The sequence below is a fragment of the Sphaerodactylus townsendi genome, linkage group LG06 (genome assembly GCF_021028975.2).
Source record: "Sphaerodactylus townsendi isolate TG3544 linkage group LG06, MPM_Stown_v2.3, whole genome shotgun sequence".
Lineage (NCBI taxonomy): Eukaryota > Metazoa > Chordata > Lepidosauria > Squamata > Sphaerodactylidae > Sphaerodactylus > Sphaerodactylus townsendi.
In genome coordinates, this window is record NC_059430.1 from 95824754 (window position 1) to 95930525 (window position 105772).

General features: G+C 45.3%; 3 protein-coding genes across 5 annotated transcripts; 2 read left to right on the forward strand and 1 right to left on the reverse strand.

The window, feature by feature from the left end:
* Positions 1-5723: 5723 nt before the first annotated feature.
* On the forward strand, positions 5724-17785 carry PITHD1 (PITH domain containing 1). 2 transcript variants are annotated; one of them, XM_048501211.1, is made up of 6 exons: positions 5726-5982; positions 7304-7347; positions 7585-7662; positions 8752-8856; positions 15494-15602; positions 17045-17785. In XM_048501211.1, the coding sequence occupies exons 1-6, from the start codon at positions 5785-5787 to the stop codon at positions 17144-17146; spliced, it is 636 nt and encodes a 211-aa protein (XP_048357168.1). In that variant the 5' UTR covers positions 5726-5784; the 3' UTR covers positions 17147-17785. The 2 variants fall into 2 exon arrangements, with proteins under 2 accessions (XP_048357169.1, XP_048357168.1); XM_048501212.1 differs by lacking the exon at positions 8752-8856 and having other exon boundaries at positions 5724-5982.
* A 2874-nt stretch (positions 17786-20659) lies between these two features.
* Positions 20660-50086, forward strand: LYPLA2 (lysophospholipase 2). Its single transcript, XM_048500667.1, has 10 exons — positions 20660-20758; positions 33749-33855; positions 37392-37423; positions 38351-38416; positions 42006-42053; positions 43289-43359; positions 44532-44605; positions 45466-45567; positions 45776-45952; positions 47170-50086. Exons 2-10 carry the CDS (start codon positions 33778-33780, stop codon positions 47218-47220), a joined length of 699 nt encoding a protein of 232 aa, XP_048356624.1. The 5' UTR covers positions 20660-20758; positions 33749-33777; the 3' UTR covers positions 47221-50086.
* Positions 50087-53818: 3732 nt separating this feature from the next.
* GALE (UDP-galactose-4-epimerase) lies at positions 53819-84081 on the reverse strand. Of its 2 annotated transcripts, none has more exons than XM_048502147.1 (12): positions 83961-84081; positions 70233-70409; positions 62928-63054; positions 60361-60476; positions 59532-59645; positions 57755-57931; positions 57514-57627; positions 57362-57428; positions 56619-56704; positions 55780-55857; positions 54874-54988; positions 53819-54441 (listed from the first exon to the last, which is right to left on the reverse strand). In XM_048502147.1, exons 2-12 carry the CDS (start codon positions 70356-70358, stop codon positions 54386-54388), a joined length of 1176 nt encoding a protein of 391 aa, XP_048358104.1. In that variant the 5' UTR covers positions 70359-70409; positions 83961-84081; the 3' UTR covers positions 53819-54385. The 2 variants fall into 2 exon arrangements, with proteins under 2 accessions (XP_048358104.1, XP_048358105.1); XM_048502148.1 differs by lacking the exon at positions 83961-84081 and adding an exon at positions 64290-64398 and having other exon boundaries at positions 70233-70289.
* Between the last annotated feature and the right edge of the window lie 21691 nt (positions 84082-105772).

Genomic DNA, 105772 nt, shown 5'->3' on the forward strand with positions numbered 1-105772 from the left:
CTTTCTACTTCCCCTTCAGATTCCTGTAACTACTTTATCTATTCCACTTGAAAGAAAATTAACAGAGGGAGAGATCTGAAATCCTTAATCTAAAAGAGTAGTTTAAACTCCTCTCTTTCCAATATACATTTCAAGGGGAAAAAAGAACATGAAAAATCTTTACCTATAATACTTTCCCAACCTTTACACCAATGAACAAAAAAAATAGAATTACTATATATTGTATTTCATACAGTTCATATACACGTGGGGGTGCTATGGAGGGCAGGGGGCCCACGGGGCGGCCTGGGGGCGATTTTGCATCCCCCACTTGATGAGATTTGTTGTACCCAGGGACAGAGATTATCCCCTTGTCCCTAGTTGAGTTAATCATTAATAACCGGTTCTCCAAATTGAGAAAATTTTAGCAACCGGTTCTACCGAATAGGTGCGAATAGGCTGCATCCCGTCTCTGCTGAGTTAATCACTTGGGTTAGATCTAAGGATTGTGCTACACTTGTGGCAGGGCTTTCTCTTGTGGAACGTTCCTTCTGTTGAAGGAAAACACCTCTGGTAGCTGATCAGCTATGCAATGTCCGATCCTTTTGGCTTCCATACTTTGTACTACTACTAGGACCTATTTAATGGGACTGTGTCTCAGTGTCAGAATATCTGCCTGGCATGCGGAAGGTTCCAGATAGCTGTTACTTGATTGCAAAAAAACGAGGGGGTGGGAATACCAGGACACATCCTGTTGTGAAAAAAAAAGACATTTAAAGTGTTTGGGTCACAGAGCCCCGAGACATAGAGTTGAGGCACTGATCCTCGACCCAAATGAGTGTTACAAGACTAAAACAAAGAAATTGTTTCTGTCTTTGGGGGAGCATTATTATCCCTTGAGAAGGCTCTCAGATCATCACAAGTACACAGCTGTGATTCCTCCTCCACCACCCCCCACCACCCCACCCCCGAAGGGCTATGCACCCTTTTTATTTTATTTCTTAATTTGGCCTCTATCAGAGTTTGGAATAGTAGATTGGAATGTATTTGTAATCTGGGAGCAAAAGGAAAATACAGCACAGGGAATGATACCATATCAAAGAGAGAATGTGAAAAGACCGATGCAAGCGAGCTCACTGTCCCTCCCCATTTAAAGTGTCTAATAACAGTGTCTCAATTAATTACAAACACTAACAAGAATTGCCATGAAATAGGAATGACTTATTAACTGATTGTTCTCCAATTCTGATATATTTCTTTCATTATGTGAAAGTTCATGAGAGGGAGGGTAGGAAGGGATGAATCAGTGCTTGACTCTCATGGCCCTTTCTTATATGCCCATGATAATGCTGATCACCACTTTGGGGGCAGAAAGGAATTTTACTCCAGACCAAATTGGCCAGGGCTCCTGGAAGTTTTCTGTCTTCCTCTGAGTATGCTGCGAGGGTCACTGGAGGTGGTTAGGAAAGGTGAATTTCCTGCATTGTTCAGGGGATTGAATTAGATGTTCTTTGATGTCCCTTCCAGCTCTGTATGTCTGTTTTCCTCCAGAATTCAATATAAACAAATGGTGACCATATATTCTATGTCACCCATAAACCTCCTCAAGGAAGTAATCAATACCTCCAGTTTCACCCTTCCTTGTTCTCTTTTGTTCTCTTGCTGATCTGCCAATGAGGTTGGAAACTTTTTGGCTCCAATTCAATCTGCTTTGAGAAGCATCTTATTTCTCCCCTCTGTCTTCACACTTTAACTGTATAAAGTTAGTCCCAAGAATCCCATCCGTTGTGTTCCAGGTGTTGGGGCCTATCTCAGTAATGGGCTACAACTACTAGCTTCTGGGTAAACACATGTCTGGGGGAAGGTGAGTATGACTTTGTATTCGCTCTGCTATCCAAATGCTGGCGTTTATAAAGATTGCATCGCACTACTCTTCTCTACCCCAATTTCACCTAGGTAGCTTCCTCCTCTCACAGACAAGTCTCACTGGATTTCAACCACTGGATCAGGCTAGTATATCCTTTCTCCCTGCCATTTCTCTTTTAAGTTCATACTATTTATTTAGGTTAGGATTTAACGGAAGATAGAATCCGTAGAATATCTCTTTGGTATGTGCATGCACATGAATTTCAAAGTCTGCATTCGGTTTGTTAATTCCCTTTGATTCTACTCTTTTCTTAACAAGTCTTTAACTTTAAACCAATGTCTGTTTGCTCTAGGAATCTATACACCCTTATGAAGCAGTGGATCAAATCCTGGACTTAGGTATACTACAGGCAATACGCTTCCAATAATGTTTCACTTAAGCACAGCTGTGTATAGATTTCTGACCCCTTGGGGAGGACGCTTCTTTGGTCAACATATATGCACATTTGAATAACAAAGAAGGCTGCCTGTTTTCCTCTCTCAAAGTTGGAGCAGATGACAGTTAATCCTAGGCCTGCATGGCTTCAGTAGTCATACTATTTGGATTGGGATTTATCACCTCTGGCTTGGAAAATTCCTAGAGAGTTAAAGGTTGTAATTGGGAAGAGATAAATTTGGGGAGAAACTCAGTGGGATTGTAGTGTCAATCTAGCGCTGCAACTCAATCTGAGAGCAAAATGGACTCCAGGACCTTAAAAGTACAGAATGTGGAGAAATTAAGATGGTGATGAACAGACCTTCTGTCCTTCAGTCACTTTGCAGACTTAGCTTTATCTACCAGTTGGGCATCCCCATCCAGTGGGCCAATGCACACAGCTGCGACACCACAGCAGCGCCAGCACGCCACCCCCCAAGGAGGCTTCCTGGGAGCATGGTGAAGCTGCAAACGCAAAAAAGCCTCCCCACCACTGGCAAGACCCCATTGGACTTATGCCACCTTTTTGGTAGTGTACGTCTGAAGTCCTGGCCACCGGCACAACAGCAGCAATGGTCAGGAGGAAGCTAACATCGGCTCCACCCTTGGCTGTGCCTCCAGACTGCCCTCACTATGCTGGCGGTGGGGGGCTTAGGGACGTTGGTGCCGCATCTAGCGCCACATCCCACCACCGGGGAGAGCTGCAGCAACTGCCCACCAGTGGATTCGCCCCTCCACCAGAGCAAGTGCCCAGGAGAGAACAAATCTGCTGGCACAGCCCCACGCTGCCCCCACTATATTTGGCCTAACTAGATTTGAACAACCAGACCTTGGCTATCTTTGTACTCTCTAATTATTGCCTGGATTACTCAAGCTTCTGCCTTTGAGAGCGGTGATTTTTATTCCCTTTGAAAGATGTATAGACCCAAAATGGGGAAGAAAAAACAACCAAGAAGGCATTTGGATTGACACTCACCTCTGAAGGCAGCCAAACAGTTACACGTTGCTATTTTTTTAAAACTAGTAAGATTTCTACTTATTCCTTTCCTAATAAGTTTAATGTATTGAACACGGAAGAAAAGCCATTAATTTAGCTATTGCCAGACCACCATTCATCTAATAGAAATCTCAAAATGTATTGGGGATGATAGCCAGCCGGCTCCCTCTCAGAGCAAAGGAATTCCTTTTGAGGGTGTGGAGCCAGGCATACAACTTCAAAAAGACTGTTTGCTGAAGTTCGCAGGTGATCACTGCCTATTAACAGGCAAGACAGTAATAGCGATTTTTTAAAAGCGTAACTGTATTTCTAACAAACTTGATTTACTTCATATGTTCAGTGCTTTTAATGAGAAATTATGTAGTCTTTCTCAACAGAGTGACGTTCCAGATATTCCTAAAACAAGCCCCCAGATCTCTTAATCAAACTCCAATTCAAAGAAGTTTGTAACCTAGAGGAAAGTGTTACTCAGAAGAAGCCAGCACTATACTTTGCCTCCAAACAAACCAAATAGTACTGTGCATTTTTTCTAACTACTTAAACTGTGGCTACTGAACAAATAAAGGGGACATCCATCACTCCCTGAGCCAACTGTTACACACAGAAAAGCATTGACTTCATGAAAATCGAGAGACGCCCAAATCACTTCTGTGAGATAAAATTACTTCTAATCTGCTCAATGATTCCCCTGATGTTAAGAATGCAGAGATTTCTCTCCTCTTTTAAATGTTTTGACTGTAGTTTTCATAGATGAAATGGAGCACCCACTTCTTCCAAAGAGCATACATGCAGTACCAGTTCAAACACTACCCCACAACTCATCCCAGTGAGACAGACAACCAAGGGCAACCTAAATCCACAAATCCAACACAGAACCAAAAATAACAATTCAGCCTGTCAGAACAGCTTAACTGTGCTTTGTGACTCTTCTGAGAGAAATTCCAACCATAACTAAGGCTAAACCAGAGGGGAAAGGGGGGCCTGGTTATACTCCTTTGCCCAGGGTCCACACAGTTCTGAAACTGTCCCTGATGTAAATTTCTTTAGAATAGTTGCATCCCACCTTTCTACTTTCAAGGATATTTAAAACAATGCACACAATTTTAACCCTGGCCCACAGGGACTACACAGCAACGGTTGTGGAAGGAGGATCAGAAGATCAAGGCATCTAGAGGTTTTTATTAGTTTTATTAGTGGCAGTGGATTTGATTAGATAATTTATATGCTGCCTTTCCAGACTCCTGTTTGATATGGCTCACAAAGATAAGAACAGTGCAATAATGACTGATTTCAAATTAATAAAACAAGAACATAAGAACATAAAGAGCCTGCTAGATCAGACCAGAGTATCTAGTCCAGGGCTCTGCTACTCGCCTTTGGGAGCTCACATGCAGGATGTGAAAGCAATGGCCTTCTGATGCTGCTGCTCCTGAGCACCTGGTCTGCTAAGGCATTTGCAATCTCAGAGCAAAGAGGATCAAGACTGGTAGCCATAGATCGACTTCTCTTCCATAAATCTGTCCAATCCCTTTTTTAAAGCTATCCAGGTTAGTGGCCATCACCACCTCCTGTGGCAGCATATTCCAAACACCAATCACACGTTGTGTGAAGAGCCATGTCTCCTTAATAATTAACATAACATGTCTCAAACTTTGTTATTCCAAGCTCTGAAATTAAAACTAGGTATTTTTCTATCAGTGTTCATCAATTTAGTGCAGTTAGGGAGATCGTAATTCAGTTGGGCTAGCGGTGTCTGTTGCAGGAAAAATAAACAGGAGTCTTGTGGGACCCTTTAAAAGACCCACAGAAGCTGATTCCACTGAAAACTTTCCCGAATCTGAGGAGGAAGAGGCCACTTCTTCAGCAGCAAGGAGGGGATCTGCCATGTGTAGTCATTTTATAAGATGTTTCAGAAGAGTCCAGGAGGGGTCAAGGGCCTGTCTAAAATGTATTCCACCTTGTGTTTCCTACAGTCTTGCAAAACTGAAGTCCAATCGGGACAGAAACCCTTATTACACTAAACTAGTGGTAGTAATGACCGTAGTCAAGGAGCTCCATAACAAGCAGGAAAGCGTAACGCGAAATTCAGTCACGTAAAATGGCAACACAATCATGAACAATGGAGACCAATAACGAACTGCACCAAGTTTATTCACAACAGCAGAGAGTCAGCTTGCTTAGGTACCAATTACAGCGGCTGGAAATATTCATTGTGCTTATCCACATCCCATACTTTTAGAGTTGTCTTTTCAAGGCTACTATTTACATTCCACATACAAGGATGTTTGTACCGGACGCTTAGGTTATGAGCCAGTTTTCATATGTTGTTATTGGGGGGGGGGGGGGGGGGGGAGATCCGACCTCATCACGTGATAGGAAACGGCCGTTTAAAACCAGCGCTCCGCGCCTGCGCACGGTTTGTTGACATCCGGGTATTTTCCCTTCTTCTTCGGTCTCGTGCTGGGCTATGTCTCACGGGCACAGCCACGGCGGGGGCAGTTGTTGCCATGGCGACGATCCTGAAGAGCCACCCGAGCGGCGTGGCCAAGCTTGGGGCCTTTACTTGCGCATTGACCGCGAACGGCTGGAGTGCCTGAACGAGCGCCGGGAGGGCAGCGGGAAGCTCGTCTTCCGCGCCTGGGAGGATCGCGGCGACCGTCACCAGGTAGGCAGGATCGTCTGTATGCGCGAATGCATGTCGTTTCTTCCACCACTACCCACTTCCTTCTCGGGTGGCTCCTGGGAATTGCTTCTGCTCTTTCGCCTGAAATCGCCTTACGTTTATTCTGCAGCAGTTTAGCCTGCTTCTAGTAGGGAGGACAATAACCACTGTAGTGGTTACAGTGTCAAACTGGTATCTGGGAGACCCAGTTTCAAATCTCCACTCTGTCATGGAAGTTTGTAGGGTGACAAGGTCACTTTGGGCCAGACACAAATGGAATAATTACAGAATAAAAGCTTATGTCATAGTCAGTTGAAGACCCTGCTGTTTGACTATATTGTACTGTATTATTCGATTTGTATATCGCCCTCCCCCGAAGGGCTCAGGGTGGTGAACAACAACAGCATAATAGCAAACATCAGTAATCATAACATCAAGCAACAAAACATCAATAAACATAGGATCAATAAACACAACATTATAAACATAGCATTATAAACAACAAGAACATCAATAATCATAACATCATAAGCTATAAGGCAACAATAATCATAGCAGCATATATAATCAATAGAGATAGACATAATGAGCATAGATGGTGACTTTCCCATTCTGTAGCCTGATATATGTGTGTGTGTGTGTGTGTGTGTGCACACAAATGCTCCTGCATGTGTATGTAGGTGTGTGTCCTTTTGCAGCATTGCCTCAAGTGCAACCTTTTACTATATCTCAGAGGAATGAAATGCAGCCCTTTTCTTTCAGATAGTCAGGATATGCTTTTGATATATTGCATGCTCCCCAAATCCAGGTTTTTAAGCAATGTAAAGATCTTTGGAAAGGAATGAGATGTGAGTGGAATGTAGCAAGGATTGAATTGATGGCAGCGCTTATGAAGCCTATTTCTGGGTGAGATGAGAGAGGTACATCCTATATTCAGCTCATTTTAGCCACATATCTGTATTGCTTCTAGAAGACTAAGCATGTAAGCGTTTGCATTCTGATAGTCCTTTTTAAGCTATAATTGTGACACAAATAACTACTGTAGGTGTGTGTGGGCAGGTAGGTTAGTTTTTTAAATGTGACCTACAATAATTTAGTGTGCTTATTTGCAAAGTTCCACTACTTGCATATGTATCTCACAGTGCTTAGAAAGTTCAAGCATTAAAATCCAGTTCTAAGAAGCAAATCTAGTTCCCTGTCGGATTGTCAAAGTGCCAAAGAGCAAATGATGTGACCACTCAACAACCGAAGTCCACAGTGCTGCTTAGTAACCAGCGGTAATGACTTGAGATACTAAGCCCAATTTTGTCTTTCTTCCTTCCAGTTTGTTGAAAGTGATGATGATGAAGAGCTTCTGTTTAATATTCCGTAAGTACTTATTTTGAATGAATTCCTGGCTCACCATCATCTGGTCGCTCTTCGTGTGGACCTCTGGCTGTTTTGTAGAGCTTGGCTTTAATAGCAAAGCATTTTGACAATGGGCTGGTGGAAGCTGGGCTGCAGGGAGTAATTTCTGTAAACTGACAGGTGCATACTGCGAAGGCCAACTCAACTGTTCAACTAATAACTACCTGGAATGCCAATTTACCTGCTCTTTTGTTCCAGGTTTACAGGCAATGTGAAGTTGAAAGGGATAATTGTGATGGGAGAGGATGGTGATACGCATCCGTCGGAAATGCGCCTGTAAGTATGGGCTATGGGGTGGATCACATCACTTGCGGCGGGGGCGGGGGGGGTGGTTAACGTTGCTGGTCCACCACATGAATCGTTACTTTTAATTCCTCCTCCAATTTTGGCATTGGATTAGCAGGTAACAGTGCAACCCTCTGCATGTTTACACTAAAGTAAGTGCTACATTACTTAATGGGACTAACTGCTAGGTAAGCAGGCAAAACGTCACAACCGTAGCCTCCTCTGCGCCTTGGGTTTTTGATAATTTCAACAACTTTTCCTATTAAAAGTCTGGTTCAAAACAAGGGATTTGATACTGCAGATGTGTTCTTCTCATGGGGCTGGCTTCCAACCCAGTATCACTAGAGAATCGTGGGTGAGGCCACTGAAGCAGGTAGGGCTTTGCTTTATAGTGGCATGAGCTGTGAGAATAATCTGAACAGGTCAGGCTGGTGAGTGAAGCACTGCTGTTGCAAATACTTAGTGAGGACAGGAACACATTCTGCCGTCCATGCACTCTTTAGGACAAGGTGCAAGTTGCTAAAATGAGTATGCTGATAGTTATAATTCTCTTTTAATTGGAAATGTTGGCCCTAATGACCTACAAACAGTAGTACTCAAGGGAAGCCCATGCCTGCTGTTCCTTTTATTTTCAGTAGGGGGAGAATCTCCCTTGTTTTCACAGAAAGTGAAACTATCTTCTTGTTCTGGTTTTCACTTACTTCTAAGTTAGTTATTCTTGGTGCCAGTTCAGGCTCTGATTCCTAGTATGGTGTAATGATTAAGAGTGGGTGGACTCTGATCTGGAGAACCAGGTTGGTTTCTGAACTTCTACACAAGAATCCTGCTGGGTGAACCTGGGCTAGTCACGGTTCTCACAGAACTGTCTCAGTCCCATCTACCTCACAAGATGTCTTTTGGGGAGAGAGGAAGGGAAGGATTTTGCAAACCACTTGGAGACTCCTTACAATAGAGAAAAGCAGTGTATGAGTCCACACTCTTCTTCTTCTATTGCAGAGCTGAACCGCTCTTGCAGTTTGGTGCTAAGGGAGGAGGGGGATCCTACATAAGCTGAATCTTGCTGTTCTTTCCTTTCCTCAGGTTTAAGAATATCCCCCACATGTCTTTCGATGACACTGCCAGAGAACCAGATCAGACATTTAGCCTGAACCATGACGTTACGGGAGAACTGGAGTATCCTACCAAGTATGGCACTGTTTGCATTGTCAAGGGCTTTCATGACTGGAATCAACTGGCTGTTGTGGCTTTTCCGGGCTGTGTGGCCATGGTTAGGTGGTTTTAGCTTTTAATATTTCACTGCATCTGTGGCTGGCATTTTCAGAAGCATGTCATCATGATGTGCTTCTGAAGATACCAGCCACAGAGGTGGTGAAAATTAGGTACTAAAACACTAAACCACACAGTCTGGAAAATCTGCAATAGCCAATGGCACTGTTTTTTCCCCAGAAAGTCCAGTAGCAATTTAAAGTCTTAAAAGTTATTTCAGTATGAGAGCCACACTTAACCTCTCTATGCCATCTCCTCCCTTTCCCCCTTAGATCAGATTTATGCTTAAAACACTTATAATTCCCATGAAGCCTTGACTCTTACCCCCTGACCTTCCGAATAAAATCCTGGTGTACAATTTTCCCTTCTTATAGTTATCTAAAAAAGTGACTCCCATAAGCTCATAGCGAAGTAAAGGTTGTGTGCTTCTGGACTTTTGTTTTATTTTGCTACAACAGGCTAACATGGTTGCTATTCCTTTGCAGTCATCATGGAAGGTGCTGTATATCCAGTCTTCAGTAGGGATGTGCAGATCCTCCTGCTCCTGAAGCCACATAAAATATGTATTGTCAACAAATGGCTTGGGGGCTGGATCTGGCCCTTGAGAGGGCTTATCAGGTGTGGAACCCAGCTCAGGTACCCACCCTTGCTGTCATTCAGACCTAGTGAGCCCACCGCAGCCTGGCCAGTCCAGGCATCCCTCCCCTGCTCCCAACCTGGTTTGGCATGCCCACCATGAAGTGGCAAAATCAGGCACCCACCCACAGTGCCAGCCATCTCCTTCAGGGTCAATCTAGGCTTGTCAGTCCAGGCAGCCTCCCCCACTCTCAATATGACTGCTGAACCACCCTCCTCCCCCAGTGAGCCCACTTCTGGTGATCCCACTGTAGGCTCACCTGCTAAGGCAGCTCCCCCTGCCCCCTGTACCGATCAACTTTCCCAATGTCATTTTGTGTTGGCAAGCCCACTGTGGGCTCACCAGCCAAGGTTGCCCCACTCCCCAAGGTCTGATCTGGGCTGGTAAATCTGCCGGGGGCTCACCAGCCAGTGCCCTCAGAGCCTGGCCCATCCCAGTCACATTTATGCCCTATCCAGTCCTCGTAACAAATTAGTTCAAAACCTCTGATGTATTGCATGTTGTTAAACTGGGTCTTTCCTTGCAGAAAACTGCTTGTGGTACTAGAGAGGATAGAAAAACTGTTCAGTTGGGGTTTGTTAATAGCCCACAATTGGATCTGCATCAGTTGTTTCAGTGTTCAACTCATTCGCAATAAGAGCATTGCATACATGTTACATGGTGCCGCTCTTCTTCAGTTCCCCATTCAAAACACTCTGTGACTCATACCGGCTCTACACAGAGTCCTGGCTGATAAATAAATCTACCTGCTTTGCTCACTATTTTTTTCCCTTAGGATAGTTCCTGTGTGTTCCTTACCCTGAATAGATTGTCCTGACTATTTGCCATTGAGGTTTCAAGGCTGCTTTCTGATTAATCAAGAAAGGGCTCTTGTCATTCAAAAATCACCTGACTTTACTATCTGTGTTGACATTCAGTCTGTCATCTAATATCCTAATAAGTATGCTTTCCTCAAAATCTGTATCCATCAGAAGGTCAGTAGGGGGTGCTTTGAAACTGCGTAACTAGATACACACATGCATGAAGTTACTTTCTACTGAAGCAGACCATCAAGGTCAGTATTGTCTTCTCAGACTGGCAGCAGCTTTCCAGGGTCTTAGACACAGGTCTTTCGCATCACCTGCTACCTGCTCTTTTTAAATGGGAGTTGCCAGGGGTTGAACCTGGGACATTCTTCATGAAAAGCAGAGGCTCTTCAACAGCTGTCACAGCTTAGTTGCAGCAGTCCCTTGCAGAAGGGGGCCCCAGAGGACCAGGCAATGTTCTTGTAACTGGCATATGCCCACACCAGGCCTCTGTGTTCCTGCCTTGCAGTCTTACACTTATTTATGTATTTGTTCCATTTATACCCCGCCCTACACCGAAGTCCCAGGGCAGCTTACATAATGGGGTTTAAAAGCCCTGATGAAACATAGCAACATTAAAAACCACCATAAAAACATCCTTTGAAACAGTCAATAAAAACATCCATTAAAAATCCCCACCGCTCTGTTTCCCCACCCTTCGGATGGCATCGATATGGGGGACATTTGAATCTCCTGAAACGTGTAAAAGTTCTGTTGATTTTAGTTTCATGTCCATACATTACATAGCTTTATTAGCTTTATGTACATACATCACCCATGCAAAATTCAGAGACAAAAGCTACATAAAAGCTTTCATTGGGACTAGTCACAATGATGCAAAAGGTTGTGCAAGTTTCAAGTTCTTCATCAGGAGAAAATATTCATATTCTTTCTGGTGATGAGAAGAGAATTCTTCTTCAGGAATCCCCATCCCCCTGAATATACAGACATAAAATCAAACTTGCCAGATTTGCATCACCCGCAGTATTGGTAGCATCCTGGCAAAGATCAGGGGCTGGATCCAGTGCAGCATTTCCATAGGTGCATGGATATTTACCCATAAGCATGACTTCCTCTGTTTCCTCCTTCTGTGGCAGCCCAAATCCTATCCCTGGGGACCCCTTTTCCCCAGGTCATAGACTGCTGTGGGGGGCCGGGGGAGAGCAGAGAAAGCTGTGCTCTAGAGATGCACATTTGAAAAAGAGGAGTTTGGATTTATACCCAGCCTTTCTCTCCTGTAAGGATACTCAAGACGGCTTACAAACACCTTTCCTCTCCCCACAACAGACACCTTGTGAGGTAGGTGGGGCTGAGAGCGTTCTGAATGAACTATGACTAGCCTAAGGTCACTCAGGCTTCTTGTGTAGGAGCGGGGAAACAAATCTAATTCACTAGATAAGAGTCCACCACTCATGTGGACGAGTGGGAAAATAAACCCAGTTCTCCAGATTAGAATCCACCTGCTCTTAACCACCATGCTGGCTCTACCACTACGCAACTACCACTACCCGCTCTCTGCAACTACACCACACTGGATATTTCCAATCCAAAGCAGTGCCTGAATTTTCCAGTTTTCATTTTGGATTTGCTTTCTCTAATCCAAAACAAAACAGGGAATTTCAGACACTGTTGGGGTTTGCAGTATCCCAGTGCACACCCCTGCAGAGCATTGTGAGTGGAAGCCCTTGTCCTTGCAGAAATGCTGTGCTGGATCCAACCCCAGTGTCTCCTGCTAAATGGTTTTTTATTTATTTAGTTTCTGTTCATTTCCTTGAGTGGTTGACAAAACTGAGCTCCCAGAGCTCTCATGTATGGGCAAGTCGGCAGCTTGATTGTGTGCATGTGAGTTATTTACTTTTAACAAGGAAGGAAAGCCTGCTTGAAGTCTTTCTTTGTATTTTTTTGTAATTGGAACATTGGTATAGTTTTAGGAAGAAGGATGCTTAAACTTTTGCAGGTTGAGTAAAATAAGCATGCTATCAAATTCTGTAAATTGTGGCATTTCTTAATATTATACATTAAGCAGGTTCTCATGCACACGCCCTTCATTAGAGCCTTTGTCAGCTAGCATCTGACAAGCAATTATAATTTAAGCAGGTACGATACTCATTTTGCAGTGGCAGCGCCTGAAATGCATTTTCGAGTCATCAGCATTTTCGGTAAGCAGCCCAAGCAGCCTGAGCCCCTTCAAAGGAGGAAAGCTAAGCAGAGTTAGCCATGGTTAGTACATGGATGGGAGACCACCAAGGAAGATGTGGGTTGCTGTGCAGAGGAAAGCATTGGCAAATCGCCTCTGTTCATCTCTTCCCTTGAACATCTGTGGATGAGTTCACCAGAAGTTGGTTGCAACTGGGTGGCATTATTCATTCAAGAGCCTGAGAAAAAGATGTGAGCATGTGAATGTACTGTCATGAGCTTACCAACTGTTGAATGTACCTACATGTGTAAGTCCTGTGTAACTTATGAGCCTGCCTAGCCAAACTTCGCTTGATTTTTTTTAAACTATGGAGAAGTTTTCCCTTGACTAGCTTCTCTGCACACTTTATTCAACGTGCAGGATTGGGGAAGACTTTCTTTGGTTGGAGAGGTGTGGTGGTGAGGTGTGGTGGCTGGAATGTAGAATCATGGAGCCCCAAGTTCAAATCCCAATTTACCATGGAAGTTTGCTGGGTGACCTTGGGCTAGCTACGCTCTGCCTGTAACTCATCACACAGTGTTGTTGTTGAAATGGAGGAGAAAGGTGGTGTAAGTTGCTTTGGGTCCCCATTGGAGTGAGTTTAAATATTTAAATACAGAGTAATTCAGCATGGATTGGAAGTTCCATGTGCACCTAATATGTAGTTCCTTTCCCTTTGCCAAGGATTGGTGGAGTTGCTTTAAATTGCTTTAAATTGTTGCTAATATAGTAGTGCTGGTTTTCTGGTAAGGAGCGCTGTAGTTCTTTGAGTATTCAGGCATGATGGAGTGGGAAGTCAGTGCCTCATGGGCCCTTTCCGCACAGCGGAAAGGGCGCCTCTCCACCAGCAGAAATTATGCCAGTGGAGGGGTGGGGGCCATTTGCACGGGAGCATGCGAGCGGCCCCGCAGAAGCCAGCGCAGAAGAGGTGGCTTCGCACGGAGCCACCTCTTCTGCGTCTCCTCCCCACTCACCTCATTCTCCAGTGTCGCTCTGGAGGCCATCAGGGACCCGCCCATGCTGCCCTCCGACCCCTGGAGGTTGGAGGGCAGCATGGGTGGGTCCCTGACGGCCTCCAGAGTACGCTGGAGGACGAGGTGAGTGGAGGGGACGGGGAAAGCGCCATCTTCCCAGCGCGCCAATGGGAAGACGGCTTTTTAGAATAACCTCGCTCAACAAGCGAGGTTATTAGGAGCGGCTTCACGCTGCTCCTGGGCCGCCAGGACAGCGCCTCCTGTGCGAACAGCTGTCCAGGGATGGCGTTTTTGCCGTCCCTGGGCCACTGTAAATGGCCCGTGCGGAAAGAGCCATAGTTACAGGAAGGTAAGGACTTGCACTGCTGAATCACTTAGCCCCAAATTAGCATGTCCTTGTATCCTTACTTTCCATCACATGCTACATCAGCCAGTATGGTGTAGTGGTTAGAGCATTAGACTAGGAACTCAGAGACCCAGGTTCGAATCTCCACTCTGTCATGTAAGCTTGTTGAGTGATCGTGGGCCAGTCACATACTTTAACCCTATCTACCTCACAATATTGATGATAAAATGGTGCGGGGGAGGATGTAAGCTTGCCAATGGTGAGAAAGGTGGGGGTATAAATTAAGTAAATAAATCAACCAAGAGGGAGAAGATAAAACAGACTGGTATTAAGCTCTCAGAGTTGGGAACTCTCTGAACTACCCGCCTGAATGTGAAATGAGACATGCTATGAAGAGTCGTGTGACTCGTTTGGCAGGTTATACAGCTGGAGGTGCAGCTGTTGTCGAACCCAAAAGAATGTGAGATTCCATAAAATCTTGCCTGGCAAGACAGTTGAAAATGTATAATGTATTTATTTTATTTACTTCATGTATAGCCCACTTTATTTCCCTGAGACTTAAGCTGATAGCCAAACATGAAACAGAAAGCAGAGATCTCCAGTTAACAGTGCAATGGAACTAGGGATAAAAGGATACTGGATAAAAGTACAAACGAAATAAACATTCTGACATAGCATGATACAAAAAGTGGGTAAGAAAGATAAAAAGGATACTAGTGTGCATAAGAGAAATTACAGTAGACCATGAGCCTATCCTTTATATAGCAATCTCCTGAACAGTTCCATTATATAAAACTTCTAATCTCATGATAAAAATGCCCTCCAAACATTTTCAGTTTTGCACATTCTACAGAATGATAGAATCATGGGGCTTTCCTGACTCTGTTGCAAAAAAGTGGGTTATCATTGGATGCCAGGGGGTAGCTGCAAAAAGTCTTACGATGACTGCAGTCATCTGGGAAAGCCAAATTGTGTTTTTCTTTTTAGACATTATGGATTCAAGATCAACAGTCCCATCCAAAGCAGGGGAAAGGGGGTGATGGCTCTTTAGTGATATGCCCACCCTGCCAGAGCATTTGGCAAATGCACTGGGCAACCTGGAAGGTGGGTTCTACAGCACCCAACACAGAAGGGCACTGGTGTTCTGCCCCGTGTTGGCGTCCAGTTGGTGGACCCGAGTGGTGGACCGGAGCATTCCTGGTCGGCTTCCACTGTTGGCTCCCACTGAGGATTTGGGCTACAACCAAGACCCCAGTTTTGGGTGGCATAAATCCATTCAAACACACAGAGGGCTTTTGGCTGGCTGGGGAGGTTTGTTATTGTTCCTGCCTCCCTGTGCCGGCCAAAAGTCCTCTGGAGGTGGTGGGGGCAGCGCGGTAACAGCGCTGTGTCCTGCTGAATGGGGCTGTCCCTGTCTCAGGAACTGATTGCAATAGTTCAGGCAAAACAAATCCCCATTTTTCATCCTGCTGGGCTGACGCTTCTGGCACGATGGATGTTCTTTATAACTCCAGAGGCCAGAATGAATATGTAATAAGAACTTTGGAGGAAAAACATTGAACTTTTTCTCTTTTGCAGAATTGCTCGTTTTTCTAGTGTTCATCATCTCTCCATACACTTCTCCAAGAACTTTGGTGCTGAGACAACAAAGATCTTTTACATCGGCCTGAGGGGGGAATGGACAGAGGTAAGCATTCTGTCTGTGTCTGGGGTCACTGATGCAACCACTGAAAACACAGAACAAGTGCTTATGTGCAATTTTGGTGTGACCTTTCTGAGCAGAGGAATGTGTAGATCCAAGCCCAGGTGCAGCGTCAACATTTTGAGTGCCTTTATAGAGGGTTTCTACGGGCAGTGCTCCCACCCTGTCATTTTGCTAACATTTGATATGTCTGTGGGATTGTTCTGGATTGGAGAGTATGAATGTCTGGGGCAATTGCCGACACATAAGGCACAATCATACTAAAAGTGAACAAGGTGTGTATCAGTGCTCCATGTCCATTACCATTCCTTAGCAGTTGTTCTGGTGGGAAAAGCCATGATTGGTTGGTCTGTTTTTGTAGTGAGTTCTGTTAGACTTGAAAACAAGTGCATACAACTTTAGTATAACCCTCTCCCCCTGCCAAAGCTCTAGGTTTGGGTAAGGCAGGAGGTCATGTGGTTTGTTCCCTTCCTTGGAACAGAAGCTTTCCTGATTGGCTTGTGGTGATTCTTGTGCATTGTAGATGGTCATGCTCTTGCATACCACCTCATTGTCATTTGAACACATCTGCCTAATGATTAGAGTTGAGAAAGTGCTTCCTGTGTTGGGCTATTTTCTCTTGATGTTGGCATGTGAGAACAATTATGGTAGTATGGTTGTAGAGTGGGATCTGATAGACCCAGATTCCCCACCTCTTCCATGGAAGCTCACTGGGTGACTCTGTCCCAGTTGTTCTGTCTTGTCTACCCATCAGGGTGGTTGTTAGGATAAAGTGGAGGAAGGGAACAATGCAAGCACTTTTGGGTCTTTGGGGAGAAAAGCAGTTGTAAATAGATAGAACATTTTGATAGCTGGCTGTTGTTGTTTGGAAATCCTTCCTCCGCTCGGCTTTCCAAATCAAGAAGGTGAGAATAGTAAGCAAAGTAGTTGTTGCCTTCTCCAGTGCTGAGCCCTGCCAAAATGAACAACTTTTGGCATGGTAGAGCTTCTTGACTGATTGGAATGTGTAGGAGAGCACACTTGCCTGGAGCAGTGGTTCTCAACCTTCCTAATGCCGCAACCCTTTAATACAGTTCCTCACGTTGTGGTGACCCCCAACCCTAACATTTATCCATTTTACAGATGGAGAACACTGATGCAGAGAGTCTTAGGTGACCCCTGTGAAAGGATCATTCGACCCCCAAAGGGGTTGTGACCCACAGGTTGAGAACCACTGGCCTGGAGGATGGCACCCCAACTTTGAGAAAGTTGCTTGCAGCAGATGTTAGTTATTCAGAGGCAGTGCACACTACTGAATTGTGGGCAAAATCTGCCAACCTAGAGAGCAATGCTAAAGTGGGGGATAGACTCGGAGTGGGGCTTTCCAGAGCTCTGATGCTTTCAAGGCAGCAGCCCTTAAGGAAGTCTTTATCTTGTTTCCTCTGCAGCCTCACCGCCACGAAGTGACCATCTGCAACTACGAAGCAGCAGCAAACCCATCTGACCACAAAATTGATCAGATCACACCGCAAACACACTTCATTTCTTAACTTCGGAGGCTCGTACTGCCCGACCGTTGTGTGAACTTGGAACACTTGAGGAGAGAAGGACTGTCATGGCTTTTATCCTTTCCATGTGCAAGGATTTTGTTTTGTTTCGGAAAAGCAGGGTGCCAAACATTTGCCGATCATGTGAAAAACAATTCCCACTTCTACCAAAAAGACAGTTGCAGCTTAGAAGCTTGAAAGCTTCTTGCTGGTCTGCACAGCAGTTGTCTCGACTAGAGAATATCTTTTTGTAGAGCTGACTGTTTTCTCAACAATCGAATTGGCTTCTTAACTGATAGCCAGCATATATAAAATGTGAGGCTTTTTGGCAACAAAGTTGGAATCATTTGCACAATCTGAGTTTGGTTCTGGCTTTAGAATGTAACTTATGAGAGAGGTGGGATGAGTGACTTCCTAGGTACAATCCTAGTTAACTTCCAGGTGTGTTAATGTGACTTAAACAGGCCCATTATGCCTCTTTGTAGGTGTTTATTCAGTGGCCTACTTGTTGATGCGTGATAGCTTCAGGTGTTTTCCTAAAATCTAGGGAGCTGAAGAGTTAGGAGTCTGTTCTAGGAGTCCCTTTCCAACCAAAATGGTTTGACTGGTTCCCTCCTTCCAATAAATATGGTGAAGTGCTTATCTTTGTGTCTCTTGATTTCATCATTTTTACACCTCTAAGGAAGTCATCAGCACAAAAGTAAACAGAGAACAAGCGAAACAGGACATGATCTTCGATAAGGAAGCAACAAAAGGTGTGAGATACAGTCGATAAGGAGAGAAGCCTTGGTTTGTTGGTGCTGGAAATTCTTTCTGGTCCCAAAGTTGGGATTTGTGACCTCGGATGCAGGGTGGAAAGCATCAGGACCCCTTCCCTGAAGTCTGTCTGTGCCATCAGCTATTTAAGGGTCAACTGCTTGTGGACAGTGACGTTTCATCAATCCTCTTTGATCATTGCTCCTTGTTTGCTTAATTATGTCCGAATCAGTTTACAGAAATGCAGAACCTCAGTAGCTCTACAATTTATTCTGCACATAGTGGTCTCCAAGTGCTGTTGAGACAGTCATCTACCGCAGGGCATGTTCCTTTTTCACTAGACACTTTGGGGCTCTTGAAAAATATTAATCTATGATAAACCTACAGCCAGAGGAAGTGAGCACTGTGACAGAGGCTCAGCTCTGCAGTACCCACAAAGCAACAGACACAGAGCAACAGTATAGGAGCCAACCCAATTTATTCAGCAGCTAATCAATAGACAGAATACACAAACTCAAAAGCTGCAGATAAAATCAAACAGCTGCAATTAGGTCAAATTACTAATTGAATTGATTATCTTTGGCCAATGCTGCAAAGATAGCACAGAACATTCTAAACCTACCTTGTTTGGGAGGGAGTTCCATAATTAGGGTGCCTCTGCCAAAAAGGCCATTCCTCCTGTCGCCACCTAACTCCAGAAAATCACCTTAACCAGTATGTTGGTTCATAGAAGTGAACATGGTCTCTCAGATGCACTAATCCCAAACCATTTAGAGCTTTAATGGTAATAAATTATAAATTTATAATGCATATATGGATCAAATATAAATAATTTATAATGTAATGTATATTAAAAATTAAAGTTAATAAACTTTGAATGATGCCCAGAAGTAGGGAACCAAAGTTCATGGAGTATGTCATGTTTGTTACAGTGGCTTCCTGTTAATAATTTAGTGAATACATACTGAAGTGATTGAAGGTTTCAAAGACTGCCCTCCATGTAATGCATTACAACTCTCAGATTTTCATGGGGGAGACCAGGAATTCCCAGAAGAGAACACATCTGTTAATACCAATCAGCTATAGTGGTAAATTGCTACAATCTTTCAGCTGGATTCCACTAACAGTAATACTTTACCTTGGCACAAGGAACTTTCTTGGCTGCAGGCAAGTGTTTCATTTTGGTCATAGAGGCAGATCAGTTAATAAAGTTGCCAACTCTGGATGGGGAAATTCCTGGATATTTGGGGTAGTGCTAGCAGAGGTCAGAGCTCGGGGAAGAAGCTCAGCAATGATGTGAAGCCATAGAGTTCTGAAGCTGCCATTTTCTCCAGGGGCATTAATCTTTGGAGGTGAGTTTCAAGTTGGTAGCTGTGTTGGCATCTTAAAAAACCATCAAGATTTCCACTGCTCCCTTTGTCAGATGCTGCACCATCTGGTATCTGACAAAGGGAGCGTTGACTCTCAAAAGCCTACCGTATATACCGGCGTATAAGACGACTGGGCGTATAAGACGACCCCCCCACTTTTCCAGTTAAAATATAGAGTACCGCCCGCTCAGTACCACCTGCTCAGCACCTGGCGTATAAGACGACCACAGACTTTACAGATGATTTCCCAGGGTTCAAAAGTAGTCTTATACGCGTATCTGAAAATCTTGCTTGTCTTTAAGGTACTGGGCAGCCCAATCCTGGGTGCGCGGTGGCCAGGGATGGTGCTGCTTATGTGCTATCATGCCACCTCCAAAGGGATTTTAGGTGATGCAAGAAAGCCAAGAAACAAACAAAAACCCATGTCTTCCTGAAAACCCAAAGTGCAAAATGACTTACACCACACTTTCTGGTGCAGTATGTCTGCAGCTAGGGAGTTGGAGTTCCGGGGCTGAAAGCCTGGTGGAAGCTGACTAAATAAAGACTCCGTATGCACCCTTCAACAACAGGATGGGCACCCACACTGGGAAAGCCCCTACCACTTCCAGGACTTCATCCCCCCCACCCCATTCTGGATTGGGCTGTTAAGATGCTAGAAACTTGATCTTCTGACAGTGGGTTGTATTTCTGGGCGATTTCTAGATCCACCTGGCTGTTAGCTATCTACATGGTGTGCCAAAATTATCCAGAATTTCAACATTTTGTACATTGATTCCTATGGAAAAGTTTGCCTCGGTTTTCATCGGTTTCGGTTTTCATCGATTCTTTTCGGACGGATTACCAACGAAAACTGAGGTTCCACTGTATGGGAATTACTGTTTATCCAAGGCATCAAGTGGTATAACTTTTTAACACAAGCCATGATAATATTTAAGTTTTTTATATATATTTATATATATAGAACTGTTTCTTGCTTTTTAAAAAGAGGCATGAAAATTTTTAAAGAAGAATTTTTTGAAGCATGAAAGTATTAAAGAGCTACACTACTGGTGTTTTTTTACGTAGGCTTTTGTTTTTTACTTAATTCGTTTTTATTGCTATTTCCTATCAGCCTTCGCATTTTAAGTATTCTCAGGTTTACCTGAGGTTATTTCCAATAAATAACTACATCTTGCAAAAAGCACGAAAAGATTAAAGGGAAACTTTTTTTTAAAAAAAGAATGTAATAGTTAAACGCATCTCGTTTTTGTTTTTTAATAGTGCCAGCCTGGAGACAACCAAGATGGCCGCCCCCATCAGCACCCCTCTCTTCCAGATTCCGTACAAGCCGGCTTGGGACAGCGGACACGGCTCACTTCCGGAAGACGCGTCCTCGCCCACCTTGCGCGTGCTCGTGGCGGTAACGGAACATCCGGGGCGGTCTGGGAGAGCTCGAGCCCGAGTCTTCAGTCAGAAGCCGGGTGAAAAGGAGACGGGAAGGAAGGAAGGGGTGAGAGAATGAAAGAGCTCAGTGGGGCCTGGAGGGCAAAAGGATTTGGGTAGGGGGCTGTAATAAATGGGGGGACCCCCCTCTGCGTGGGCTTAAGTGAGCGGTTGGCTGGTGTGGGGGGAGGGGATAGTGGGAGGCGCCAAGGCATGTGCGGCAAAAGCGAGGGGGAGGGGGAGGGGCCGGGACCATGAAAGCCTGTAGTGGGAGAGGAGGGTGTGGCACCTGTTGGGAGTGGGCTGAGATAAGGGAGGGGGGGGGGTCCTTATTTTTCCGGGGACGGGATGATGGATGGAAAGCCATAAAAATCAAAGAGATTAATCATGGGGCTGAGGAAATAGGATGAGTGTTCCTGAACCAGGTGCGAAGGAGGATGGAAGGAGTTGGTGCTTTTAAGAATGGCAGGGGAGTTTTGGCAGGGACCGCAACTCTCCAGGACCCGAAATTCTTTTCCTGGTCCAAGCAGATAAATGCGCAGGAGATCCCTGTCGTCCTTTTCATCTTTCTCCTCCGTTTTGCACTAGCACCTTTCACCAGCTCAACCTTTCGGGAACAGAGGTGGAGGGGGGAAGACGCTGATAGGTGATGATGGCTCACTGTGGTGTAAGCAGAAAAGCTGCTCCTTCAGCATGAAGAGTGGAAGTTGCCTCATTCTGAATCAGACTGTTGGGGCATCATCTGGTGTCTTGGATGCTGATAACATTTCTTGCCTTACTCCTTTCAAGCAGAAGTGTGCAGCATCTTAAGCACTGGAAAGTATGTTGAATTGCTGTCCGTTATGCATTCAGATTTATCTCTATATCTCAAAGGAATGGAAAGAGGGATATGGGGACTGAGATTCTCAAGATTCAAAGGTGTGTGCTCATAACCTTGATGGATGTAAACTGTCCTCCAGTTGGAATGTTCTAATCCATACTTATGATTTTATCTTACAGTCTGATTTACTTAGAAAATAAGCCCCAATGAGCTCTGAAATTTTAAACGTCTAGGATTACTGGTTTAGATGATTATGTGCTGCAAAAATCTTAACTCCTCTATAGGACTGAACTTGTGCATGAGTCAGTCAGACAGGCCAGAAGTTTCAGATCTGGTTATATTAGGGTGATGATGATCAATGGTTTGGATCATTAGTTGTCAGATGGCATAGAGCTGTTAATTAGGTTATATTGGCTATATTAGGTTATATAGCTACTTAGTTGGATGAAGGGCTTTCCAGTCCAACAGTCTCTTTAAAGTGGTGGTTAGCATAATGTTCCTGAAAGCAACTGCCCCTTTGTATTGTCGAAGACTTTCACGCCTGGATTCAACTGGTTCTGGAGGATTTTCCGGGCTGTGTGGCCGTGGTCTGGTGGATTTTGTTCCTAACATTTCGCCTGCATCTTTGGCTGGCATCTTCAGAGGTGTATCACAGAGAAAAGACTTTTCTCCATGGTTTTGTTTGGATTCTGCTTAGGAAAACTATCAACACTTTTGAGGATGGTGAATTCCATAAACTGACTGAATTTTGATCCACTGAGGGGAACAGACAAAAGGCTGGAGTATAGGGGTGATAACCCGTTTTCAGCCCCAGTCTCCCTCCTGTCCTCAGCATGTAAATGCTCTGTAGCAATTTGAAGAAATGAATTATAAATATCTTCGATTAGGTTGGGTTGTGTGCCCTACAAGGCTTGAAGCATTTATTTATTTTAAGAAGAACAAGAAAGGTGAAATTGCAACAGGGCATCTGGGGTTGTTTGACAAAGCTTTGAATAAAGAATTGAGACCAGAGAAAGATAAATCCATTTGGTTTCAATCCAGATCAACCATTTGCCTCTTTGGTTCCAAACTAACCTCTTCTGGGCTTTCTGTACAGGTGGTGGTAGAGATCTGCTTGCTTGTACTATATATTCACAAGCTCCTTGAATGTTGGGGCTGTCTTTGTGTCTGCAAACCATTCATTGAATGCTGTCATTGCTGAACAGGCATTATTATTAATATTGCATGGCTTCCTTTTGTTAACAGAGAATCAGTAGAGTATACAATTTAAATCCCATTTGAATGGCTCCCTTTCCTTTCACTCAGATATGGGCAATGGATAATTATTAAGTACCCATGGTGACTAAAGGGGGACCTCCACATCCTGAGGCAGTTAATCTCTGAATACCACTGCAAGGAGGCCACATCAGTGGAAAGCCTTTGCCTCAGTGAATTGGTTGGACATTGTGTGAAGCTGGTAGATTAGACAGACTACTGGTCTGATTCAACAAGGCTTTACTGCTTGTTGTGGGCTTTCTGGGCTGTGTGGCAATGGTCGGGTAGATCTTGTTCCTAACGTTTCCCTGCATCGGTGGCTGGCATCTTCTGAAGATGCCGGCCACAGATGCAGGCAAAAAGTTAGGACAAGATCTACCAGAACATGGCCACATCCTGGAAAGCCCACAACAAGCAGTTGTCCAGCCATGAAAGCCAACAGTACAAGAAAACGTTACTTATTCTTTCAAATCTATCCTTTGCGTATCCTTCTCTGTTCTTGTTCCCAATTTGTACTGGGCCCAATTCTAGGTATTATGTTGACCTTTCAAGTCCTGGGTGGCTTGAGGCCAGCATGCCTAAGGACTGCCTTTTTCCTTATGCACCTACTTGTCCACTCCAGTCATCTTTGGAAGCCCTATTTCACGTTCCTGTGCCATCTGAGCCTAGATAGGTGGTAACCTGAGAGAGGTCCTTCTTGGTCATGGGGCCAAATTTTGGAATTCCCTCCCTAGGGCTGTGGTGGCGAACCTTTGGCACTCCAAATGTTATGGACTACAATTCCCATCAGCCCCTGCCAGCATGGCCAATTGGCCATGCTGGAAGGGGCTGATGGGAATTGTAGTCCATAACATCTGGAGTGCCAAAGGTTCACCACCACGGCCCTAGGGAGATTCATTTCTCTCTCTCTATCATTGTCTTCTGCCAGCAGGTGAAGACTATTTTTGTCCTATTCGGCATACCCCCAATAACTTTTATTGACCTCCTTCCTGGTTTTTTGGTGTTTTATGTGCTTCTATGTTTTTTATTGAATTACTGTATACCTATGTTAAAACATTCAATATTAATAACATTTAAAATGATGTTAGACTTTTGCCTTTAGAGAGCCTGGTTGGGTGGAGAGGTGGCATAAGAATGTTTTAAATAAAGAAAATAAAGGAGTGCTGACCTAAAATTGCCTTGTGGGGGGTGAGATCAAGGTCTCTTCAATCTAACCCCACATGGCAACTGTAACTAGGTGACTGATTCTAGAAGCCCTCAAGCAGGACATCCCTTATCTCTTGCTTGTTCCCAGCATCAGATATGCAGAACCTTCTGAACATAGATATTCCAATGAGCTCTCCAGGGTGATAGAGCTGTCCTCCAAAGCTTTAAAGCCATCTGAGCTAGTTACCATGAGTACATTGCATGGCCATGAATTCTGTACAGTATAATGTTCTGATCTGAACCTATTGCCAATCAGCTTCCATTAAGTGACCTAAACTTCTGTTATGAAAGGAACAAAAATTTCTGTTTATCCTCCCCACCCAGATTCATAATTTCATTACTCCAGGTTATGCTCTCAAGCAGGCCTGTGAGATGGTCTGAAAGGGTACCCGGTCCAAGTTGATGGATAAGCCACAATATCTTTAGCCTGCCTAATTGGCACAGCCTTTTCTAGCTCCATGAGATTTTTGAGAGGGAGTAACCTGAAGTATGAGTGCAATGTAGAGTTGTTGCTGCACCACAAATTTGTGTAATTGCATAATACCTTGCTGTTTTATTTTCAGTCTCTATTCTGTGTATGCTGTTATTCCTGAATAATGTGATATCTTCTGCAAGCCACCTCCCTTGTTTTTCATTCTGTCTCCAGATAATATATGAATAGGTTAAAATTAACACCTTTTTTTTGTAGAGAATAATTTACTTCCCTCCACTGAGAAAAGTGTCAGTACAATTCTGTCTCCTTTTTGCCACTTAAGCTATGCATGAGGGGATCAGTCCTCATCTCATGACCGCTTTGTTCTGTTAGCAGTTTTTAAATTTTGTCATGTGTTTGTAGGAAGTCCAAGTATATAACATCTAGCAGATCACCCTGTTGATGTATTTCACACTGATAATGAATTCCTTTGAGACAAAACCAATCTTTGAAGAAACAATGCTGATTTTTCTTCCTCTTGTCTATTTAACAGTTTGAACCTTTATAAAGAGGTCTGTACTGGAGTCCTTCTAAAGAATTAATTTGATGCCCACTCGCTTTTTTTTACAGATAAATATGTATAGGTGCAAAACAATGTTTACTTTTCCCCTTCTTTCTCTGTATTTTGCTGCCACCAAGAATTTAATTCCAGACCCCTTTCTACTTTCTTCTGAAGCAGTGTGTCTAAGATTTGAAGCATTTTCAAAGGGCTGCGTGGTCCTGAGGAAATTACTAGTGGGGGGTTCAAGGTTACATTTAACAAAATAATTTTTTATTTATACGTGTTCTTTAGCTTATAATGTTTCAAAAAATAAATTACAATAAATAAAACAACAACTTTTGCTGAGGTGAGTTTTCCTTTACATCAGTTCACTCCTTTACATCTCTGAGACCCTGTTAGGATTTGACTCCTTTTCTAGTCTCTCACTCTCAGTACAGCACAGACCGACTCTCTCTTCCAGTCTTCTGCAGAGAATACTGTCTCTCTGTTCAGCACATACTATTTTCTCTCTCTGTCAAGTTCTGTGCATGCTCTGATTCAGTTTAGCTCAGACTGACTCCCTGTTGGTCTCCAGCATAGACTTCTGTCTCTCTCCTTAGTTATACATGCTCTCTCTCCAACTCTTAGTTCAGCACAGACTACTCAGTCACTCTCCAGTGTTAACCCAGTCACCTCACTTTTTCATCCCCCTTTCACCCCTGTTCTTTTTACAACTTGCCTCTCAATTTAAAGAAACACACATGTAACAATTTAAAATGTTACAGCTGGTGTTGTACTGGCTGCCTTCCAATCTTCTAATAGGGAAGCTAATTTTGATGGGGCTGTAAGATTTTTTGTTGTGCTGAGTGGGTGTAAATTCAAGCCAGAGGATAATTTCTTTTGAAAGCTACATAGCTCATTCAGATATTGGTTTATTGTGAAACTCAGTAATATGTTGTGCCCCCCCCCCCCCCTTTAAGCCTTGACGTTTCCTATTTTGTGTCTTCCTCTTGAACTTCTACTTTGGACTTTCCAAATACATATTTCCTTTTCTTAATTTCTGGAGTGTGTATTGTCAAAGGCTTTCACGGCCGGACTCAACTGGTTGTTGTAGGCTTTCCGGGATATGTGGCCGTGGTCTAGTGGATCTTGTTCCTAACGTTTCGCCTGCATCTGTGGCTGGCATTTTCAGAGGTGTATCACAGAGACATAGTGTGTAACACTTACTGATTGGTTCCCCACCCTGGGACATGGACAGTATATACCCCACTAAACATTCCCTTCTCACTGGACACAGCGTGTAACAGACTTCCTTCTGTGATTCACAGAGGTGTACACCCTTCTGTGATACACCTCTGAAGATGCCAGCTGCAGATGCAGGCGAAACGTTAGGAACAAGATCTACCAGACCATGGCCACACAGCCTGGAAAGCCCACAACAACCAGTCTGGAGTGTGTGTTTTTGATTTTGAACATGTGACCTGAGAAATTCCTGTGTGAACCTAGGTGGTGTAATAGTATGTTGGACTGGGATTGGGGAGATGTGGGTTCAAATTGCCACTCATGCAGGAAGCTCACTGTGTGATTTTGGGATAGTCATTCTCTCTGAGTGTAATCTACCTCACAGTCTGGTTGTGAGGATAAACTAGAGGAGGGAGAAATTACTTGTGTCACCATGAGCTTCCTGGAAGAACATCAGGATAAAAATGTGCAGTATGAAAAAGATTACAGATTAATTGGGTGACAGTATTAAATGTTTAGGTAGTTGAGTTGGAGAGAGGAAGAAAGTATACCAGTCTTCCAAGAGCTGGTATCTATATTTTTTAGGCATATGAGTGACTGCGGCCTGGAAGTCCTCCTGTCCTGCTGAAGGCTCTTTGGCCCTCCCATAAAAAATGAATATGCATGCGTGGGGGGGTGGGGGGGATGTTTGGTGATATCTTTCTCACTGGAAAAATCAGGCTAGCAAGTCTACCGTGTTTCCTCGAAAATAAGCCCTACCCCGAAAATAAGCCCTATCATGATTTTTCAGGATTTTTGGAGGAGGCGTAAAATATATGCCCTACTCCAAAAATAAGCCCTACCGGTAGTTACAGATCAGGATGGCGGGATCCAGCAGGGTGCTCCCTGCCAATGAGGATGCAGCTTGCATCACACGTGACAGGGAAGCAACGGGGCTGCCGAGAGCCCGCCTTAATAAATTGTGAAGGTACCGTATTTCCCCGAAAATAAGTCCTAACGCATCTTTTGGTGCAAAAATTAATATAAGACCCTGTCTTATTTTCGGGGAAACACTGTAGCACAGAATTAGGCATCCCATGGTGTTCATCTTTTCCTGCCTTTCTGATCTATGTGGCTTTGAACATACTTTAAACTGCTATCAGGGTTAATAGTGCCTGCTCTGAATGGCTGCAGTGTCTCTGACAGACTTTTTCATCACCATGGTGTAGTAGTCAAAGTTTTAGACTAGGATCTGGGAGACCCAGATTTGAATCCCAGTTGCCCCCGCTGCCACAGAAGCTTGCCAAGTGATCGGCCAGTCACTGTCTCTCAGCCCAACCTCCCTTGCAGGATTTTTGTGATGATAAAATAGAGAAGAGAACAATGTAAGATGCTTTGGGTCCCATCAGGGAGACTGGTGGGATACAAATGCAGTAAAATAAATTACATACTCCCTGAGCTTTCTAGCTGAAGATGGTAGGGATTGAATCTAAACTGTCTACCTGCAAACAGGTTCTCTCCATCCCTGGTTGCATTCTGACTGTCAGTATTGTGTTCCTGTGGCGCCTCCCCTGACCGCCCGTCCCCCTGGGGCGAGTGTGCCGTCCCACCTCCCTTTACCTGGGGATTGTCCTCCTCAGACGATGACTTAAATAACCTCACCCACAGGGCGCCTCAGCATGTGGCGTGCCCTGACGCCCTTTCTGCTCCCTTCCTGCACTCTTCTCCTCACTCAGTTACCTCACTGAGCGAGGGTGGGTCTGCCTCCCAGGCTTCCCACCACTCCCCCTCCCCTGTTGTACCCTCACAGGGTGGGGGCTCAGCACCAGTTCCCCAGCTTGTTCTCTGGCACAGCTGGGCTGCAGGACCCTTCCTGTCCCTGCCCTCCTGGGCTAACCAGCTCTCTTTCCCTGCTAAGCAGCTCTCTTTTCTGCTAAGCAGTTCTTTTCCCCTGCCTCCTCGCAGGACTCCCTTCCACCCTCTTCCCACAGCCAATGCCCCTGAGCTTCCTTTCCCACCCCCTTATATCCCTTTCTCCCTCTCAACTCCCTGCCTCGTCCCAGCTGTCGCCCCTCCTGATCAGGCTCAGCTGAGGCTAGGCGAGCCCGGCTGGGCTCAGAGCCCCGCCCCCACACTCCCTCAACAAGGCGCGTTCGAGCCGGCGGATCTGCTGGCCGCCCAGTTGAATGGTCAGGGGGTTGATATATCGACATGGTGTCTGGTTCTGGCGTTGGTGAGTCGCCATGTCGGGGCGGCGGCGTCCCGTCGGGGCTGGGAGGCGGCAGATCTCCGGGGCAGGGAGGCGGCTAATCGGCCAGGCGACGTGCCATCCTCTCCTCGGTAGCGGCCACAGCCTCACGTGACCCCAGAACAAGTCCGGGCGCTGCGCTGGGGCTCGCACCCGGACAATTAACTTTGGGATCAGTTTTCGAGGCTGCTTTATTGTTCAGTCTGGGATGGTAGCTTGGTAGTTTTGGTCTTGCTGAGTTACTGAGCAGGGTACCAAATAGGCTTCAGTGGGATCTGGGATAAAATAGCTTGGCACATCCAGCATGGTATTCTGCATGTGCTGTCCAGCCAGACGGCCTTGTTAAAGACACCTGGGGTAGAAGTTTACAACCTGTTTTCTGGGGAGCTGGTCAAGAGCTGGCTTGAGGGGCCCTATTCAGGTATGGCTGTTAGATAAGGACTAAGAGGTGATAGAAAACACACTTGCAAAGAAGGATTAGCTGCTGCACATTTATCATGGAGTGGGAATGGTTATCAGGTGGTCTGTTCTGCTTTTCCCAAAGGCAAAGTCACCCATCCAGCAAATCTTTCCAAGGTTACACGGTCACCTTACTATGTATGAACCTTACAATGTGTCAAGTAGGTGTATGACCTCTCCTCCCCAAGTCAATAAAGCCAGAGGTCCACATTTTTCAGGGAAACTGTAGTCTTGGACTGTCATGGTAGAGATGGAAACAAAAACGTTTTTTCTTTAGGGGAGGGGCTATGACTCAGTGGAGAGGGCCTCTGCTTTGCATGAACAAGATCCCAGGTCAGTCCTCAGCATCTTTGGTTGAAAGGAGCAGGTAGCTAGTGATGTGAAAGACCTCTTCCTGAGACCTGGGAAAGCCTTGATGGGCCAGTGACCTAATTTAGTATGTCAGCTTCGTGTTTATTCATGTATGCTTTAAAAAAATAAGCCAGAGTTCTGCCACTGAAATAAATTTGCAGATGGAACCTATTGACCTGAACTTGCTGCCCAAGAAGCATTCTGTTTTGAAAAGGTGTTTATCACATAGTTTGGACTCTTATGTTGAACTTTCTTGCAAAACACTCAGAAAGAAAAGTTTTGGTTCATAGCAAGAACAGGAGATTTGGACCTGTGGAATCTGGGTAAGGGAAAGAGCAACATCTCCTTTCCTGACTTGTGGAATTCCCTTTTCAACTTGCTCATTTGCTTGTCAGTAGCAGTATGTCTTTGTTGCTGGGGAAACCAGAATCAGTATTTCCCTCTGCAAACTTGAGACAGGAAAAGTTTTTCTTTTAATTAACAGTTGAGGTTTTTGGAGATTTTTCTCAATTGGTTCACAGTTTGGTAGACAGTTGCCTCATGCCTACTGCCAGAACTCCCTGCAATGATGATACTTTATTATTTTGACCTGGTGGCAGAATTGAGGGGCTTAGAGGTGCTGCGGTGCTTGTAGCACACAGTGAGAGGTACAAGCTACCTGGGGTACCAACAACTTGGAAACAGATTAGTGGTTGACTCCCCCCCCCCCCCCCGGGGACCCTCTCACTGATGCCAGCCACAGGGGTGTGTGGTAGGGATTTTTCATGGGGTTTTAACGGATTTTATGTATTGTTTTAACTATGTTTTTATTCTAATTTTAACTTCGTATGTTTCAACAGGATCATCCCCATTTGTTATCCACCCTGAGACTATGGTATAGGGTGGGGTATAAATTGGGTATAAAATTGGGTATAAAAAGGGTATAAACTCCTGCCTAGCTTTTTATGACCTAAGTTGGTGGTTTCAGGTATACCTATTTCCACCACCCCCTCCAGTATAGCTCCAATAGCAACCATGGCATAACAGGCTCTCCTTGTGTCTCTGCATTGTTATCAGCAATTATATAAATAGCCTTGTCCTTTTCCTGGTGGCACAGAGGTAGGCCAGCGCTCATCTTATCCCTTCCTAGCATGCAGGAAGTCCCACGCTTATAGCCCAGTTAGAGTAGCTGGCTCTTTTTGGGTCTGCTGCTTCCCAAAGCCCTTTGCAGGGTATCTCACACGGCCCCTCGTCAAAGAGTTGTATGCAATCTTAGCTGCAGTTGCCATGTGCAGGGAAGATCGGTGGGTTTGCAGTTTCTGCAGCACTGATGTTTTCAGGGCTAAAGAGAAAAAGATTGTTGTGGAGGAGGGAAATACTGAGGGCAGCAGCCACACTCTGCATTCATGCTGGTTGTGACTTCTTCACATCACCCCAGAGAGGCGTGTGATGAGCACTCAAGCCTTGGCTGAAAGTTGTGGGTTCGGTTCTCACACTGAAGCTCTTAAATGATGACTTGTTCTGATTGAACCAAGAAAACAAAATGACCTATAGAAGGTATGAATTACTCTATTGCTCCTATATGCAGGGTACTGTGCAACTGGAGAAAGCCAGGGTGTGCATGGCCTAAGACAGAGGTCCCCAGTGTGGTACCCATGGGTGCCATATAGCCTTCCAGAGCGTTTTCTGACACCTACCAAGTGTTTATATGAAGTCAGTGGGCTACAGAGGGCTTTTGCCGAGCAAAGCTTCTGATGGACTACTGGAGATTTGATTGGCTATGTAGATTTTTAAAACATTGCTTTGGTGGCAGCTCCCACCACAGCATAAAAATCTGCACTGTGTGACTGAAGGTAAGCTGTGGCAGCCATTTTGTGGCAACCATTTTGTTGCTGCACCCACCATGCCTTGTCAGAATCCCAAATGTGCCTGCAAGCTCAAAAAGATTGGGCACCATTGGTCTGGGGAAATTCTGTTTTGCATGATTTGTTTTTAGTACTTAAAATAATAAAACACTTTGATGGCATCAGCAGTAATTAATCAAAGTTCCTTAGGTTGAGCAGGAGCTGTAAAGTTCCTTGATGTGCAGCACAGTGGAAGGGGCTTTGGCTGTTCTGTATTTCTTTTAGCTGCATGCTGGCTGACCAATGCCTCCCATGTGAGGAAGCCTAAGCCATTTTCATTGTGTGGATGGGTGCAGTTGGAGACCAGTTTTGTAAAAATCTTTGTACCTGCCCTTCTGCGGTAAGTAAGAATTCCCTCAGCAACCAGGGTGTAGTTGAAGCATCGGACAACGGTCTTGCTGACATTAAGCAGCAGTTAATCTCATCTGGACTTGATTAGGAGGCCTCTTGGAAAGTCTCAGTATATCTCACTTTGAATTGCATGTTGGAGGAAACATAAATGTAATAAGTAAATCATAATGAAGGGGAGTGTAAAATTACAGGAGAGCTGTTGTCTTTGTGATGGTTTAGGCCACAATTGCACACCTGTCATCACTAAAGCAGGCTGGGATTTTTCTAGTGGGACAGTCAGCTGGGCTCATTTGGCTAATATTGGCAGACAGTGTATGTTTGCAAAGCATGCAGAAGGCCTTTGAGTACTGGTGTGCACTAGGAGGGAGTATCTTGCCGGGGGTGGGGTGGGGTGGGGGATTGTACTGAAGAATAACAGAATTCCTTCCAGTCTTTACTTCCTCATGAAAGATTGTCATAGAGCTCCTTGCTAGGATATCCTAATCCTGACTCTTGAATTTTCTCTAGTTTTTTTCCAAGGAAAGGGAGTCTCAGCCTTAATTCTGAAGTGTTCTCCTCCTTCCCTGTTAAGATTTTAAATACCCATTGCACCTTTATGTCTTAATATTGAACAAAGGCAAACTGTCAGAGTTGAGGGGGGGAAACAAGGCATTTTTATTCTTTGTATTTCTAGTTTCCATTTTGTTAGCCAATTTGTGTTCAAGTTTAATTTTGAATCCTGAGATTAGCTGAGATTTTGTATTTGCTTTGAATTCATGGGACCAAACCAGATGGCTTTGGAGAACATATGCACCTCTGGGCTGGGTGTTTGCCTATTAGACCTTTGTTCTTTCCCCCTTATTGTTTCCTGTTGGCAGAAACATAGCCATTTTCCTTGTCTTCAAAGTGTTACAGAAGGCTTTTCCCAGTGAAATGATCCTTCTCTTCCTATATGAAAACTTTACAGTGCAATGCAGGCCAAGCCCACTGACTGCAATGGTCTTACACTGGAGTAACTGTGTTCCGAATTTACACATTCAGTTAGTGGTTGTCTGTGTTCTGTGCCTGTGCTTTCCCCCATAGCTATTTCTTTGTAAACTTTCTAGTGTGCCAAGTCAAATAGGGGCAGATAGGAGGGAGAGAGTCTCAGCTAGTGGCCAAAGCCATTTCCTAGTATGTTAAAAAGATGCTCACAGCCTCTTTGCATATGTTTCTGTAGAGACATTTATTGGAGTTGGTATTTTACCTCTTGAGAATGAGAATTGTATTCACTTTTACACTTACATTATAAAAATGTTAAATCACAATTAAGGGGAACAGGGTATTTACCATACACTAGTTAAAACTGAACTAGCTTGGCATTTTGAATGTAGAAATTACTTCCTTGAAAATTCCAGTTTAGGGGTGTTTAAGGGTGTGGAATGTTCTGGGATGTTTGCTGCTGTTATTCAAAACCCAGTGGCAGTTCCAGACTCCTCTAACATTCTGTCTTGGATCTGTTATAAGAAGACTGCAGAATATGTATTCTAGTACTGAGAAATCTGGGTACCAGTGTGTCCGTACAGACCTTCAAGGGAATTACATGAAGCTTAGTACCTCAAATGTATGCAGTCCTAAATCAGAGCTGCCTATTTGAATATATCCAGCTCTGGATGAAGGCTGTACAGACCCTAATAGGTTGGTATTCAAATTATTCATAACTTTTGAACATCTTGTCCATCTTTCAGTCTTGCGTCTGGCTTGTGTGGCAGCTCCCTCCTAGATTTGCAAGTATTCCAGAATATTAGCAAGTCTGCAAATGTTGCATTTTTATTGGCTTCTGCGAGAAGCCATCCTGTTTTCTTTTCTTTCTTTCTGGCTTATAGGTAGAGCAGTTCGTTCATGTTTAGTAACTGCCGGGGCAGTCTGAAACAAACTTGCCCAGGGAGGCTGCCTTTCATCCTGGCTGCTTGAAGGTCGAGGAGTTGTACTCCAAGCAGTAAGAGTGCCCAGGTGTTAAGTAAGGGTATTCTGGATTACAATATCCCTCAAGGTGAAAATCATGGCTTTCATTTAAAAAAAAAGGGGGGGGGGGCAAGTTCCTGACCCCGGTGTGTGATGGAAGGGTTCTTGGATGGAAGATGTTTTGCTCTGTCTAGACTTGGTGGAAGGCTGCAGCCATTACTTGCTTCTGTCTGTTTCTTGTAAATCAGGTACAAAGCAATCTATTTGACAGGACCATTGGGGATGAGTTAAATATTGTGCAGTGTCTTCCATATGCAAAGTGAATATATTTGAATGCATTTGCGAATATAAATGAATATACTTGTGTGTCCATCTTTCTGTCCTATAGGTGTGAGCAGTTGAAGTCTCTATTGGTGTATGTGCGGTAACAACATGTCTGTCCCCCTCCTTGCCGATGCCGTGACCATTTCAGGGGCAGAGCGGGAGACTGCAGCGGTAAGCACATCCTCTCTTAGGCCTACCATCTGCTGGGATCCAGGAAGATTAGAGGAATTAACTGGATCTCCTCTTTCCCTCTCCTGCTTGTAAATATGAAGGGGCTCCTCTCCCGGTGAGGTGGGTGGGGGAAGGGTGGGATTTTTATCAAGGGAATTTGTTTGGAGGGGACAGTAGCAAAAAATAAAAACAGTCTGTTTCCTTTTCTAGTTAACCATGCAATGTTGTTTGTGTAGGACCTGCACTCAGCCAGTCTTGCCGTCTCTGGCAGGTAATTAGCCCAGCTATCCAAACATGTGCTAGCCCATGGTTCCTGCTGTACTAACGAGAAAATCAATAACCAAGCCTCGTTCTTCGCCATCCTAATTTAAAAGTGGGGGGGGGGGCATGGCAGACCAGAGAGCCATAGCTGTCACTGTAAGACCCTAAAGCTCACTTAATCCTCATTCTTGCTGCTGACCTTGGCTATACTGACATGATCGGAACTGTACTCTTGCTCACATTTGTATATTCTGTGCCCACAAAAATCTGAATTTTACAAGGAGTGTAACTTATGTGAATCAAACACATTTGCATAGACCTGGCAATCAGATCTAGAAGTAATGGATAACTTTCCTATGTGGATCACAAAATCTGCAAGGGAGGACTGGGCGAAATACTTCTATCTCCCAGGTTTGTGGGAAAATACAGAAAGCTGGATACTGTGTTTTTTGGCACTTAATTATACAGAATGCTCAGTTACCCAGCACTGCTGTCCCTTCAGCTACCTTGTGCCTTTTGAGTGTATGCCCCTCACAGCAGCCAGCTAGATGCCTCTGTATTTTGCTGTGTCCCTGACAGCCATTGCTGCCAGCTTATCCTTAAATGTCTCCTTTCTCCTCAGCTGTCTTTAAGCTATCAGGGGCAAGCTGGGCCAGAGGGCTCCTGGGCAGCTGGCCTGCTTGTCTGCCTGTTGCATAGGATGGCCAGGTTGGTGGTGGGGGCGTGCCAGGGAAGGGAAGGGTCTCATCAGGCATGAGGGTGGTTACCATGACATTCTCAATAGGGTGGGGTTTGGTTGCTGTGGATTCCTTTGCAAAGGGAGCAGAGCAATAAACTTAAGTGCCTGGGACGTCTAATTAACCAGCAATCCCCAGTCCCCATAATTAGATAGCAAAACTTTTTACTGTATACAACTGATTACTGCTTCTCCTTGAGATTTACAGGCAATGCAAAAAAATCATAAAAGGTGGGAGAGATTGCTCAGTTGAATGGGGAAGAGACTGGTCAGTTGGGTACGGATCTATGGTGGTAACAGCAAAGGAGAAGGAAAGAGGGGCCAGTGAGGATGGGAATTCTCCCTTGTTGATCCTCAGTGGTCCCCTGTCTTGTTTCACATAATTCTGCACCTGGTATTCAATTTTTCAAGCACTACAGGTGACAGCAGGGTAGAGGTGTGGAGCTAGATGAAGTCTGAGGCCCAGTGGGTTGTTACTGTTGTGTAAGGCAAGTAACCATGCATAGTGCTGGAAGTTGCATCTCTTGACCACGCTTGTCTCTTCCAAGCCACTCTTGTCTGTCTTTCTGTTTAAAAATCTTCCTGCCCAGTCCTAAGAACTGGTATCTCGCTGAAGCAAATTTGATGAGGGCCAAGATACTCAGGTTGATTGATTCTGCAGCATTGACTGTATACTATGGGTTGGATCTCATGCAGCTGTTCTGCTAGCTGAGGCACTTTCCTCTGAGGTGCGGCATCTTTCTTTGGCATAAGACATTGAAAAAAGCAGGGAACTTCTGTGGTGGAAGAAACCCTCTCCACTAGCTGGATGAATCTGTTCAATTCAGCCCTATGTTTGTATGGCTGTCCAGGAGCTAGACCTGTTACTTGCATTCCTGTCTTTCTAAAATCAGGTAATACGAAATTTTGCAATACCTTTTAAGACAAGGAAACTCAGTTATGATCTGCAAAGTTCCATGAAGAAAAGCTGTAACATGTAAAAGTAGTCCTGAGAATTGATATTTAATGTTTGAGGGAGGTAGGAGGGACAGTTGTGGCATTACTGCTTGAACTAAGTAGTGAAAGGGAAGGATTGATGGGCTGCTGGAAGGTGCTAATGCGACAATGGTTTTTTTCTAGGATGGCCCTGAGGTTAGAATGGAAGGCTTTTATATCTTTTTTCCTGATGCCGATCCCCCTCCCTACCCCCAGCTTCATTTTCTCCATGTTAACATGAGATCTAAGAGTTTGCTTTTCTTAATGTCTTGCCTTCATTTTTAGCAGAACTCTGGAATAGTTGGGAAGCCTTCTGAAGTAGTTGTAGTTATAAATATGGGAAGTTCATCTGAAGTAAAATTATCCCTTTCAGTCATGTCTGGCTGAGAATCAGAAAAAAAAGTGTCTCTAGGGCATGAAAGGTTCAGGCACAAATATCTATATTAAGTTGGCCCTTATTTCCTTTTACTGTGCTTTAGCTGTAAATACTTTTTGAACAGTAGCAAGTTTGAAGCAGATCAGGAGAAGGATACCCTGAGGTGTCACAGGTAGCGTGAATGGCCCTTCCTGTCATTGTGTCTGTCACTACCATACCACTATTGGGTTTGGTATCATGGCCTGCTGCTCTTGCAACCAGCAACAGGGTTTGTGAAGTGATACTTTTGTTTACCCCTTGAGCTGGAACTGTATTGCTTATCTCTTTGTATTGGCTACCAAACACAATTCCCCCTGCCCCCAGAAGGATCTTGGAAAGGGGAGTTGAGGGAGGGGGGGGTGTAAGAGGAAGAGACTAGGAGTTAAGAAGGGTCATGAAGCCTCTTCTAACCCCCACCACTCATCTGCTGAGAATAGCACTTGGCTACCTTGGTGGTTTCTGCGGTTTCAACAGTCATGGTCCATGTAGTGTCCAAGCTCATCTCTCCTACTTTGGGAACTAGAAACAGTGTCAAAACGGGAAGGGGAGATTCTTGGGAAGGTGCTAATTCAGCAGTTCTGTGGAATTAATTTGCTTACTCACGCAGCCAGCCCCTGACCCTGCTTTATCCTTCCAACTTAAAAAAAGAAGAAGCAAGGTTGAACTAGGCAAGGTGGTTGGAGGACACTGCAACCAGTTTGGCCTATTGGATTGACTAGCAGATGGTGATTACCTCCAGCCCAGCAATCATAGGCTGTGTGTGACTTGCTCAGGAATGGAACTCCCAGGTGATAAGTTTTCCTGTCCTGAAATGTGGAGGGTGGGTGGCTTAGCTCGGGCTTCTCATTTTTTATCCAAAGACAGATAAGATAGTAGCTTGGCAAGTTCCCTTCCAGTGAAATGGAACCTGGCCGGGGTGGGGTGGGGGGGTTCAGCTGGGATTTGGTGACACACAAGTGGTTCAGTGTTCCTCAGCCACTCCTTCTCATCTCAGTTAAGTTGGGTCATTTCTGTTCCTTCCTAGATGCTTAAAAAAAATTAAGTTGTTTGCACCTAATGGAACTTGGTGCTGCGCTTTCCAACCTGCATTGCTGGTACTTTTTCGCTTGTGCTGGCCTAATGCCTCTTCTTTTCTGCTTGGTTTCCCAGGTCATTTTTTTACATGGGCTTGGAGACACAGGGTGAGTATTGTAAACCACCATCAGCTGCCTGGTCTTGTTGTGTAGTTGAGGCTGATGCTGTGCTAGGGATTTGAGGGGTTGGGAGGCCTTGAAGCTGGAAGACCCCAGAGGCCAGGATCAGGCAGAAATCATTGGGCAGAGCTGGTGATTTCCTGCCTCTTTCTCTAGCCATTACTGCAGCCCTGACCTCCAAGCTCCTCTGGGATGATGCATGTGCAGGCTGCAACCTGCTCAATATTTCTGATCTGTCAGGCAGGTTCTAGCAAGGACATAGTGGCCATGGGTGGCCCAGTGTAGGTATCTTCCCTCCAGCAGTTGCCAGCCTCTGGACAGTGATGACTTCCAGAGCATTTGAACAGACAAGGGTTTTTTGATGTGCATGCAAATAAAATGGCCCTTTGCCATTTATTTTGGTGGAGGCTGCTTGAAGCTGTGCAGCCAAATGAAAGTCAAGCCTTGGGGAGGCAGGAAGGTGGGTAAGGGATTGCTGCCTATCTAGTGCCAGCTGTTCCAACAGAGCTGCTGTTAATGCAAATTGGCTCTGAGGATTTTACAATCTGCATGTTTTGGAGGAAAGAAAACAGATTTCCTGGAGTTTCTGTTAATGTCTGGGGGAGGGTGTGGGGGTGTGGGGGAATTGCATATTTCAGTGCTCAAGCAACATGAGGACAGCACTGATCCGTCTTCAGGCATTGTTTGTCACATATTTAATGGTCTGTGAACGGTTGTGGGAACTTTGAAGTGCTAGGGAAATGCTGCTTATCTCAAGAGTAGCAGCACGAGGTGTAAACTTCTGAGGAGTGAATTTGTCTGGGGCAGGATGCAGGGGAGCACTGGCAGCGAGGAGCATTTGCCTCTCCTTGCCTTTCAGTTGCATGCTTTGCAAGGCAAGTTCTGATCTTCCCTCTCTGCCTTTCCCTCCTTCAGGCACAGCTGGGCTGAGGCCCTGTCTGCCATTCGGCTCCCTTATGTGAAATACATCTGCCCTCATGCGTAAGTGTTGCCTCGGGCATGGATTTGGGTGGGAGTTGGTTTGTGGTTCAAAGCAAAAGTGTCTACAAGAGGAAGACAAGGGAGGGGAACACCATAACGTCAGACTCTTTAGCCTTCCCACAACCAAAAATCGAGTTTTCTTGCTGACTCAGTACCTAGCAGCTAGGAACCTATAGCCAAATAATTGGCTGGTTATTTCAAACAAATATAGTTCACTGTCCTACACTTTCCTCACTCCTGTTAACCCTTTTTGAGCCCATTCTTCCACCCCTTCGATCTGTTTCCTCAGATCTCCTTTTTCATTTGCTCTTTGTTTGACTTTCTGTTTCTCATTACAGTGCTTCTTTTGCATCCCCTTTTCAACCATCTTACTGCCGGGCTTCCTACTTGTAGCTTCTTCTCTACTCATAAGCATAAGCATAAGCATAAGCATAAGCATAAGCATTTTATTGTCATTGTGCACGCACAACGAAATTTACAGCAGCATTCCTCGATGCACACAATTTCAGACTCATACAATTTCAGACTCATGCAATTTCAGACTCATACATCATCATCCTCCACCCATCCCTACATAGCCCCAAATACATCAATATGAAGCAGCGGAGTTTAGCATAGCCACAGCTCTAGAGTAGAAGCTGTCTCTAAAGCCCCTCTTTGTCCTAGTTCTGAGGGGCCCTGTATAGAGTCTGCCAGATGGTAGCAGTTTAAAAAGAGAGTGTGCTGGATGAGACGGGTCCCTTAGAATATTTTGGGCTTTATTTAGACTTCGGGCATTATAGATTTCTTCCAAGGAGGGGAGAGGGCAGCCGATAATCCTTTGTGCAGTATTGATCACCCTTTGGAGCGCCTTCCTGTTCGGCCACTGTGCAACTGGAGAACCATACACAGATGCAGTAGGTTAGGACACTCTCTATAGCACAGCGGTAAAAAAGGACACCAGAAGTTTTTCCATCTAGTTGTTGCTTCGCTTAAAGTCCTCAGAAAGTACAGTCTTTGCTGGAGCTTTTCTTAACCACCATGTTAGTCTGTACTCCCCAGGTCAAATCCTCTTTAATCATAACTTAGCAGCCAGGAATTTAAAACTAGCCACCCGCTCCACTTTGATCTCCATTTTATAGTCAAGGGCTGAATTTCTGAGCTATTCCTTCTATAAGTCCACTCATGAGCTCCTCTTTGTCTTGTTAGTGTTAAGAACCAGGTTATTCTTCCTCCTGCACCATGAGAGCAGTCGGTCCACTTTACATTCCGATAGGCAGACTCATCCCCTCCAGAGATGAGCCCCACCACCGTTGTGTCATCAGCAAATTTGATAATGGTGTTACTATGATAGACAGGAGTACAATCATATGTATAAAGGGTGAACAGTAAAGGGCTCAACACACAGCCCTGTGGCGTTCCCATATTTAGAGTAAGAACTGAGGAAACCCGATTTCCCAGTCTAACCCTCTGGGAACGTCCAGACAAGAAGTCCCTAATCCACAAACAGATTGAATGTGAGAGTCCAAGATCCACAAGTTTTGTCACCAGTCTTTGTGGCGAGATTGTATTAAATGCGGAACTAAAGTCCGCAAAGAGCATTCGCACATACTCTTCCTCAGGCCTAACCCAGATACCTTATTCCTACAGCCTCTGTGTTGCTTTGGTCACAGCCAAACTGGAAAATGGACTGAAAAACAGTTAGCTTTGAATATTCCACGGCATCACACCCTTTTAGCCATACTACTGGTTCTGCCTTTTGTCCTTATTTGGATTCCAAGATAATCTCCTGCTACTCATTTCCTGTACTGGTTCACGTGAGTTCTGGCTGTCTCACGATAATCTTGTCTTCCTCACACCGCACATTCCACTACCATGTGGCCCGTGGCCCTCTTGAGGCATTGTGGCTTGTGTCAGATTGCCTGCTGGAAGGTCCTGACTGCAGGGAAGAATCTCCAGTCATGAACTGAATGCTTTTAGCACCCATCATCTTAAAATTATATGACTAAAAAAAGACTGAAAGACCTTGTTGGCCATCTCTTAGCAGGATCCCCCATGGTTTGGATTTCACTGTATCAGCCATTCAGAGAATTGTGTGTTTTGTGAGAAGACAGTTGGAGCTAGGAATATGCAGTTAAACACAACAGGGGTGTTCATTTCAAAGCTGATCCAGTAAATCTGCTTTCAGCATCCTAAGGTGTGAAAGTACCTCATCTCTCCTCTCCAGCCTTAGTTTGAGTTAATGTGAGAGGAGAGCCAAACGTTTATTAAAAGCAGAGGGATTCACAAATGTTACCTGTGCTTCTGTTCAAGTTCCTGACTTCTGCAAGGATTGTGCACCTCAGCATTTCACTGACTTCTCCAGTCCCCACTAAGAGCTACTGGTTAAGAACATAAGAACATAAGAACAAGCCAGCTGGATCAGACCAAAGTCCATGGTTGGTTTATATGCACAGGCCAAAGCTCTCTGCTTGTAAATGTGTGGGTTTCCAAATTGTTTGCTGCTTGCATCAGAGCATTGTAGCAAACAAGATGGAGAGCAGTTAAGCAGGGGGTCTAGAGCCTACGATATGGATGAGTTATAAGTGTCCCCTCATGAGAACCTCCTGGAACTGAACTTGCTAGTGGAAAGAGCCAGGCACCTTCTGAAAATGCCCTTCTGTACCCTCTCGTGCTGTATGTAGAAATCAAAATGTCTCCTGCAAAGAGATGCACAGTTGTGCCGTGCACCTGCTGCCTTCCCTCTCCCACTCTCCCCGGTACCTTAGAAAGTAGTTCCATTTTTTTCTTCCGGATCAGGTTCCACACAAATTCTGTCACCGTGAGTCTGGATTCCTTCTATATGTAGCCCCAAGCACTTGGTCCCTAGTTCTTGGGGGGCATCTTAGCAAGCACAGGACCTTGAGCCTCTCCACCTAAGGAAATGGCTGCTGCTTTGTCAACATCTCCCCAGCCAAAAGCACTAAGTCTAGGCTAAACTCAGAACCCAAATGTCCAGGTCCCAGGGTGGGCTGCTAGGCAACACATGAAACATTGCCTGGTCCAGGAGGAATGGTGTGTGGCTTTGCGTTAGAGAGGAGGGTGGGGCAAGAGTAGACAGCTGGCAGTACTTGTGGGAAGGCTTTTGTCACCTGTATGCTTACAAGCCTGAACCAACTTGGGCAGCACCGTTTAGCAAGAAATCTTGTGTTTTCTGGTGGTGAGAAGGGAGATTCCATCCCCGCATGCTCTGACAATGGCTACAAGCATTCTCCGTCTCTGAAGTTGGGTCACATGAGCACAGAATTGGTGGGGTTGTCCTAAACCAGGGGTGTCCAACTCTGGCGCTTCAAATGTTCATGGACTATAATTCCCATCAGCCCCTGGCCATGCCAGCAGGGGCTGATGGGAATTGTAGTCCATGAACATCTGAAGCACCAGAGTTAGACACCTCTGTCCTAAACAATCCAGTGTCCCTTCAAAAAAATCTCAACTTTCATTCTTCAAAAACTCATGTTTTGGCTGTCTCTCTCTCTGGGTGAGTCCTGGTTTCCAAGAGGTGACTTGGAACCATGTGAACTGCAGTCCCTTCCTGCCTGTCAAATGATTGTTGCCTTCTGTTTGTCCCCAGGCCCAGGATCCCCGTCACACTCAATATGAAGATGGTCATGCCATCCTGGTTAGTATAAAACAAAGTTTAGTTGAATGGCCAGCCAGGTAAGTTTCCTTCCCTGGGCTGTTCTTCCCTGTTCTGGGCATCTCTTAATTGGAACTGTGGTGCCTGGGGTTTCAGTTGAGGCTCTGGCCAGGAGTAAAATGGCTCTGGCCAATTGGCCAGTTGAGGCTCTGGCCAGGAGGAACTGTGGCGCCTGGGGTTTCAGTTGAGGCTCTGGCCAGGAGTAAAATGGTAACCAGAGAGGAAAGAGGGCAGCAGATCAGCAGACCGTATGGAGAGAACCTGATGTTTACAGTTGGTTAATCCTTTGCAGAGGATTCAGTGTGCTGGAGTGTGTTTCAGGGGACTAGTTTTGGGTGGGTAGCCTTGTTAGTCTATAGTAATAGAACAAAGTGCGAGTCCAGGAAAACCTTAAAGACCAACAGAATTTTTCTGGATATATATAAGCTTCTGTGACTCATAACTCACTTTGTCAGGTGTGAGTGAGGATCCATCATCGTGCTTCTTCATCCTGTCTCTAGCAGGCCCTTTGTAACACCCCTTCCACCTTCTGACATGGATATGAGAGCGGATGGATCCTCATTTGTGTCTGACAAAGTAAGCTTTGACTCTCAAAAGCTTATTCCATGGAAAATGTTGCTGGTCTTTAAGGTGCTCTGGCACTTGTATTCTGTTTTGGGAGGTGTGTTCTGTGGCTAATTCTGCAATGGGGAGAACTCATATTTCTCCTTTTTGAGGCTGTCTTTGAACAGAACCTCCAGGGCAGCGGGCAGAGGAGATATATGCAGAGCTCTCTACGCACAGCCTGTAGCATGGTCACTTTTTTTGTTTACCTTCAGTTGTTCCTGTAAACTCAGCTTTTGCTGTGCATCCTGTACTTTGTTGCTTTTTTAGCCAGGAGCATTAATCTGCATAGGTGATTTTAAAGAGTCTGGGGGGAGGGGGGGCAGGGAATCTGCTGGCTTCCTCTCACCTAATACGTGGTGAAACAAATGCCTGTGGATGCTTAGCAAGTCTGGTGATGCCAGAGAGAATGGCAAGCTGGGCCCTTTCCCAGTGGCACTGACATGCTCTGGGTCTCTTTGTTGTCGGTGAACACGATGCTTTTGTACACAGAAGTGTTTAGGCATGATGTGGTCTAGCCGTCAGATTTTCAATCTGCTTAGCTCTCAATCCCATGACAGGTCCTGGCAAGCCAGCCCAATTGCTGTGGCTGACCTTCACTTTTCCCTTTCTAGGTTTGATTTGATGGGGCTAAGTCCAGACGCACCTGAGGACGAAACTGGAATTAAAAAAGCTGCTGAGAACAGTTAAGGCGCTTATCCAGGGGTTGACCTCTGTAGTTCACTGAATCGCAAGTACTAGCGTTTGAAAACTTGAGTGGGGAGAGCCCTCATGGAGAGCTTTTGCCTCTTCTTGCATCCTCAGTGCCAAAACTGTACTTCCCGACTGTTGGGAGAAGGGGAAGCCAGTGGCATTGTCGTATGCGCTTACATTAATTGAGATGACGACATCCTGGGTGCGTGGAAGCAACGGATTAAAGCACATATGCTTGGCAGAGTACAGCACACTGATCTGCTCTGCAGAACACAGCTTGCATGTTGGGAGGCATCCTCTGGAGCATATGAACATTTTACTCTCATGCCAGAGTTAACCACTACATTCCTACAACCCCTCACTTAACTAGAGATTTAAAACTATGACTTGGGGTGGGTTTGTAGTAACCATGGTTTGGATTGGTGCAGATGTAATGCCAGGCCATGATTAACATTGGTAAGAGGTGAGAGGGGCCAAATCCCTGTAGGACAGGGGTTTCAACCTGCGGCTCTCCAGATGTTAACGGACTACAATTCCCATCAGCCCTTGCCAGCATCGCCAATTGGCCATGGCAGACTTGAATTTTGCAAACATCTCTAGTTGCACTTTTTCCTTCATGTTATATTGTGCCGCTGAAAAAGAGTGTTCTGGGTTTCAGAGGGTCGGGTTGACTTGTTTTTTTCTGCTCCCAATATGCCACACACCCACTTAGAAATTCTTTCTTCCCCCACCCCTGAATCCCTGCCACCCCAGATAACACATGTTTTGAAACAAAAAGGAACCTGGATTTTTAAAGCAAAGGTCACCGTTTGAGTGGCGTGCCAGTGTCATGCGGTGGACAGAGTGTTGGGCTAAGACTGGAGAGGCCTGGCTTCAAATCTCCACTCAGCCGTGAGCGGCCTTGGGCCAGTTGCTTTCTCTCCCGACCTAAAATATCTCACAGGGTTGTTGTGAAGGTAAAACGGAGGGTTGTTGTGAAGGTAAAACGGAGGGCGGTATAAAAATCTAAAAAAATCTAAATAAATAAATAAATATGCAGCACTGATCTCATCTGAAGGGATGGGCTGGATAAATGCAATAGTGCTTTCCGGATCATTGACTGTGTGTGCTTAGAGCCCTATGAACCTTGCGCTGCTTCAAGCATTGTTTTTCTTTGCCTTCCAGTTAAAGCAGTCATCGAGCATGAAGTGAAGAATGGAATCCCAGCCCACCGCATCATTCTAGGAGGCTTTTCACAGGTTAGGCAGGGGAAAGGGGCATGCAGTGTACCTTGGTGAGGCGGGGCATTGGCAGCATCACTGGCAATTACATTCTGCATGGGGGCTGGTGGTAGAGAATAGGAGGTAGGAATTGGATGCCGCTTTCCAAGTCAGGCATCTCCCCCTTGCTGTTGGGGAAGATGTTCAGTGATTTCTCCCCCTTTGGAGTTCATAAGTTTTCCAGAGAAGAAAGGGAGGATACCAAAGGCACCAATCACTGAATTCAGTGTCCAGCGCACAACTCATCATCCTTCGTGACTCAGCTTTCATTTATTTTTTGAAAGCAAGGTTGCAGCCCACATGGCTGTGAGAAACTTGGGCTGTGACTGAGGAGATCTTGGAAGCCCTGTAGGGTAAAACAAAGCTGCAGGAGTGGAATTCAGTGCTTGCTCACTGTTCACTTCCTTACAGCTGGCAAAACCCAATATCATTCTTGGGGAAGTAAGCAGATCTCAGAAGTGCATGTGACCTGCTCAGTTGCAGAACTTCCCCTTTGTGTCTGGAGAGCTTCAGTCATTCCAGGCTTCCCGTTCTCAAGCAGTTAACGGGGGAATGGAGCTCATGAGGTCTGTGTACCTGTGGCTTTCTAAGGGTGGGGGTGCCATTCAAAATGCTCCAGGCCTTGTGAGGTGGTGGGATCTCTCAGATGTTGAAAACCTGATTCAAGTACCCAGGGAGGCTGCCGTTTCTTACATCTGAAGAAAATTCCTTTTCAGCAGTTGGGTAGAAAGGATGCTCCTTCGTGGAATAAACTTAATGGTGTTCTTGTTTTGGTGGCGGAGGTGGGGAGCTGTACTTTTGGGCAGATCCTGACCTTCATTCTTTGTGTTGTCCTCCAGGGTGGCGCGCTCTCCCTCTACACGGCTCTCACTTGCCCGCACCAACTGGCTGGCATTGTGGCCCTCAGCTGCTGGCTCCCCCTGCATAAGGCCTTCCCTCAGGTTTTGTCATCTTGCTCCTTTCCCTTCTCATTGTTGTTATTTTCCTTGGTACCCAAGCCATTTGGGGTGGGCAGTGCTTGTGATAAGAACCAGTCGTCCTTCTTCGGGATGATCCTGCAAGCAGAGACTACGCTTCCCAGAATGCAGTGAGCTACTCTTCCTCTCTGCCTGGGTTGCTCACAGTTCTTTGTCATTCTTCTTGTTGCAGGCAGCAAACAACAGCATGAACAAAGACATACCCATTCTCCAGTGTCATGGGGAGCTGGACCCCATGATCCCCGTGCGCTTTGGGGCCCTCACTGCTGAGAAACTGAAGTGTGTTGTGACCCCAAGCAGGATCCAGTTCAGAACTTATCCAGGACTGATGCACAGCTCCTGCCCTCAGGTTAGTCAGCAGCTGGCTTTAACCTCTTTTTCCCCACTTTTTTGCAGGGGTGGGGGGCTGGCTGCAACCAGGGAAGTTCTGGGATACGCGATGTCCTAGGGATCACCTTCTTCCACACAAAGCCCAACATGATCACAAAATGTCTGGTGCCTGGACTATCAGAGGCTCAGCCAACAATAAGAAGCAGGGGCTTTTCTGTGGTGGCCCCCTCCTTTAGAATGCTCTCGCTCCACGGAGACTCCATTTCTCAGGGAATCTGTTGTGCTGGCTTTTTTAAAAATAGGGAAACTCAAATTCCGGTCTCTGCTCCTGACACGGAGGTGTTTTTTTAGCATATGTAGGGGTAGAATCCAGAGCAGCTGCTGTGTTAGGCTTTTGTTTTGCTACTACAGAGTGTGGAAGGTGCCTTAAAGATTTAACAAGTGAGTTTGCAGCCTCTGGCAAAAAGTAGGTTGTGGCCGTCAAAAGCCTCTGGCGTAAGACATTTGTATGGCTTGGATCCTAATCTCCCTTTCTATTCACTGAAGTGGGAGGAGGTGATTTTTGTAGACTTTCCTGTCACGTTTGTAGTCTTTCCTGTCACTTCATCCCTCTTCCTCACACACTGCCGCCATCCCCCCCCCCCCCCTTCCGAATATTTCTGTTGTCTCTTGGACCCATAAGACCACAGTTTTCTTTAGGGAGTACATTTTAATGGTTTTGTCTGGTTTTTGTTTCATGTTGCTTGATAAACGGAAGCCTTTTGGGACTTTAAAATTCTGCAGTCGGGGTGACTTTGGGCCATCAAGCATGATTAAAAACATTTAGCTGGAAATGTGCAGTGCAAGGAAATTATGAGCAAATATCTCCACTCAGTTCTTGGAAACTTTGGATCTCATTTGTGAGGTTTTTTTATGAGTGGCTTAAAGTTTCTACTTCATTATGACCTTTGGGGCATTAAAAGCTATCACATTATTTGCAGCTGAACTGAACTGCAGCTGAGCATATGATGAAAGCAGACTTTGTTCCCTGCAAGAGTTGATGCTGCAGTAAATGTCGATAAATGTCTTAAAGTTGCCTCTAGATTCTGCGTGTGTTTTACCTTAGCAAATGACACAGGAATTGGGGATTTGTTGATTTCAGCTGCCCTGATTGGTTGAGTGGGGCATGAAATGCTGTGCCTTAATTCCTTAAAAGCGAGTATTTGCTACTGACTCTCCTCCTTTCTTGATCTGCAGGAGATGATGGCTGTGAAAGAATTCATCGAGAAGTTGCTGCCCAGGATCTAAATGGTTCTACACAAAACTGTTGCAGGGAGAGGAGGCCCACGGTCACCACTTCCAATCTTTAACCCTTGACTTGTCAATTGCATTTGGAAGCCATGGTGATCCACCTCCACTCTAGTCGGGTTTCCTTTCTCTGGTCCTCCCTTTCCTCCAGTGCTTGGCCCTCCTTCAGCAGAAGGGAGGGCATCTGTACACGCAGGGAAGGGCTGGAGCGGTTTTAAGGTACAAGCTGAGATCCATTGGGCTGCCGTTCTGTGAATTAGTGGTTTTGGGGGGCCTCATCTAACTTCTGTCTCCCCCCCACTTCTAGTGCTTGCTGTGACGGCCAAAGGCTTTAAAAGCGAAAGGTATTAGGAGATTTTCTTCTCTTGCAGTATTTCTTGGGAGCTTCAATGAGCGATCGAAGCTCCCAGTTATGAGTTGATGGGTTTTGCCATCTCTCCTGTCTCCCTCCGCCTGTGGGGTGGAGAGCCAATCCCAGCTTGCAAGCATTTATTCTGCCAGAGCTGAGTCAGCAGCACAGGCAGGGCTGGAGCTGGCTCTCGACTTTTTTTCCCTGGGCTGGGGAGGCCGGAGAATTCTCCTGTTCCTCTCTGGGGATGTTCCACTGAGCCCTGTACCTTAAATCTTGCTCCAAAAATCCCACCAGCGAGGGAGAAGAGCAGCCTGTTGGTGGATGGCTGCATCTTATTTTCCAGCCTCATCTTGTTTCTGCTCCACCCCTGCTGGGTGCATGTGCAACAGCTCATTGTGCACATGACTCGGCAAATGCCGGAACTGCAGTCGGGGTGTTAGTGTGGTCATTCCCCCCACCCCCATAACCACCTCACCTCCCCCCATCACCTCCACGTAGGTCTTTTTCCATCATGTTGGACCCATGTTATTTCCTTGCTTCGCCAGCAGGGTGGAACTTACGGGGAGATGGACGCGCAGCATAAGGCTGACTGTAGCCTTCTGGGCATTACAATGACTGGAAGCACGCTCGCCCTCCCCCAGCAATTGCTGGCGGCTCCTCCTGTGGCTGGGGCAGTGCCTCAGTGGTGATTGCTTGTGTGACTCAGTGGATCACCCAAGATGGCTGCTTGGTGATCCTTTCCCTTTCCATATCAAGCAGCTGCAAGCTGGGTTTTTTCTTTTCTTTTGCAGTATGGGCAACCTCCCTTTAGCACCTTCCTCGGTTGCTGGTAGATCTGCTAAGCACAGAGTTGCCTCTCCCACCTCTGCTGGTACCCCTTTCCTAGCCCTGGTGGCTGGCAACCAAGACAGTTTTTTTTCTTTATTTTTGTCTCAAGGCCCTTCTTTCTTTCCTGAAGTGTTGGGCTCTCATCCTCCTTTCCGATGAGGTGGTGATAGTGGTGGTCTGTGCTGTTGAACAGCAAAGGGCCCCTTCCCCCTACATTACTGAAGTAGTTTCCCATCTGGGCTGACACCAGGATTTGTCAGCCAAGGACAATGTGTATCTTCTGAAGGAGTTTTCTCCCCCCCTTTTCTCTCTGTCTGTGTTTTTGGCGGAGGGCTATTTCTCTTGCTTTTTTGTTCATATTGTCTTCCTTTTTTATGTGGCCTGCGCCTTCTTAGTTTCTCCCCTTTGTGGTTGTCAGGCAGCAGCCAATGAGCACTGGGTCCACCCTGGTGTTTGACAGAGCTCTTCAGAAAGGGTTGAGCTAAGCCATGGAGGGGAGGATGTGGCTGTACCTCTGGCAGAGTGGTGATGCCTACCCCTTATGGAGCTTGCAGCATGGCGCAGTGGCAGGTCTCAAAAGACAAACGAGAGAGTCTTACTGCTACAGCCACGCTTTGTGCCGCATTGCCCTCCCTGGGCACAAGCGACTTCCCTGCAAGTTGGAAGCAGGCTGTTCCTTTTCAGGCACCCAGAGCCCCTGTATGTGTTTTCTTTGGTGGGTTATGACAGCCAGCCTGGAATTTAAAAAGTTGCTGCGGTTTCCCTGGTCTCTTTCCAGGTAGTATCCCTGGCTTTAGGCCAGAGCAGTTTATGTTCATAGGAGGAGAAAGAAAGATAAAGGCTGAGATGAGGGGGTGATGTTTGGGATGGGATGGAGTTACTTAGTGCAGCCTTTCTTCTTCTCGTTTATCACCATCTCAGTGGGAAGCAATAACCCTCTCATAACCATATGAAGTTTGTAAAGGTGTGTTTAAAAAATAAGGGTTTTACTTGTCCCCTGGAGGATTCAATTTCTCCTTTTTTTCTTGCTTTGAAAAAACAAACAAACCCAGGCCTGGTCTACTCATGCACAACAGAATAAAAATGGTAGAATGTTCCTCTTAACAGTGCAACTATGGCAAGGGTGCCATTTTTAAATGTTCCCCCACATAAAAAGGTGATTTCCCACAATATGTAAAAAAAATAAAGAGAGAGGGAGAGAGAGGGCACACAAGGGAAGGAGCTATGTTCCTTGTGTGCAGCTTCTCTACTTGCAGGGAATTTTTACATGGATATTAAAAAATGTGACTTGCTTGTTCTGAGTAGACCAGGCCATAGCGTTGTACTCTGAACTGGACATGACAGAGGGATGTGGTTCCTGCGTGGGAGATTGGCTGGCTGCCGTTCCTCTCCTCCCATACTGTGAATCTGGATTACATTTGCACAGCAGTTATCCCAATAAGTTCTCGGCTGTTGCCTCGACCACGTCGGATCCTTTTCTAAGCGGCTGGCAAAGGAGGCCCCACAAAATGTCGATGTCTCTGAAGGATATTGTGGAATAAGGCCAAAAAACGGTGCGGGGGAAGATGGTGGTTTATGCCTCTTGAATTTTTTCTCTCTCCCTCCCCTTCTCTTTTGTCTTCCTCATACATCATTTTTATTTTCTATGTTCTACTGTCAGATATGAGATTAAACAAAACACAACCATCCTGTTGCCTTGGCCCGTTCCTTCAGTGCAGTCAGGACTTGCTCACTGGAATGCAGCATTTAGCTTTTATTCATCTGCAGAACAAGCCTGTGAGGTAGTGGATGATTGCCCATCTAGTGAAGCATTGTGAGTTGAGGGATTGAAAGACCCCCCACCAGGGTATTTAGGGTGGGGCAGGCAAGGATGTGACGCCCAGCGCTACCTGTTCCGCTCAGAGAACTGGTCAACTTGCCATTAAGAAGCAGTGGGCAAATCTAGCCACCAGGCAAGCCAGGTCTGCCGGTGCCTCTTAACAGCAGGTAGACAGCAGGTTTGTGTACCTATGGGTGAAAGGAATGGGTAGACCTGGCCATTGGAGAGTTGGTCTTCCAAGATGGCCTTGGGAGGGAAGGGAGGGAATTTGGGAGGGAAGGGATTTCAGTTCTTGACTCGGGCACAATTATTTGTAGATGTGCTGCTGCTCCCCCCATCTTTCTGTAAATCATTGCAGTAGCATAATTCTGCAGAACAGAATAGACATTTCTGACTTCTGGTGGGGAATGCATGATCTGTGGTTCGCAACCTGGGTTTTTCTGGTCTCTGGGGGTGGGGGAGAAGGACAGAGCAGAATTACCTTTTTTCTTAAAAGAGTTAAAAGAGTCTAGTTTTTGCTGCTGAATGCACAAGCCTCAACCCCTGAAGAGGGACAGGGGGAATAGAGTCTGCCTTGTAGCTTTTAAATACAGTATTTTTAAAAAAGGCTTTGTGTTGTGCAGAGACATTATATTTAATTAAGTTCCTTTTCTGCTCAGGTTGTAAAATACTTGTGTGAAGACGCTTAGGATGTTACATACAGCGTAATATAACCCTTAATTTAAAAATTCTCTTAGCTCAGGTCTTTCCATATGTCTGTTGTGTTTAAACAGTGTAGGGGAGGCATGTCCTAGCTCTGTTCTCCGAGACCCATTTAATTAGAGTGGCTGGGGGTTGAAGTGGAATGGATCACCTATCTATAGCTACCTGCTCCTTTTGAGAGTTCAGCAGAGGGTGGTCTCCCCAGCTTTTGGGGCTGAACTGTAAAAGGGGGCAGGTGTTTGCTAAAAGCCTGCTGACGAATTTAAAGTGGAAACAAGTCTGTGGTGCCTACATTCTTTATCTTGAGAATCAGCTATGGCTTTTTTCCTGCCTAGGGTAAAGAGAGAACTGTTGCCGCTTGGCATGCCTGTGGTTTTAGTCAGGTCTTTGATTCTGGGCAGCAAGTTTTAAACAACAGGTTTGCAAACCGATGGTTGAAGTTAAGTGAACAACTATTTGCACAGAACTGCTGATGAACACATGAAGCTGTCGAACAGTGTTGTCTGCTCAGACTGCCAGCAGCTCTGCAAGCTTTGTTTGAGGTCTTTCATATCCTGACCTGATTCTTTTAACTGAAGCCACCCAAGGTTAAACCTAGGGCCTTCTGTATGCCAAGCAGCTGCAGTGTCATCAAGCTGTGGCTGCTAGTGCAGAAACAGAAGATGGAAGGCGATCCTAGTTTTGAGTGAGCATCCCAACATTCCCTGGAAAACTTACAGCATGGTAGACACCAATAACAATTAAAAAAACAGGCTGCTAGAACAGCAAGCTTATTTTATCTTATCCTGGGAAAACTTGCTGCCGACTCTTGGCAAAGGCTCAAATCTTGGGGGCAAGGCAAGAAGGGGGAGAAGTCCTGAGAACCATTGTTGACCCAACTGCTGCACTGCACCAAAAAGATTTCTCAAACGTGTGCCTGCAGATTAGCTGCCTTCCCATCCCGTTGCAAACAGAATGTGTGAATAGCAGCTGCTCATTGCAGCACTTATAATCATGACTAGAGCTAAAACCATTTCCAGTATGAGGAAAAGCCTCTCTGCTTGTGAGCCACTTTGTCAAAAGTGGACAAGGCAAGGCCCCTCTTGCCAGATGTGAAGTTCTGCTGGATCCGCAAATCTACACGGCTGCTGTGAAGTCAGGGCTCAGCTTCAGGTAGGTGTTTCTTACCATGGAGCAGAGCTGTGAGCCTGGGGTGACAGGGTGGCTGCAGGATTTTTAATTTAATAAAAAAAGGAACATAATATGTATTCCCTGTTCTCCTAACGCAGCATGAAGAGGCGAAGGTTGACGAGAGAGCAATTTCTGTCTCTCTTTCATGCTGTACTGATTGGATTCAGGCTTTAGGTGAGCATCTTCCTATTCCTGACGCCAAGTTTTGGCAGTCAGGGTAACTAAACAGAAGTGGCCTCTTGAGGTTTGGATTGGGCTGGGATCCTTCCTCTATGCCTGGGGTGTTTTATAATCACTTATCTCCTCATCCCTGCCCCAATATGAATTCTGGCAGTGCCCCCCCCCCCCAACATTGAAGAAGAGTTGGATTTTTATCCCCCCTTTCTGTCCTGTAAGGAGACTCAAAGGGGTGTACAAATTTCTTCCCCTTTCCCCCCCTCACAACAAACACCCTGTAAGGTGGGTGGGGCTGAGAGAGCTCAGAAGAACTGTGACTAGCCCAAGGTCACCCAGCTGCCATGTGTTGGAGTGTACAGGCTAATCTGAAATCCCCAGATAAGCCTCCACAGCTCAGATGGCAGAGCAGGGTCCCAATCAAACCCGGTTCCTCCAGATCAGAGTACACCTGCTCTTAACCACTACGCAACTGCTGCTCCTTTCCATCCTTCCCACTCTTGCAAGGCCAGTCCATTAAGCAAACATCTGGTACTTGTGCTCTTTCTTCCTTCTGCCCGAGCACTGCATATTTGGCACAACAAGGATCAGCCCGCAGGATTTTGATATACACGAAACCAGCTGCCCGCATTGGGAAGCTTAGCTGATGGCATCAGTGTGAACTCAAGTGTGCTGTGATAAAGCAGAACAGAAAGGACAGATCTTTTCTTGCAGGCAGCTCTTGGCAGGATATTGGAAAGATTTTGTTCTGGCACTGGATTTGTGCTTTTAAAAGAATGCCCATGAAGGGAACTTCTTCAGGTGCAGGGGTTGTCGCAGGAGGTTTCACCGGTGCAGGTACAGTAGTCTCCCAGCATTGCCTTGGGAATGATTCAGGTAGGATGAGATAAACGTGGATCTGGAGCAGTCGAGACAAGGGTGTGCCTCACCCAGTGGGCAGAACAGAGAAAAGCTCACTAGCAATGGGAACGTTGGCTTTCCCTCATTCAGGCATCCCCCCTCATAGAAGTGGATGGGACCACTCCTAGGCTTGTTAGCAGGACTGGAGGATCAAGTTGCAGGTTTTGGGCTGTTCGTTGGCTATGTTACTGCACTCATCCAGCCCTGCTGTGTTGCAGGAGAAACATTGGGAATCTCTGGTCCCCAAGGCTGGGGGCACTTTGACTTTCACAATGTATTTCCCACCGCTTTGGAAACTCCCATGATGCTTGTCAGCCAATATATACTTAAACCACATTTTGAAATGTTCATCGGTTCTCAGAAGAGAGACACTATGTCTCTATGAGTGTGTGTCTTTTGCTGGTCTAAAGGCAGGGAAGCAAGAGCAATCCCAGTGGGTGTTCTGATAACTTGAGCCCTCTTTGCAAAAAGGCTGAAATCAACACTCCCAACAAAAGCTCAGCCCCCACCTTTCTTAATTGGAGCTGTGCTTGTTTATTCTTTGCAAAGGCCAGCTTGGTGGCCGATCCCATGCCTTCTCCAGGGCAGAAAGCGCAAAAGGTTTCAAGTCCATTCTCATGTCCCACATGCACCCCCTGCAAATTTAACTGCAATTTTGCCGTTTAAACATTTTAATTGGTTGCCTCGTCTGCAAATAGTAGAAATGTTGACACAGGCTGCTGTCCGTATTTTCCTCTATTTTTCAGCAGCCTCTAAGCAACTGCCCCACTGGCAGTCAGCCTGCAGCTCACAGTTGCTGCTGGGCATTATGTTTCATGAGAGCCAGGTAAGATACCTGGCAGGGCCTCACTACAGCAGGCCCTGGTCCTCGGCCTTCTTCTGTGCCCCCTACACTCCAGCCAGCTGCAGTTGATCAAGACTAAGAGGCAAGAGAGCGGGAGTAGGGTAGTACCCCATTCCCTCCAGCCTGGACCTAGGAGATCGTGCCAGAATTACTGGTCTAGTCACCAAGGTGACCTTGCTATTTCCTTGTGGAAAGTGAGACTTGGGCATCTTTTCCAACCACACAAATTCCACGTGGGTTCTAATGTAGCAGACTCCTCCAGGCAGTTGAAGGAGAAGGGGGCACTAAAAAGAATCCTCCCTGAGTGAAAAGTCCCTGGAGCCCAGAGCCAGCAGCACTTGCAAGGCATAAGATCGGGACGACATGGTCTGGAGCACTAGTTCTTGCTGAAGCCGGTGGGGTTCTGTGACTGCCACCTCCACAAGTCCTCACCTAAAGAGGAGAGAGGAAGGAAAGGGTTAAAAGGATGGGTACTGAAGAACTGGACTTGAGGTGTACTCTGCCATGTGTCGGTACCCCTTTCAACAGCTTGCTTGCTGCCATGGAAGAAGGAACAGACCATTTCTTTTCAACCATTTAAGCCCCAGAGTTCTGCAGTGGAAACTCCCTTTTTCATAGGATCTCAGAAGCTGAGCAGGATGAGTTCTGGTTCATATTTCAGCCCAGAAACCTGATGGTTGCTATGCAAAGGAAGGCAAGGGCAAATCACCTCTGTTTGGCTTGCCCTGAAAACCTCACGATCACCATAAGTTGGCTGTGGCCTCATGGCAAAAAAATAGTATCCCTAGACAAAGGGCAAAGAGGGCTGGGGTCAGTGAGAAGAGTGGCCAGCTGTGTATAGCCTGGAAGGGGGCATCTACTTACACATCTTGTCTAGACCAAGAACAGCTTTCCAGCCCAGCTCCCGCTCTGCAAGGGCAGGGTTGGCGTAACAGGAGGCCACATCCCCTTCCCGGCGTGCAACAATCTTGTACTTGAGCTAAACAAAAACAAAACACCAAGCTGAGGAGGGTGCAGTTGCAGACTGACGGGGTGTACCTGCTGTGGTCAAGAGAGACCGAAGAGAAATAAGTCTAGGGTTGCTGATTTGGCAGAGTCACGGTGAGACACCTGGACCAAGATGCTGGGGGTGTTTGCTCTAAAGCAACTGCCTTGTACTTTAAGCAGAGCATGCGGTTGAGTCCTCGTGGGACTATACCACTTCAGATGCATAGGAGTGAAATGCAAGCTAACTAGCCACACTGCTTTTAAAGGAAGGACTGCATGGTAGCAGAGGTCACTTCAATCTCAGAGCAGACAGCTTTAGACCGGGGGGGGGGGGGGGTCAAATGCTAAAGGCCCCCCGACTCCTGTGACCAGCTAAACAGCACCATAAGCCTCCTAGTTCCCTGCCAGGCCTTCTGGTCTGGCTTTGGGTGACTTAGCCAGGGCAAGTTATGCAGCCCTACTTCAGAAGTAACTGGGGTCACAATCCAGCCAAGGTTAAATGCATTATAAAGCCCCGCTTATTTTTATAGGAAGAGATTTAAGCATGTGCTGAATTCCAGAGTTAAAACTTCCTGCAGAGCATCAAGTGAGGTGAGGCTACTTCTGAACACAGAATTTTTCCAGAAGTAAGATTTGGAAGGCATTTTAAGTTTAGACTGGAAGAAATGCTGGAAGACTACCCTAAGCTGGCCCTGTTGTTGCTGTGTAGAAGGTGGTAGTCTTCCTTTCCTGGACCACACCAGGAGTTATTCCTTCTCTGCAGGGGCTGGCTTGACACTTTACCTCCTTTCCTGATGCCTTCTCCATGGCTTTGACCATCTGCAGGACAGAGTAACCAACACCCGTCCCAAGGTTGTATATCTAGAAAGAAGGCATGCCTCTCTTATGTTTGTGTTTGTTATTTGTGAAGTATCTTAAAAAAGCAACATAAGCAAAAAAAACCCCACAAAAATAGCATTGGCACATATGTGACTTGTGAGACCAGAATAAAATTCTGCCCAAGACAAAGTACTTTGCAGGACATCTTGCAGCAAGTGACAGCAGCACAGAGAATAACACTATCTGAATGGAACTGTTAGAACACCTTTATATGGGACAGATCCTGTGTACATTGAAAATACCACATGCCCACAAGCCTTGAAGATTCGGCAAAGCCAACTAATTATTGGATACTGACAGCTCATTGTGAATTTTCTAATTAGCTTAGAGAAGCTTACATTGATTTGAAAGTGTGTCACAAGCCTTTATTGGCATAAAGATTTGAAAGTGTGAATGATTGCATGCTTTGACACACACTTGTGGATGTTGGGACACTAGCTGTTTCACAGCCCCGTTTGAAGACTGTTCACACTATTGATTTAGTAAAGGGCTCAGTCCTCCTGACTGCTAGCCATTGTTTGTGCATTGCTCACAGTTTCAAGACGAAGTACCTGGCAATTTTTCTTTGTTTGCAGAATATGTGCAAACCAAAGACTACGCCAGTCCTGACTCTGCACAAACTGCAGTGATGTAAGAGAACTTCCCGAATCTTGCAGACAGGAATCAGGTGGCAAGTCAGGTAACTAAAGGAGGGTCTGTTGTCAATCAGCATCATCCAAAGCATACTGGAGCTTTGCACCTACCTTGCAGCCACAGTTCTCCTCGAGCTTCTTCAGCGCTGCAATATGACCCTTGGCCAGATCCACCACATGGATGTAATCTCTAATGCCTGCCAGAGGACAAGGAAATCCATCAGCCAGTTCTGCAGCCACCCAGGCTGAGAAGTCTGATGCCCCTCAGTTTATTGTCAGAACAGTTTAAATGAGCTAACATGTCCAGATGCTCTTGCCCATGGGAGATGTGGGCTTCATAATCTGTTCAGCCTCCCCAACAGGTCCATTCTCTTCCCAATGGTGACCTAAAATTGCCCCCCCCCCCCCATCCTGTCTCTCTCTCTCTTCCACTGTATCCCTCTTGCTGAGCTGGGGCAGAGAAAGAAACTTCTCCTGGCTGAGCACTTTTTGCCATAAATTCTCATGAGCCTGTGGGACCGCCTCTGTACTCCATATTTGTATCCTCTTTTCATCCTCAGCAGGTACCCAAAGGTGTTTACATTGTTCCCTTCTGATTTATCATCCCAACAACCCTGTGAGGTAGGTTAAACAAAGTATATCTCCAATCCAAATCACTCAGACAGCTGCCATGGCCATGCAGTGGTTCAGATCTGGGTATCGTAGATTCTAGTCTGGAATTCTAATCACACACCAAGTTAGCTCACAAAGGCTGAGAGGTGTGTGTGTGTGAGAAAGAGTCAGATGGACAAGTGGATCTTTGTGCTTTTAAAGCTTGAAAACTCTTAAAACCAGCCTGCTACTCAGCAACTCACCTGTCCCGTCCGCTGTGTTGTAATCATTCCCAAATACACTCAGGAACTCCCTGCGTCCCACTGCCACCTGGAACAAATGGGAAGGAATAGTTTAAAAAAATCATTTCCAGGCAATTGAGGGAGCAGAACACACGCATCCTGCATGTTTGTACCTGTGCAACATAAGGCATCAGGTTGTTCGGGATGCCTTGGGGATCCTCTCCTATCCTTCCCGACTTGTGGGCTCCAATAGGGTTGAAGTACCTCAGAAGAACAGCGTTCCAGTCCTGGCAACAGAAGTGTGGCAATCTTTTTAGAAAACTCTGGCCAGGACAATTGGGGGGGGGGGGGAGGAGGGCAGGGGAGAGGATCCAAGTTTCAAGGGCCTCCAAGGGTGCATGACAGCTTCCTTACCTGTTCTGCCTTGCACAAATCACAGATCATCTCTTCGATGAAATACTTGGACTTGCCATAGGGATTGGTGCAGCCACCGACGGGATGGTTTTCATCAAGGGGGAGGTAGGCAGGGTCCCCGTAGACTGTGGCTGAGCTGCTGAACACCAAATTCTTGACCCCGTGTGCTTTCATGGTCTAGGGTAGGGAGGAGGAAGAATGCCAACTGACTACATTCTCCTTCTGCACGCAAACTATTTTCATCCTCACCTGTTCCTCCTCAGGGCAATCTGCGTGGTTCTCGCTTCATTTTACACTGGCATGACCTCTAGGGAAGGCTAAGCTAAGAAAGTAACTGGCCCAACATTTTCATGGCTGAGGAGGAATCTGAAACAAGGTCTTGCTACACTCCCCAGTATCCTGTTTCACTCAGTGGGCAGCCACTTATTCTGTTGGTGCAGCCAACAGGGCAGAAAGGCATTGGTCTTCCTCTGATGCCTCCTCTGAGCGCTGGTTATCAAAAGGTTTGCTGCCTGGACACAGAGCTCCCTTTGGTCGTCATGGCTAGTAGCCATTAATGGCTGTCTCTGTTATGAATCTACCTGTTCCCCTATTAAAATCATCTATGTTCTGGCTGAGAATACCAGGCTGTTTAGTACATTTTAATCCTGCCCCTCCAAGGACCTCAGGGCACCATACATCATTCTCTCTTCCTCCATTTTATCCTCACAGCAACTTTGTGAAGTAGGCTAGGCTCATGGTCGCCCAGCCAACTTCCACTGCAGGACGGGGGGTTCATCCTAGCTCTCCCAGATCCCTAGTCCAGTACACTAACAATTACACCACAGTGGCTTTCTAGATGGGCCAAAGGTCTGACCTGGTGTATGGCAGCTTCTGATGTTTGCATAGTATCCTTAAACAACTTTGCTTCTGTGCCAGCCAGCATCCCTTGCAGCACTAAGCAAGAGGAGTTGCTTCCTTCTAGGGCACCAACTCCAGATCAGAAGTGATTTCCAGCACCCTTCTGACTCAGCCAGCATCTGACATCAAGGGGCCAGCAGCCTCTGCAGGGTGGTCTTCTCTTATCTCTTAGAGGTGTGTACTGGGTCAGATGCAGCATTTATTTATTTGATTTTTATCCTGTTCTCCCTGACATGGGAGGCATAATGCTCAACAACACAGCTAGCAGCGGCACACATATAAAGTCACCAGCTGCTTAAAGCCAACAGCAAGTGACATTGTAGCTGTGGAACTGTACATGTGGGGAAAGTGAGGAAATGCGTCCTTGTGGGAGTGGGGAGAATCAAACACTGCAGAAGATGGCTATCCTTGGCCTAGGATGATGTGACCACAGTTTTCACAGAAGATGCTAAGCAGGATATTTGGAAGAAGAAGAGTTTGGATTTATATCCCATCTTTCTCTCCTGTAAGGAGATTCAAAGTGGCTTACAAACTCCTTTCCCTTCCTCTCCCCACAAGAGACATCTTGCAATGTAGGTGGGAGTGAGAGAGTTCAGAGAGAACTCTCTCTCTGAAGCCCAAGGTCACCCAGCAGAAATGTAAGAGTGTGGAAACACATCTGGTTCACCAGAGAAGCTTCTGCCACTCAGGTGGAGGAGTGGGGAATCAAACCTGGTTCTCCAGACTAGAATCCACCTGCTCTTAACCACTACACCACGCTGGACCTTCCTTTCTCTCCAGATTCATGCTCTATGTGAATGTGACAGAGAAACTGAACATATATTCTCCCTCCAGGCAGATTTGTGCATGTGGGGGCACAAGGCAACCTGCTGCTTACCTCCAGTAAGTGGATGGTCCCAGTGAGGTTCACCTTGTAGTACTCCAGCGGCTTCTGGACTGACTCTCCGACTGCTTTGAGGCCTGCGAAATGCATCACCGCAGAGAAACGATGCTGTTAAGGAAAAGTAAAGGGGGGGGGTATTTTTAAGGACCTTCACATTCATGCATAGATTTAAGAATGGGAAACTGAAATGCACTGGGATCCATTGCATACTATTCTTCCACAGAGGTGGCTATGGCGACAATGCTAGAAAGAGAGACTGAAGGGGGAGTGGGGGATCTCTGCCTCAGTGAAGGAGCCAAATAACACTCCAGCACCATTGGCAGCTGGTTTGCTTTGGTCCCATTAAGAAGAGAGCCAAGTTTTCTGTCCCATATCCAGCTGCAGAAACATAGCTACAGATGCAACCTCACAGGGCCAACCCAGACAAGACGCCTGGGTGTTCCATGAATGCAGCTCTCAGGGGTTATTTTCCCCTTTAAATTTCATATGTTCTTGGGTCCTGCATGAACCTGCTATTTATAGGGATCATGACCCACTTGGAGCTCTATTCAAGGATAATCAGAATCTCAAATAATAAAAGCCCTCTGCCGTACCCCAAATCCACGCAAGAACAACGAGCCAGAACTTTTCTGTCTCCCTAAAAAGTTTCCATCGTGGCCCAAGCTCACTAGGAACTCAGAGGTGGAAAACCTCCAGCAAGGAGGTAAGTCCCTGGTGCTGTCCTACAGTAAGAATAAAAACTGAGCCAGGATGATGGAGGAGGAAGCAGGGCCCGCGTACCAATTCCAGGAGAGACAACAGTGTTGGGACTAGGTTCTCTCACCTTCTTGAAGAGCTCCTGCATGCCAGCTTCATCGAGAACATCCAGCTTCTGGAAAAGGATCTCCTTCCCCACAATTTCCTGTACCCGTTTAATGCTCTCAGGCAAGGCGTTGTCCCCTGGGGAAGCAGAACCTGCTTTTGATACCATGGCAGAGTGAGGCCTCGTGCCCAGTCTACTGCTGCTTTCTGAACAAGGCCTCTGAATCTGAGTCAGACCCCCACACACACACTGACATCAGGGGTAAGCAACTGACACCCCAGCAACTATCAGGCCCCCAGGTGAGCACCTGACCCCAAGGACTCCTCAGCGACCACTTTATTTCTGCCGTTGTGCGCAAACCAAGTTTGATTTAGACAGGGAGAAAAACTTCACCCACATCTAATTTTGCTTGGAAAGTCCCTTTTAATCAAGAAGATGCCATGTGAGTGTGAGGTCCTATGGCTGGCATCAGGTTTAGATTAAGCCTGTCTTGATGGGTGAGTTTAGAGGCACTGGTCATTCCCTGACTCTTTCATTTAACTTTTGAAAATATGTCCAGTGTAGCCTCTGGAAGTGTGATTTGAGGGGAAGAGAAGTTAACCAGCCTTTCCCTAGCCTCAAATCTCACACATGTCCCCCTCCCCGAATGTTACTTCTGGACCCCCACAGGAAATGCATGCATGCATGCATGCAGGCAAAACGGCTCCTTAGCACTTCCCCTTATCAGCACCAGTAGCAATTTTGCCAAAGCAGCAAGCAAGGTCTTTATAAGTGGGAAATTCCACCACAGCTTCCTTGAACCAAGGGGAAAGGCAGGGTATACACTTTCTAATAAAATAATACATCAATAAAATTGGCAAAAGGACAATTCATGACACCTTTGCCATTACAAAGAAACAGCTGAGTCTATGTAATATAATGGTTACAGTGTTGGGCTAGGCCTGGATACAGATTGAAACACCAGCTGTGCCATGGAATCTTGCTGGGTGACCTTGAGTCAGTCACACACTCAGCCTAATCTACCTCATACAATTGTTGTGAGTATAAAATGGGGGTGGGGAGAGGGGAATAAGGGTGAAACCAGCAGGGTAGAGATCTATCAAAGTCTCATGCATCCCACAAGGGAGGAGAGGACTGAAGACATCACCAGAGCCTGCTGGATCAGACCAGTGGTTCATCACTCTATCACACACTGGCCTAAACATTTAGTCTGGAATTAACACAGCTGGTATCAGGCCCTCCCTAAATTCAAAACATGGCTCCTGTAGTCCTATTACGCTGCAGTCCTATTTCTTCCAAATATTTATATTCTGCAATTCCTGAAAAATCCACCCAAGGCACTCCCCAGTACAAAAATAGGGTTATGGCTAAAACAGGTTGCTCAGCAGAAATCAGTGACAGTTATTCTAACAAGAAAAAAAAAGCAGCAGGTAAAACCAGCCCAAAGGGTGTGTTAGAATTGCAATTGAAATGCCTGCCAAAAAGAAAAGAAAAAAGATTGTGGAATAGACATCAGAGCAGACAGTCGGTGTTCCACAGGTAAAGGGTCAGTCAAAAAGTCCTTCATGGCTACCTGCTTCATCACTAAAGACACTATATGAAATAGAGACCAGAATGAAACTTGTACAGCTATTTGAAATGGTGAGTCGTGAGAGCTGATTTAGAGATGATCCTTAGTTTACTTAACGCAGCAAAGCCCTGCACAGCATCCAATGTGGGGGGAAGGGTAAAGCCCGTTTTCAGTTACGGATTTATATCAGAAAATCCACACTAATGCCAAAACTGATCTCTCAGTTCTAAGAATACCGGTATGTTTAGCAACATAATTCATTTGCTTATAAAGAAAGCATCTCTGTTTGTCGCATTTTGGAACAATGAATTCCAAGGTGGAGTTCAACAGTATGCGCCTTTTGAGTTGGTATCCTATTCTTTTCATATTGCTGTTTTGCATGAAAACAAAGAAAGAAAAGCTTGGGTGGGCTCGCATAGGGGCTCACAATCCCCTTCAGGGATTGTGGATCCAGGCTGTTCAGCGGTTTAAAGGTTAAAGCCAGGAAAATGAGAACCAGCACAAAAGTGGAAAACGGGGAAAAAAGGAAAATCTCTAAAAGATAGCGCAAAATGAATGTTAATAAGTCCTGACATATTTTGAGATTGATTCTCTTGGTCAAAGGTAATGTGTATTTCAAAGACTGTGTGAGGAAATTTTCAGACTTCTAACCAGACTTCTAACCAGACTCCTGAGATTACAATACTTTAATACCGGAATGTCTGGCCTATAGAAATTTAACAAGTCATTCTTGGTTTGAGGTTTTCTTCTTCTTTGCAATGTTTCAAAAGCCAGCATTTTTGAATAGAGGCCAGAACTGACTTATGTACACACTGGCATGCGGCTAACAATAATCTTCCGGCTCCACTTTAAATGGACTGAAGTTTTCATACCATTTGCAAAGGCAGTTCCATGAAGAGCTACACTGCAGTAATCTAACTTGGCTGTGTCAAGGGCCTGGGGTCACTGTGGCAAAATCTCCCTGATCAAGATCCTACAGAGTACGTCTCAACCCCCCTTCCCCCCCACCCCAGCTTACCTTGGATGGCATTGTGAAAATTATCAATGACCACAGGAGTGTAGCCCGCTTCAACCAGCTCCAGCACGCAATGACTTCCTATGTAGCCAGCTCCACCTGTCACGAGGATCTTCTCCAACATCCTTACCTGAAACAGCACAGATAAGCCTCAGGAGAGGGCTCCGATCCCTCATCTAAGAGTCACTGGAGCCTCAGAGAGAACTTGACACAGTGAAGTTCCCAGCTGGGATGGATCTGCATGGCATGCCTTCCTTCATGCTAGTGGTTCCCAGCCTTTTCCCACTCACACACCTCTTGGCAACATATTTCCCTAAAATTGTACTCCCATATTAGCAAACTCATTTTCACATACCCCCAAATGCTCTGGCACATACCCCTGGAGGGTACGCATACCCAAGGTTGGGAACCACTGCTTTATACAAGAATACATCCTTTAGCACTGTAGATGGGCTGAAAACAGAATGCTTCGTAAAACAGCCCTTTATTGAGGTATCAATAATGGGAATATCACTTTTGGCCACTGGCTGTATTTACTTCTTGCTGGACTGATCATGTTCTAGAACATTTTTCAGTTTAAATTGCACCCAGGAAAAAGAGTCCTCAAATGAAACGGTGTTATAGAATGTAGAGACAGTATGGTGTAGTGGCTAGAGTGTAAATTAACAGGTGTTCATCAGCTTTTATACAATATGAAGTAATATAAAATATAAGCATAAGCATAAGCATTTTATTGTCATTGTGCACGCACAACGAAATTTACAGCAGCATTCCTCGATGCACACAATTTCAAATTATATACAATACACAACCAACCCGCCAAGTTAAATATCCCTATAGTCTCCAAAATTAAAAAGTAGAGTGGTGCTCTAGATTTGATACAGTTATGCAGGACTTATAAGGTGAAGATGTTCCACTGGACATATGGTTGAGGGCAGCAACGGTTGTTCATCAGTTGGCCTCCCTGCTGGACCCTGTCAGGAAATTTTAGAGGGGCAGCCGTGATCGTCTATTGTAAGAAAACCAAAGACACCTTAAAAGACTAACCACGTTTAACCCAGCATGAACTTTTGTGAGACAGAGGTCATTTCTTCAGTCTCCTCTGAGCATGTGCAGAATGCCCACTGCTGAATCACCAAAACAAACCCTCACAGGTCCAGGCAGGTCTGAATTAACAGAGCTCAAACTAAGCAGTGAGAAGAAAACTGAGGAAGATCAGCTGATAGAAGCCTCCCTCCTCACCCTTCCCCCCCTTTCAATATTCTTTCATTGCTGTAGTTCACCCACCATTTTAACTCCTTTCTAATATGTATGTAAAATTCCTCTACATTTAGTTACAATTAAATGCACAGGAATAAAAATTACCTTCCAAGATTTAGGTTCTGGTGCCTGCTAAGTCTTCAGGGAAAGAGCCTCTACAGGACTCTGGAGTTGGAGGGCAGGCCACGTCACTATGGAGATCCACCCCGTTTTGCTGAGGAACAAGCAGCGGTTGTCAGAACAGACAGCCACCTGGGAAGCATGGGGCTTGCCTGGCATGGCTCAGCCCTTTCCCACCCTGGCACAGCCCTCCTGGCTGTCTTTCCTGAACAAGATGAAGAAAGTTACTGTCCTCCTGCTCTTCAGGGAACAAGGCAAGGCCTTAAGAGGAGGTGACAGAGCAGAGTGTCCTCCCAAAATGGGCACTTTGTAGAAAACAAGACTGCAATTCTTCTCAAACCTTCCTGGAACAGAAGCTGTCAGAATAGCAGCCAGGCAGAGGATGACTTGCTCCCTCCAAAGGCCAAAATAAACATCTGTGTACAAACACACATATCAAAACAAACCCCTACATACTCAGCACTAGGGTTACAATGTCCAGATGCAACCCAGAGACCTCTCAGAATCACAACTGAGGTCCAGATAATAGAGATCAGTACCTCTGGAGAAAAGGGCAGCTTTAGAGGGCATTATAGTCTGTGGAGGTTTCTCTCCTCCCCAGGTTCCACCAGGGCTGCCAGCTCTGTGATATGAAATTCCTGGAGTTTTTGGAGGTGCAGCCTGAAGATGGTGGGGTTGGAGGAGGGGAGGGACGTCAGTGGTGTGTAATACCATAGAACAGAGGTGTCCAGCTCAGGCACTTCATATGTTCATGGACTACAATTCCCATCAGCCCCTGTTGGCATAGCCAACTGGCCATGTCAGCAGGAGCTGATGGGAACTGTAGTCCATGAACATATGAAGCACGAAAGTTGGACACCCTGCCATAGAGTAAGCTCTCCAAAACAGCCATTTTTTCCCAGGGGAACTGATCACTGGAAATCAACTGTAACACTGGGAGTTCTTCAAGCTTTACCTAGGGATTGACAACCCTAGGCTTCACCTTCAAATCTCCGGGAATTTTCTAACCCAGTGTTGGGAACCTTAACTGGGTTTTAAATCCCACTTTAGCCATGTCCAGCCAATTGTGGACCTCTGCTTGCTCTACGTCTTACTTCCCCCTCCTCGAATGCATACAATCATGTTTTAGGTGATCTCTCATGATAGTGTTGTGCGGGTAAATGAGGTAAGACCTTGTCAACTGCATTAAGAAACTAAAGCGAGCAGAGTAGTGGCCAGTACATAAAGAGGAACCTCCCTTCATCTGCTTCAGCACCTCCACAGAGAGACAGAGGCAATACAAAATATAAGCTACAAAATATAACCCTGCCCACTCTAACCTTCTGAGCTAAAACAGGGACAGTTCTAAACTACCAATCCAATCTGTTGCACTTTCAATCCTTTGTGAGCATGCAGGAGAGGGGTTGTCAGAGGTGAGGGTCGGAAGAGAATTTCAATATTTCACATAACGAGATATTACAACAGGGATCCCTTAGATCATGGTACCTGTGAGAACCATGGCACCCACCAACACCTTTCCTGTAGCTCTGGGTGGGACCTGCTAAGTCTCACATGGCAAGGCTGTGCAGATTTAAAAAAAACGTTTATTTGACAGCAGCTGCTATCACATTACAAAGATATTCACTGTGTGAGTAAAGTAGCTGTGCTGTGGCTGCGCCCACCAAAGGTACCCACAGGCTCAAAACAGTATTACAGCATCAAAGACTAGAACTGTGTGTCTTCCAACTGTGAGGTGGGTAACAATGTAACACCCCTTTCTAGTAGAGTACAAAACTTTTGAACTGCAAGTCCTACACTGGCTGTTGAACCAAACTACCTTAACAAACCCTCCGCCACAGAACAAAGCATGCCGGACCTTCTTTGTTATAGAATGCTCCGCCTGGGTCCTAGTGCCTACCTAGCCTTACCCCTGCCCATCCATTTGGAAGTAAAAATACATAAATGCTCTTGTATCAAAGTATCATGTTAAATAATACACAAAATACTAGTTTTGACAAAGGCAGCCTGTAACAAGGAATGATGATTCTCACATTTGTTTGGGACTATATTCTAATGCAGAAACATACAATTTTCTCAACTGCTGCACCTCAATTGACCGAACTAACATCTGTATGTGAAACAGAGTATAGTGTGCCAATGGAATTTTTAAATGGGACCTCCAAAATCTCCACCTTCAAAGGCATAAAGGGGATTGCAATTTATTGGGGTCAAGTGTGATAAAAGTGGGGTTTCCCTTGCCAAACTGGTAAAGTTTGAGCAAAAGGATTTCTTCTCTAGTTCAAGCCCTGACTTTGCACTGTAATAAAATTGTTGAACAGACATTGGCTCCTGCAACTGACTTGACCTCATTCAAAACAATAAATGAAAAAAAAAAGAAACAAATGAGTTCAGCCAAAACAGGAGCATAAAGTGAGTTTCAGCTACTACAGATCGTTTCACTGTCTGGCCAGATAACTTTGGGAACTGTCCTGGTGTAACCTCGCTCCACCCCTGAATACTAAGCCAAGATCCAAAATTAGGATTTCAATTGTTGGGATTTTGAAAGTGTCTGTCAAAACTAAGTTATAAAAGGATTAACTATTCGTGTGTAAACAAGTTGCTGAAGTCACTGTTTATAACCTGATCTATTGATTAGCTATTGGTCAGTCAGACAGCCATTGCTTACATGTTAGTGAGCACGTACATCTGAAGTTGTAAAGTTAACTCTGTTTCTTTGTTTGAAAAGACACGACACCGGAGAGGAGACGCGAGGTAGATGACATCATGCGAGACAGCAGGTAGGTAGCGAGACATAACCAAACAAACAGTAATGTAGATGTGTAACAGGAAAGAAAAGATTTCTTATTTTATCTCCATGTAACCTCCCTTATTGTTAGTAAACTCAATTATAAAAAGCAACTGAGAATCTGTCTCTTCTGTTCTACTCTGCTAATATATATATAACAAAACAAATCTCTGGGGATTTCCCCACAACTGAAAATATGAATGGCCATTTCCTCCCTATCAAAAACAGGCACAGCATTGTTTTCTTACCCCTCCCCAATAGGACTGCCAGGTTTTAATTTCCTCCATTTTATGGATCCTGCATCTCCTGGCAGATATGAATTTAGCAGAACTAAGTTTCCCTGGCCTGGAGAAAGAAGTATTAAGGAAAACTTCACTGTAGGGTTGCCAATTTCCAGATGTGTCCTGGAGATTTCCTGGAATTACTACCGATCTCCAGGTGAAAGATCACTTCCCCTGGAAAAAACAGTTGCTTTGGAGAATGGATTCTGTCATGATACCCTAATAAGGTCCCTCTGCAAAGACCGGTTCTGCTGCCAGGCTCCACTCCCAATCTGGAATTGGCTATTCTATGTTCATTGCCTAATTTTGTATGTCATCTGGTAAAGACAAAGGAGCAAGCCCTATCCAGATGCTGGCAACCTGATTCCAACATTACTCATTTGTGGAGTGGGGGAGGAAGAACAGACATCAGTACAGATTCAATCCATTTCCTGCCTGACAGGTGTGTGTGAACACAGTCATGTGATACAGGCATGGACAGTTATGTGGTCAGGAGCCAGCAGGATGTAAAGATGTCAGTATTATAGATTTTTGACTGGAGACAAAACAAGAGAGGGAATGAATGAATGGAACTTCCCCAATGCAGAATGAGCAAGTACCACTGCAGTATTAACCAGCTGAAATAGCCAAGGGCCCCACATAGCCTAAGGCAGGGGTCTGCAACCTGCAGCTCTCCAGATGTTCATGAACTACATGGCATGGGCTGATGGGATTTGTAGTCCATGAACATCTGGAGAGCTGCAGGTTGCAGACCCCTGGCCTAAGGTATAAGTTTATTCTGGTGTGAGCCTGTTTTCCCTGCAGGCAGTAGAATACTGAGAAGGTGGCAGGGAGGTGTCTGAGCTGGCTCATAGCCACATCATCAGCACTGCACTATGCCACATGGCTTGGCTGGCACATTGTACACAGCCACTCCTCTGTGACCTGAGCAGAGACCTCGGAGTGCCAACGAATACGGAAAAGTTATGCAAGAATTACAACTTGTTAATGGTCTCAAGGGTGGGGAAAAGTCAACTCATACAATCCGTGCCAAGCAGGAAATGGAAAAGAAGAGAGCTCAAGGCACTGATTAAATCCTCAGCCAGCGAAGTGCCTGTGCAAACCTTACTTGAATCTTCTTCACAACAAACCTATGAGGTAGATCATTACTGTTCCCTCTTATATACACACAAACCTGCCAGTATTCAAAATCAAGGGATCTTCCTCATCAACAGTTCCCACTACCTCACCCAGAATTTTATATGTGACATTGAATATGTATAGATGCTCTGACCTGGGTAGCCTCAGGCTAGCTTGATTTTAGAAACTAAGCTGGGTCAACCTTGTAAGCATTTGGATTGGAGACTTCCAAGGAATATCTAGGTCGTAACGTGGAGGGAGGCCATGGCAAACTACCTCTGGACGTCTCTTGTCTTGAAAATCTCACCAAGGGTCAATATAAATCAGAGAGAACTTGACAGCCAAAAAAATGTATAGATGGAAGTCCACCAAGAAAGACTGGGCTGCTATGCATAGGAAGACAGTGGCAAATCACTTCTGCTCATCTCTTGCCCTGAAAATCCTATGAGGTGGAACTTTATGGGGTCATCATGAGTTGGTTATGACTCGATGGCACACGTCACCTTTACAGGTATTAAAATAGTTATTATATGGGGACTGGCCCTAGTCTTGTGGAAATCAGGGGTGTGGATGGATACAGCATACAACTTGCCGGGGCATGTGAGCCTTTGGGGAAGTTGTGAGCCAAACGGGTCAAGGCAAACAAAGAAGAGAGTAACATTCAGGCCTAGGGCTTTACCAAGAAAAAAGGCCCACATTGGGGCTTTCCTATCCATTATTTTCTAGCTTTGCTCCTGGGTGTTTAAAGATGCCCTTCCAAATAAACTCACTCACTACCAGCCCACCAAAAAATAAACAAATTAGAAGGCTGCTACCCTATGTAATGGCCTTGATTGTTCTTCAGGAGCCTTCAAGGAGGGGGGGGGGTATTCATTGTAAAATTAGCCTTCCTGATCACCCGGACGTAGGTCTAAACCACCAACAAGGTACCACATCTATGCAGATGCCAGATTAGACAGCAAACTCTCTACCATGCCACAGATGCCAATAGGGCTGCTTTTGTTACAGCCCTGTTATCACACAAGGATCTATGGCCACCTCAGCACTCTCTTCACTACCGCTCCCCAGTAGCTTGCCTTAAACTGACAGAAAGGCAGAATTACCTGAGATACAATCGCAGCACTTCAAAATGAGCCTCCTGCTGAAATTGTTAGCCACGCACTACAAGTCGCCTTAATGCTGGTGCTTGTACATTCACTTGCACCAGTGTCACTGAATTAATGACAGTAGACAAAAGAGGAGGATACGACTATGAACTCAGACCCAGCACTTCCAAATTGACTCTTCTGTTGAAATGACAGGTGATGCACACTAGAGCACTTTAATGCTCATGCAGAGGCATTCACTTGCACAGATGCATGCAAATTGCCAGGGACTAATGGGACAAGAGCACAGGCAGTTTGGCACACTGGAACAGAGCAGGGGAAGGCTTTCTGGGCAGGGAGAAGGAAGGGGTGGGAAAGCTTCAGCTGCCCCTTTGCAATGCCCGCGCCTGATGTTAAAAGCGCAGGAGCTGAGCCAAGTGGGGTGAGTTGGCCATCCAATTAGACAGGACTAACCGCACCTACCCCAGTTCGAACCAACAAAAGCATTAGGCTGAGGCTGCCCACTACATCTGCCTTCAGTGCAGCATCCTATCATAACACCAGGCTTATTAGCGCCACCCCGCTCCTCAGGAGAGAACCCCCGCTCTTGCCAAGGGCCACGTTCTCCCCAGAGGCTGCCCCAACCTTATACACTCACCGATTGCAAACTCCGATCAGGCAGTGAAGGTGCATTCTGAGGCGTGGCCCCTTTAAGAGCTCTCTCCCGCCCTTGCCCCGTTCTGGTCCCACCCCGTAGCATGGTGACACGCAGCCTCTTCCCCATGGCAACGTGTCTCTCTTTCGTCTTCCTGCTCCACTTCCTCAATACGGGACGCTGCAAGGGCCAAACGTAAGCGAGGGGGAAATGTTCGAGGGTGGAGTTCGCTAGGGAGTGTTGAAAATCTTTAGTGAGTCGAATAGAAAATTACACGTTAATATGTCTTTGGAGGAAACGGGTTTAGAACTGTTAGAGCTGTGCTGTTAAATTGTGTTAAAATAAAATGTAATCTTATTTTGGAAAAATGTAAATATAAAATGTAAAAATGAAATTTTATGCATGTGTCCAAGTTTGGGTGACCATCTACAGATCACCTTATAAGAGCACAAGAAGTCTAAAAAAATAGGAGAAAAAGAGATAATTTGCATATGTAACTAATTTTTTGGGAAATCATCTTAAACGTATCTGATTTATGGCTCATTACACACAGCATATTTATAACGAGTAGCAATCGTTATAAATGAATTCGTTTCCCCTTTTTATAAACGGAAAACAAATTCATTTATAATGATTTCAACTCGTTATAAATATACTGTGTAGAATCCACGTAAGATAATTTATTATATAAACGAAGCTTAAATTTCACAGCTTCTTTGAAGGACGAGTGTGTGTGTGGGGGGTGTATGCGGGTAAAGTATTATCAAGTCGCTTCCAGCTTATAGTGACCCTATGAATTAATGTTCTCCAAAATGGCCTATTGTTAATCACCTCGCTCAAATCTTGCAGACGGAGGGCCATGGCTTCTTTCATAAGAGTCACTTGGGTCTTCCTTTTTCCCTGCTGCCTTCAGTTTTTCCTAGCTTTATTGTCTTTTCCAGTGACCGTTGTCTTACAGTGTGACCAGAATGGTAACCTTATTTAGTAATTTTACCTCCTAGGGTGAAATGTATCTCCTACCTTGATTTGATGTAGAACCCACCTATTTGTCTTTTTAGTTGTGCACAGCTCATAAAACTCTCCTCCAACACCATATTTCAAATAAATTAACTTCCTTGCTGTGAGCATTGTTAATTGCCCATCTGTCACACCCAACACATCCTTCTACTTCAAAGTCTTTTCTAGCTCTTCCATGATGCCAATGGTTATTTCTTGCAGCCCACTGCCCCCCAGTGCCCTGAGATGGAAACTACTTCAGCTCTTCAACTTTCACCCTCATCAAAACCATCCATCTGCAACTGATCAATATTGTTTTCACTGACAATGTAGTCAGACAATTTCTGAGGTCTATTATTGGGAGTATATCACATGAAGCCACCCCAAACTGCACTGAAGCGAAGAAAGGCAGTTGTACCCTTGTGATAAGTGGATGTTTAGGAATCATATTAGCACAATAAACACACTGTGCACTTTATATTGAGGCTTGTGTATTAGCGGAATATATTTTTGTGTTAGACAAAGACCATACACGGAACATGAGTCAGCAGTGTGATGCAGCAACTAAAAAGGCAAATGTGATTTTATGTTGTATCAACAGAGATATAGTATTTAGATCACACAAAGAGATGATATGCTTTACTCTGCTCTGGTTAGACCTCACCTAAAGTATTGTGTTCCATTTAGGGCACCACAGTTTAAGAAGAAGAAGAAGAGTTTGGATTTATATCCCCCCTTTCTCTCCTGCAGGAGACTCAAAGGGGCTGACAATCTCCTTGCCCTTCCCCCCTCACAACAAACACCTTGTGAGGTAGGTGGGGCTGAGAGAACTCAGAAGAACTGTGACTAGCCCAAGGTCACCCAGCTGGCATTTGTGGGAGTGCACAGGCTAATCTGAATTCCCCAGATAAGCCTCCACAGCTCAGGTGGCAGAGCGGGGAATCAAACCCGGTTCCTCCAGATTAGATACACGAGCTCTTAACCTCCTATGCCACTGCTGCTCTTTATTTAGGATTTAGACAAACTGGAGTGTGTCCAGAGGAGGGCAACAAAGATGATGAGGGGTCTGAAGACAAAGTCTTCAAATATTAAAGGAGCTAAGTAAGTTTGCCCTGGAGAAGAGATGACTGAATGATAATACGATAAGCATCAAGTACTAGGAGGGCAAAGAGGGTGGTGCAGAGTTGTTTTCTGTTGCTCCAGAAATTTGGGCCAGAACCCACAGGGTGAAACTAAATAAAACATTTTTGCCTAAACACTAGGAAGAACATAGTTCCTCAGTGGAACAGGCTTCCTCCAGAGGTGGTGGGATCTCCTTCTTTGGAGGTTTCTAAGCTGAGGCTAGACTGCCATCTGACAGCAATACTAATTCTGTGAATTTAGGCAGATTATGAAAGGGACAGTAGGAAGGGCAGTGTCACTGCTTGGTTCTTGTGGCTCTTTCTTATGTTCCTAGGGGCAATGCTGATTTCCACTTTGTGCTCAGGAAGGAATTTTCTTCCAGGCAAGACTAGTCAAAGACTCTGAAACTTGTTTGCATCACCCTAGACATGGGGCAGGGGTCATTGGGGGTGTGTGGAGGGGGAGTTAGCTGTGAATTTCTTGTATCTTGCAGGGGGTTGGATTAGATCAGTGGCAGAGCTACAAGGGGACAGGAGGTGCGCCGTGCTGTGGGGGGCGGGGTATGACGGGGGGCAGGGGGGCGGAAAATATAGCCTGCACACCAGGCACAGTTTGGCCCAGCTACGTCTCTGAATTAGATGACTCTGGAGCCCCTTCCAACTCTATTTTTCTCTGATTTCTATGAAAAATACAAGTTTCTCATGTATGTGTGTCAGGGTCAATGCATACAATGAACAGCATCCTGCAAAGCATGCCCTTTGAATATGGAATATGTATCTTCTAGGAGGCAAGGAGTGCTCTTATTTATTACAGATTAGCCTTTTAGGCCTTTTAGGTCAATTCTCCACAGTCAACGAATCACGTGATACTCACGCGAAATGTCAAGGATTCAGGAAGAACTCCCCACTGCCTGATCGACGAACAAGGATTCATCCCTATACAGCGGTCCAAAGAAGACCAGTCTCGCGTCTTCCTTTTCTGGCATAAGTGTCACAGTTTAACAAGACACGTTTCAACACAGTCCTTTATGTTCATTCAAGTTTATTAAATGGAACAACTACAAACGTGCAACTTCACACTGATTTTTGTAGTCTGTTACTTTCAAACCTTACTTGCCTTATTTTGAATGAATATGTAGGTACACTTGCTTTTCTAATCAAATGTAATTTTATGTAATCTTGACTAATCTTTGTGGAAAACGCATGAACCCACATCCATGTTCTTCATCAGACCACGCTCAACACTGTAACAACTGAAAAAAAGGCGGTTTCTAAACTGACAGGCTTCTGTAACTAGTCAACCTTGTCTAAATACTACTCCCATGCCTCTAAACTACATTTCCCACAATTCTTCATCTTAAAGACAAAGGCTCTTCTTTACTCATTATTGCTACATAGATGCTGGCTCCTTTGTTACTAATTTACATGGGACAGCACAATCCCGGTTCTGATGCTCATTCTCCCCCTTATTCCGCATCTTTGCTGAACCTGCTTAAAAGTACTACTTTTTCAAAAACCACGTCTTAGATCCAGTTTGGAGGGAAGGATCGGGGATCTAATCTTGGTTCAAATTTCCCACCGTGGAGTGTGACGCAAATGCCTTACACCAATCAGTGTGCGCGGTGCTGTTCTCACGAGAGCATAAGAGAACGATAACCAACCAGAAACTTGGGTGGGGGAGACGTGCTGATGTCATAACGTGAGCACGTTTTTGCGGGAGAAAAAAAGGTCCCGCTCCAACACAGCACGACAGCCAATCAGGAGAGACCCGCAAACCAATCGCGTGGTAGTGGGGATTGTTACAATTCTTGAATCTGAGATAGGCTTAGATGTCTTCACTGGAAACATGCTGTGGTGGGGAGGTTGAAACCTTGATGAAAAGGTGCAGTTTATTTTCAAACTTGGTTTGATCTAGATTGAATTTCCCGGTGGGGATTCGGCCTTAGTTCTCTACATCAGTGGTTTTTCGAGACCCAGAACCAACCTTTGACTGCTAGGAGGCAGCATGGGACTAACTTGGCTGCAAGCATGTGACAGAGCTGCAATTTAACAAGAGGCAGAGCCAGAGGTTTAAATTTACTGGTGTCATTGGCCAGCAGACCAAGAGAGCCAGAAATGCAAGCTGAACACCAAGTGGTACATTGGAGTGAGGAATAAACCAAAGGTTAGTGCTATGAAGGAATCCTATGGCCATCTACCACTGTGACCTTTCCTCACCTTCCTGCTGCTGCTTTCAGGCCGCATGCAAAGCAAGAAGTGCAGTTGCCCAACAATTCAGACTAGAAATGGTTCTTTACAAGCTGATGATCTATTTATCCATGTGAATTGGGAACTCAACAGATCTTCTCTGTGTGAACTGTTGGGAACTGATTTCCCAAGCACATGAGAATCTGATTCAGGTCAGAATGGGGTTCCCAAAACTGCCTAGGGAAATGCTGGGAGATGTTGAAACAAATACATGGGGAGAGTAGAGTTTGCAGAGAATGTGATTGCGCTTCTGGATGACACTCTCTAGCTTTCCCTGGGGAAAATCCCAGAGCATCACTATAGATTCTGTTTTTTCTCCCTCTCCTCAATTTCTCCTGTGCTGGGCTTGGGTAATTGGGAAGTCTAGATTTGGAGCATGTTATACGGAGAAGAGCGGCTTCAGCCTTCCCTCAGCACCACTTTTCCATAGCTAAAGCTCCTAGAAGGGTGTTTTGCCCCACTGGGAGACTGCATGTGAATATGAAGGTTAGTAAATGTGAAGATGTATGTAAATAATGTGAAGATGCATGTAAATAATAGAGAAACATAGTGTCTAGTTTACATCCTCAAAACAGGAAAAAATACAGCTTCTCCTTGACTCAACCCAAAGGTTAAAGAGCAGGAACTTGAAAAAAAGCATGGACCTGCCTAAATGGCATCTCCCCACACCATGGAAGAAACACCAAAGTCACATCTGTCCATATATCATCTTCCTTGTAACTTCAGAACTGGCAACAAGAACACTGCTGGGGGATCACCTGGCTCTCAAATAGCTTGATTTGGACAAGACTGCCCTCCACCCACCCAGCTCAGGGAGCTAGTCCTATCACTACTTCAGTCAAGCTCGAGTGTAGAAAGGAAGAAACATGTTGACAGAAGAGGGGCTGTGGCTCAGCGGTAGAGCGTTTGCTTTGCATGAAGAGGGTCTCAGGTTCAATACCCACCATCTCCTGTTAAAACGCTCAGGTAGTGGATAATGGGAAAGATCTTTGCCTGAGACCCTGGAGAGCCACTGTCAGCCAGAGCAGATGATACTGTCATTGACAGAGCCTTGCTCTGACTCAGTATGAAGAAACTTCCAAGTGTGCATGTGCAGATGCAATTGGGGATAAGCAGAGGATAAACCACAGTGATGCTTGTCCCAGTATGAACAAATGTATTGGTTTATGTTTCCAATGCATTGATCTGAACAGGTCAGGATGCAACTCAAATGTAAGCATTAGAAGGCTTCATTAGAAACAGTATTTATTCATCAATCAACCATTTCTCAGGTTTAAATTTCTCAGGTTCAAACTTCATGCCCGCTAAAATAGGCTGAAGAATTATGGAAGGAAAATAGACACGCCACTCAGATAATGGTAACATTAACTCTCATTTTGAAGTGCTTTAAACAAATCACATTTTAAATGACATCTGAATGCTGTTTGAATTCCCAGAAGAGCATTCCTAAGCAGGTCACATCCTTTGTATCCCACTGATTTCAGTGGACTTCAGTCTGCCATTCTGTGGAAGTTGACTGGGGCACAGTTCAAATTTGGTGGCTGGCGTGTGTTGGGGAGGTGATGGACATTTTTTTTACTGAAGATGTTTTACAGCAAGTAACTCAGATTGCAGGCCTGGGGTCCGTGTGTGATATTTTGGAAAGAAAATAGAAATGATTTCAAGACACCTTAGACAATATGAATGAAACAGGTTTGTGGAAGGGACCGCGTTGTAAGATTATTCTGGGCTCTAAATCCCTGCGCACAGATATTTTCTTATGGTTGCGGTGTTAACTGCAGCAGTTTTTCTCTTTTAATTTTTTGTCTTTATAGGTTTGCTTTCCTGGTTGCTTCTCCATGCTTTCTCAAACCACTTTGGATGCGATTTGTGAAAGCACAGTAAAAAGAGGTAGAGAACAAGAACTCAAGGAAGCTCAGAGAAAAACCACTACAGCTTTCAAGCTGTGCCAAAACCTTTGTGAAAAGATTCCCAGAGCACATATTGATCAGATCCTGTTATGAAAGAAGGAAGGTCCAGGTGGAGCTAGCCCCCACCCCCCAGACCATGCCACCCTGACCTGCCACGTTGTTATAACAACACCCCCCTATCGTTATAACGACACCTCTCTGTCATTATAACGACCCTCCACGTCGTTATAACGATAATCCCTGTTATAACGAACCTCCATGTCGTTATAACGACACCCCTCTGTCGCTATAATGACCCTCCATGTCATTATAATGATAATCACTGCGAGTAGCAGAGTGCTGGACTAGATGGGCGATGTGGTCTGATCCAGCAGGCTCATTCTTATGTTCTTATGTTGTTTGGTAAATGTTTTGCTAGGGGTGATTTGTGAGAGATTTACATGCTTAATACCCACTTGCACTGGCTTGGAGCTGTTTTTCAGGCTAACAACCTACCTCATAAGGTTGGTGTGAGAACAAAATTAAGAAAGAGTTGGTGGGGAGAGAGCCATGTATGTTTTGCTGGGGATGGGAGGTGTTTTGTGAGCTGGTGCATTGTTTGGTTATGGCGGGGGAGGGTGGCTGCCCATATCGGGGGGTGTGTGTGTGCCAAACTCAGGGCTCCAGTTTGCCTAGTTACGCCTCTGTATCTTGCTGAGCTGCCTCCCCTCCCCAGATCTTCTCCTCTTCAGGCTCCACCTCCACATCTCTCAAATTTCCCAACCCAGTGTGGGCAATCCTACTGCGGAGGGGTGGAAGGAGTAATTATGAATCTCAAACAGTGTCATAGGTGACATCGTCCCAACAGGCAGTATAGTATGGAACCTATCCCCTATATTTACTCCAGATGCCCCAGGGAGGGGGAATATGGGGTGGTCCATAATTGGATAACCCCAGTGGTAGGATTCAAATAATTTAACAACAGGTTCTGATGGTGGGAATTCAAATAATTTAACAACTGACTGTTTACAAGCACCATTTTAACAACCAGTTCTGCCGAAGTGGTGCGAACCTGCTGAATCCCACCACTGGATAACCCCCATGATTACTTGATTGTTGGGATGGCAGTGAACTTTTCCCTCTTTGGTATGACACACAGCCATTACAGGAACACATTATCACTTTTTGCATGTGTTATTTGATACAATTGCATCCCTCAAATTCTTGGCTAAATGTCTTCTGCAAAACTACCGTCAATATCCTATCAAACAATTTACTAGCAATATAAAATCAAATCCAACCATATAGCTAGGCCCAAAAAGCAGTATAAAAAAGAATGCAGATAAATTATAATGAAAACATCAAGAAGTTGGAAAATTGGATGGCAGATTGAATGACAGGTATTTGGGATTTAGGCTGTTTCTTTGACTGCAAAATGACTATGTTCAGAGGGTGGAAACATTTTACTTAAGACACAGAAAGCAGCTAGATGAGAGGTCATAACAAAATCATTTAGAATTTACAAAGGCAATCATTTCTGGAGAGTTTCACCTAGGCAATCATTTCTCCTTAAAATAACCTAGCCCCTGCAGCAAGGAGTATTTTTGATGCAACGGCAATCCTGCAAAAACAAAGGATCAATTATATGCCATTTTCTGTTTGCCAGCACAAATTCAGTTTGATGTTGGTTCGACCATCACGCAATCCCAATGAGACTCCATTCCAGATATCCACACTAATCTCCTCATAAATAGGATGAAACAAGCAGGAGAACCCTAAATTATTTCCTATTAACACCCTCAAGTATACAAGTTGCAAACTAAACAGGATGTTTCTGAACCTGCAAAGGGTATCCATGTAAGGTATACACAAGGAATCATCATTGGAATGTTGCATACTGTTCTGGTGTTACCCGCTTAGATTGGGTGGATGTTTTTCACTAGCGGAGGGCAGGATCCTTCTGCTGGAGAAAAACTCCACTAACAGAGGGATCTGCTAGTTCCATTGCTTTCATTGTAAATTTATTATTTATTTAAAACATTTCTATGTTTCTTTTCCACCCAAATAGGACCCCCCAGGCAGCAAACATTAAGGCATCAAAACATGTAAAACATTAAAACTGCATTTAAAATGTATATGTAAAGTATTTAACAGTACAATAAAAACATGCAGACTAAAATCCAGCAACTTCATAACTTTTTTAAAAAGTATATAGAGAATGGGAACTAGCATATAACAATGGTGGCAGATCTCCATGTATGTTTCTATGAAAGGTTTCCAAATATCTTTCTTAATGGTCACACATACAGGCATAGAAGTACTACACAACTGAGGAGAAAGGCAAATCTATTTATTTGTTTGTTTATGCAATTTTTATACTGCCCTTCCCTTTTGGCTCAGGGCGGCTTCCAACATATGGAAACATCCTAAAAATCAATATAAACAGTTTAAAATTTAGGGGGGAAATCTAAAGTTTACATTGTAACATTTAAAACTATAAAAGTCAAACAATGTTCAATGTCATCTCATCTGCATTCAGTAAGGAATAAAGGGAGTGGGAGGGAAAATGGGAAAGCAGGAGGAAATGGAAGTAGGAAAAGAGGACGGGGAAATGGATGGGGAAATGGGTGAGAGAATAAGAGTTTACTGGGGGTACATCTTCAGCATTAAAAAAAAAAAGCCCTCCTGATCGTTCTGGAATCATAGCCCAACAAGTGACAGCAACTACTGTGGTGTGGGCGGGGAAGGCAGGAAGGAGCAGAAAACCCAAAGAAGGCTTAACACATGGTGATCTCCTTCACTTTCCCTGTGAAGGGAGAGAAAAAAGGTGCACTTTAAGAGCTTTCAGAAACTGCAGAGATTCCCTGATCTGAAGGCAGGGTGAATGCCAAAGCGGAGGAAACGAATGCGTAACTGAGAACCCAACTTGAAGGGAATACACTCAATGCAAAGGAGACCAGACATGTATAAAAGCCCAGTGTATATAGAACTAGACTGGAGTGAGTCTCTACAACTCACCCCAGTCAACATTCTTGCTGCAGCCATGCTTCTAGACAGTCTTAAGGGGAACCCCACAAATCTTGCATTACAGTAATCTAATCTAGATGTTATCAGGGCATGATCATAGTGACAAGATCTTTAATCTATATTTGTGATCTTTAAATGTAATTCAGCAATATTGCCATACATTTGACAGTCCTTCATAGGCAGGTGGGCCCATATGAAGTGGATGGACTAGGTACACCTGTTTCTGGCTCTTTTGTGTCAAGAAGAACATTTATCTCTAATATCTGTCTTTCTTGCCCAGCTGGTACCCAGTCTGGCAAAGGGATAATGGAATAATTGCACAAAAGTATACAGGCCGTCTTTCAGATTGCAGCTGCCAAAAAAAAACTCATGAGGAAAGAAACTCAGTCGGGGCACAGTGCCTTCCAGTGCCCTCCCCCATTAAGCGTGATACCCTGTGGTAGAGCATGACTTTTCCGTGCTCCTCTAAACTCGATCACTTCATAAGGAGACATGACAGGGACTTGAGAAGAAATGAAATTGTGGCAAAAAATTAAAAAATGAAGGTTAAAAATGTGGCTATTATGTGTTCAATTAGTCTCAAGATTAAGAAGGGAAATTAATTCAAAGAACATAAGAACATAAGAACATAAGAACAAGCCAGCTGGATCAGACCAAAGTCCATCTAGTCCAGCTCTCTGCTACTCGCAGTGGCCCACCAGGTGCCTTTGGGAGCTCACATGTAGGATGTGAACGCAATGGCCTTCTGCGGCTGTTGCTCCCGATCACCTGGTCTGTTAAGGCATTTGCAATCTCAGATCAAGGAGGATCAAGATTGGTAGCCATAAATCAACTTCTCCTCCATAAATCTGTCCAAGCCCCTTCTAAAGCTATCCAGGTTAGTGGCCATCACCACCTCCTGCGGCAGCATATTCCAAACACCAATCACACGTTGCGTGAAGAAGTGTTTCCTTTTATTAGTCCTAATTCTTCCCCCCAGCATTTTCAATGAATGCCCCCTGGTTCTAGTATTGTGGAGAAAGAGAGAAAAATGTCTCTCTGTCAACATTTTCTACCCCATGCATAATTTTGTAGACTTCAATCATATCCCCTCAGCCGCCTCCTCTCCAAACTAAAGAGTCCCAAACGCTGCAGCCTCTCCTCATAGGAAGGTGCTCCAGTCCCTCAATCATCCTTGTTTCCCTTCTCTGCACTTTTTCTATCTCCTCAATATCCTTCTTGAGATGCTGCGACCAGAACTGGACACAGTACTCCAAGTGCGGTCGCACCACTGCTTTATATAAGGGCATGACAATCTTTGCAGTTTTATTCTCAATTCCTTTTCTAATGATCCCCAGCATAGAGTTTGCCTTTTTCACAGCTGCCATGCATTGAGTTGACATTCCCATGGAACTATCAACTAAGACGCCTAAATCCCTTTCCTGGTCTGTGACTGATAGCACTGACCCCTGTAGCGTGTATGTGAAGTTTGGATTTTTTGCCCCTATGTGCATCACTTTACATTTTGCTACATTGAACTGCATTTGCCATTTCTGAGCCCACTCATCTAATTTATCAAGGTCCGCTTGGAGCTCCTCGCAATCCTTTGTGGTTCTCACCACCCTACATAATTTGGTATCATCTGCAAACTTGGCCACCACGCTACCCACCCCTACTTCCAGGTCATTTATGAATAGGTTAAAGAGCACTGGTCCCAAAACGGATCCTTGGGGGACACCACTCCCGACATCTCTCCACTGTGAGAACTTCCCATTTACACCCACTCTTTGTTTCCTGTTTCTCAACCAGTTTTTAATCCATAGGAGGACTTCCCCTCTTATTCCTTCATTGCTGAGTTTTCTCAACAGTCTCTGGTGAGGAACTTTGTCAAAAGATTGACAAAATGTGAAAAGGAGATCTTGCAGCAGATATAACATTTATTAGGACAGATGAAGCAACTTTTGTTGTAATTTGATGCAGAAACAGAACAAGTGAAAGTATGTATGGTCAAATGGATACAAAACTTTCAGGAAGAAATATCTTTTCAATAATGGGAATATTTGTGAACCAAAGGTGTAAAATTTACAGCCTGCCAAAGTTTTAAAAGAAAACTGGTATCAGATGTTTTACTTTAAGTCTATTACCCCGAAGGACAATAATAAATTTTTAAAGAGAAAATGTAAAGAAGTAGATGGTTCTTTTTATCATATGCCGTAATTGTGTAGACAAGTGAAAAAATGTCTGGAAAGATATACATGCAGAAATATTGCCTCGCCTCTGCAAAAAATCTTAAAAACTAAATTTGTTATGGATGTCAAGACAATGTCACCAGGCATATTAATAAAGAACATATCAAGGATTTTAGAACTATTCCGATATCTTACAACATTGGCTAGAATGGTATTTGCAATAAAATGGAAGGCAGAACAATGTCCTAGCCTAGATAACTGGGAAAATAAATTAAGGGAATATGCAGTGATGGCAAAACTAACAAGCTTAGGCCGTTTCTGCACGGGCAATTCATGGCGGCCTGGAGACGGTAAAAACACCGTCTCCAGGCCGCCATTCGCGATCGGGCATGAAGCTGCAACGAGCCGCACAGCCCGCGCCGGCCACCGGCCGGCCTGAAGGCTGGGCGTTTCCCCAGAGCTGCTTCCCAGCTTTGAACGCTGGCATGAAGCCGCTGCTAACGGCAGCGCTTCATGCCGCCTCCCCCCACCCGGCACTTCACTTCGGCCTCGGTGCGTCAGCCGAGGCCTGGGGACACGGTCTCTGCGCGCCTGTTTGCATGCTGCGCGAGGGCCAGGGTGTGTCCCCAGGCCTCGGCGACGCGCCGGAGGCCAGGGGACAGGCCGGGTCGGCTGGGCGCCGGCGCTCCGCGGCGCCGGCTGCCCAGCTGCTTCAAGGATCGTCCATGCGGACGGTCCCAGCGTCTTCAGGTCAGCGCGCAATGCGCCGACCTCGCCGTTTCCGCAGCCATGCGGAAACGGCCTTAGTAAATAAGAGACTTACAGCCTCATCCATACTCCCTGGCAGCCAGCTGAAGCACCGATGGAGCACCACCCCACCACGTCCAAAAGGGCTTTCTGGCAATCCAGGCAGGAGGGAGAACCCCATAAGGTTGAAAAGACATACACTGCACAACCAGCCCTCAATCCTGGAAGGGAGCCAACTAATGTCAGTTCCAACTCCGGGAACACCCCAGACAGCCCCCTGCATGCTGGCACCCAAGCAAGACACCAGCACAGCCCCGCCACCACCCAGACTTTTGGGTTTTGTGGCAGCAGGGCTGTGGGATGCGCAGCTACTGCCACGTCTGCCCCCTCTGCCAGGACAAGTGCCCAGGGTAGGGTGAATACACCAGTACAGCTACACAGTTTCCACAGGCCCCTTCAGCCCCTGCTTTGGATGCGGCAGCCCATCAAGATAAATGGAATATGTATTTTTCATATTATTTTCAAAAATTATTATTATATCATATTATATATTTTATATATAAAATAAGACTAACAATGAAAAGCGAGAATATGGTTGGATGTATTTAAACTATTAACAATTGCTTAGGTTTTAGTAAGATGGGGACTGAATTAAATGAGTTAAAAGAAACATTGAATGAGTACTTATAAGATGATAATTTGATAGGATACATATTTTGTAAGACATTTTAGCAAGTGATGGTAATTAACTAATGAGCCAGCATGGTGAAGTGGTTAAGAATGGTGAACTCTAACCTGGAGAACCAGGTTTAATTCCCTGCTCCTCCACATGAAGCCTACTGGGTGACCTTGGGCTAATCACAGTTTTCTCTGAACTCTTTCAGCCCCACCTACCTCAAAAGGAAGGGAAGGGGTTTGTAAGCCACTTTGAGACTCCTTATGATTGAGAAAAGCGGGGTATAAATCCAAGCTCCTCTTCTTCTCCTTCTAATTACATATCAATGTTTTTGTTATTATACTCTGTTTATTAGAATTTGCTTATTTTTAAAAATTGTAAAACCTGTTGATAATCTTATGATTCTATGGAATATTATTTATTTAACTTTGTGGACTCTTTCGGAGCCCTGCAGTGTATTCAAGACAAGTCTTCTTTTTTACTGTTCATATTGCTTTTCTTTTTTTTTTGTTATTACTGAAAAATAATTTATTAAAAATAATAAACTTCCAGCAAGCCCAAAGGAGTAACAAAGATGGATTATTTTTCATATTGAGAATGTCTGTCCTTTTTATGATTTTAATGCTTTTTATTTTGAAAGTCTGATATCAGAAAGGTGGGATATCAGTGTGTTGAATAAATATACTCTGCAATTGGTCATAGAATTAGGCCACACACAGGTTTTGCCCTGCTTTTTAATAATAACAAGAAATAGCATATACGTTTTGTTTTAATCCTTACAACAATCCTGCAAGGAAGATTACTATTAATTATCCTTGTATTATAGGTGAGGGGATGGAGGTGGAAAGATAACAACTTACCTAATGTCACTAAGCAAAATGAGATTTGAACCAGTCGCCTCCTGACTTCCAACTCAGATCATGTGACTCAAACTCTCAGTTTGAGATTTCATGAATGAGCTTCACTGCTGGACCAGACGACCATTCAGAGGGTTGCCTGTGCCACTGCAGCTGGTTGAAGGGGACCAAATCCAATTGCCAGTCGATCTGGTTCCTTTTTACCAGCCCCAGGGGTACAAATACATACCTTTACTCCCCCATTCACCCAAGCAACAGTTCCTTGTGGCCCATCCAAGGTTGTCCTGTTGCTCCTGAAGTAGCAAAGGAGAGCCAATTCCAGGCAGAGATTCCACCCCAATTATACATACTTCTTAACATTCCATAACGCTGACCAACTCCATATGGGCATATAAAGAAGTATGTATGCCTGGGAGGGATGAAGGAGAATTAAGTCAGCCAGATTTCATCCTGTGTGCGATTTGGAGAAACTCAGCAAGATTCCTGTAAAGAGAGAAGAGGTCATTAGAGAAATTAAACAGGAGAGTGACACTACCCACAGCTATCTCCAGTAATGGTTCAGTTGAATATCCATGGCCAGAGGCACTATACCTCTGAGTTCCAAATGCAGGAGGTCCAGTGTGGTTTAGTGGTTTGAGTGTCTGACTTGACCTAGGAGACTCATTTTCAAATCCCCGCTCTGCCACAGAAGCTCACAGGATGACCTTGGGCCAGTCAGTCACACACATTCTCAGCCTAACCAAAATCACAGGATTGATGTGAGGATGAAATGGAGCAGAGGAGAATGATGTATGTTATTTCGAATTGCCATTAAGGAGAAAGGCATGGTATAAATAATGTAAATAAAATACATGCCCATGAGTGGTGGGGATTAAAAAAGACATACAATTCAGACTAATGCAAACAGAGGAAACAGAAAGGATTTTTTGTGTGTCTCAGAATACTAGCATTTGGGGTCCCTAACCAGTGGTAGGATTCACCACTTCAGCAGAACCAGTTGTTAAAATGGTGCTTGTAAACAATCAGTTGTTAAATTCTTTGAATCCTACCACCAGAACTGGTTGTTAAATTATTTGAATCCCACCACTGTCCCTAACACAATGGACTAGCAGCAGTGGCGTAACTAGGCAAACTGGAGCCCTGGGCAAAACCTGAGTTTGATGCCCCCCCCCCAGGCGCGGGCCCAATGCAACGCACACCCCCCTTGTAGCTATGCCCAGTGGCGTATCTAGGCAAACTGGAGTTTGGCGCCCCCCATGGGCAGCCACCCTCCCCCACTGTGACCAAGCAATGATTTTTAACACCAGGTTGTTTCAAAGTCACCATCACATTATAGAACATGCCCCAACTCACAAATCTGAGCACAGCAATAAGCCATGCCACACAGCAGAAATAATTTTTTGAAAACATTTTCAAAATGCTTTCAAAATGTTTTATTACTGCCATGAAAACATTTTATGGTGTTGTATCCAGTACCCCCAATTGGGGGAAACAGCATCACTTTCAATGTTTCAAAGGAGAATCTAGGCTCCCTAGTTTAAACAAATGATGCTGGAATCCACCCCCAAACAGCATCATTTTCAATGGTGTTTAAACTAGGGAGCCGAGATTCTCCTTTTAAATCCACCTTAAAGGGAGAATCTGGGGGTCCCAGTTTAAACAACATTGGAAGTAATGCTATTTTGGGGTTGATTCTCCCCCACCCTGAAACAGCATCACTTGCAATGTTTAAACTGAGGACCTCAGATTCTCCCTTTAAATCTATGTCAAAGGTGGGGGGATTTAAAAGGAAAATCTGGGGAAATTTGGGAGGTGCTTGCTGGCAGGGGTGCACTTGTTAAGCTAGCAGCACCAAACTTTCAGGCTATCTTTAGGAGACTCCCCTAATGATACCACCCAGGTTTGGTGAAGTTTGGTTCAGGGGGTCCAAAGTTATGGACCCTCAAAGGTGTAGTCCTCATCTTCTGTTAGCTCCCATTGGAAACAATGGATGATGGGGCACCCCCTTTGGGAGTCCATAGCTTTGGACCCCCTGGACCAAACTTCACAAAACTTGGGTGGTATCAGTAAGAGACTCTCCTGATGATACCTCCCAGGTTTGGTGAAGTTTGGTTCAGGGGGTCCAAAGTTATCAACCCTCAAAGGTGTAGCCTCATCTCCTATTAGCTCCCATTGGAAACAATGGGGGATGGGGCACCCCCTTTGGGAGTCCATAACTTTGAACCAAACCTCACCAAACCTGGGTGATAGCATCAGGAGAGTCTCCCAAAACATCCCTGAAATTTTGGTGCTGCTAGCCTAAAAACTGCGCCCTCTGCAGGCCAAAAATGGGAAAACACTGAAAATACAAAAAATCCCACAAACAAACCTGCGCCCCCCACAGGGCTGCGCCCAGGGCAACTGCCCCCTTTGCCCAATGGGAGGAACGCCTCTGACTAGCAGTAGGGTTTAGGAAGTTTTTCACATAACAATTCTGTAATGTTTGGGATTCCTGGATTTCCTGGTGTGTAATTTGACCATAAACAGCAATAACAGGATGGGGGGGGGGGGGGGGGGGGTACTGGGGAAGGGAAGATTAACTCTTCCCCCATGCAAAGGGCCTGATTTTAAAAAGAATCCCATGAAGCTGATTTAAGGTCCAGCACTGAAAAAAATCTGACCTGGATTGTCCAGAATAGTCTAATCCAGGGGTGTCCAACTCTGGTGCTTCAGATGTTCATGGACTACAGTTCCCATCAGCCCATGCTGGCATGGCCAAAAGCAAGACAGACAATTCAAGTAAATTATGGGAAACTGACTGTTTTCCCCTAGTGGGGCTTAAAGAAATACGTGGGTGAGGGGGAAGTGGGGGAGGGGTGGGGAGAAGCATGAGGAAACAGCACGAGGGGAAAAGAAAGCTACTAAATGTCTCAGTCTCATCATTTTAAATTTAAAATGCCTGCTTCAGTCTTCCTCCCTTGTACAAACAAAACCTGCTTTTACTTTTTTTCTTAAATCCAAACATTTTTTGATTGTCACATATTTTTGTGTCAATCTCACAGAAATGGCTGTAACATATAAATGGCATAAAACTGATGTAAAAATGGTACTTAAAAATCCGAATGAATCAGGATCACCCACAATTAAAAGGCAGAGAACCAAAAAGGCCCACATGAAAACCAGTAAGAAGTAAAAAGGGCATCTTGGTACATCCCTAGATTGATGGCTCCCTTCCCTCATGGTCCTGATCTATATTGCCCCTCCATTGGAGGGGAGGGGGTATTGAACTATACATTGGAAATTTCAGTTATGAATCCCCAGAGTCTTGTGCAGTTTGGTCCTTAAATGGATGTTCCATTATCAGACAAATTCAAGGAGGAGTATAGTATCAACAGCTATGAGGAATAGCTGCTGAGTGGAACCTCCATTATCAGAGGTAGTCTGTCTGTCTGTCTGTCTGTCTGTCTGTCTATCGTTTACTTATTTATTTATTAGTTTTATAGACCGCCCTCCCCCGGAGGGCTCAGGGCGGTGAACAATCATAATATAAAATACAATTTACAACACAGTACAAACAAATATCATTTAATTAAAAACCAACAACCATATAATGTCAGATGGCATCATCCCTGCCACTTCTTGCCTTGCTTGTGAGTTTCTGGGAGGCAACTTGCTGGCTACTTTTGGTTAGTTTTTACTTTCATTAGGGACAGTGCCACTAGTTCAATTAATCAGTAGGTTAATTGATAAGAGATCAACTAAAAAACTGCCTCTGATTAAACTAGGCATTCTTTTTATTCTTAATGGAAGAATTTGCAAAATCTGGCTACACCACTGATAAAAGGACCCAAGTCCTAAACTGCTTCATAGTTGATCACTTTGCAAAGTTTCTATCCATACCCATCTATCAAGAGAACTATTACCTTTTGTGATGGGGGAGAAGGGTATACCCCTATTCTCCTAGGCAGATTCAACAGATCATTGGCATGGGAAGGATAAGCCATCAGATCTCTTCTCAGCTATGAAACTCACTAGGACTTCTCCACCCTAATTTATTTTGTAGGATCAAGCTGATAAAGGTAGTTGAGGGTGGCAAGCATTGTCAAGTTGGAGCTAACTTACGGCGATCTCTCATGTGGTTTTCCAAGGCAAAAGGCAAACAGAGATGTTTGCCATTGCCTGCCTCTGGGAAGCAAACCTGAATTTCTTCGGCAGTCTCTCATCCGTACTAACCCATGCCCACCCAGATTAGCTTCCAAGACTGGACAAGATCAGGCTAGCCTGGACCATCCAGGTTAGGGTCAGTAATGTTAGTTACTCCATGAAAATCCCATGACAGAAATCTTCAAGACTGCAGCCCTGATCTGGATTTTTTCAGCCTGCTGGATACCTCCAATGATAACATGATCAAACCAAATGCTTTTATTGCACTGACTGAAAGTCATAGTAAACAAACAATCCAGAATCATAAAATCAGAGCACAAACAATCAGCTACATTGCCAGCTATAACACAATCAAGACAATTGCTCTGTCCTGGCTGATTTTTCTGTGTAACTCTCCCAAGTGTGTGTCTTGTAGTTTCATTTACAGTCCATTCAGTTTTCAGTTCTTTTTTTGGAGGGGGGGGGGACTTGCCCAATTATGCTGGAACAATGGGGCAATTTAATGTCCCATTGATTCCTGTTGGCTTATGTAATCATTGCCCCAAAGCCCACTAGTGAATCATACCTTGCCTATATGTCTGTTCTTTTGATTGGCTGGGTGCTGTCCCGCGTTAAGACTGGTTGTTCGGATTGGCTGTGTTGCATTTCCTTCCCTTTTTGAATTACGAACAGTGCTAAAAAATTGAGTGTAGCTATTATTACGGCCATCACAGAGCTACGGGAATATTGCTTTGGAGGGTTACATTACACCGGTCCGGTTCTGGTCATCAATTAAAAAAACTATAAATAATGAATATAGCCCTTTAAAAAAAATATCCTCTCTAGCAATTCTGTTTTGCATAGTTTGTGGAATGACAAAACCTTAGAACATAAGAACATAAGAACAAGCCAGCTGGATCAGACCCGAGTCCATCTAGTCCAGCACTCTGCTACTCGCAGTGGCCCACCAGGTGCCTTTGGGAGCTCACATGCAGGATGTGAAAGCAATGGCCTTCTGCTGCTGCTGCTCCCGAGCACCTGGTCTGCTAAGGCATTTGCAATCTCAGATCAAGGAGGATCAAGATTAGTAGCCATAGATTGACTTCTCCTCCATAAATCTGTCCAAGCCCCTTTTAAAGCTATCCAGGTTAGTGGCCATCACCACCTCCTGTGGCAGCATGGGCAGGCCCCTCCTACACATACAGAGCTTTCTGGCTGATACTGAAAGACCAAAGCAGGAAAACGCTATATGGGAGATCTGTTAATGCTGCACTCTATCAACAGCCGCAGCAGCAAAGGGGAACATACACAGACCTACCCTATGTGGAATACACCTATAACTTGGTTCCCCAGTTTGAATATGGGCTGTCTTTTTTCCTCTACAGCAATGTGGTGCTGTTTATAGAGAAACAATGCAGGGAAAATTATCAGCCACAGATGCAGGCAAAACGTTAGGCACAAAAACTACCAGACCATGGCCACACAGTCTGAAAACCCACAACAGCCAGTTGATTCTAGCCATGAAAGCCTCTGACAATACAGGGAAAATGGATTAAACCCAACATCCCTTCTGTGCAACAGCACTGATCTTACCGGTAATCATAAACCACTTTTTACTGTTAAAAAACAAACTGGGAAATGTGGTTATGTCTCTTACACTTAACATGATATTCAACTCAGAATGAGAGGCTGGTGAGTCCTCCATAACTAGATGGTGCTGAACTCCACTGAGTCACAGAACTGTGAATATCATCAGGTCATTTCTGAGGTTAAACCTTTTGATACTGTAAAAACCAAAGTCATGCTGCTGTGGCCAGTTTGATGTACAGTAAGCAAAATGTGCCTTCTGCAATGCTCTGGCCAACTTTGTAGCCTCAAGGGAACACAGCGCAGGAGAGGCATGCATGCTGAGACAAGTGTTTTGGCACCCAGATGGCCAGGACTCTGGGTCCCTACAGCTGCCCATTTAAACACAGCCTGTTTACAAAGTGACACACTCCTAAGAGAAATCAAGTCAGGCTCCGAGGAGACAGGTTTGCAGACTATATGTCAGCAGCAAATGTAGAGGCTCTGATAAGCAAGTGGAGTGCAAGTGGACTACATTGATGGTATACAACTTTGCCACTCACGATCCATCTTTAACCCCAGGTGGCAACATGGGGCCCGCTAAGTTCCAAGCACAGAACATCACGATCATGAGACAGGACAAGAAGGCACAGAATTACGAACAAGGTGATGGGAAGCAAACTAAGCAACAAGAAAACAGGGAAGTGACAGAAGATGCTCTGTTGTGAGGAACAAGCCAAGGGTTAGAGCCATGGTGGAATCTTCTCCATTGAGTGATCTCTACTTGTTGTCCTGCTGTTTGCATGCAAGTGGAAGCAGGAGGTGTGGTGCTAGGGTTGCCAGTCTCCAGGTGAGTCCTGGAATTTTCCTGGAATCCCAACTGATCTCCAGATGGCAGAGATATGTTCCCTGGAGGAAATGACAGCATCAGAGTGTGGGCTGAATGACCTCTCCCCACAAGCTCTACCCAGACCAGGCACCACAACCAAACCTCCAAGTATTTCCCAAGCTGAATTTGGCAACCATATTTGGAGCTGGCTGTTGTGGGTTTTCCGGGCTGCAAGGAGTGGCCATGTGTGGCCATGGTCTGGCAGTTTTTGCTCGCAACATTTCACCTGCGTCTATGGCTGGCATCATCAGAGGCATGTCACAGTAAGATGTCTTTCTTTCTGTGGCAGTGTGAAGTGATTTGTATGATGAGATACCTGTTTTGTCCACCTCACAGGTGGGAGGGGGTTGAGGCACTTTTGAAGTTAATTTGTAGTTGCATTTGAATGAGTTCTGGTGGATCTGACTCATCTCAGAAAATGGGGTGAGGTGATGGGGGAAGGGTTGTTGTGGACTTTCTGGACTGCATGGCCGTGGTCTGGTAGATCTTGTTCCTAACGTTTCGGCTGCATCTGTGGCCAGCATCTTCAGAGGTGTATCACAGAGGGAAGTCTGTTACACACTGTGTCAAGTGAGAAGGGAATGTTTTAGTGGGGTATATATTGTCCATGTCCCAGGATGGGGAACCAGTAAGGGTTTGGGTGGAACTTGCTATGCAAAGGTGTGGTTGACTGCATTGTAATTCGGGTGGGGTTTTTCAGTCCAGGAAGTGACTCACATTTGCATTCCCTGCAGCAGCTACAGTCTTAGTGAATGCAAACCCTGTTAATTTTTTGCTAGGGGGAGGGGAAACTGGTCATTGATCATATTGAAATACCTGCAAGGAGTGGGGGGGAGGGGACACACCGGAAGGAGCGGAAATCCCAAAGCAAGAGAAAATATCAGAATTTCCCTGTTCTCAGGAACTGCGGGGCTTCTGGGATTTTCAGAACCATATGTGGGTGTTTCTGCCTCGAAGGAAATGTATCCTCTGCCTCGAAGGCAGAAATCTCTGCCTCGAAGGAAATGTATCCTTGCTGCAGGGCAGAACAGTAGTGTATAATTAGTCACATACTCTTCTTAAATCACTTCACACAAACCACTCCTCACTTTGCCATGGAGAGAAACACAGTTTACTGTGACATACCTCTGAATATGCCAGCCATAGATGCAGGAAAAAGGAATTAAAGCTATGGACCAAGATCACGCCCTGAAAAACCCACAACAGCAGGCTGATTCTTGCTATGAAACAATACACCGTACTTGGTGCCCTCGCCCTCCACCCATGCACAACAGTAGCAAGTTCCTCCAAAAAGCAGTCCAAAAAACCCCAAAACAGTATCCCTAGAGGCTTTTGACCATCATGTGAAAATCAAAGATCCACTTGAAGACAGCAATATATGAATTGAAGACAACTGAACTGGAGGGTCCTTTGATGAGATCCCACAAAGCAGATTTTATGGGATGCTGTTGGCTGTGTTCCTGAGAGGCAAACCCGCCCCTCAGGGTACTTGCCCCTCAGGGTGATGTTCACTCCCTACTGCAAGAAATGGATCAGCCTCTCTTCTCTGCCAGCTATAGAACACAGGAACTGTTCAACCCACATTGTTTGGGCCGTATCCCCAAATTTGTGAGAGACCTCCCAGTAGAAGCCCCTGATCCCTGCTGTTTCTGGGCAGGGCGACAGGAGAGGATGCTCCAAAATTGCCATCTAAGTGACAGTGACACATCATTTTTGGGGTAAAACCAGAAACAATATCATTGCATCAGCTCCCTGCTCTAGGAGTCACTGTAAAATTTCACTATGTTAAAAATGATGCTGGTACTCTGATGGCGTCCCATGACCCACCAGGTTCTAGCCACCAGTTGGTACACCTATGGGAGATGATGTAGGAATTTCCTCTAATTTCTATTGTAAAGACCATTCAGTGAACTATAAATGCTCTTGTATCAAAGAACCATGTTCAATAATGCACAAAAAAATGATTTTGACAAAGGCTGCATGTAAAAATGAATGATAATTCTCATATTCATTTGGGACTATAGTCTAAGGTGGAATCATACAATTTTCTCAACTCTGCACCTCAACTGACCATACCAACATCTTTATGTGAGACAGAGCACCACCTGTCCTACTCATGGGTATTTAAATCTCTCTGTATTTATTTGTTGACTTCATTTATATCCTATATTTCTCTCCAAAGATGATCCAAAGCCACCACACTATTTTCTTCTCTGTTTTATCCTCACAACAACCCTGGGAGGTAAGTTAGACTGGACATGTGTGACTGGCACAGGGTCACCCAGAAACATCAATGACAGAGAGGGGATTCGAACCTGGGCTTCCCAAATCCTAGTCCAACACTAACCATTACAGCACATTAGCTCCTAAGTCTGCCTGCATATCACAGAAGTACAGTTAAATCTTGTCTTGGGAACCAGGAAAGGACACAGACTTGGCCAGTCGCAAGGACTTATGTGGCATTTTCTTGTTAGGATTAAAATCAGCAAATAAAAATAACAGCTTGCCACCTTATTGACAGCAGAGGTGCTACGAAATGTGTGGCAAATACACTCAGCGGATAAGCATACCATTCTCCACAGTCACAATCCCTCCCTAGCACAACCTCAGATCTCCTAGCTTTTTTGCCACACAATTCAAGCAGCTGCTAAACAGCTTGGAGGCTGCACAGTCACTGTAGTTGGTGGTGGGAGTTCCACTTCTTCTGATTCGCCTTCAGATTCATGTATGGTTGGCCAGGTCATTAAATCATGGCTACCTTAAGGCTGTGTGAAAATGCATATGTACCAAATAATAGTAAAGATGTTCATTTAAAAACCACAGCTGTTTGCCCTTGAGTTGGCTGCAGAGTGATACACACCAGGACATGTCTGTGGCAGGGAGTAAGGCTGTGTGAGAACAGGCATGTATGAAATGCTACCAATTTCACTGTACTACACTGTTTAATAAGTGGAAAGTATTTCACTGAAGAAGCTTGAGGTGTTCAAAAACCCACCAACTGCCCAACAACAACAAAAATCAGCTCCTTACTTTGCTTACAAATAGCGATCAGAATGTTAGCTGAACCAGTGGTTGCTTGAGCAGCCATACAGAGAAAAATTGGCCCATTCCATTTTATTCCTATGATAATCTTTTCTCCAGATAACCCCAGTTTTAGCAATTCACACATTATGGAGTACAAAAATTGGGTTCAGGATCCCTACACTGTGTGCAGAGTAATTGTCACAATCACACATGAGTTACGGGTTCTCCATGATTTCTGAACGCCTGAATTGGATTGCGACTGTGGATCACATAGAGAGGAAATGTCAGCTTCTTCCAAAAGGTGTTTGAAACAACAGCCTCTTCCACAATGTCTTTAAGCAGGAACATCCAAGTTATTTCAACGGTGAGTCTCATAAACTACAAGGCTATGCATTGTGTGTCCACCTCCAATCTTAGCCACTCAAGAACCTCAACATGGCAACATCGTCACTGAACACTGGAGTTTAGAGGATTCACATTTTGCATATGTGAATCTTAGGGTTTCCATATTAACCCTGACAACCAGCAAAAGGGCTCACATTACATGTGTGATGACATCACTTTCAGGGTAACACCAGGAAGTATTGGTGATAACTCTAGGAATTGCTGGAAAAATATATGGCAAAACCATACAATTCCCTGAGATTTTTAGAGCTATGTTTCCCAAGAAGTGATGACATCACACTCACAATGATGGTGAATTTTAAGAATTTTCCCCTGCTGTTCTTTGGAGTGGCAGTGGGTAAAATTACCTTGGGACAGGGGATCCCCCACCCTGACCAGGAGGCTGTCAGACGTAATGCAAATGTGAGTTAAATGAACTGGAGGCTTTATTCACCTATTTTCCTTTTTTCCCCATAATTTCCCCCAGTGTCCCAGTTTTGTGATGTAATTGTAGTGGAATTAAACTTGCACAGCTTAAAATTAATTTGCTCAAAAGACAATCTGTACCCTGGGCACATTTGGCCCACTGGCTGCAGGGTGAACAGTCATTTCTTAATAGTACAGATAATCCAAACGAAGGCTTCCAGAACTCTGTTCTGGTGTGGGTGTTGAATCTACCCAGTGCATAGAAATAATTAGCCTGAGCCCTGCATGACACCCCACTGTGCAGACAATGAGGCTGCCACTTCCCCAGAAGACTTGCAAACTTCCTAGGAACCTTGCCGGCTTGGGCAGAAGAACCACATTGCCCTACGACCTTGCAGAGGCTGGGAAATTCTTGGCAGCAGCAGTTCTGCAGGGAGCTGGCAGCTTCACATCTGCAGGGTCTTACCAGGAGGGACTGAGATACTGAATGGGAAATGGCTTACTCTCTCAATGTAGCACATGGACTCACATTCACCCAAAGCTCTCATTCCATCTGATCTGCAAAATCTGGAAGAACTGCAGTGGCAACCTGTTTGTATAATCTTCCAAATGCATTTGATGCCATGGATAGCATAATGCTAAACCCCAACATTTCACAGAGGAAAGCTGGGTGTACTTGTACAGCTATTCTAACACCAAACATTATTCCTCCCTGTATAATATTATGCATTTCTAAAGTCCCACCCCAGCCTGCTTTGTTAATTTATTTTGCAATATCTTGTGCTGCCTGGCTTTGAACACAAAGAATTCTGTTTGCTCTTTTGCTTAAAGATATATTAGAAAAATGCCATGGCCCTATAAAGTGATGTCACCCGCTCAAAAAGAACCTTACCTGCTGAAACATCAGAAACTGCAGGCTGTATGTGCACAGCTCCACTTGGTGACTTAATGCACGTGCATGCAAAATGCATGCACCTGAACACTAAGGTCAAAATAATCCCCCCCCACACACACACACACACACTGCATCCACCCAGCGGCAATGACTTTCTATGTTCCTTCTGTCGCCACTGCAAATGCAGCTTTTACAACAGTAACAGAGCATCCACACAACAGTTTTCTCCATATTTGCTTTGTGCAGCTTCTGCAGCCACCAAGGGCTCCTCACAGATAATGTAAGACCTTTTTGGGATTAACAAAAAAATCTGAAATTGACATTAGTATAGCAATATGACAATGATAGGTTTTAAGCTATAGCAATATGTCAATTACTGATTACAAAAAAAACCTCTGAAAAACCCTCTCACAGTGTGTGGTTGTGGGGGATTGAACAACAATAACAATAACAAGAGAGGTTGAGGAAATTATCAGAAAAAAGAAAATGTCTTTTAGAAAATGGAAGTCCAGTTTGGCTGATGAAGAATATGAGAGGGAACACAAATGGTGGCAAAAGAGAAGCAAGTTAGCTGTAAGGGAGGCAAAAAAGGATTATGAGGAACGCATGGCTATGAACATCAAGACCAGCAACAAACAGTTCTTCAAGTACATCAAAAGCAGGAAGCCAGCAAGGGAAGCGGTAGGCCCGTTAGATGACAAAGGAACAAAGGGTGTGCTAAAAGATGGCAGGGAGATTGCAGAGAAGCTGAATGAATTCTTTGCATCTGTCTTCACCCAAGAGGAGGTGAGGAACATTCCTGCACCTGACCCAAGCTTCTTAGGAGGCGAATCCGAGGAACTAGCGAAGATAGTGGTAGACAAGGAAGAAGTTCTGGCAGCCATTGATAAACTAAATGTTACCAAATCCCCTGGCCCAGATTGCATTCACCCAAGAGTTCTTAAAGAGCTCAAGCATGAAATTGCTGATCTTCTCACTTTAATATGCAACTTATCCCTGAAATCAGGCTCCATCCCTGAAGACTGGAAGATGGCCAATGTCACACCAATCGTTAAGAAAGGATCTAGGGGGGGACCTGGGAAATTACAGGCCAGTCAGTTTGACATCTGTTCCTGGTAAATTAGTAGAATCTATCATTAAAGATAAAATTATAAAACATGTAGAAAAGCAAGACCTGCTGAGAAAGAGTCAGCATGGCTTTTGCAGAGGCAAATCCTGTCTTACAAACTTACTAGAGTTCTTTGAGGGTGTAAACAGGCATGTGGACAGGGGTGAACCGGTGGACATTGTCTACTTGGATTTCCAAAAGGCTTTTGACAAAGTTCCTCACCAGAGACTGTTGAGAAAACTCAGCAATGAAGGAATAAGAGGGGAAGTCCTCCTATAGATTAAAAACTGGTTGAGAAGCAGGAAACAAAGAGTGGGTGTAAATGGGAAGTTCTCACAATGGAGAGATGTCGGGAGTGGTGTCCCCCAAGGATCCGTTTTGGGACCAGTGCTCTTTAACCTATTCATAAATGACCTGGAAGTAGGGGTGGGTAGCGTGGTGGCCAAGTTTGCAGATGATACCAAATTATGTAGGGTGGTGAGAACCACCAAGGATTGCGAAGAGCTCCAAGCGGACCTTGATAAATTAGGTGAGTGGGCTCAGAAATGGCAAATGCAGTTCAATGTAGCAAAATGTAAAGTGATGCACATAGGGGCAAAAAATCCAAACTTCACAACAGGGGTCAGTGCTATCAGTCACAGACCAGGAAAGGGATTTAGGCGTCTTAGTTGATAGTTCCATGGGAATGTCAACTCAATGCATGGCAGCTGTGAAAAGGCAAACTCTATGCTGGGGATAATTAGGAAAGGAATTGAGAATAAAACTGCAAAGATTGTCATGCCCTTATATAAAGCAGTGGTGCGACCACACTTGGAGTAATTGTGTCCAGTTCTGGTCGCCGCATCTCAAAAAAGGATATTGAGGAGATAGAAAAGTGCAGAGAAGGGCAACAAGGATGATTGAGGGACTGGAGCACCTTCCCTATGAGGAGAGGCTGCAGCGTTTGGGACTCTTTAGTTTGGAGAGGAGGCGGCTGAGGGGGGATATGATTGAAGTCTACAAAATTATGCATGGGGTAGAAAATGTTGACAGAGAGACATTTTTCTCTCTTTCTCACAATACTAGAACCAGGGGGCATTCATTGAAAATGCTGGAGGGAAGAATTAGGACTAATAAAAGGAAACACTTCTTCACGCAACGTGTGATTGGTGTTTGGAATATGCTGCCACAGGAGGTGGTGATGGCCACTAACCTGGATAGCTTTAAAAGGGGCTTGGACAGATTTATGGAGAAGTTGATTTATGGCTACCAATCTTGATCCTCTTTGACCTGAGATTGCAAATGCCTTAACAGACCAGGTGATCGGGAGCAACAGCCGCAGAAGGCCATTGCGTTCACATCCTACATGTGAGCTCCCAAAGGCACCTGGTGGGCCACTGCGAGTAGCAGAGAGCTGGACTAGATGGACTTTGGTCTGATCCAGCTGGCTTGTTCTTATGTTCTTATGTTCTTAACAACAACAAAAAGCAATGTGTTCAGGACCTGCAAAAAAAAACACAACAACACTTCCCCATCCACACAGCATCAAGGAAATGCACATTGACAGCAATTTCCCCAAAAGTTTCTTCTGACTCAGGTTTGGGAAAGCCAAGTGGGGGATAGTCTGGAGTGCGGAGATTAGGGGAGAATTTCTTGTGAATGCTCCCAAACCCACTCTGATTTTGACATGAAACAGGCATGAAACCTCCGTGTGGAAGCAGCCAGAGAGAGAGAGACATCTTGTCGACATCTTGTGTCCACAAATAGTTGAGGATTCGTCCAGTTGAAAATTTTAAAAAAAATCCTGCTGCATCGCAAAAGCCCCGCCATGCCTTGATTGGGCGGGAGGGTCCATGTCATCAGGCGGTGGGAAAATGGCCTTCCCCACTGCCCCGTGCTCTGCGCGGGGTTATCCAAAAGGCTCTGTTGAAAAGAGGAGCCAAAATGACGCGCGCTAAGGGGGCACGAGAGGGGCAGAATCGGGGCGGCTGTGTTGTCGCCGCCCCTGTAGTGGGGAGTGCTGCTGGACCCCACGCTAACTGGCAAGAGTAGCGCGCAACAAAAGGTGAGTGGAGAAACGGCCAAAGAGAGAGCTTTGACTTGCAGGGAGCTGAATGGGAGTTGAAAGACAAAGAACAGCAGTGTTCTCAATTCACACCAGCAACATTTGTAAAAGGTAAGCTAAGGATAGCGATTGATCAGGGATTGATATCTGATTGGGGTGCATGGAGCAGAAAAAGAAGATGGAAGAGTTTGGATTTATACCCCACCTTTCTCTCCTGTAAGGAGCTTCAAGACTGTTAACAAACTCTTTTCCCTTCCTCTCCCCACAAAAAACAAGGCTGAGAGTTCTGGGGGAACGGGACTACAGAAGCAACAACGGTTCATGATGTTCTGAGGTAGAAACAGGTGTACATTAAAAGAGCCACCAAATGCTGTGAGCACACCTGGAGTTCACTTTACATGTTTGTTTATTTATATTTTGCTTTTCTCCCTCATGAGGATCATTCTCTCCTCCTCCACTTTATCCTCACAGTAACAACCCTGTGAGGTACTTTAGGCTGAGACATGGAAATGGGACCAAGGTCACTCAGAGAGCTTTCATGGCAGAGCGGAGATTCAAACCCAGTTGTCCCAGACCTCTAGTCCAACTCTCTAACCACTACCCTGGTGTCCCCAACATGTGTCCTTTGGGCAGTGTGATGCCCACTGATTTTTTTTAGGAAGTGTTTTTAGGGAAGTGGGTGGGGCCTGGTAAGACTTTTCCCCAGCAAAGCTCTTTGATGATTATTGGAGGCTTCATCAGCTGCACAGATTTTTTTAATGTTGCTTTGGCAGCAGCTGTCACGAGAGCACAAGGATCTACACTGTTGAAGTTGAGCTGTGACAATCGTTTTGTGTCTGGTTTCTCCTCCTGCAGCAGCCATTCTGTGCAGCCACTTCATTGCGGCATCCATCATGCTGTGTCAGAATTCCAGATGTGCCCACAGGTCCAAAAAGGTGGGGGGGGGCTATATTACACCATGCCAATTGTCATCATGATGTAGAACTTTGGCCAGTAGAGCAGAGGCGTAGCTGGGCCAAACTGTGCCCGGTGCACAGTCTATATCCCCCCCCCCCGTGGCGCCCCCCTTCCCCCCTTCCCACACTTAACTTAGTTCCTTTCCTTTTCCTAGAACTTTTTCAGGCTGAAAAAAAGGCCTATTCACAGTTCAGGCTTAAAACGGCCTGATGGGAACTATACTTCCCAGGGGACCTTATTAGCCCCAAGGGGTCCTGGGAACTGTAGTTCCTCAGGCCATTTTTAACCTGTACTGTGAACAGGCCTTTTTTTCAGCCTGAAAAAGTTCTAGGAAAAGGAAAGGAACTAAGTTAAGTGTGGGAAGGGGGTTGGGAGGGCGCCGCAAGGGGGTGCCTTGGGTGGGAGGGGGAGAGGGAGGGGCCTGGCAGCAATTTTCCACACCCTAGGAGTGCACCCAGTGCATGGTCCCCTTGTAGCTCCGCCACTGCATTAGAGTGCTAGTATTGCTGATACCTCCCCCTCCTGGTCAGGAATGAAGTACTCATGCTACCCCCATTGCAAACAGTTTGGTGTAGCTGTAGGGGCCTATCTTTCTCAGCAGCCAACCAACCACCTTGTTACCACTGCCACTGCTACAAATCCGGCCTGGAAAAAACTCCAGCTACTGTCTGTCCATTCTGTTGCTGCCTCCTCTGCCCCTGTCAGGAAACAAAGTGTAGCTGCCTTTCCATCTCAGGCTGGAGTTGCCAACTTCCAGATGGGGCCTGTAGTTCTCCTGGAATGACAACTGATCTCCAGGCTACAGGCATCAGTTCCTTAAGAGGAAATGGCTGCATTGGAGAGCGGACTCTATTGCATTACATCACTGTTGAGCTTTCTCCCCTCCCTGAACTACACCCTCCCCAGTCTCCTCACTCAAAACTCCAGGAATTTTCCAACCCAGTTGGCAACCCTGTCTCAGGCACTTGGCTGTGGATGCTTTTTCCTATCAGAAAGAGGAAGGCACGGGAACAGCCAAAAGCATAACATTCACATCGTTCAGTTCACAGTTACGCTACATTCCCACACAGAGTGTAAAAAGAGCTCAGCATTCACTGTTGGGCCTCTTTTGAAAGTCTGTCTTCTCCTGTGATTCGGTTTAACCCCTTCCCCAGGGTACCCGATTTAAATGGGAGGTTTGTGAGGCATTCGACTTTACACAGGCTTGGCGTCTCATTTAAATCATGCTGCAACCTTTGCAAAATAGCTACATGTTTAGACATCACTGCAACATCCAGGTCTGTGGCAAGCAAACTACACGTGCAGTGCCGCTTTGCAAGGGTGGCACTGGTTTAAATGAGACTCTGAGCCCATGCAAAGTTGCACAGGCCGATAGGTTGCCTCATATTTAAATAAGGCCTGAAAACTATCATTTGGGATCTTGAACAAATGAGGCACAACACCCTCTCCAAACAACACATCCAGAACATTTTGAGAAAAGCCAAATGGGTCTGAATCAGATACACATTCACCATTGCCTGGCAAGCATCCATCATTGATTCAGACATCCTGCTACATATAAAAAGAACCTTGTTTCTAACGTCTTCTCTTTGGAAGAGTTAAAGCTACAGTCCGATCACAGATTCTAGAGATGAACTTCGTCCCCAAATCCTCCCCTCCACAGGCCCCAAATCACCCGGAATTTTCCCAGGCCAGAATTGGCAACCCTATGCCTGTAGGTTGCAGCAAATTTGCAGGTTGAGGTGGGTAATTTGAAACAGAACAGCACTGGGCAAGAGAGGAATCTCTCCTTAGCATCCTGTTTCCCTCACTCCACAACCCTTCCTGCCAGCCACTTTCCTCCACCTGGACTTCAGGTACAGAAATGAATTTCTGTTGGGGGTAGAAAAGAGTGAAACTGCCTAGAGCAGGGGTCTGCAACCTGCGGCTCTCCAGATGTTCATGGACTACAAATCCCATCAGCCCCTGTCAGCATGGCCAATTGGCCATGCTGGCAGGGGCTGATGGGAATAGTAGTCCATGAACATCTGGAGAGCCGCAGGTTACAGACCTCTGGCCTAAAGGAGGAGTTGTAGGGGAGGAGTGTCAGTCACCCTTTTCTGCTTGAACCCTCCTCACCCTGCAGCTTCACTAGGATGTTGCAGCACACTGGGCTTAGGAATGTGGACCCAGTGCTATCATATACAGTGCCTGCAAATTATTACTGGCGGCACAAAAAAGTTAGAGAAAACCATGGGGGGGGGGGGGCAATAGTAGTCAAGAGAGGGGTCTTGAGTAGGGCTGGAAGAACTTCCTAGGACAATGCCAGGTTTTGAGGGTGGCTCCTTGAAGTATGGAGTTTGGGTGGATGTGAAGTCACTGCCAGGTGATGCTCTAGGAATATCCATAGAGACATGAAATTCCTAAAGCGCTGCTATGGAGGCCATTTTCCAGCCATTTTTTTCTCATGAGTGGAATAATGGGCCCCGTGAAAGGCCTTGAGACACACTTAGGAACCAATCTCTGCAGAGACATAGATGTATGAATGGGGAGGAATACACTGATACAACCAGTTTTGATTCCTGTGGCTGCAGGACAGCATTTGCACATACTGCTCCTAGCTTTATGTCAATTTTTCTACATGCTTGCAATCATAATGCCTAGCTGAGGATGACTTATGTGTAGAAGAAAAGGTCTTCTAGAAACCAGCCTAGTATAGTGGTTTTTGGCATGTCCAGACCCAGGATCCACCCCATATGGGACTGTGAGTTGCAAGCATGTGACAGGAAGTGATGTGATGTCATTGACATTGGACTGGATGACAAGGAACTAGAACTATTGCCTCAGTGGAGTCAAGGGCAGAGCCAGGGACATATCAAGAAGGTGTACGACACTGAGAAACAAACCAAGGGTCAGAGCCATGAAGAAATCCTCACCATCACTGAGTGTCCTCATCCTACTGCCCTGTTGCTCCTCTCAACATGCATGAAAAGACAGGCAGGAGGCACGGCATCATCAGACTTGATGCATTGGTTCTAGCTGCAGGTCATTCCAAAAAGTAGCAAAAATGCTAGCTCTATAGAGACTTCTGACCCAGATGAGGTTTTGCAACCCATCTGAGGTTTCCAACTCAGACTGACAAATACTGGTTTGATGTACTCTGTAAACCACAAGGGGTATATATAGGCAGACTGAGATATGTCTCTCTCTCCATTTACCTATAGGCTGTTTTGTAATTTGATTGCAGATTCAAGTGGTGAGCTAATGGGCCACTGAAGGGTGATTCCCTAGGTGACACTTCCATACAACTGCAGTATATATCAACAAAATATCTCTGTGGATTTCTGGAGATTTGGGTTTGGAGGTTGGGGAAGGGAGGGGAGGGGGCTCCGTCAGGATGTGATGCCAACCTCCAACCCCAAAACTCCAGAAACATCCCAGCCCAGAGTTAGCAGCCCTAAAACCAACCCTGCATTGGCACATTTCAGGGCCTATATTTATGACTGAATCAGAGATTTTTCGCCAGAAAAAGTTCAGTTCAGAAAGATCCACAGAGATATTTTGTTGCCTGCGCCCAGTTCAGGACGCAGCCCTTGAACACTGCGACTGGGGTTCAATAGTGTATGAAGCATTAGAGACTTCAGCCGAGCCAAGGCATTGATGAAGTTTCTTGGGGAACATGCCAAGGGCAGATTGAACAAACACACACACGCACACACACAGCCACGCGCCTTTCACTGCTCAGCATTTGCTATAAAAGGAAGTCTCTGACTTTTTAATCCCAAAGCTTCCAGCTCCAGCCCAGGATTCCTGCAGTCACTCGCTCAACAGAGATGTTCCAAGTTTTGCTGTTCACTGCCATTGCTCAGACTGGTTCCTGCCTCCGGCCCCTCCTCTGCCAAATCCATCAATTGCATTACCGAGTGACTGCATTAGCCTCTTTATCAGATGAACACATTTTTTAAAAATCCAGAGGGCCTTCAAGAAAATAAGCCTAGAACTTCTTCAAATCCACACCCTGCCTTAAATCAACATGGATTTGTGGATCCTCAAGTGAAAGCCCGAACTCATTCATCCCAAAGAGGGCAAATACACTGTTCCAAAATTCACCTCTACCCCAAAATGCCACCTTCTGCTTCCCAGATCAGAGCATCACTGTTCTCCCCATGAATGAGAAAAAAATATTTCAGATCTCTAAGAATCAGCACAAAACATTTAAGATCCAGGGGAAAGCTGACGCCTCAAATTTTATTTCAGGCCTGATATTAGATTTACACCATTGAATTAGGGAAGGGAGAATCCCTGAATAACAGCCACAGTGGAGCTGTGCTACTTTAAACATGGCTAGATTAGGATGCAACCAGACCTCTTTTTAAAAATTCAGTGGCAAACTAAAACAGCCTTGTGGCAATATGATAAATGTACTCGAGATATAGATTTTTTTCCTCCAAAACATAAAATACTTACAGTATGCATTTTGCAGCACTTCAAATGAAAGAGGTTTATCTCACTGAGAGCGTATACAACCCAATTCGCCAGATTTTAGGCCTAGGGACCCCCAAGAGTATTTCTATCCACCTTTGCTAGAGACTGGGAGATGCCACACTTTGGGTGCTGAACTGGGGGAAGAATCCAAAGGGGGCAGATTTGTATTATTTCCTCTATGTTAAGAAGGGTCATTTCTTCCATTCCATCTGCAACAGAACAGGAACGCAGGCCTACGCCTTCTGAATTCCGCTTTTCTAAATTGGATGCAAAGCAATAAAGTGTCCTAAAGTTCCAAGCTGGAATCGACTGGACACTTGATCGGTGCCTGGGATGGCAGTGACACTTTTTCATCTTTAAAACTCTCCAGTGTGCAACACAGAGGAAGCGAGAAAGAGATGCATCCTTTGCCGGATCAATGTTTCCGTCCCCTCCCTTGGGAAAGCATGCTGCCAATCTCTCCACTGACCCTAATACTCGCCAATACAGTAGATGATGGAGTGTCCATTCTGGACTCCCCACCACCACAAGAAGGGAGACGATCACAACTCTCTACAGCAGATGCCAAACCAATTTTTTTTCCTCCGAGGATTCTACTAGATCCCCTCTTCCTCCCCAGAGACACCCCCACCCCTTACAAAGCTGTGGCAAATCATGACAAGTCCAAAATGTGTGTGTGTGTGTGGGTGGGGGTCACCCCCTTCTCTACTTGTCCAGTGATAGAAAAGGGTCCCTCTGTGATCCCAAATCCTCCCACAGCCAGCACAGTACCGGTGAAGGTTAAACACGCCCCACACTTCTGCAGTGCCCAACAATTTCCCATCGCTCCTCCCGTTCCCCCTCAGCCTCACCTACGGTCCTGGAAGCGATCCCCCCATCCTCTCCGGTGGGTCGAGGGCCTTGGGGACGGTGCCCCGGAGCCTGCCAGGAGCTGTGCCTCCCTCCCTCTGAACGATGCGCTGGGTGTTGCTCTTGACTTTGCCACAGGAAAAAAAACTCCCTGCACATCTCGCCTGCATTCTGCTCCCTGGAAGCCGGCAGCAGCCGCCAGAGCCCTCTCGCAGTTCAGCTTGAGAAGTTCCTTCCTCGCGAAGAAGGGGAGGGATTTAAAAAATCGGCACAGAAGCAGCCTAGTGGAGCTTTGCAGGGGTTTTCAGGTGCAAAGGAGGCGCCTCCCCCCCCCACCCCACCCCACGCCTTTCTGCTCAGCTTTGCAATCCTGAAGGATGCTTCTTTAAAGACACTTTGGGGGTTTCCTCTGCAGTTCCTCCACCTGCCCCCCCCCCCAGTTCAAAATATTCCCAATAATAATTGCAAACATCCACCTCCCCTCCAACACACATCCTATACCACTGCTAAGCAATGGAAGTTTGCACACTCGTGCTAATAAAATCCTCTGTGTCTTTATTAACTGACAAACATTGTCGCCAGTACGCAAACTGCATGGGGCGGTGGGTGGGTGGGGGGGGGGGGAATACATCTGCAGTTTGCTAGCCTATCCAACCCAGGCAGACCTGAGGGATTTTGCCTCATTAAGTGAAATGTTAAAACCACTTGTACATGCACACACACTTACGCATCCGCAAACCGTGACCAACTGCGCAGCCTCCAGGCCTGGCTAGTGCCAGAGATCAACCCGGGTGGGCAAGAGCTGGCGACCCTGACCTCCTGCTGCATATCAGAGACACTATCTTGGCTGTCCTCAGGGACAGGCTTCAGCCACTTCCAACATGCCAGGGATCTGGGCCAAGTGGCAGCACTGATCTTCCACTACTGACTTGGAACAGGCAAGCCCTGGGCTGGTGTTGCCTTCAAGCAGGGTCATTCCCAGAGAACCCCCTGTTACCACAGAAGAGGAGTTTGTTTTTATACTCTGCTTTTCTCTATCTTTAAGGACTCTCAAAGCAGTTTACAATCACTTTCCCTTCCTCATAAC

Coding starts and splice junctions, on each gene's coding strand:
- PITHD1 (XM_048501211.1), top strand. CDS start 5,785: ATGTCTCACGGGCACAGCCACGGCGGGGGCAGTTGTTGCCATGGCGAC. Junction 5,983..7,303: donor ATCGCGGCGACCGTCACCAG/GTAGGCAGGATC, acceptor TCTTCCTTCCAG/TTTGTTGAAAGTGATGATGA. Junction 7,348..7,584: donor GAGCTTCTGTTTAATATTCC/GTAAGTACTTAT, acceptor CTTTTGTTCCAG/GTTTACAGGCAATGTGAAGT.
- LYPLA2 (XM_048500667.1), top strand. CDS start 33,778: ATGTGCGGTAACAACATGTCTGTCCCCCTCCTTGCCGATGCCGTGACC. Junction 44,606..45,465: donor TTCTAGGAGGCTTTTCACAG/GTTAGGCAGGGG, acceptor GTTGTCCTCCAG/GGTGGCGCGCTCTCCCTCTA. Junction 45,953..47,169: donor TGCACAGCTCCTGCCCTCAG/GTTAGTCAGCAG, acceptor CTTGATCTGCAG/GAGATGATGGCTGTGAAAGA.
- GALE (XM_048502147.1), bottom strand. CDS start 70,358: ATGGGGAAGAGGCTGCGTGTCACCATGCTACGGGGTGGGACCAGAACG. Junction 59,646..60,360: donor TGCAGGAGCTCTTCAAGAAG/GTGAGAGAACCT, acceptor TTTCCTTAACAG/CATCGTTTCTCTGCGGTGAT. Junction 55,858..56,618: donor AGGAGAACTGTGGCTGCAAG/GTAGGTGCAAAG, acceptor CCTTCTTTCTAG/ATATACAACCTTGGGACGGG.